This window comes from Nyctibius grandis, chromosome 1 (assembly GCF_013368605.1).
Source record: "Nyctibius grandis isolate bNycGra1 chromosome 1, bNycGra1.pri, whole genome shotgun sequence".
Classification (NCBI taxonomy): Eukaryota; Metazoa; Chordata; class Aves; order Nyctibiiformes; family Nyctibiidae; genus Nyctibius; species Nyctibius grandis.
In genome coordinates this window covers 6,941,664-7,076,921 of record NC_090658.1, presented here as the reverse complement: position 1 = coordinate 7,076,921, position 135,258 = coordinate 6,941,664, and the positions used below count along the sequence as shown (strand labels likewise).

Genomic DNA, 135,258 nt, shown 5'->3' with positions numbered 1-135,258 from the left:
ACTGAAACGAATAGTATGTCAATTGTACCTGCTCAAGTGTGAAAAACGCTCATTTTGGATGAGTGCCACCAGCTGACATCCTTCAAGGCCAGCGTGAGAATTACTGGAGAGGGAGGCAGGGAGAAAAAAATACAGTATGATATAATATAATACAACCTAAGTCACTTTACATGCTTTACCTCAGAAGTGAGGAGGACGTAGAGGTGGGAGCAATAGAAGAACGGGTGTGAGCGCCACCGGGTGTTGTGTCAGAGCGCCATGGCTCGCTTGGGTCCTGCACCCCAGTTGTCCCAGCAGTTAAAAGATATTGGTGCTTACCTGCTCATCCACTTTACCCCTTTATTGTCACCCCTCGTATTGCTCCGGGACTGTGAAGGCATCCTATCTGTAAGATTGATAACTTTTCAGAGGAGCGCGGCTGGTAAAGGCCCTCCTCAGCTGGCTCCTGCCTGCACCCACTCCCAGGATGCCGTTGTTTGATCTTTAAGCCTGGGGGTTGCTTTAAAATTATCTGGGATGAAAACCTGGCTCCACTGAAATCATTGGCAAAGCTCCCACTGACTTCAGAGGAGCCAGGATTTCACCCTAAGACGCTTTGTAGATTATTGGTGAATGGAAAGCATACGTCTGGCTTCTCGAGGGTTATTGTTGGTGGTGACCTCTGCTCTGGTGAGCATTGAGCAAAGCTGGGTTGAGACAGATGGCTAAAGCTTTCTCAGCCTCTTCCCCTGCTTCCTCACAGGGGCTTTGCTTTACGGCTCATCATCTTGGATGCTGCTTATCAAGGAACACCTTCCTGTCGCCTGCCGGTGGAATTTAATGCCTGTTTGCCCACATTCCCCTTCCCCCAAGGCCAGCAGATCAGGAGATAGGAGACAGAATGGCTGATGAGCTCCTAGCTCCAACCTCTTAGTTATAAGCTGCAAATGCACACAACAAGGGTCTTCTCTAAAGAAAAAAAAAATAACCTTTCCCTGCAGGCAACCTAAGTCTTTCTGTGATGCATGGTTCCTTTATCTCAATAAATTACAACCTGAATAGTAACCACCTTCTTTTCAAAAGAACTGATTCGCTTAGAGTTCTCCATTTTCCTGCTTCTCCTAGACTGGTGCTTTCCTTCCCGTCTACATATTTTGCCACCAGCTGGGCCTAACGGCTGGGTCAAGATTTCTGAATTCTGCAGCGCCTTGTGTGACAGACTGGAAATTCAGCGGCTGCTTTATTAAAACTTGAAGCAAAAGTGGAAATGTATAATGAGTAATCTGAATTATGGAATATGGAAATGGAGAAACCAGTCCAGCCCAGTTTCTCGCCTGTTATTTATTTTTTTTAATACCAATTTCTGTTTATTTTACGCTCCCCCACATTTTCACTTTTCAATATGCTGCACATTTTTGTACTGATGATGTGCAACTCCACTGTAGCATTTGCCAAGATTTGGCAGTACGGGACTGTGGGAATCGGCACGCCGGGCAACATTTTTCAAAAGTGCCCAAAGAGCCTAAATTCTGCTGACTTTCATAAGAGCTTGCCACAAGGCAATTTTTGCCTCTTTAGAGAAATTCAGCGAAACCAGCAAACGCCTTTCCTCTGAACGCGGTTTTATCGCTGCAGAAGTGCCCGGGTTGGTTTAGCTGAGACGAGTGCTACAAATCAAACCTGATTGAGTTACCTTGGTTCAGTGAGTTGCAGCACATCGAGTAGTTTTGCTGGCTGTGGTGCCAGCCATGTGGCAGAGCTGGCCCCCTGGCCCAGAGCAGGGAGGGAGGCAGCCCTGCTTTTTGGCAGCACTAAGCTGTTAAATTGGCTCATTCATTAAACTGGCTCAGCCAAATTTATCATTAAATTTAAATTATTACATATAATAATGAATAATGTGGCAGCTCACCCTGTGCGTACCTACGCAGGCCATCTGGCGGTGTGTGGCAGTGGGTACTGCAGAGAAGGAGCTTTATACGAGCATGTCTGGTGGGACCTAAGAGCAGAGTGAGGAGGTGGCCCTGGCCCAGCTGATGGGTGAAAAACTTGTACGTCACTGTAAGACCTTGTATGACTGCGGCTTGAGTTGGCTGATCACGTCTGACAAGCCTTGTCCTATGTTCAGCAGCATAGCAGATGAGCAGCCTTTCTAATAGTTAAAAAAAATAAACAAAGATAAACAGAGCAATTCACACCTTCCACACCTTTGGTTTTCAAACCTGCCCTTCCCCAGGGAAAAAATCACATTTACTGGCTTGCAATTGGCTTTTTTTCAAGACTGCTTTTGTGACTCTGGAGATCAGGAACTTAATTAAAAAAAAAAAAGAATCAGAAAGCCAGCTGAGTGGCTGAAGGACAGCTCTGCAGCAGGGAAGGGAAAGGAGGATTTCACAGCAAATGCTGTGATGGTGAGTGAGATGAAGGGCTGACTGTCTCCTAAAAAAAGAGTTTAGCTGCCTCCATTGCAGGGAAGCTTTCATTCCCACAGAGAAGGTAAAGAAAATATAGCTCCTTTCTTGATGGCTTCAGGTGATAAGTGTCACCTGGCTTCACTTAGGTGATCTAACACAGCTGCAGCACAGCCTGTGCAAGGCGAGTCAGACTCCTGCTAGAGTGTTGCTGCATTGGCACAGGTAAGGATCTCCCTAGTCTAGTTATGCCTCCTGGACAGGGGCTTCAGGGATTTTATTTTATTGTTCTTACTAAATCAACTATCAGTACTCGATAGCTGATGCTCTGGATTTCCTAATATCTTTGTGCAGTGCTTTGTCAAGTCAAAATTATGCCACATCAATGAAACATTTGTTTTTGAAACCAGCATATTCTAATGCCTATAATACTAGTGTTGAATTTACACTGAGGTTTCTCAGCTCAGTCGTGAGCCAGTGCTTTAGGAGCTAAATAGTATTAGTGATAAATATCCTCTTCTTTTCCATAACGGAATCTCCAGCAAATGTTTCCAGATAAATACACCACACCATGTACTGAAGCAAGAGGGAAAATGCCACAGTCCTGTCATTACAGAGAGACTTTGTTCAACAAAGGTGGCAGAAACATGGAGAGTGAAGGCAGGTTTTTTTCCCTGCCATTCACCTCTTTCTCTGAGGCCCATTGGTGCCCCAAATCTGAGCCTGATGACAAATGCTGTATTCCCTGCAAAGATGTCTGAATGATCTGCAACAGTCTTTTAAAACATATATGTTTGCTGAGATGCAGGAAAAAAGCTCTTATGTGAAGTAAATCTCTCTTCTGTAGGGATTGGGAGAACGTGCTCAGTGAAGGCGTATCTGTTACACAGCCATTTGGCATGCTGTAAGGGAACAGCAGGAATAGGCTCATAGTTATTACTGCAGGTGAAGAAATCATTTAAACTAGCACATGTGTCACTTAATGTTTTTTATGAAGTTGCTGAGGTCTCAAATTCGTTTGTGCTGGACTAAGGATGGGCAGTTGGATTAGATGTTCCTTCCCTCAGCGTTAAAGTGCAGGCTGGTTTTTGTGTGCTCCCTTAGTGCAGCTTTTAACACAGCGGTGCCCACGTTTGCGATACCCTGGCAACTACAACGATAATCATAATAGCAAATAGTGATGGAGTCCCTGGGGAATGTCCCAGGCAGTAGTGGACAGGGATCATTTGAAATGTGCTTTTAAAGGAGGATGATATTATGTCAAATAAAGTAATTGAGAAAGAAAACAAAGAATCTAGAGCCTCTCATCTAAAGCATTTGATTCTAAGAAAAACGTTCTCTCCTACCCAACTTCAAGCTGTCTGGCAAACAAATGCGTACATCACTGGTGCTCTCAAGCGCAGTTTGGGTAGCAACAGCTTCACCTGCTGTCCACAGTGGGATGGAAAAAGTCTCAGCGAATCTGGATGAGATGGTCAGAGAAGCTAGAGAAAGGTGCTCAGAGAGCCTCTGCAGCAGACCTGATGCCTGGTGCGTGCCAGTGAAGAGGTGGGAGAAAGCACCCGCCAGTGCCTGGGGAAAAGACACAAATGTCTCTCCTGGTCCTGCCAGAGGCAGAAGTTTTGGAGATATTGCTCTGGTCGGCTGGAGACACAAAGCTGGGCTGGCTGGAGGCTTCCCTTTACACAGCTACAGCGGGTTTACAGCAGTGCTCAGCACTTCTGAGAGAGGGAAGGAGGGAGGGAGAACAGTTTGAATGTGCAACACTGGTACATGCGACCAAGGAAATCACTAAAGACCAAAGGATGTGTTTATTCAAGGCAGCTGACCTGTCTGCAGGAGATTTTCACTCCTCCAGTACCCTGAAGACAACAGCAAGTGTGAAACAAGATGGCATGGAAAAAGCAACACCTGGAGCTCCACCTTGCTGCCCTCAACAGTTATTTGCTGCTAATCAACAGCTGAGATTTTTCTTCTCTGTTTATCCCCAACACCCCAGTGCAGTGAGAATAGTCTTCAGGAGGTGGTGCAGCCCTACACAAATCCTCATGGGAGGCTTTAGAGAGATTGGTACAAAAAAGGGCCAAGTGCCACTGAATAACACCACAGCCCCATCTGATCAAGCTCAGACTTGATCCTTCCATTGCACTGGCTGTAACTGTTGCTCATTTGAGGCAGTTATACCACTTAATACTTTATATATTTCCAGTGCATTTTCTTATACATAATGTCATTCTCTTAAAACGCGGGATGTGTGGGCTTGTTGTTGCTATTGAAGCTGGTGGTGGTGTTTTTTGTCTGGATAGTCCACCAGCCTGATCCACTGGCAGGGCATTCGGGCCAGCCTCTTGCAACTTTCGTTCCAGAGTCGCCTCTTCACAAGGTTGAAAACTCTGAGGCTGTTTCTAGCACTAGATCCACAAAACAGGTGGTTGATAAGATTATCAAGGAAATAGAAAATTTGTGTCTGGGCACACTACAAAAGGAAATTATTTTCAGTGATTTACAAATAAATGAACTTCAGTGCAGGCAGGATCAGACCCTTGTGTATGAAGAGTCTTTTTACTGTATATGGAGACACTAGAGAGGTCTTTTTTAAACAAGAATTAACTTGAAACAGAATGAGAAATGGGAGGGGGGAGAAGCAAATTAACCCTTTTTTGACTTCTGGCACTTAACCTCAAGTAGCTTTTTAGTAGAACCCTGGGGGAGTCTGTAAAATACTACAATTTACAAATGGGTTTAACTACAACATGTTGCTTTTCAACCACAGACAGACAGGAAAAGATCCAATTGACACCTGCTTCAGACAACAAATGGGACACAAAAGATGAAACTCATTTCAAAGGGTCTATTTGTTTGTCTCTTGTCATGGATTAAACTAGGGGGCCACTATTTCAGGATGGATTCTGCTCCCATTCCAGTCAACGGAAAAAAAGTCTGTTTGTGTGAATAATGCAGAACCGGCCGTTGGCAAGGAAAAGAGTTGGTTGTTGCTGAAGTTTTACTGACAATTCTGTAGTAAGGGAGGATATAGTACTTCTGACATGCTCGATTTGCAAGCCAGATGTTTGAAATATGAATATTCACACTTGCAGAACTTTAAACAGACTGATGAAAGTTTACTGCAAAACAATTGGGAATACAAGATTTTTTTAAAGAATGCAAAGTACCACAGTACTTTTTAAAAATAAGTTTTCATTTATTTGATTCAAGTCTAACTCAATTTAGAAAATTCTTCCTGTCTAAAGCAATTTCTGTAAGAACAGAGAAAAATTGCTGAAATTATGCTTTTTTAGAAATTCAAACCAAACAGAAAAAAAATTACTACCTCATTGCTAGTAGTTTCATTAAAGGACATAATGAGATGCTGAAGCAATGCTCCAAATCATCAATGTGCTTAAACAAACCCCCTGCACACCAACTGTTACAGGGCTCCCCTAAACACGTGCATGTCTAATAAACTCTTTGCACTTTCTGTTTTGGGCCCAGCGGTCGTGCTCCCTGGGTGCGGGTGAGGCTGTGAGCAGCTCGGCTGCAACCCAGCTCTGCCTGCCCAAAGGAAAAAAGGAAAAAAAAAAAAAGCCTGACATGAACATTTTGGCAGCTCTTTGTTTCAAAGAGAACAGAACTTTGTCTCCTGCTTGCTGTCCTTTGATTTTTCATGGATGCAGTGGTGGATGGGGTTTCCAAATCCCCATCCCTGCCAAACAGCAAGCCAGATTTTGTCCTCAGATACCTGCCTCTAATCCCCTGGAGTTGCACTGAGTTTGTCCACACATAAGCTTTAGCTTGTGTATTTAATCACTGGGGGGGGTTGTGGTAGTTGAGCCTGGACTATTATCTACGATTCTGCTTTTAGGATTAATCTCACAGTCACTATTTTTCCTTAAAGCCTTCAAACTTCAAGCTACAGAGTATACTAAATTAGTGGGATGTTTTTTAAACTTGCATTTCTAACGCTGACATATATAGAGGAAATAATGAAGCCAAAGAGGCTCCGAAGCAGAAGATGAACCCCAGTAGCTGCAGATTTTAACTCCCAGCTCCTTAGCTGTGAGCACTGGCAGCCAGCAGTGCTGGCGAGCCTGCCTTGAAGCGGCCTAAAACCTCCATTTGAGAGTCTTGCCCAGGGTGGTGTTTGCTCCTGCAGAGTACTCATCGTTTGGAGGCCAATACCATCAGATGAGGCTGCAGAAACTAGACTGCGTAGACAACCTCTGAGCAGCCAAAACCCACAATATATTGTGTGTAACAGAGCACCATTTCCAACGCACACATGCAAAGAAGGTGATGGTGCACAGGGGAGTGCTAACTCTGAATTTCCTGCCTTTTGTAACAACATTACAATTCCATTAACAAATAATTTTGTGTTAAACGCTAGTTTTTAGCATGCATTTACTGAAATGCTTTAAATCTGATTTCTGCCCTTTTAACTCCCAATGGTTCCTTGAGGCTAAAGGACACAGGGTTTCTGTATCAGTTTAACTCTTCTAATTTGAAACCGGGATACTTGAATACTGTGGTGCAACTGCCCCCTCTCTGCAGGTAGAGACGATGCAAACATAAAGTGTGTTCCAATCTGCAGGAATAAGCTATACCAGTATAAAGCACCTTACCAGTATAAAGCTGATAACCTTACCTTCATTAGGGCTTTCACTAATTTAACAGTTTCAATTAAAAAAAAACCATACTCCCTAACTGAAACAGATAGAAAAATCTATGTGTAAAACGGATATGGGATGTAAAAGGGCTGGAAGGTATGGCCGTTCCTGGCTAATAATACCATTTGAAGTATTAGATCTTAAATACATCAATTGGATGTATGTGGAACTAAAAGCTGCTGATTGTTGGTGCATTAGGTGACAAAAATGTTAGCAATGGTTAAGGGTGCTGAGCCTGAACCCCCCAGGAATCCCAAACAGACTTATATGATTGCCTGATAAACTAATTTAAACTGGACAGTGTTGAGTATCTTGGGGGAAAATGAATGTGTGAATGTTTAAATTGCTCTGATTTGTCTCCTTCTTGTTATTATCAAGGCTGCAGTACCTTTTCAAACAAGTTAAGTATCGCAGCTTTAATTCTGTCTCTAGAAAACACATAGCAATCCTCTTGGAAGCAATTAGGCTACAAACAGTTCTGGTTCATGTAGTGCAGTGGTTATATCTATAAAGGCATCTACTTATTGTAGACATCAGTACCAAGTAAAATAGTTGATATGATCGTTAAAGAAACAGAGGACTTGCAAGCATAACATGAAAAGAGAGATGATACCTCTCCAGTCCACTAGCATTCTTCGACTGTTTCAGCAAAATAACAGACAAAGCTTACTTGGCCTTGCAGAAAGACTCTCACTAGAGATTGTTAAATGAACTGAACAGTCATGGCCGAAAGGGCAAAATTCCACCACTGACTGAAAATGATTTAAACAGTAAAAATTTTAAAAAAAGTAGAATAATACACACATATATATGTGTGTGCGTATATACATGTACATAAAAACTGAGAAGTGATGTGCTAAATTTGGCAGATAACACAAAACTGATAAAGCTAAACAAAGCTGAATAGGAACAAACTCCATTCCAAATAGACAATGCAACAATGAAGAAAGTCAGAGTAGAAAAATTTAGCAGAAATGATGTTGCAAAAATACTCCCATGCATTACTTGATGCTAAGGAAACCCTACTAACCTGCGTGCCAGTGTGAACGATCGATGGTTGCTTGGGGAGAAGCGTGCAGAAGGAAAACCTGTGAAGGATGGAGAGAAAATAATGCTGAAAATACTCTCTTACTGTAATTTCAGTTAGTGTTTTAAGTGATAACTATATCAAAACTAGAAACCAGTAGATGAAAAATTCCACATAACAACCAGGGTCAAGGGAACGTTCCCATATGAGAAGGGACCTAGAAGGACCAAAAGGAAGGAAGGGAGCAGACATACCAGTGGACAGAATAATGTCTAGTTAAAATAGCAAGTGGTTTACACAAAGGAGAATGACCTCTCCTGTGCTACTGGACAAAGAGAATGCAGCATCATTAAATGACATGAATTCTGAAAGCAAAAAGGAGTATGCTTTTTAATAAACAATGCCTAGCACTGTAGAAATGAGTAGTGGGATTCAGACAGAAAAGTGCTGAAACCAGCAGAAATAATTTCTCCACAAATATAAGCATTTTTAGGAGACCAAAATCTCTTCCACAGATAGCATAACATTAGCAAAATCTGTGCTCTTCCACCTAGTTTTTAATGTGGACTGCTGCATTTTTTTCAGCAGACATAAGGATCCCTGTGCAGTTCCTGAGCCTACTGACAATATATTTGCTTTTCTTAGCTGCCTGTAGCTGCCTCACAGATTCATAAGCTACAGGCTGAAAATCTCCTTTCTAAAGGATTTCAACCCTTGGAGCTCAGGACACTGTCAACTCAAGACCAATTAAAAAAAAAACAACTAGTGATGGGAATGGAAAGATTCTCCATTGGACTTAATTATCTAGGGCAAGGAGAAAACATTCCTTTCATCCAGGGATTGCGTAATTGTCTATTATGGGCTACAGTCTTGGCTTTAAAATGAGTGACAAAACTCATATTGAATTAAATGGAAGAAGGATTTGACCCATTCAGACATTTTGGAGCATCTGATCTGCCGATCACTGACAAAAAGAACCTCAGAAAAATAGGTCAGTACTTAGAGAATATACTTGCAAAGTCTGATAAGCCTCTCGCTCAAAAAAAACCCAACCCCTAAACCAAACAAGAAACCTCAGCTGATTCTGCCTGTCTCCACAGTGTACATGTACATTTATGAGAGAAAGGAAGTTTGCCTGTTGCCCAAGTGGAAGTCCAGGCCATACAGAGAAAATAAATTTTGTGTGTAATTTGGGTGTTTCCTTAGGCTCAGGAATGGGTGTGTGTATATACATATTATTAAATAGAGTATAGGAAATGTAGAAATAATCAGCACTTTAAAAGACTGGTCAAGGTTATTGTTTACAAATAAAGAAACCAGGCTAAGAGACCAGTTATAGTCTGTGTTAGGCTGACAAACTGGATTTTAAATTAAGTTTTAGCTGGAATGAGTTTCTCAAGATATTTTTAGCCTCAACCATGTGAGAAGCACATGGCTCCATAAATACATTCCCCTCAAGAATAAGTTAATGGGGGTGGGGTGTGTAGAAGGAAACAACCTACACAATTCATTTAAAGTTAATAACTGAATTAAGAATTTTATAGCTTTGTTTTTAAAACATTTGTCATTAAAGTGTGATTCACTTTTGCAATAACATGGATGCATAGACCAACAGTGCATGGGACAGTAGACTGATGGGAGGATTCAAATGGGCCTCTATTAGCCTCTAACATCCCTGGGTCCCCCCTGGAGCCAAAAGAGAGGAATTGTTCATGAGCGCATTTTGATGCAGCTGTGGTAGGCTCTGGCTCTGAAATGCCCCACAAAGGAACCTGCCTTTTCCTCTGCTCATTCAGGGAGGGCTTTGGGAGAGTCAGCTTGCGGGAAACCCTCCAGGAATCATTTTGGAAAAATGTACACAAGAAAAACAAAGTAATTAACAGTCATGCAATAACGCTCATACATTTTCACCAAATATAAGGGGAGGAACCCACTGAATGCACTAAACACGTTTGGCCTGGTGGAAGATGGACCTGAGAAAGGTCTTGTGCAACAGAAATCTAGTCTGTTTTCCCAGCTACATCAGCAGATCTTACAAAAAGGCAATAATTCCTCTACAAACTTCTCCTCTGGATAGAGATAAAGATGGCAAAGGGCTTGTGCAATTAAACGGTATCGTTATGTCCTCAGTCTGCAAGCATTTCAGTTAGGAGATGCTCCTTAGCTTTAGGGGAAAAAAAAAAAAAAGGATAAATAGGGCTATGGGGCTTGTTTATTCTGATTCATTCCCTCACCCAAGAGGTCACAGGCCAGTTGCTTGGGTGCTGCAGCATCCTAGATCTGCAGGTTGATGAGCAAATTCAATACTGGTAGGAGAGCAGACACACGAAACTGCTGCTTGTGCAAGACAGGGGCATTTTGGTCATTTTGTTAAGTCGACATAGGCACCAAATTCCTATTGCGATGGTGAATTTGGCTCCTAGTCTGGAGGGGACCCTCTGAAGGGTCTCCAGGACCATCCGTGGCCAACAGCGCCATGGAGTGAGGGCAGCTGGACCTTCGTGCTACATGAAGGGCCTGGAGGACTTAGCTGGCCGTTCCATTTCAGGAGCTGTATTATTTATTTTTGTCATGCTAGATGGGAGGTGTAAAGATTTTTCCCTCATTTTACATGACTGCTTTGTTACATTGGATTTCTTCTAGTAGATGATCCACATAAAGGTTAAAATAAATGCAGTCACTATGAAATCCAGAAAAGGGACTTCATTAGCTGAAATGGCAATGACTTGTATTTTTTGGCAGGCTGGAGTCTGCATTTCACCTCCCCGCTGTATATGTCCGTGTGTGTATCTCTGACTACAGACTTGATTTTCTTAAACTCTACAGAGAAGTTTATGTTTGGTTACTTCTACTGTGGACTACTGGCTTTGCCTCTTTTCAACCTACAGATCAAAGACATTATGTAAAAACAGTGCAATTATGACTAAAATAAACACTTTCAACTCTGTTACTGTGATTTCATCCAGATTTTTTTCCTAGGTTTGTATTAACACTCATGTGACTGAATCAGCATTGGTAGCAATAAAATACACATGATAATCCCCTGCTGATCCATCATTTGTACCCAGAAGACTTAAGCGGTGCAGCTTGTGTTTTATTTCCTTTTTCTAGCCTCTGTCAAAAGTACATGCCCTTATGAAATGTACATGTGATACTCTAGAAATCAAAAGAACAGCTAATTAATTACATCCCACCTCCTCATATGGAAAATGGATCTAAACTAGCATCTAAAACACAATGTGTTTGCTTTAAATAGCCAAACGCGGAGGGACCAGAGAGATCTGTGGGGAATTTTTGGCACCATATGAAGATTCTTTCAGCCCTCGAATCCCCCACCCTTGAATTCTGTGGTGGGTTAGTAGGGAAAGGATATAAAGTTGTGGAATTTTTTTTAAAGGCTTTTCTCTTTGTTTTCTATTCTCCTTGGCTGCGCTCTTATATTTTAATACCATATAATAGTAAGGAACAAGGAGGGTCATTCAAAAATATTTTTTAATCTTTATTAAAACCAGAACTGCCTTTTGCTGCCGCTGGACCACATTTACCTACAAAGTCCTAAAATGGCTGAAAGAACTGCAACCATAGCTTCTACTTAGGGGTTTTGAGGGGTGCCCACACAAGTCTGAATGACTGCTGGCAGTGGAGAATACCAGTCACTCGCTAAGTTTTTACATGGTGCTGACCACTTCAGTATCAAGGCATTTCCTGGGGGTCCAAAATTAGATACCAGCATTGCTCTTTTGCTTCTGAACAAAAAAGACAATTTGCTTAGGCCTTACTTTTTTCCACTTAGCCCCCCTTTCATTAAAGCATATTTAACTTTAATTCATCATGATGGGACAGTAGGATGAATTTAAGGGTTTTGGTAAATGAGGAGGGGATTGCTCATGTATTAATAGCTATGAAGTGCCACAACAGCAAGAGATGGAGTGAACGTTTGGTCTTGGCTGTGATGTGAGTTACTTCCCTTGCTTCCCAGAGTACATGTACGTTTGGGCTTTTTTATGGCTATATACATACCTGCACTTTCAGACTTAATTTTACTGTCTGCACCAGGAAAAGGAACTCTAAAGGCCTGAAGAAGGTTTCTGGAAGGAATATAGGGAATATGAGGGTTTAAAACAGAAGGTTTAATGATACATAAGTATTACGGCTGGCCCAGCCTGTTCCAGTATGGGGGATGGAGCGCCTATATTTGCATTTCCTTCCTCCCACATGCTGTACAATCCCAGCATCTATTGCCATTTGCACAAATCAACAATAAAGCCCCAAATCACTGGAATGAGGGATTTCTTCCACCTGTGGGGATTTCTATTTCTCGCCCAGTTTGTAAAGGATAATGCACACCCCCCTCACCCCCCAACTTCCATGCCATGGACAAGATTTCAAATTTCTATATAAAAGAAGTCAAACTCACTGCTAATACTTATTGAGACTAATCAGATGACCCAAGAGCCTTGCTTACTCACACAGGCACAGCTTCTGAGAATTGAATTGCTGACATCATCTCATATACTATGTAGAATGTAACATGGAACTATTAGGAACACTAATATCAATTAGCAGTCATATTTAAAAATAAGTAAACAAGAATTAAATAAACATAAAAGATAGAAATAGGTCATTTTAAAAGGAGGAGAATGTAACTGTTTACACACAAAAAGAACAGCAATAGAAAAAGAATGGCAATTTGGCTTGTATAATGCATGAGGATGTCTGGGCTTCTCCGTTGTTATCTTTGATCTTGGAAAAAAAAATTCTCAGAAGATCAGAGAAAAAAAATCATTAAAAAGAGTAAAACGCCACGTTAAAATCACATGAAACATTCTCATTAGAGCGTACACATCCTACCTCACGCTCTTTGATGTAGTTACAATGGAATATTTTTTTTCTCATAAAGAATGGGAAAAAGACAACTTCAGTAAATACTGTGTACCTACCAAAATAAGTGGATCAACAGCATGTCATCCTGAATTATCTTGGGAAAAATATCCAGGAGAAATTACAGCAACATCACAGATATGCAGACCAAGTATCTTAGACCAGTCAAAGTATCTATTATTGCTTGTTTTTATCTTTCTCTAAAGAGAAGCTACGTTTGACCTCTAAGGAAGGTCAACAACTTAATTATTGTACTCAAGACAAAGCTACCCTGTGCACAGGAAATGAAAGCTAAAGAGAAGCACTTTGAAGAGAAAGACATTTTACTCTCTTAAATAAATGAGACCTGCAAAATTCAATATTGTTTTCATCCTGACCAAGTCCTCTGGCTGGATGCTAAGTGATGTTCATCGGGTAAAGACAGGAAATCCAGGAGCCTTCCTGCCTTTGCAACACAAGAGTTGCGGCAGGGGAAAGCAGCTTGGAAGACAGTAAAAGAAAAAAGTCTGTACAGGGAGGGCTCTCACAGCCATACTTCCTTAGAAAGCCAAATCCACTTGCTTAAGAAAACGAGCACCTTGAGTCATTTTGATTAAAAAAAACCCCTATCACTTCTTACGCTAGGACAGTGCTTAGAAGAGGATAGCTCAGATCTTCTAGAAACTTGCAATTTGAAGAGCAAGGAAGAGGCAAGAGCAGTTAGGCTCTGTGACACGCCACCTTCTGAGAGAACACCTAAACATTACAGTTCATCCAGAAAGTCCCAAACAGAATAAAAAGAAAAAAAAAAAAAAGAAAGGATGTGTCACCATCACAAAATATAAGCACTGTGCTCCGGTTCTGAGCTTTTTAACTAATACTGCTCTGCCAGCTCGTACCCCAGTTTTTACTGCCAATACATAGGAGCTATGTGAGGTTTGATTGATCTTTGAGGTCTTTTCAGTAAAAACGCTGTGCTGTTATTTGGCTTTGAGCTCACTGGTGCTAATCAGGCCAGCAGGAAGGACAGGCTGTAGCTCACAGAAAACAAGGAAGGGTACAGCAGGAATGTGGAGCATTAGGGTTACAGAGGGAATCCAGCTTCACCAAAAAGTGCAGAAAAGGAATGCTAGTCACCGGTGTTGGAAGGCACGAATCTTTAACTAGGGTGGTCTGGCAAAGGGTGTAAATCACCAGCCACAGGCCTTTTCCAGAGAGGAAAAAATAGTCACTTCCAGTGACTAATGCAAAGACTGCAGCCCTTCTCTGGGTGAGGGGGCGAGTAACCACTTTACCATCAGTCAGATGATCTTGGAGCGTTCCTAGTCAGATGAACATGAGCAAGTGTGTATGTGTGTCCTACCTCTTTCTAGAGCTTAACAATGCATTTTTCCAATATTTGTACTGAAGTTTGCGCCCACAGGCCACAAGTAAGCACCTCCATAGAAATGGCCTGATTGTCACCAGTGCAGAGTGTTGCAGCTTCTCCTGTGGTTAATGGGAACCGTCAGCAAAGTGCACCGTAACAGCCAGGCTTCTTCTGCTGAGCCCTCTGCTTATGGACTGAAGACCAAACCTCCCACCACTCAGCATCGTGGTGTGGCCTATTCCTACCCTGTGGCACAGCCAAGAAGCTCTGCTCACCATCACCGCTAGTCCTCTCTCTCCACACTCCATCCTACTCAGGCTTTGAAATACTCCCTGGTGTTATATGGAGGAGAGAGGGAAGTCCAAGAGGGTAAGGAAATCCCTTCTGGCTCCCTACCTGTGGTATATCCTCAACTGCAGGGCTGGCTGATACTCATTTTTGGCAGCTTACCTGCTCCGTGATGATTCAACGGGATGATGTTTTCCAAGAGCACCGCAGTGATTTACAGCTCATGTTGCATTTTCAGAAGTCACGTAGAACTTAAGAGCCTGTATTAAAAATACTGCAAGTGGTAAATCAATAAGGCAGGGGACCTGTGGAAAAATCAACAGCAGTCGTGCAATGAGAAGCTGTCTTAATCGCCACTCACAAGGAAAATTACTTTAGTTTGCACAGATAACCTTAATCCTGGCATTTCTTACCATTTGAATACCTGACAAATTCTTTCTTCCCTAAAAGGAAGAACAACCTGAACTGCTCAGTCTTGAAGGGTTTATGAGCTTCAAGAATGCAAGAGTGATCTTTCCAATCCAACATCACCATTTATCCAACAGATCTTTAGTGATGTTTTGAAAACTCTGATTTCTACAGGGCCCTGTTTCTTCACTTACAATTGGCAGAGCTGCCCTAAAACTAGACCCCTCACATCAGATAATCAGTGTGATAACTGGCAATGGTCACAAATGCAGGATATTCACTGCAGATGATAAGGCGTTTCAGAGGGAGAAGAACCAACTAAGTTTCAAGTTCAAAATCAGGTACTTTCTGCCTTTTTCCAACTAATGGGAAAATAGGGAAAAATTGTCCCAGGTGGGCAAACTTTAACTGAAGTCTGCACAGTAGCCGAGAACTGAATGGTCTAGCTAACGAAGACGACTGATTATATAGATCTTAACACAAACAGATTTTAGAATGGCTGGGATTGGGTTTAATCTGTCCACATCTATGTATTGACAAAGCCCACAGCCTGCATCTGGGCCAAGGCTTTCACAGTCACTGCTTCCAGGATGTAAACTGTCATCTGTTGTCTTTGTTCTCAAACGTACGACCTTGCATTTTGCTGTTTTAAAACAAATATTCAGAGGAGTCTAGTTTACCAAGTGTTGCAGTTTGCCTCACAGACTTGACCCGTCTTGTTTATTTACCACTATGGTGTATCTGCAACTTTTCCAGCAGCTAATTTATTTATTTTTTCTTTCAAATCCTTGATAACAATAATGAATAGCCTGGGGGCAAGAACAAATCATTGTAAAACCTTGATAAAAACACCCTTCTGATACCCTTCTGTTCTGATATATCAGTTTACTCATTTAATACGTGCTACATTTTGGGCATTGACATTTTAAAACTATTTTGTACCATCATTTTTGTTATCAAAACTATATTGACTGGTGTCATTTATGTCACCCGCTCTTTAACTAGATGTTGACTATTTTGTGCATCTGATTTTTTTGCAGTTGTCTCAGAACTGACATCAGGTTAGTGGCCTATATTCACTTGGGGAGGCTGGGAGAAGGGGGTCACCTCCTTCATCTAAAGGATCTTCTAAAATAATGAAAGATTTCATTATTTTAGAAATAATGAAAGATTTCATTATTTTAGAAATAATGAAAGATTTCATTATTTTAGAAATAATGAAATTATTATTAGTCTTCTTCTAAAATAATGAAATATTTGTCCACTTCTAGCTCTCTGGAATTTCCCTAGTACCTTACGAAGTAAGGGGGTCCACAAGAGATACTGATATAAAGTAGAGACTGCTATAAGCAAGAGAAAAAAATCGCAGCCTTGAAGCTTGAAAACAAAGTTTTAACACTTGGTTTCAACCAGATCAGTATGGAAATGGATAATACGTGTTTCTGTGGATTAGTAACCTGTCCTGATTTTGTTTCTGATGCATTCAGCTCCCTTAGAACTACATTCAATTTCTGCACTTTATATCCATCTAAAATCTCCGATGTCAAATTACTGAGTTGCGCTGACTCCAGCAGCAGCATGATGTGGCATTACCAAGCACTGCCTGGTTTCCACCTGTTACAGTAAATTTCCTGTGTCTGCGCTAAACTGCGCCCCAGCTTGCAAACAGCAGCACAACTGGCCTGAATTGCAGGATTTTATTAGACCGCCTAAAGTAGGCAGTTTTCCCTGGTTTCGAGTTTCATTAGGAAAGCTTTGCTCCAGCTTCAACCATCTTTAAGGGTAACAGGGCATCACCACACCTGTTAAAAATGGAGACAACTATTCATCCTTCAGGAGAACATCACTGCATAGAGGCATCACTAAGAGACTGTCTTTGACAGCAGACATGTTTTTCTGATTTTTTTTACAACCTAATTTTAAGGCTTTTCCCTACCACAGTAAATGAATTGTCCCCTCCTTCACACTTCTGTATTTTAAGGCTGTGCATACATGGAGCCATTTTAATGGGACAGTAGAGTTGCACTGAAGTCACAGAGTTCACTCTGAAGGTCTGACAGATAAACAGATGGCAAAGAAAAGAAGTTCCTAGACACCAAGGAGCAGTAGCCAGTAGACACAGCTCTGAAGAACAGCATGAAGTACGCCCTGAAGTACATGCAGCTATGTCCAGTTGACATTTCTCCTATATACCCTGGAGAGAAATTTATTCTACTGAAAATTTTACCTTTGACATTAAAACCATCTGAAATCAGATCCTTAACTCTAGAGGAAAAAGAGTACTTAAACATTGATATTGAATTAGGAGAAATCCAGCAGGACAGACCTCTTTGGTTAATGAACTGTCTTCAAAAGACTCCCCATAGATTTCCAGAAAACATACAGTAGATTCAGCTGCTTTCCCTCATTCGTGTGAAAAAAAGACATAGCTAGAGTCAGAGATCTCTCTTGTCTTTTTTGTTAGGCACATCATATCTGTTTGCTTAGGACATTATTTTCCTTTCATCAAGTATGGTTTTCACAGATACAATGTTTACACGGGCACAGGGTCAATCCCTATGCATTTTCTTCCACCCCTACTCACAACAGAAAGAAAAGAAAATTGCATAATAACAGAATAGCTTTCACCACTACTTTTATGGCTGATCCAATATCAGCATTTCTCTTTCAAGAATAACTCCCATTCTCAACACCACAGAGGTAGAACTGGTCTTTATCCTTCATTAAACATCCAGATACCCTGCTGGAGTGCATTAGGGCAGTGACCACTGAGCTCAGAGAGAACGAACTCATTCTGCACCAAGGTTTCTTTCAGTTCTTGTGGACACTGAAGGTTGGTTTCCCCAGATGAACTTAAATGCACCTGCAGAGACAGATTCCATGGCAATATAAAATTGACCAAAAGGTTTGGTCAACAAGAGTATGTGAGGAGTCCCAGTGGTTTAGAGAGGGATGGAGAGCTCCAGCTGTGGACTTTGCAACTTAAGGTTTGCTATAAATGAATTTATGCCCTGTAAAGTTCCTTCCACTCCTGTGGCATTTCAGAACATGTCCTATATTCACTTAAGCTTTTTCATTGATGTTCCTCAAATTTGTAACAGAAAGATTGTGCTGAACAATGACACATTAGCTCATCCACACACCTTTGGTTCTTGACATTTCTGCAAAGACTTCACCCAACACAAATTTGGGAGCACTAGCTGCGATACACAGCAAGCGTAATCCACCAGTGGCCAGGCAGAAATAGCCAGCCGCTCTTTCCAAAATGATAGCAGTGGAGTCCCAACTGCACTTTCCCTCAGTTGTGTTATTCAGATCATGAGTAGGAACCACCTGTAATAACTGCCTGATTCAGCTAATTTTACTGTAATCACATCCCACATCTTCTCTGACCCAACTGGGTGCAAGCTGTCAGCAAAAATATCCTGGCTCCCTCTTGCAGTATTAACTCTGCAAGCTTTACAGATGTTATTTAAAATAAATGGAAACCTGTTAAAAAGAACATGTCTTTTGTCTCCATTAATAACAAAGCGTGGAATTCAATGTTATCTTGATGCATTTGTTGCCAGAAGAGTTTCCTTCTAAAGTATAAAAAGCCACTGAAAATCAACATGTTTCATTGATACAGCACTGATACTAGAGAACGTTAAAAGCCTTTGCCGTGCTGCTTCTCCTGTGGAGAAAGGCGCTAACTCCATCCATACACACAGGGGCAAATGGATCAATTGCTGTCCGTAGCTTGTGTCTTGGGCTGCAGCAAACAAGCACTGCAATTTATACCAGACACTGGAGAATATGAATATTTTCTTTACTACTCAGCTCCAGGAAAGGATAATTACTATAAGCAAAACCAGATGAAAATCTGAGAATATTTTATGATCCACTTTCATTAAAAAAAATCTCTATTAGCCTTAGAACAATGGGGCCAAATTCACACTTGGGGTAACATCACTGACATCAGTAGAATACTACAATTAATTTGGCCCGTGGGATCTACTTGAAAATATAACATACTGTCACAAGGATGACAGCCAAATTCTGTGGAGAAAATCTTTCTATACCAACTAATTTGGCTTTAAAAAGACAGCACAGCTGTACAAGCAGTAATCCAGTGGGTTGGATCTTCAAGTGCAACTCTGCCTACATCTGCACAATAAAGCTGAGTTATAACTACCTGAGAATCTGGCCAAGTACCTTTTCCAGACCAAATGGGAGACCACAGTATATGTATTATTCAGCAGCAGAATGATGCTTATGTGACATTCAGAAAAACAAAGACAAAGATACTGGGAGGTAGAATTTAAGAGCAACCCGGTAGCGAAAGATCTAAATGAAATGCTGATATCCCTTGCTAATCCTTTCTTATCCTGTCTCCTCTCTCTCCCACCAAGCAGTCTCCTGAACCATATTAAGCTGCAGGGAGAATCAACAAGAAAAGCAGAAGGCTCTTTTGCTGTTTCTGTCGTCATTTATTTATTTTTAAACAGAAAATTCTTGTCCGTTTCAGTGATGACGTTTTAATGAATCCATCAATCACTGCAAACTCCAAACTAGAATCCTACATAAAAGAGACCTATTTGTAATACGTGACCTAAGCCCATACCTAACGAAATTAGTTCTCAGGGAGACAATGCAGGTCTTTCATTGCTGTCTCCATGGAATCGTAGATGATTAAGCTGGACAGGGCCTCGTGGGTCCTCAAATCCAATCCTCTACACCTAGCATCACTTTATCCCTGCCTTGTTCCCTTGAGTGCGTTATCTAATCCTTCGCTGACTGATTGTGACCCACCTTACAACTTCTCTTCCATGGGCAAGTTTTCATTGTGTGTTGCCTGACTAAGCTCTTGATCACCCTTACAGGTCTTCAGTTCCCCCGTATCAATGATTTTTAGGGTGTTTGGATCCATGCTCTCTCCTCTTCCCTTAATTATTTTAAGTCTTTCCAACATTGCCTTTTGCTTTTCTCGATTCCTTGCTCATTTGCTCTGTACCTCTCAGTGCTGCAAGTTCTATTTCAAGGGCAGGCCAGACAATGCTGCATCACACCTCTGCCACCATGTTGGGCTCCTCAGGGCACATTCATAGCCAAATCTCTGACTTTTTTGGCCGCTGCCATATGTAGTAAATTCCCCAACCTCACTACATCATGACTCAATTCTTTGCTTCCCTTTTTATGGCTATCAGACCCATTACGATTTGCTTTCGTTACCTTTGCACCATTTCTCTTAGGTTGACGTTTCACAGTTCTCACTTTGTGCCTCTGCTTTCTTACCACAGCATTGTTTTTCTTTGCCACTTGTCCTGTACCTACAGGATCTGAGCTTATTTCTTATACCCAGATTGAGAGGATTACTTAACCAGTTGGGTCGAGAGCATTCTCCCTACCAACTCCTCTTCGCCAGGACTCCCCCCTGGTGACATCACTGAGATGCAAATCCCTAAGATGATTTTTAAAACCAAATTTTACTTAGAGAAGATCCTGACTCCGCATTCAAAACTTCTGAGTTCTCCACACTTCACTGACTGTTATTTTGGCTGCTGGTGATTTAAACTTATGTACATGACTTAAATGCATTCAGTGTGCTGCACCCATGGACAAATCCATGGACAAACATTCCTGCTGGCTTCAGAAGTATCAAAGAAAGGAGTTGCTGCTCCCTCGTGGTCATCAGCATCATCCCTGTTGTGGAAGTTACCATTGCCTAAACTTTGCTTCTACCTACTGTCTGTCTACAGAGATGCTTTTATCTATGCTCTTGGTTAAATCAAAGCAAACCAAGCCAATGAAGACTTACTGCTGAAACAGCTTAAATCAAACCATGTCTGCAGCCTCATGTGATGACTCAACAAGACTCAGATCAGGATATTGTTACAAATAGCAGTTTTTAAAGCAACTGGGTGATCCCGAAATCAATGATTTCTCTCCATCCTTTTCCACATTTTTACCACTTGGTAAAAGTGTTTTCACTGACTACATCTCCTGTCAGTACTGTCTCGAATGACTATGAAGCGGTTTCAAAACTTAGGTGGCCCCTTGATTTTCAAAGAACAGAAAGAGACCAGAACACTTATATTGTATACAATACAGAAATCAAAGCTTAGATGTTATCACACAGCTGACCTCCTTCTGTGCTTACCGTAGATGGCATCACACACTAAATCTGCAATTATAAAGTGAATGGCAATTTCAAAACCTTTAAAAAAAATCTTCTTATATTGGAACCAGCACAAAATAAATACTTTGCTGTCAGTGTGCCTTTACTCTTTTGAGGTCCCTTGTCCCTTACTATATTCACTATCAAGATATTTCTTTTCCCATCTGTTAAAATCGAGCATGAATATCAGATGGGGCTCTTATGCCCGTTTCTCCCTACTTACACTTGAAACCTGGCTTTACTCACTGTTGCCAATTGCAGTCCTGGAAGGATAGTATCACAAGTGGCCAAATGGAGACCACCCTCAGAGAAGAATCTCCTTTAGCTGTTTGCCTCTCAGTGATCAAACATGCCCAAATGTCCTTCACAGAGCTAGTTCTGAGGAAATATATGACTTTTTATTACCTTATCATCTTCCATTGGGACTGGAAGAGTTCTGTGGAAAACCTACTGGAGCATCTGTACCTTAAAGAATTGTCCTCTCTCCACTGAGAGTTGTTCTTGACCTGTTTCCACAGTATAACTTGTCCTGAACAGAAGACAATCCTTGTTTTCCATCAGCTTTCCTTATTTTCTTTGCCCACATGTTCACATCTAACATTCCTAGTTATGGAAGAAGGCAGCATCTGTCTGCTTTTTGGCTTCACATTGTTCTTCCCTTGTTCTAAACAATCAAGGGACCTGTCTGCCATCATGGACACCCATGTCATACTGGTGTGCTTGGATCTCCTTTTCTCTCCTGCTTGTCTGAAAATCGGTCTGTCTTTTCTTTCCCCCTTCATTCTCCCCTGTGGAGTCTCAATCCTGGCTGTCTTCACTGTCTTGTCATTTTGTCTTTGGGGGGTAGTTTCCCTTCCTTTCTTCTTTGCCTCTGAATTGTTTTCCTTCACCAGTTGAACAAATTTGTTGCTCAGGTTCATTTCTTCTGCACTAGCTAATTTCATCCTCTCTCTTGCACTTGGGTAGGGCTCTCCCATGGATATCCCTTCCCACCCCATCTCCAGGCCTTCTTCTTCAGAAGGTGGTGTGCTCTAGTGTTGCTTCTGCTCTCTCCTCAGGATATTCCTCAATTACATCTTTGAATTCCTGTCTGAATTTCAAGTTACCTCCACTTGCCTCTTTAGTGCTTGCATCATTTCCTCCATGACTGTGGTCAAATTACATTTCATACTTATGTACCTTCCATCATGTGCCACACTGCACTGATGTGCAACTGGGAGCTTCTGCAACCATCCGCCACCTTTGTGAACTCTTGCCTCTTCTGTCCATTTCAAATTATTCTTCAAAAGAGCCTAACAGAATTAGGTACCAAAATTCAACTGATACTTGCTAATTGCTAGGTGCATTGGTTTATAATACATGTTAGAGGAAGAGGAGACTATCACAAGCTATTAAGCAATGAAAATCCCTGCAACACGATCTGTTGTGGTTGGACATTTTATTGAAATCCTGGATAGTCATTTGCAAAAAAGCTGACATGCAGGGTTTGGATTTAATCGTCACATTTCCACTCAAACTGTGGCATTGTTTGAACACAACAGCTTTGGGATCCTGGCAAAAGAGTAAAACTGTCCGAGCTGTTCCACTCTGGTTTGAATTATCTCTCTTTTTATTTATTTATTTTTAGCTTTGAAGTCTGTGTACTTTAAAAATCAATGAACATCATATTAACAAGCAGACACTAATTATATTTTAACAAACTGGAAAGGCTTGGCTACAAATCTTTGAAAAGATAAATTCACATTTTAAAAACCTTCCTAATCCAACTGGCATCATTGCAGTAAGACACTGACAAAGCCTGAACAGAATGGAAACGTTAAAAGAATCTGTTTTCCAGAATTTTTTTCTATGATTTATAATTAGTCTTCATCATTGTACTGTCTCATATACTAGGTCTGGTAAACAGAGGACTCGTGACTTTTACAGGATTAATGGAGAAGTTCTGAGATGTAGAAATTAAAAGATCACGCAGATAATAACAACACTTAGCTCTTCTGTAGCTCTTCTCATCAGTTCAACTTAGTGTTTTACAAATAAATCAGGATCACTATCACAGTTTTACAGAGGGATAAAAATGAGGCAAGGAATGCTAATGTGTCTCATCTACAATCACTTAGCAGAGCAGAGACATATCAGAACTGGGTCTTCTGCATCCAGTTTAGAGCTCTGGTCCGTAGGTTACAGAGGTTTGCTGAGCAATTTTTAAAATACGGGTATTGGAGGGTGCAGTAGGAGTCAGAGAGTTTGTATCAGGATGTTCTGCACATTGGAAAATGCCAAAAGTGTAAATAGATGGTCCAGGAACTATAAAAAAATATCACGCCTCTTCTGACCACACTGGCTGAGAGTAGCTGCATCTTTGGTGTTAGGGTTTTTTGAAAAGCAGCTCCCACATGAAAGTAGGATCCCCAGCAATGCACGAAACAGTTTCTGTACAGTACAGAGAGCCAAGTCATCACAAGGTTTGTGTAGTAACCACAAGGGCAGAGTAGGACACACACAGGATACTTGTGTCAGAGCAAGCTCCAGGAAACACATGCGGGAAGCTATGCTTTTGAAATGTCCCCACTGATTTCATCACTTCCGTACTATTCCAGAACAGCTGCTGGAGAGGTCAACAGATGAGGAACCCACATCAGACAAGAGGCTATCTGCAGCACAGCAACAGCCAGCCCGTGCCAAGCAGCACTTACTCACTGCAGTGCCATGGACCATGTTGGGTCATATTGGACCCTGATGGGCTTAGTTGTCCACTTTGTGCTGCGCTCTGAACTGGTAAGATAGACCTGCTGCTTGCTGTGCTGGGAGTGAAAATGGAGCTACTGAAAATAAGAGTAACAAACATGATGGTACTTCATGGCATGAGAGATCAGTTTTATGCTCCAGGAACTGGAGGATACATATACCTTGGCCCATTCACAGCATAGTACAATCAACTCATGTTCATAGCAAATTCTCTGAGACTATTTCAACAGGGATGATAGAAAAGTAAGCTTCACTCATCATGACTGGCACCATTGCTCCATGTCACACACATAAAATTTCCTCTGTTACTGCAAGTACTTGACTTACTTGTGAGAATTGATTTTCTAGACTTCCTACAGCATCCTGCTTTCATGGCTACATCTTCTGGTAGAGCCGATTTGCCAGAAACTCACTCATCTGCTGGAGTGACCTGCAGGCCACGACCTTCTGTATCTGCAAAGAAAAGACAGACTATCATGCCTGTCCTGGAGCCACATCAGTTACACCTGGCAGAGCAGCACAGGCAGTTGTCACCATACCACAGCCACCCCCAGTGGTGGTATCTCAGCAGTGATGTCCAATGAGAACACCACAATGATCAGTGATGCTGTGCATGATTGCCACTAGAATGACCTCTGAACAATTTTCAGCATCAGCACTGTTCTCTACAGATGGTGGCTCAAGCATTACCACAAACCTGGTTACCCCTGCAGCACAAGCTTTTCAACTCAGGTACATTGATAACAATTAATAGTTGTTGGCCTTGGCACAGCACCTAGCAGAAATGGCTCTCCAAAAAGGATCTATGGAACATAACAGAGTACCCAGTATCAGGTACATCTGCTATGGCACCATATATACCCAGCCTTCTCTTCGTATCAAACTGGAGTTACACATGGGGTGCAGTATCTCTCTTTGCCTGCTTCACAGTAACTATTTTGATATTAAAGGCAAAGTTTTCCACCTAGCTGGTTAAAAAGATTTAACAACTCCTGTACCACTTGCAGAAAAAACTTCTTTGCACACAACTGGATCTAGTCTAAGTGTCTGGGTCCACCACATCTCTCCAGGCCCTGTGACTCTACATTACCCTTTTCATTTCATTAGTGTGTGATATAAGTGAATTTATCACTGCTCCCTTACATCACTTGTCAGTGACATGCTACATACATGGAAAGAAACACACTCACCTCCTAGGTGACTGTTGAGCAACCAGTCTGATTCTGACCCCAGACTCCTGTTGTGATGATTCTAAGTTATTATTTTGTGTGGTCACTTAGGTGGTGGTTTTGGGACATTCCTGACAGGTCTGAAGCTCTGTCTCACTGATGAATAGAGTGAGATTCTCATTATCTTGTGGCAGTCTGCAGTGAGCACAAACAACACTGGATGTGTGAGTAAATGAGGGAAACACCTAGATACTTTTTTTGAAGGCATCTGGAGGCTTGAATGTTTAGCTGCCATTATTGGAATGACATCTGCCATTTCTCAGATGGTGGTATGGTTTCTTTAAAATTTCATTCTGATTTATGTTTTAATTTGAAGAACAATTAAACTTTATGCACAAATAAAAAGCAGATCATATATTAGAGAATCTCTATTGGATTTCTAAGCAGGCTAGAAAGTACATAAACACCTTTACTGTAGATTGCTTTTCTTACATTGTTATTTTGTTCCCTGTTTCAGCAGGACAGGGAAATATGTGATGCAACTTCAACCAAACACATTTTGGAAAAAAAGAAAAAAAAAAAAAAAAGAAAATTGAAATCCTACCTTAAACAAATCCACTCCCATATCTTGGTCCTCTGTGAAGAGCAGCGGCTGTGAAATTGTCCAGAGACATCAGCGTTGAAACCCCTCTGACATGCAGGCAGCTCACCTCACACTGACAGGTTGCTCTCATGGTTGCACTAGTTTTAAACCAACAGTATTGACTTCAAAGCAAGATTTAATCTGATCTGCGCTTGCATGAGTGATAGATCAAGCCCATTCTTGGTTCAACAGCTTGGGCAGTTCAGATTCGGTTCACCTTAGAAACTTAGCACCATCAGTAGGAAACTCATTTGAAAAGGAAAGATTAAAGTCTGCAGGAGCTGATGAGGATACCAGGAGAAGCAGGCAGAGTGAGGCAATGCCTAAAAAGCCAACTGTTACACTTCAGGTTCTCTGCAGCTGCCAGTGTGCTTTTCCCTAGACCCAGAGGATCAAAACTAGCAGAACAGAGAGAACAATATAAAGAGGCAGGAGAACTGGATGGGAGAACCACCTTGACAAGTTAGTTAAGCTCAGGAAATTAAGGCTTTCTAAAAGATGAGATGGGATAAAGGTACAGGAAAGGGCAAGCAATTCAGATACTCTGTCATACAGACAACTCTTGGGTCTTCCCATAGCATGAAGGTCAATCAAGATTTTATGTAAGATAACAAGAGGCTGAAATTGCAGCTTGCCAACAAGCTGCAACATGTTAGTGTATTCATACTTACATTTCCACTGGATTAACATATGACAACTTGAGCAACTTTTATTTATTGAAGGCAGTTATTCTTCAAAACCTTCTAAAACAATTACAGGGAACTGTATCTCCTGAGAACAAGCATGCCTGAAGATGGAGATTATTCTAGGAAATATGTGGTCCTTATGCTAGATGTGCTAATTCCCTAATAAGTACTCCATCAGTTTTTTCTTAAGCTAGCTAAAATAGAGTCTCCAAGTGCTGCTCAACTCTAAATCTATTAAAATTGATGTAAATCTGGAAGAACTCCACTGAAATTACACTGGTGGAAAAGCCAGTGCCAGACCGTAACTAAGCCTCATGGGGAAAATCTAAAAGTCTGAAGTTCCTGGGAGTTTTATTATTGCACCAGTGGAGTAGGGATTTCTCCCTAACTGTTCCCCAAGCCCACGGATAATCAGCTTGTACTTTCTCTAATGTGTAAGGGATGGAAGAAATCAGAAGTGAGCATATAATAAATCAACTGTCAGTCTCTGAAAAATAGCTGTCCTGTCTCCTTAATATGAGAGAGAGTAATGTTCTGAGGGCAGGAAGAATTCGGCGTTAGACGGAAAACATTCCCCTATAGGGGGACAAAAAGCGATCGTTCTGTAGTTTAATCAATCTCAGGCCTCTCTTTGAGGGAAATAGCGTGTTGCCTGCAACAGCACGTGTAATAATGTTTGCTGAAATATAAACTACGGCTGTATACCCCAAGATGGAAGGTCAGAAGTCAACTGAGGATCTGGCCGCAGATGTTCGGCAATGGAGATCAAAACGCAATATATCAAATTCAGTACTTTTCCTTGAGGAACAGGTTGCAGAGATTTCTCAACCCATCTCCTTCACAGTAAGTGCACTCACCCTGCGTGTAACAAAGCTGTACATCACAAATCACCAAGTTCATGTTCCCTAAGTTCTCCTTGTCCTGTGCTTGGGTATTTTCATATTTATACAGTGAGTTTGCTCTTATCCACAAACACAGCTCCCTTGAACCTCTGCAATGTTTTTCAAGTCCATCTAACAAAGTGAAGAATCATATGACAGCATTTAGTCCTCCCCCAGCCCTTGATATATGTTTCCTAAAGCCGACATTTGATATTATGGAATGTGTTGTAATCAGTTCTTAAAGTTATAGCACCACTGGATTTTTATTAACTTGCACAACAACAACAACAAAAATCCAACAAAAAATGGGCCCTCATAACCAATCAGCCTTGTTATATCCTGAAAGCTGCTTTAACAAGCAGGGAGTAATATAGTGTAATTGGTACTCCGCAATTTAATTGTTCTGTTCTTAAATCTAATATTGCAGCTGTGGGTTAAGTTTACACCACAGCTTTCAAGAGAACATGAAAGTGTGGTACATCTGTGCAACAGAAAGCTAAACATCTCTCATCTGATGTGTTTACAATGACATTTGATAGCGTGGAATGGTTTGGAGTTCATTCTTAAAGCTGCAGAACTGCTTTTCAACGCTGCAAAAAAAGGGAAAAAGCCTCCGATCTCCTTCAAGCAACTCAGCCCACAGAAGCCTGACGATAATGCTGCTGCAGGCATTGCAGGGAAACTACCGGCTGTAACAATTCCTTCAAGTATCTTTGAGCATTTGTCACTCAGGCAGTGGAAAAGGGGACAAGGACATTTTGCCCCTCAGATGACAATCAATTATTTGAAAAACAAACCATTCAAAGAAGTCTGCAACTAGACAAGTAAAACAACCCCTGATATGCATAAAATAGACAAGAATATTTTGAGAAATGTTATTAGGTGGATGACTTTAGCACATTTAGAAATGCAGAGTTTTCAGTTTAACAGGTGGCAGAACTACTTATGGTATCTTGAACTTCACGTTCTGTATAACTAACAGCATTATGTACTTGTTAGTGAATTTATTAAGCGCATAAGTAGTTCAAGAAACTTAGGAATGGGCCCATAAATGTCATCTGCAGTTTGTGAACTGCAAGTATCTGACTGTTTTGATCAAGGCTTTTACGGGAAAGTTAAATGGTTATTAAAATTATTTACTACTGCTACACAAAAAGGGAGCAAGCCTGCTGAAGAACTTATGTTGTGATAAGATGTGATAGGTTGTAGGTCAAATGCGTTAGCAGAAAAGCATTTCTGTTTATGTCTAAGCCCAAATTTTTATACACTATAAAGCTTATAGTGTATTTAAGTGGCCAAGAAAGGGTCTGTGGAGGGGAGGAGGCATTTTCCCTTTCCCGTAATCTGCTGTCAGAAATACATGATCTGATCAGGCTACTTTTCTTCTCTCAGCATCAGCTGCCTTCTACTATTTTCTGTCCTTGGAGAAATGCATGATAGTGCAACTTAAAGAGGTTACTTTCTGCTCATTCCTCTGTAGCAGTCCACACCGATGTCTTGATTTATGCTCTTTAGCAGATAAAAACAATCTCACTGGTGAAGCTCAGCTATATTACCATACTACACTGGAATACATTCATTTTTTAAACTTTATTATCTCAGTCACAATTAAGACTATCTGAAGCCTCTTCATAAAAAGGGGCCATAACGAAAGCTGTATGTTTGCGACTCAATCAATGGATGCATTCATTCTGCATCAAAAATACCGTAAGAAGGACAGATCTCCTGGGAAGGCAAATCTGTATCAATATTTCAGTCTCTTGAATACAGAACTTTGATATAATAAAATGCAACACCCGAGCTTCCTCTCCTTTCAATTAACTGAGAAATAGAAATTGTCCTTAGAAGGGAAGAAATGCATTCTTATTTTTTAGTTTTTGGGTTTTCCCCCCTTTCATAGCATCACAATGTTCTCTTCATGGGTGGAAAACTTAGTCTTCAAGTTCAAGTCTAGTTTCTTCATACAGTTCAGGATGAGATGACTTGGAATACCGGGAATATTTCAGATGTAGAAAATCACCCAATTCATCCAGAGCATTCAAAACCTGTAAGACCATTATACTGTGTCAATTCTCTTGGAAAGTAAATGAAGTTCTAGTAACCCCTACTTTACAGCAGAACAAGAAGATCATAAAAGCATCAATTAAAGAAAGTTTAAAGGGCAGATGGGCAAATTTTGCTTTCATTCTCCTATGGTGAACATCAATGCAGTCGTAGATGTACAATAGCATCTACGAGAACAGAATTTACTCCTTCAGTAGGTTATGGTTTATTAGCAAGTACATTAATTGAGCACAGATGAAAAAAATGACCTTTTTCTAAAAGCACAGGGAGATAATAATCCAGATAAAAAGTTATCTTTGCTTGTGCAAAAGGGATGTGTAAGGCAATACTTCAATATTTCCCTGTAGATCCCAAAGACTGGAGTTGCCACTGCATTTTCTTAGATGGGACTTAGTCCACAGTGCTGATCAGAGTCATCATAGTCTGAATAGTTTAAGATATTTCTAGTGCATTCCATTATCTTCTTGTATTAATATCACAGGCATAACTAATAATGCATTAACATTGTAATGCAATTTGCTGAGCCATGTTCCCAGCTCTCAGTAGTTTCAAAAAGTAGCCAAGGAACTCTACACCATAGAGAAGCAGCTCAGTGTTTTGCAGCATCTGATCCACATTCAAGAGCAGCCAACCTTTTGGCATCAAAGGCGAAAGCAGCAATTTTGATTTTGAGCCTGTTTCTGTTAAGCCACTAAAATGAGCTCAAGAACAGAAAGGAATAATTTAGTAATGGTTTATGCAGAGAGATAGCTTCAAGCTCATTAAGGAAGTTATTCTTGGGAGCTTGCCCTTTCATGGATCTTTCCTCTTTTTAGTTCCAGGCTGAGATTCAAAACAAATTTTGCCAAAGGGAAAAGTTTTCATTGTGCTTGTTACCTGTTGTTACCCTGGGTTTTAGACATATTCACAAAGTGTTTGTCCTAAAAACTTTCCATCTGCAAGTAATTAAACTCAGGGCATTCCATTCCCCCATACTGCAAGGACACTTAAAGAATGCCACAAGAACTACAGCCATGATCCCACTTTCAAAGGCAAAAATACAGCATGTTCAAGAATGATGCCTGGGGAGTGCTTCAGACCTTCACTGGTACCAGGAAGCAGCAGTGTGCAGGTAGCAGGAAGTGAACATGCAATGGTGGCCCAAAAATATGGTGGCTTGACATTTGAGGGTGGAGGCAGAGGAAGAAAATCAAAGCAGCTACTTCAAGAGATTAATCTTCAGATCAACTTCATTGCCTATTACTAGTTACGTAAGCCAAAATCTACACAGTCAAACAGCAAAAGCTGACAACGACCAACACAAGTACGTAGCTATGCCCTGTTCTGTGTGCTTTTATCTTTGTGTTATCATACCTTGTGAATAACTACTGCACCTTTAAGAGCAGCAGGAATTTACACTGCACACATGCAAGGCAGATTTTTCAGTGTTGTTTGAGAGGGGTCTACACTGGCATGGGAGCTGGTCAGCCCGACAGGGCTCTGGCCTCAAGCTCCACATGAATCTCAGGATGCAAATGAAGAGCCAGGGGCTCTCTGCAGGCACAGGTGCTTGTCTGCATGAAGGAGTGGCATCTTTAACTCAAATGCCTTCCATGTTCACAGATTTTTTGCTTTGACCATCACACTTGTGCAAAGAGAGGAAAAAGAAAGCCTGAAATTTACTGTTAAGCCTCCGTGTTTCATGCCTCTACGTCGGCTTATTCTGAGAATGAAAGAACGTATATCAAGACAGGCCAAAAAGACCTTCAGCAAGAAAGGGAGATGGAAAATTTCAGAGAGTTTATTTTAAACACATTTCTGACTGCGTTGGAATGGAGGCTTATGATGGAAGTCTCAACATACTCTTAACAGTATTTCTGATATCAGAGAAAGATACAGAACTGAGGCCAGACAGCACCATTTAAACTTCATTAGGTTCAAGCAGTTCCAAATACTGTTTGCAATTTCCACCTGTACCCCCAAGGCTGTCCCATATACTTCTGCAATTCAAGAAACATGCAGAAATATGGAATGAAAATAAGGGTATGAAAAACTTGATTTTCAATTATTTTCATATTGCCTCAGGTTTCCTACTCTGATAGTTTTGACCGAGCATTTAACTTTTGTCTTGCTGTGCTCTTCATGTAGGTCTTTATTAGTGATGACAGATTTGGTCACTATTAGAAATAGAATAAGATAACAAGTTAACTGTCCCATAATTTATTTTAAAAAATAAAATATATAAGGCTAAGATGCCTTTAAAGATCAAGTGACAAGGCCAGAAAAACAAATGCAAAAATGAATTATTGAGATTCAAAGTAACAAACACACAGCTTCTCCCAACCTCCTTTGCATCTGAAGTTAATTTCAGCAGGACATCTGCTGTGCTTACCTTGTCTAACATCTCCCGTGTATGTGCAGCTGACACACAAAACCGAGCCCTGGATTCTGTGATAGGAGTAGCTGGAAACCCAACCACAACCACCCCGATGTTTTTTTCTAACATGCGTCTTGCAAAAGCCCTAAGGAGAGAAGAAGAAGAAAAAAAACAAAAGTAAATTATCTCCAATAAACTGACCACAGAGAGAAAACATTCAAGTATAATAAAACAACGGATAAAATCCCGTCTTCAATTGAAGTGGATGGTAATATTCCCTTTGAATTCAATAACAGCCAGAATTTTACCAGTAGGACTGAAATTCTTCGCTGCTTAACAGCTCATGAAGCCAAGTGGGTGTCAAATACTAGAAGTGTGATGGCAGAGAGCACACTGTAGAACAGACGTGATTCATTCATGTCAATGAAAGGCTTTGAGTGCAAATCAAAATGTGTGGGCATTCAGAGTCCCTAAGCACAGAAGTTGGGCTTCTGGAAGGTATGAGAGCTTGATTCCTGCACATCAACAGGAATAAAACAATCTGCGTGATAGTTTATTTGCTCTCCCAATTACTCTGCCAGTTTAGGAACCTTTTGTGTGGTATGTACTAGACCTAGAGCACATAGCCACCCTAAGCTACTTGCAGATACTCCCTACAGCTCAACCCTTACATTATGCAGACTACTTCTGGTCTGCACATCCAAGTCAGTGCACAAGTGCTGCTTGATAGGTACTGAATGGTAAAACATGCAAAGACCATTCAAAGATCAAATGGGGAAAAAGAACATCCATCCAAAACGATTCATACATCAAAGGCGATATTTCTTTTTTAATGATTAAAAATAAAAAAAAAAATCCAAATTCAAAATGCTATCAAAAGTATTATTCCAGAGTAAGTTAAAAAATGATGATAGAAATTTTAAAAATTCTGAATACTGGAACAGCTCAAAATTAAGTCTAGGGTCAAATTTAAAATAGAACATAACTAAATGATGAATTCACCTAACAGTGTATGTTTCTCTTGTGAAGCATCTATCACACATAACTACATTTTTCACAGTGTGTACCAAGCAACCTATGAACTTGAATAGTGCTTGTTTTGCCAACAGGTTTTTTTTTCAGTACTTACCCTATCTTACCAGGCATATAAAGGAGTAAGGGGACAACAGGAGAATCATCATTGCCATAAATGATGAAGCCCATTTCATGCAGTCTTCGTCTGAAGTATCTTGTGTTTTTCCCCAGCTGGCGCACTCTTTGGAGCCCTGAAAAGAGTCAGTCAGAGGAACACTCAGTGCAAAGATCATAACTAGAGTCTAGTAGCAGGCAAGAAACATGGTTGTGGGTAACAGTTCAAAAAAGTTTGGCTGAAATGTATATGTTGCTATTTGATTCAGAAAAAAAAATGGAATGAGCTAAATGCAACTCCATTGATTTATTATGGCATTGTAGGACAGACGATTGATATGCCTGTATTTGTGAGGTGCCTTCCCACCGGCAGAAACAGTATGTCTTCCAGGGATAGATAGGTGAACAATTCCCTTTACTGTATTGTGCTGAATAAAGCCTACACACACCTGTAGAGAAGTAGTTATATGTCTCTGTGGGTACAGGACATGTAAATAGAGTATGTTCTTTCTCAACATAACTCACTCTAAAGGGAAACAACCAATGTCTACAGATGTAGATACAGATGTCAGTATATGCCTATCTTTTCTCATTAACAATATTCCACAGAGGTACTCTTATATCTTAGCTAGTTCTGTGCATACATGTTTGTTTTTTAATTCTGTGACTGTATTAAAACTTAAAGTAAAAAATACTGCATTTTGGGTCAGCTCAAACTGATGCTTTGGTTGCAATCTTTTAGACAGAGGAAAAGCATGCTATAAACTTTTATTATTACACACGGTGTGATCTTTTGCAGTTTGTTACCAATATTCAGCATAAGTCCAGTTACTCTAATATGCATCTACATGTGTAATCCCTTGCTGAGTTCTGCTCACTTTCTCTGTCCTCTTATCGTGCTATTATTAACTCAATATCATCATCTGACAACAGACATTAGTCATTGAAGACTTTCAGGCACAAGTTTTGTTCTCTGCATTGTCCCTGGCCTCATTCAGTCACGAGTCCACTGATGTGTCCCCCAGCAAAACTGACTGGGGAGTTGAAAACAATTATTTTTAATGAAGGAAAAAGACAAAAAACAGCAGAAAAAAAATGTGCTTGAAAAGTCATCTCAACCTTTTCTTTTGCAGTGTCACTAAGGAGGTGGTGTCTGACAAGTGCAGTTGCTTCCCCACACATTGCATACAAAAGGGAAGAGACACACTCAACATTACTGTAGGTAGAAGATATAGTGTGTCCTTTCCTCACTCCACCTGCATTATGTTTCATCAGTGAGCTGATATCTGTGCTGCTCTTCCAATGCTGTAAGGTGCTGACAGGGATGGTGCCACCTACCCCGTACCCACACGCTGCTCTTTCCTGCCACCTCCTCAGTACCAATCCTAGGTTCACACAGTCACGTGAGGAATTAAGCCAGGTCCATCACCTGCCTGACCTTGCCAGGCAGAAAACTGCCAAACCAATGTCAAACAGATCGATTCTCTAAACCTACTTACTGTGCAACTTCTTGTGCCTGTCCAGCAGAGGTGGGGGGAACATGTGGTAAGACTGGGATTTAGTGGGACACATCTCAGCTACACTCTTAACTTTCATTTTCCTGCCGTTCATCAGCCTATACTTTCAATATCACGTACATTATGTCACCAGACATGAACACAGAAACCTCCAGTACAACTCTTTTCCTCTTTTTCCCTTTGCTTTTAAGGTGCCTTTGCACAGCTGCATTACGTTTTCACTCTCCATTTATTTTTTCGTTTTACTTTACTTTTCATTCGCTTCTTTCTTCATTTACTACTTTCTGCTGTCACCCTTCTCTGATTGGATGACTGTTTCCTAATTTCCCATCTTCCTCCTCATAACCAGAGTGGCCAGTTAGGCATTTGTACCTCCTACATATCACCTTTGGCAGATTTGTCCTCAGTCCACATTCTGCCCCACCACCTGCTGTGGCTTTTCTTCCTATTCCCTCTTGGCTAAGGTGGGGATCACCACACCTACATAAACCTCTTTTCCATTAATCATTTCTGAGCATGCATAGGTTTGAACAAGATCTACTGCTTCATCTGTTCTGTATCTTCCCAAGTCAAGGTTCTGTCCATGTTCTGGCTGGCAAATTTATAGGGAAACTGGGACTTGCTTCACAGTGATCACTGTTTTGCTGAACAAATTAAAAGATCTCATAAAACCAGTGCATTTGTAACTTTATGCACAAAACTGCCCACGCAGACAACCTGTTAGTTACAGTTTCAGTCATTCTTTTTAAAGCATTCAGTGGAAGAGATCTGCTGGGTTAGAAAAGGCCACAAATAGTTTAACCATCTCTCTAATGCTGCTAAAACAAAAACAGCTGTGCCAGAGCAAGGAAAACAAATGAAACACAAAAGCATCCTACTACAAAGCTTTCCAGTCACTAATAAAAACAATAGTCTGTGGTATTTCCAAAAATATTTTTGGTGTAGTAGATGTCAAAGAACCAGGAGGAAATATTGAGGAGGAGGAGAAATGGGGGTAGGGGAGATGGCAAAAAAAGGGAGTCAGAGAAGAACCGCAGAATAATGTGTCTGAAGTCTAAAGAGAGGCTTTTTCCCTTGTTAGAATTTGTAAAGATGTTATTAGCACCTCCTGAATGCCAGAATTACAAGGAGGAGGGTGGGGGAGTAACCTGAACTGGGGGCTCAAAACCACTGCTGCTTCTTTCTATCTTAGCAGCCCCTGAGCTAGTTTCCAGACTCTCAGTCTACAGCATTTGAAACTACTAGATTTTCAATTAGGGAAAGTTTTCATAAATGCAGATGTTCTTGGCGAGTGCAGTTTAAGACTTGCTGCCTTCTCCTTTCTATTCAGCTATTTACCACAAAGCTGGAAACAAAGTGCAAGCCGTGCAGGATTCCAGGCGGTTCGGTAGTTATCAAACCATATGCACATGGCCCAAAGTTGATCAGTTTGTCTCTAGTTATTTTAGGTACCTGAAATTTAGACTCCAAAGCAAGAAGAGGAATCCAGCAAAGGAAACATTAGAGCTGAAAGAGGAGTTTCAGGCAACCCCCCAAAAGTCGAACACCTCTTCCTTTTCCAATCTTCCCTTGCTAAATGTATATCCTCAACCAGTTTGTGATGGGACAGATCCCCTTTCGAGACTCCCTATGGAACGCATTTCAAGCCAGCCAGGGCTGATGCAAAAGAGCCACTTGAATGTTTTAGCAACATCCCAGAATAGCAATTTCATTTGCAGGGATGCATTAAAGAGCCAAATAAAAGATCAGAGCACTCACATATATCTGGAGGGAAAAAAAGCACATTAGGAGACGATTGCTACACACACTGTATTTGTGGGTGGGTGGCTGGGAGGAACCTATTTCTTTACCAAGTGTCAACACTTTCCTTTCTCATGTTAAGTTTTGCGGTCAAAGACCACATACGCGCATCATATACACAGCCATCTTATACGCTGTCCCGATAAGAGCAATAAAAACCTTAAAGTTTGTAACTGTATTTTCAATGTTCTTTTTCATGCCTTTATGGGAGCCTCCAACGTCAGATAAGGAGGCAGATCTGAGCAAAATGTTTATTTTGGTCTCATTGGCCCAATTTTTCCCCCACAGTGCAGATTAAATCAGTGTAAGAATAATGAATTCAGTTTAGAATCAGATCTTAGTCCAAATTCACTGTGGTATGTTTAACCAAAGACACTGCATTTACAAACTATTTTCTTTGATTCTTGAGGCTGTGATCTTGTGTCCTTTATTACTTATTGAGTGAAAATCTGCAGAGTCAGACCCTTGAGCTAAAATGATATAGCTGCACCTATTTAAGTGTACGAATTTACCTGAACGGCACTAATTAGAGGATCAGGTCCTTAGACAGTAAATATATTTGTTAAAAAATTCTTAATTTGCAAAATTCTTGAGGATTTACAGTCTATGCAAATAGCTCATAGCACAGCATGCAGGATATCCAGATAGTTATATTCCATAAAACATGTGAACCACAACACAGCATATGTTCGGAGAAAACAGCCTGGACGGGGAAAACTGACCCTTAGCTAATTAAAACTAAGCCCACTAATGCTCCAGAGTTTTCAGCTAAGGTTGAGCATGACCTTATTAAGAGCTCTACATCTTTTTATTAGCTGTGTGGTGCTTAGTTGCTGGCTGGGGTTAAACCATGACACTGAATTAAGAAGGGACAGAAAGAGAGAAAACAGAACGATAAAGGATTCTTAAATTTCACAAGTTATCTTCATGCTGCTTGGAACATACAGTGATACACAGTCAGCTTACTGGATTTTATTGAAATACAGGATTAATTACCTGGATGGTACAACAAAAACAGATCTACTGCATCTGCAATCCACCTACTGTTGGCAAATTTAGAGTTTACATTTTTATTGCACCACTTTAAAAATATTTGGTTTACTGCAGAGTTCTAAGGTGTTGGCAATTCTGGGGAAAATGCTGATCATGTTTTTATTTGACACACATTATTTTGTATTGCCAGTTTTAGCTCATTGATTTCTGCAGGCTTTTAGGAGGCTTTATAGCTCAAAATTAATATGGTTTAGTTTAAGGAAAAATACAAAGAGAAGGTGAGAGAGAGAAATTATAAAAGATAGTGGCTTGTTCATAATTTCTTTGAAGCAACAAGCTTTTTGAGAGCGCCACTTGGCATAACAGACTTGGTAGATGCTTTGTCATGTGCCAGGCTATGGCTTCAGACCTGCTTTCAGTGAGGAGCTGCTCTGGAGTTTGACAGCAGGAAGGCATCCTTACTACTCATCTGAGGGCCTGATCTCAGGCGGGTGTTACCTGGCACAGGCTCCACGCGCTTCAATAGAGCTTTGCTTTTTATGCCAACTGAGGACCTAGCAGCGAGAGAGATAGTAAAACTATCAGTTCTCTGAAACAAAAGTTTGTTTTCCTCTTCCAGAGATGTCTGCTTTTCACTCCTGCAAGCTTTTAATAAGCGGAGAAGCTGGCTGCGTTCAATTCCTGCACAAACAATCTACCTTTGAACTCTTCCTGTAGGCTTCTACCCTTGGAAATTCTGACTCAGTATATTGAAAACAGGAATAAGCAACCTGTAAGCCTTTCATATCAAGATCTCAAGTGTGTTTTAATTGAAGGAGAGCTATTTTTCCTGAACCCATTCCAGGAAAGATAACCCCACGCCATACTTTTTTTTTTTTTTGGCCTGCGGTAGACTCTTCAAGACACAAATCCACCTGCTTTAATCTTCTCCAGCTGTTGTTTCATAGGGTCTTTCTAGATAATTAGTTACACGCTCAAACTTTTACATACCGGTGTCTCTTCAATCTGTGCTCCTTGGATGGAGAACTCCACTCCCTGCCCTTCTCTACTAACAACTAGATAGTAAAAAGCAAACTTTCATAGGCTGAAAAAAAATTTGGAAAACAATAGCTCTTCCCCACTAAACTGTTGCAGATGGACAGATTTTCTTTTTTTGCTCTGGTTCCATTATAAGAGTAACACACATGTACCTCCATGTGCATTAAATCACAAATAGAATGCTATAAAACTGGGGTGCCTAAAGGAAATATGTTCTCAGATAAAAAAATCTTTATAAAAAAATAACTTTCCTATGAATTGGGGAGAAGTGAAGACATTTTCTTCTACAATCTAATGCCAACTAGAAACCTAGTAATTTCAACTTAATTCAGCTGCTAAATAAGCCCTTAAGGACTATTCAGTCAGTCCAATTTTAACTGTAAACTGCTGCAAAACACTTTCCAGAGCAGATGAAGGGAAGAAAAAGTGGCAATTTCAGCAGAAGCAGAAAGGAGAAAAATTGCACAAATTCTGTCATTTTTACCTTATTTCTCGAATGAGTCAGCTATGCCTACCCAGCACCTTATTGATATTCAGATATATAATGTAAGCATTCAGTGTCCCACACAAAAGTGGGGACCGAGCAGCCAGCCTTGGCTAACCCTTATTTACTCCCAGCACAGGTGATTAATCACAAAGCACGTCAGTCCCCCTGCTGAAAGCCAGCCAGTGCACAACGTGCTCCATCTGTCTCACATTAGGTGCTTCTGAAATGCCAGTGATCTAAACGCCGTTATAAAAGGCACTTCTCTCCCTTGTGCTCCTCAGGCTGATAACAGCGCTGGATTCCTTGGGCTGTGGCAAGCAGCATCTGGAACGGAGGAGGGATCCTCACGCTCTATCCTTGCAGCAGAGACACCCTTAAAAGGCGACTGTGTCATGGAGCTGCGTGTTGCTGTCTCTGGGGAAAGCACAGCTTGCTTTGCTGGGGGACAGGCTGTGAGTCACATCCAAGTCTGATCACATCCCTCCCGTGCCTGCAGTTAATGCTTATTTGTGAATACCGGGGACACCTATCCGTGGGTAGAATCTGCTAGAGGACTACAGCACTGGTTTAACTTTGAATATGGAAAAAGTGACTTCAAATGAGGGACAATTTGGCCAATCCTCAGAGCTCTTGCAAATCACTGCAAACACTATTACTCCAAAGCCCCTGCTTGTTCAGATCAACTGACCCTCCACGGATACATTTGGCTTCCTTTAGGAGACAGACCACATGGCAGGTGGTTCCACTGGAACAGCGTGTCTCACGCATTTTGAGAAAAGAGGACAGAATTTAGCTGTGTTTCATCATCCACTGCTGGGAGAACATCTGTGACGTTCAGCTCAGACAAATAATAACTGTGACAGCATATTATCATCATTAGCATCTTCACCGTCATAGTGACTGGGAGACCTAGTCATGGAGCCAATGCTGTGCAAACAGGGAATAAATTCACTTAAGCACTTTAAATGTAAGCACATACTTATTGGGAATATTAACTTACTTAACATTAAGTGAGGGTTCAAGCATTCTGGTTGATGAGGACCCGAGAGAAGCAATCATCTCAGAATGAAGCAGCAAAATGAGAATTTGAGAGGCAACAGTAAAAAGCCATACTTTAGTATGACTGATTCTGCAAGCCGTTTCGAGCAGGTTCAAGAGGTCTGTCACTAAGTAGCATGCAGTATTAAATCCTACAGCTATAGTTTCGTGATCAGTTCAGTCTGGCACAGATTTATTCTGTTGCAAAAGGGATCGTTCCTCTTGACTTCAGCTGCTCAAGTCCTGGCACTGGGATTCATGTAGCCACATGGTAGGTTGGCTCAGGGAACCAGTTTGGCTGCAGGCTAACCATTTGTGGGGGGGGTCAGTTATTTTTCAGCTAGATCAGTTCTCTGATTCAGTTCATTGCATGGCTGCACAAACACTAACGCTGGCATGAGGAAAAGGGGCACGATTAAGGGAATAGGCAGAGGGGGAAAGGCAAAAAGGAGGGCAAGACTGCCTTTCCTTGCACCAGTGCTGGTTTATGCCAGGTTGTAGTGATGTGAAACTAAGGTTTTTGAATTTACAGAGGACCCCAACAGGCAAGGCTAATGTTTTCAAAAGTTTGGTAAGTACAGATAGCAGTGGAAAATATTGGAAACTGAGCATTTTAAGAAGCTGGTCCTCCAGTTAATACAAAAATCTAAGGCAGACGGAAATGTTTTAAAAAGGAACCTCTTAAAAACAGATCTTTTTAATGCTAAGCCAAAACAGAAAACGGCATTCTGCAGCTTCTCACAATCTGAATGAGCTCAAAAGCAAAAACTCGGTCTGGTAAAAACAAAAACGAAAACTACTAGTTGCAAAAAGATAAACCAATCAGCACAAATGGCAAAGTAAATTAACATTTTAAAGAAACATTTTCTATCTAAACAACTTCAGGAATTATCTTTTAACATAACAAGTCAGTAGATTCCTGAGGATAGGGTTTTAAATTTTTCAGCATCCCATAAAAACATATGAAAAATGCTCATTGCTGTTGGTGAATTATTGTTTGCCATGAATTAAACAGAAAAATGATGCCTTTGCAAATGCTGCAATTTGCTTTTTACACCACCACTATAATTTATTATTAGTCATCATGAAAATTGCTTTAGATTTTTCCAGCAGTCTTAACTCTGTCTGCCTAGTGGTTCTATTTTACCTATCAAATTTAAGTGTAAAAATATGCTTTTGGTATTCTCAGGCAGAAAGGGGAAAAAAAAAAAGGTCCGAGGTCACAGCTGGAGGGGCTGTGTTGCATGCAAGTAAGTGTACTTGAAAATTTGCGCAGGGTCCAAACACTCTGAGTCAACTACAGTCTCATCATGGGGATAAAACCACTAAGGCAGCTGCTGAGTTTCCTGAGGTATCTCCAGTGGTGTAATGAGAAGCCACGAGGAGAACATATAAAGAATATCTATATTATGAATTATAAAGAGTAAATGCCATGGGAACTTCTGCTTCCTATATCTCTTAATAAATGAGGAGAGACACAATTGAGATGAAAAGGCCACAAAGGCTTAAGAGGGATAAAACGATATTTTTTTATAGACTATATGAACTGAACCGTGGAACTTGCTGCCTTATGACATTACTAAAGGAAATACAGCTGCCAGAAGTTCATATGCTTTTGAACAACTCTATTACAGGAACTACGATAGTATCTATGACATTATGTTACCAAGAATAAACGTGTCTTGTTCTACAAGCCATTGATTTTCGGAGAGTCCTGTAAAACATGGCATTGAAAAATGCCAGAATTTATACTCTACTAAAAATGTGATTTTACATGAAAATGGAAATGTTTGCAATTTTTGCTGTCATTCTCTGAGTCTTCTGATACAAGTTGCTCAAGAAACAAAGGACTTGGTCATAGTGACCCCAACCTACCCCTCTCTCCTGGTCAGGAACAACTGTGCATATCAGTTTTGAGGGAACTACTATCTTCTTCTAGTTCAGCATGTTTTTTGCTTCATTTTCTCAAATCACAGCAGAAAACATTGCAAAAGAAGGAAACTGTAGTAGCTGGCTGTGGGCTCCACAGTATCATACCACTCACATTATCATGACATTAATGTCTCACAACCATCACAAATATTGATATGGGACATACCCATAGGTTTATAGATGGTTTCTGTGGGAGATACCATGTCTTCTCTGTATCTTTTTACTTATATCTGTGCAAGGCTTTTAAAATGAGAACTTCCCCATCCAAATTGGAGTCTCCTGCTGCAAAGGAAGGTTAGCACACATCTTGATAGTACACTTCCACAGCAGTTTGCTGACTAGAGAAGAACAAGGAATGTCTGAGGTACCAGCACTGGTTTGGAGGGTTGTGTGTTTGCTGTAGTTTCTTGCAGACACATTTGTCCCTCTTCCTCTCCTTCCCCATGCCAGGCCCTTTTTGTTCACAGCCTCTCCAGCCCATCTTCTCAGCATCTCATTTTGGTCCTAGTCTCTATCCTTATCACCCACTTGTTATCTATTCCCTGTTGCATCTCCTTTGCTTGTCAGTCTCTTCTCTAATCTTCCTGGCTCACCTCCCTAAGTGCCTGACAGTGCAGGATGGAGGCAGGTGCTCAGGGTCCCAGTCCTCTGCCCAAGCTCCAGGTGGGGGATGCTCTGGAGGTTCAGGCCCCACACTGAGCTGGAAGATGTTCCTTCACTCAGTGGATCTTGAGATTTGTCACTGTTCGTTTCAAGTAGAGATTTTTTGAGAGACTTGTAACATCACAAGACTCAGATGGTATTTCATAGACATGGCAAAAATTATAAGCTTGGCTATCACAACCCAAATCTTCATCCCCAAGCCTGGAGAAACTGAAGCTCTTCGGGGGGAAAAAAAGATTTAAATTGTGGGTTTTTTTTCCTTTTTTTTCTCCCTTCCTAGATTATCAAAACCCCATATGTATATCTAGCTTTCTTCTGAGGAAGGACTAAACCTTTTTTGTTGATATGAAAAAATTGAAGCCTGAAACAGACACCTGTTATGGATAATTTCCAGCTAAACTGTTCAGGCTTCATAGAATCATTTTTAAAGTGCTAACCCATTCCTTCCTTGTAATTAAGCTGTACCCCCTGTGTCCATACACATTTATTCATATCCTGCAGTCTTGCATCCAGTATACCAATCCTGTCCTGGAAATGCACACCCTGATTCCTTTCCAAACAACCATATTCTTACTAATTGAAAATAAAGGAAGAAAATATGAGAGATTAATCATTCTGATACACACAAGGATAAACACAAGCGATATTCACTGCATTTCTGGCTTCTGGCATTACCCACTACCTAATTTCACCTATGCTACTCTTTTCTGGATCAGCTGCTTAACAAATTAGTGGAAAATAACTAGCAAGAAATTGAAGGGAATGTAAAAGCATGATATCTGGGAAATATAAAAGATGACTGTGTGAAGTGCTAAAAATATAGAACAAAGAGATTTCAGAGCAGCAATTTAAATGACCAGATGAGTCTTCTGTCCCTTAGTTTTCTATTAATCTACTGAGGAGTCAGTCATGACGCTCAGATGTAAGAACAAGATGAGTTAACACATTTGTCATCCCATTATTTCATATGTTTTTCAAGAAGCACCCTTAGCAAACCATAATTTCATTCTTTTCCAAAATATTCCAGTATTTTTTGCAAGGTTCCCTCCCCTACAGAAATGCCCTCCAGAGGACAAGCCATCAGTGGAGATCTCCTTATAAAGGATTCACCAAATCATCCAGCGGGAAGAGAATGCTGTTTGAAATAAATTGCAAAATTAACTCCTTTTATCGGTTCAACAGGCTTCCAGAGAACAAAGGGTCCATACCACCCTGTTCACTTGAAACTTCTCTGCCAGGTATCTCTGCTACACGGCTTATGCTCTCACAAAGACAGCTCACATGCAGGATTCACCATTTTCTATGACAGCCGACCAAAAGAACTCAGCCAAGGCTGCTGTTGTCCTTGGAAACAAAAATATCTAAGAAGAGACAGTGTCTTCTCCCTTCTGTTCCCCCCTCATTTCTAAGCCACCACCTTCCTCTCTCTGATGCCAAAGCAGCATTGTAGTGAGGTCCAGCATAGCATTTTTTCCTGTGTTTTGGGTTGTGGGTTTTGTTTTTTTTTTTTTTTGTAGTCCACAAGACAGCCTAATGAAGGGAGGCCCACATGAAAGAAAAACCAATAGACTAAAATAATGAGTCTGGCTCAGAAGGACAAGAAACAGTTTTTACACATCATAGCCAGTTTGCTAGCCTTTGTGCAATACTCTAAGCTGTGATATATGATTTATTAATTTGTTTTTCTATTCATTTGCATTTTATATTACAAGACAAATTTTAAAAACCTGACAGAACACTAATTTATTTCATAAAGGATTTGCAGAAGACTTAATATGCGCTTATTTTTTGCAGAACTACAAACATTGTGTCATTAAACAACACTGCTTCTGGAAGAGAAAATGCTGCAAAACACTTAGCCCTAAGACAGTCAGACACGCACATCTGAAAAGACTCCGTCTTGTACCAAGGTCTCCTGTTAGCCTGCACTGAACTGCATGCAGAATCACGCAATCAGCTGAAGATCATTTTTAAGAGGCTTTGAAGGTTTAGAAACGCTCTGCGTGTTTAATATTTTAGACGTGGGATCTACGAGAGCCTGGAGTGTGTAACTCTTGGGAAGGCTCGGTGTAAGGCCGCCCTCTCACGGCAAGCGCTCCCTATAGCTAGTGCAGGCAGCGGCACAGCAGCACAGGCTGCACGCATCGTCCCCAAGGCAGAAGAGACATGTCAGAGCTGGTCTCTGAGGCTGAACAAGATGTAGGCATCAGCGTATGCAACCTTGACCTTTCAAATTTCAAGTTGGAAACTGTTACGCTCTGACTTCTCTGCCAAAATGACAAAAGCATCATTTCCCCGTTGTCCACACGTCTCACTGGAGTTTCACTGCGCTTTGTTATTGCACTCAGCAGAATTTGGCACTGGGACTGGATTCTCTGTCCCTCCTTTTGTACACTGGGGTCTTGTAAATCTGGCCTCACTGAAGGGCTGCGATAAACGTCTTAATAGCCTCGTGTCTATCACGGTTTGAAACCACCCTCTAGGGCACTGCAACAGAATAGCGCAGAGACGTATCTTACCTACTCTCATATACCCTTTTTCCTGTCTGTTCCTACCTTACCCCAGTCATATCTATCAGGGAGGGCTAATACAGAATTACTCTGTTAGGCCTACACCAGGTATGAGAAAATATCACAGCACAGTGCTGCTGGGCCCACATAAAAGAGATCGCAATTCAGAGCAGAACCTGTATCTTCAACTGCGTTACACAATGACACGATTCTTGAGCATTCCTGACAAAAACTATGCAAACTCAAAACCCACCACTCTGAGTTAGGATTTAAGACCTAGAACACTGAATACATCTCAGTATCACTTTGAACCAGTAGCAGATAGGTATGTCACAGCTATTTTGTTGCTTGCTGCGTAGAAAGCGTGTTACACAGAGGACTGGACGGTAGCTGCATCTGCAACTTCAGGAAAGGAATATAAATATACCTAATTTTTCATAAACACACCAAACAGTCAGTTCTTTTGGGACAAAATGTACCTCAAAACTAGCTTTAAGGCACCATAATCAATGCTTGAGTGAGGTAGGAATTATAATAATAATCTTCTCATACTATCATTTAACATACAATACCTGTTTTGAAATTCTGCGCCATGCTTGAGTTACTTGCCATTTTGAAGATTCACAATTACAAAGAAGCTAAACTGACAGCATCTAGCCCATTAATGAAGGTTTATCCTTATGAACCCCTCCTACAAAGTCAGACAATCTACTCAGAGGGCAATTTGTGTACTTTTATTTGTTGCTTACCAGAGTGGGCTGGCAAGTAGAGGCAGAATTCCAGAATAGTTCCATCCCTGCTGCATGTGGATGAGTGTGGAAAAAGAAATAGAGCTGATAGTACTTATAAGTATGATGATTTGGATATTAATTTTACAGTAAGAATTATTTCCTTTGCATTGTATTGCCATACTGCTTTGATGCTGGATGACATTTTGTGTGTGCCTGCATGCAGCAGATGCTCTGGTAGTAATTGAAATAAGTGCAGTTAAAGAAGGTGGCTTACCTTGTGTTGTCCCGTCTAGTCCCATGAGACATTTCATTGCCCTGATGATTTGCTCTGCTACGGGTGGACACATAGACGTGGCGTACACAGCACTGTGAGAATGAGTTCGTAAAAAGTCCACAAGGTCCTTACACAAGCAAAACAAAGCATGAATGAGCTTTGAGCTGGCCAAACAGTAGATCTCCCTCTTAACTACTGCAGGAGTGAGAACATGCAAAAGGAAGAGGACGTTTCACCAGTTATTGGTTTGCTTTCTTGGCTGCTACTGTTAATGCATGGCCTGAAGAAACATCAGGCAGGTGCAAATACTTTACCATATAAATAGGGCAATTACAGCTGAAACAAAGGTCTGGAATAGAACAACATTTACTTCTGTGCTAAGACTTACTATAAAGAGGCCAAAATAATTTAAAGACCAATGAACAGCTGCACTTAAAATACTGCTCCGTTCCTCTCTAGGAATGAAGCAAAGCCTACATGACATCAGTACAGTTTCTCTGCCTCAAGACATAACCCAGCAAAAACAACGTTACTGGGATCTATCTTTGGCTATTAGCATATAAATTTCTTTTAATTGAAACTTCCCATCAGTGTGTCAGGGACAGTCATCTTGGAGTCGATATAGTTGCTTTAACATTTCCTTGTATAGCTAAAAGCACAATCTCTGCTCCTAGAAGAAGCATTGCTGTACTGTAGGTATGTCTAAAGCACCAGTAACTCTCCTAAATCCAGGGGCACTGTAGGAATTCAGAGCTTGATTAAGACCATCATTGTTATGACAGCTTATACCTCCTAGTGCAAAATATCAGAGTAACAGCTACCACACTAAAAGCTGAATGCATGTTAGTGAGAAAGGGATGAGGCCTGCTTGAAAACTGCCTTTGATAAAAAAATATCACCAGAAAAAAAACCAAAGAGAGTAACACAAATTATTGCCAAAAAAGCCGTATGAGTCTATATGGTAACTGCAATGCTAAGGGTAAAGATTTGCCTAACCTTATACAGGTTATGCATTGCTATATTGCAATTGTAATCCTAAGGGTTTGATCAAACAGGTGAAAAGGCTTCTGTGCTCTAGCTGATGCAGAATGAACAGTGCCACAGTGAGTTTTTGGCTGCAGAAATGAATGTAAGTGTGCTAAGTGTGTTGAGTCAGCAGCTGCCACCAAGGCCCGGAAGCCTGAGGCAAAGCTCAGGTGTGAAAAAAGCGACGCACTTTTATTTAAAAAAACTTCCAAGGATTAGATGATGAATTACTGTAGACTGCTTTTCACAGGTCTAAGCTTCCTATAATTTCTAGCTACATTAGCCACGTTGTCTTTGGTAAGAGTTAAACCTTCAGATACAAATTCAGAAAGCAAAGGAAAAAAAGCAAATTGATTCTTGATATGTTATGATAGCTTGTTTTAAGATCTCCAGGGCTAAAACCAAAAAAGACAGTAAGAAATATACACTTCATACTTTCTTATAGCCCTTTTATTCTACTCATGTGCTACCCTTATTAATGTGATCCTGACAACAACCATATGGGCTGTCTAAACAGGCTTCCTACTCATTCAGCAAACTACTTAAGAAATACATTCAGCAGGGTATGAAACGGGTAAATAATCAGCAACCACTTGATATCTCTGTCAAGCAACAAAACCGATGACAGTTCACAACGGTGCTGATTGTGCTTTCTCTTCTTCTCCACCCCCCATTAAAATAAGCTCAGCTCTACTTTTTGTTGACATCTGTTGTTGACAAGAGGTTCTTTTGTTAATGTGTGCAGAGCAACTGAGGACATGGATTTTACTATTGCAAAAGGCCCTCAGTAGCCCTCTTTCTCCATCCTTCTAAAAAATGCAACTATGACAATTCACAACTGTTTAGGAATTCTATTATCAGAGGATGAAACTGTGGCTTTAATCTCTCAATATTGCTCCACACATTGTTTACAAATGTGAAACAAGGCAACAAGCAGTCTGCGTGCAAATTAATGTAGTCAAGTATATTCAGCCAACCACAATGTGTCTAAACATTTCCAAGACAAACAACAGTCATCAGGGTGGCACAGAAATACCCAACCCAAGCAAATTACATAATATGAACATGAGACAAAAATAAGAAGGTCTGACTGTTTGATGTGCATTTGGGATCCAGACACAAATGGTACTAACTTTAAAATAGTGCTCCTGTAAAGCAGCCTATGCGAAAAGATAATGAAGTATATCCTACATAAGAAGGTACTTCCCCCTCTTGATGTTAAAACGTTTGTGTTTTCCTTTTACCTTTTTGCCAGCTATGTATCCTCCAGCTGCGCCAAAGCTCTTTGTGAACGTTCCCATTAATACGTCAACATCATCAGGATTCATACCGAAGTACTCCACAACTCCTCGGCCTGTTGCTCCCACTGCACCGATGCTGTGAGCTTCGTCCAAGTAGAGGTAGGCTTTGTATTTCTTCTTCAAGGAGACTATCTCTGGCAGGCGCACGATGGACCCTTCCATGCTGCGGATAGAGAGAATCATGGATGAACAACAAATCCTGTACTCTCTCTCTCTTTAAGATACTACCAAGAAAACATAGGCATTAATTGCCTTACTCCACAAAAGATCTTCTGGAACCTCAATTTGTATTTACACTTCAAAGAAAAATTGCAGCCCTCTCCCATCTGCAGGTGAGTATAAAACAGTCAAACAGTTTTAGAATTCAAACAATCAAAAGCAGTAAAAAGTCTTTCAACATTTGCCAGTTTTCAACATGTCAGAAAAGAGAAGGAAAGGTATAAAGCAAGGGGGAGATACTCACCCAAAGCAGCACATTACAATTCACTACAAAACAAATATCGTAATGAATTATAAGAAACCGCTATAATTCAGTCTGGTCCTTGCTTATTTCATCATCAGCTACTGTGGCAATATTTGGGGGTAACAGCTCCAGAGCAAATTACTCAGGTGTGGAGGACTTAGGTCTAACGTACACAGGAGGTGGGCCACATGAAATGCACAGATGCTGCCATAACTCTAAGCAGCCCCAGTCTTCAGAGTGGACAGAACTAGGGATTATAAAAGGGAGCTCAAATCCACTCTTGACAATTGTTATTCCCAATATGTGCTTTTTAAAAAATGTAGCCTGCTACCTAGGTACTCAAAAGGAAAAAAGTTCCCATTCTTTTTTCTTTTTACTTTCTTACAGCCACGCAGGAAAAAGAAATATTCTGAACTTATACTATTGGTGTATTGAGATTTGTAGAAATAAGAAAATATGATAAATCTTTTACACTGTTGGCAATCACATCAGTAAGTTAGAAGGCACAGAAGAGTTATACAGCAAAATGAAATCCCAGGGAGATAAATAAGAAATGTACTCTAATCCCATAAAGATGAAGTATCAATAGTATTGCTGTGGAGACTATTATGTCTTGAAAACCTTTGTGAGATGACTACAGCTATGCTTGGATATGCTCTGATGCACTCAGTATTCATTTCATAATGAGTTAAACATAAGTTCTCTTCCACTAGCTTTAGTGAGCAGGTCTTTAAATGCTAAAGACTTCCTATCAAACACAAAGTGAGTGCGCTGTGTGCCAGGAAAACCAGCGCTCCGTGGCTACGGCCCGCGGCTAAGTTGTATCAGATTGCAAATGCTATAAGAGTTTCAGGTAAGCAGAAACATCTGGTTTGTTCCCAAATAGCATGTACAAAAGAGCAGTGCAATCAACACAACTTCTTTGCAAGTTTTAGATCCTGGACCAGTGGCTTTCACAGATTGTTGTATTGCCACTCTAGCTGCACTAGGCAGCTGGAAGTCTGGTACCACAAAAGGGACAGGATGTGCTTTTAGCACTTGGGAAATTTCTGACAATTTTAGTCCTTCTTCATCCTTTGGTCTCCTGAGTAAGCTTGGAAACAGCTTGGTCTCCAGTTTTGAAGGAGACCTGCCCATAGGCAAGCCTCCACTGGTTTGAAAGAACAGCACAGGGGAGCAGCCATGAACAAGGGCTGCCTGTGCAGTTTGTACTGGGAGTTTCAGAGAGCCTGGCTGAGTGTGCCTAGAGCCATATTTTTGGCTGTCAAGTGACTGCTGACAAGTCTTACCCTTCTGTCTTGCCCAGCCATAGAAGAGGCAGCTGTGGGGCTGCATATCAGCTCCACAGTCTCTTGCAGGAAAGAAGGGTGGCTTTAACTGCAAACTCCTGAAGACTGGACTTTCTCACTTTTCCCAAGTGGCACTTGGCAGCTGGGGGAGAAGCAACTTGAACCACCACAGCTTTTTTCCTAATGAATACAAGGGCAGAGCCCACAGTTCTCACATAGCCCAGAGTCAAAGCATTAGTTAAAAAAGCCAAATAAAGCTAAAAATTATACCAATCCACTGGGTGTGCTTGGGCACACAGCATCGTACGTGCTGGGGATGGCAACTTTGGGATGGATCTGGTTGGCCTGCAAGTTGGCTATACAGTCAGAAAGTGAGAGTGGTGCCAAGAAGCACCTCTGCAGATGGAAGTGAATAGGCATCCCACCCTCCACCTTCCAGCAGTACTTGGGCAGAGAAGGACGATAATAGTTTTTCCACCTTTACAAGGACATCATTAGGCTTAGTGGCTCATGGAGATTCAGATGGGAAGGACAGCATTTATCTTCAAAAAGCCAAGAGTAAAAATGGTAAATTAAAAATATAGAGTTTGATTTGCTGCATATTTCTGGAATGGAAGCAAAGTTGATGAATCCCAGAATATATAGAGGTGGTACATGGCTGTTGCAAGATTTAACCATTAAGAGGATTTAATGAAAACTTTTCTTACTAGTATGAGTAGGAGATTTCTCTTTGAACTTTAAGCTGTTTAGCAAAACAAGGCACTTGTATTCAGTTTCAGCATTATTTACTGCTCTTGAAAAATGCTGGCTGACATAGATGTTATAATAGCTGACAGAGATACTAACATGGCCTTTAACTGTCCATAAGAGTAGATAAAGCACTGCTGATTTCATGTACATTTTTTGTGCTGCCATTCAAACAGGCCCCAGCCCTCTTGATGGCAGAGATGAGAGCTGTTTTGCTGCCTACTCTGTTCTTGGTCTCTCTTTTGACCCTGGGAGATGGTTGTGATATGAACACTGCTCTGTTTAGAATTGCTCCAAGATAAAGCTCACTTCACATAACCCTTTGGGTAGCCCAGATGAAAAGTTTACTGAATCCTTCAGTAAATATTGATGTCAACTGAGTTTAAACCAGAGAGCCAGAAGTGAACTGTAATTGTTCTGTCTCAGTCTGGTTGTGTCACTTTTACAAAGCTATTGATCTGTTTCCAGATCTGCTCAAGCAGAGGGCACATCGAAAAAGCTGGATGCAGACGAATGTAACCTGGTTCTGCCCAGGCCAGACATTCTCATTACACGGTATTATATCCTGTCTTGTAGCAAAAATTATTAGCTTGGTTGCAGGGATGTAAAGCTTCTAGATTGCAGCTGACCCTCGTCTCCCTTGTTTGGCAGGCAGGCACAAAATCTTGCTTCAGTACACACTCAGTTTGAATCTACTTCCAGATGTGAGGAGATAATCCAAAATTTTGGGATCACTGAATTTTGAAGCTTGATTCAATCCCTGCCAAATGACTGAGATTCTTCCTGATGCAGCAGATGAACTGGGGAGCCAAGTGCTTTGAGAGACAGGAGGTGTGCACTTGTGCTGGTCACTTCGCTTGGAATACAGGCTCGCTCTTGATGGTATACCGACAGTTTTTTGTCCAGTTTATTTTGAAACTTCTTGGGAAAAAAGTTTTCTACATCCTTCTATGGTACCACAGTTTCAATTTTTTTTCTGTCAGGAAAATTAATTTACCAATATTCAACCTATTATCATCTTCATAATTGCATCATTCAACGTCTCTAAACATGCCCTATAGTACCACTATCCTTTCAACATTTGAAAATTTTATCTGTTCCCCTTTCAGGCTCGTTTGTAATTGGGAAAAGCTCTCCTTTGCCTGACTTGTTACTCCCAAGATGTATGCATGCCATTTTAATATTTACTTTAGGTATTGTTTTCTTACACAAACCTTGCACATTCATACAACAGTCTCTGTTTTGTAGTTTAGAGCAATAATTTTAAGGAAAACTTACAACCCTGCCCTCAAGTACAACCCCATACACTGAAATGATAGATATGTTAACCTTTAATGCTGGTCCCTGGCCAAAGACATTAAATGTTACCCCATTCTTTTCTGGAAGTCCAGTCACTTAATCCCAGCAAACGAAAAATAACCCTGATAAATTTCTTACAGTACTGCCATTGAATCCCAAGGAACTTCTAATGCACATGAAAAGGCATGGGACAATATCTAATTGATCAGAGTGGTATTTTCTGAGCTGGAAGCAAAAATACCCGAATTAAATTAAAAGCAGGGAAAAAACAAATGAAAAACAATCTGTTTTGATCAGTCTCTGGTTCCCCATAACTCCTGCCCTGGGCCTTGGCCTATCTGACTCCTAGGTAAATATGTGTGCAAGAGAGCAGAAGCCTAACACAAACCATGTAAGAACACAGTAACTGATTAATCCTGAACTGGAAAGGGTAGAAGCCAAGGAAAACATTAGCTGGAATTTAAATAATAGAAATATGATTTAGCAAGTCACTTTAGCTTGTGCCCTTGGACACTGCCAAAACTTGTTCACGCTTTTTGCACTGAAGATTGATGGCTAGATGGTCTCTCTCAGTTTGGAATGCAAATGGAATTTATTTGCTCCTAGTCTAGTCCAAGTTAAGAACCAGCTTTCACTAGTAGTTACGTTTACTTCTGATGATTCTTTTTTTTCTTTTTATGATAATAGAGACATTAAAAAGCAAACAAACATATACTTATTGCTATTTGACATTGTAGCTTGAGTGCTTCCCAAGCTGAGGGGCCAGTTCTGCCTTAAGTTGTAACCAAGCAAAATCTGCAGCTTATGGTTTCAAACACAAGTCTGATTTCCAGAAATGCTCATGTTGGCTAACAATGACCCTTTTCAAATTTTGCCAGCTGGTAAGTCTGGGCTTATGCACAGTGTAAACACTTTAAGATACTCCTAATGGAAACAGAAGGCAATTTTTTTTTTCCATACCATCACCTTCACCATACTAAGACTATGGTGTCCCATATAACAATATTTTTTTAAAGAAGAAAAGCTCAGTGTTACTTTTGCATCACTGGAAAAAGCATTTCTGTAAAAATTTGTTAAGTTGAACTTGCAAGTCAAGATATTTTAACTTGGAGAATGGCTCTAAGTTATTTAGATTCTGTATTAGTTGTCCCTGAAGCATAACTTAAGTCCTTTAAGGAAAAAAAAAAAGCATTATTAACTATTGCAAGAAGAATACATTAACAACATTCTACCTCCTCTTAAATCCTCTAGATGAATATTAATTTGGCATCTGGCAAATCTTCACGAAAACTTAACGTTAGCCAATATGGGGTTGGAAAATTTTAGTCTCTTTCAAAAATCATGGACCAAGAAAGGAAAGAACACGCACGCAAAAAAAGTAAGAGTATTTCTAATATGTCTTTCTCCAGCTTTTCTTTTGCATATGAACATTTTCTTTTGCATTAGCTGCTTACTGGATTAGACTACATGGCCTGTGAGTCTGTTCCCAGCAGTGCTGTAAGGACAGACCAGCTGCCCGCATCTCGGGTTGGCAGTGATGGCAGGGATACAACACGATGGGGCGTGGTGGTGTTCTTCAAGTCAGAGCAGACTTGCTTTGCAACTAAACCACAATCTTCAATTTCTGCTCTCCTTAGACTATGAAAACAACTAACCAACCAACCTAGCTACTGCTAGGGCTAGTTTCCAATGAGAGACTATTAGAGAGCTGAGCTTTGTTTTTGTTTTACTTTATGCCTTTCACAAGCACGGACAACCAGGACCTCAGTGGTCTTAATATTATTCAGCCCTTATGGGGCTGAAGGAACTTTATGGTTCCTTTTTACTGAGGTTCTCTGAGGTTTAACATGTTTTTGTTTTGCATTCCAACAGAAGATTCTTCAAACTTTTGAGAACGAAATCTCCTTTGAAAATGAACTGCAAAACCAGAGGAAAATAAAACTCTATATCAAATATATTACCTGCAAATATAGTATATAGTTGTTACAGTGGCAAATATCTGACAGTGGGTTTGTCCCACTGCTCGGATCAATCTATGCTTCTGTGTCACCAGTCTACCTTCTTGCTCCATAGTGGTCAATACTCAGGGTAAAGGATTTAAAAGTGAACAAAGCTCAGCAGCTGGAGCATTTTCTGCAGGCCATGTGACTGATGGGAATATTTGTAAGCAAAATGTTGGTGGTCCACTTAATTTCTGCATGATCAAAGTCCTTAAATCAGAGCTTTCTTTTAGTAGTGCCAAGCTATGTTTATTTGCAGTTTTGCTCTGTTTATTCTGGTTGAAAGGAGACGTTCAGCCTGCTTTGGATCAGCTGATCTGCTGGCAACCTGTTTTAGCTCTGAGTGACAGGTGTTTAGATAAGGACTCATTTGTTCTCTTTGCAGATGGAAAATGTTAGGTAAAAAGAAAGTACTGACAACTATGAAGTTGTGATGACATGAGATTGTAAAAGATTCCTTATGAAAAAAGCTAATCAGCTCAACTGTGCTAGCATTTCTCAATAAAATGGCATAAACGACTGCCCATCCAGACTAGCTGTATTTCAGCAACACATGATACGATCTCCACATATGAAGTTTAATGTTGCTTTCATAAACCACGCTGCATCCTGTGAATGAGCAGTTCTGGTTCCCTTCTCTCTGGTGCAGGTGTCGCTACTCCCAAAACTATGCTTCTCCTACTCCCCACCTCTCTCGTCATCACCACAGTAGCCTTGCCTAGATCCCTGCTTCTTCAGCCCTTCCCTCTTCTTCATGATCTCTACTTCTCCCTGCTCCAGCTCCTTGCCCACCAGTGGCTCCCCCCTCCATGCTGCCCCACCAGCCCCATGGCTGCCTCCCCAGCAACCTTCTCCTGACTTGAACGGTTGCCAGGATGAAGCTCAGGATGGTGAGCCTGGCTGGTGCCTCTGCTCTGCTGCTCAAGTCTAGTGATGGTTTGTCTTTCTGGTTGGGTGTAAGATGCACCACGTTAGTGTACCGGAGATATGTGACTAGGATGCTCTATAATTACATGGTATTATTGATGCTGATACTATCTGATGGATTCTCAAAGGCACTTCTCATTCAGATTCCTCCAGGGACTAGGGCTACATGACATACCACTATATAAATCTTTGAAAGCCAGCCTTTTAATTGTTTTTCACATTAAAATGTGGGTCCATTAGATCCAGCATGAATGACTAGAAAGGTGCTGATATCACTTGGCCTATGTTTAGCTTGAGTTTTTAGATTCCAACAGCTGGGTAAGAACTGTGCATGCAGAACTTAATTAGTTCTGCATAGTTGTCTTTTGACCTGCCCGTGCATAACAAACAACTCTAGAAAACTCTGCTTGCTCACTTAGCAAAGCTCCTCACCTACTGCAGCTCTATGAATTTTATCATATCTGTGACAACGCACGCCAGCTGATGATCTGTCTTGCTCTCACGGTACATCTCCCACCCCACTGTGATTTGCTAAACTGATATTCAGAACAATGCACAGGATCTAACTAGAGCAAGTTACACCAGGGCTCAGATTGAAGCAATGGAAATCAACATATTTATAAGATCACAGAATGTTATTGTAACCTCCACTCTCATTAAGATTTCTCTCAGATACCTAGAGTCAATATTCGCTTCACTCAGTATATCATTCTGTCCTCAGAAATGATAGAGCACTCATGTTTCTAAAACACAAACATACCTGTAAATGCCCTCGACGAGGATGATAATTTTTCTCCATGCTCTGCGGCTTCGAGGCTGCCCATATATTATTGCATCCCTCAGCAACTTCTCAAGGCTCTGCATATCTTTATTTAAAAATAAGAAAAAGGAGGATGGAAAACCATTAATAAAGATTTTCCTAAAGAACTTTTGATTTTCTACCTGCACTATTTTTTCCTATACAGAAAAAGACAACATTAGAAAAATGTGTCCTGAAGATAAACTTCCTTTATTAGTAGGCAAGGCCCAACGACTGATTTAATTTGCCTGAATGCAATCGAGTGATAAGGAGAGTTACAAAAAGCTTCCAGTTATGCACCTTATCCGGGAAACTTCTAGAAATTCTTGGCATACATTTTTATTTAAAGGCAAAAGGGAACCACTTTGCTTCAGTACTGAGGCTAATTGCCAGCAGTTCTCTGTATGGTCTGCTGATACTCATGATGTCTCAAGGCTGCCAAATAATGAGTTTTTCGTTACTTTCCAACATCGCCATGGGCTCATGAATGACATGCAACTATAACCTTCTAAAATAGTACAAGGCTAATCTGTAAAATACAATTGCCCCAAGTGAAGAAAATATACCTTAGTTACTTTAATATTGACCTACAGTTTGGTTTCTGCCTGACTGGAACTGGGCCATTTGCACAGTAACTGTCCATCGTGAATAACCTGTGACCTGAGAGATGGCCAGGTTATGGCCTGAACCCGTCCATCCTGATACCTCACCTCTTTCTAGTACCATTTACTGATGTCGGTGAAAGATAAATTTCTCAGAAACACCTGTGCCACTCTACACTTCATGTAAACCCTTGACCTAGCAAGACCTTGCTATAATTTACAAGGCACAAAGCGTGCACGACAAGTTGCCCCTTATTTCAATGGTGCAATCATCTGCACAGCTCAGTGAGCTCTGAGATGGAAATGCTATTATGAATAATACAATGCAGACAGCACAGTTTCCACTAGATGGCAACCAAGGAAATAAAAGTTCCTTGGTGCTTTAAAAGGGGACTTTATAAACCAGATGAGCATTTGCAGCACATGCATGTTTCATGGAAGACAGCTGCTTTTGTTTTGAGTTGATAATGTTCAGAAATCCTTTTGAGTTCTGAGCATTACAGGACTCCCCAGGATGACAGAAAACTCACTTAGTCACTCAAAGTAAAATTTGGGCGCCCCCTTTTCTCCACTGAATTATTTCTCTACCAATGTCATTGTTATTAAATCCTTGTGGGACATTTGAAACCATCCTCTGAATCACACAGGGTCTTTCAATTCAGTATTCTGTCTACATGTCAGTCCAGATTGGTTCTAGACTTCAGGAAAGTCAGTTTGCCCAGCCCTCTGAGCTAAAAGTATGGCTTGAAGATTCAGTGGTTTTAACATACATCCACATCAAAAAAAAAAAAAAAAAAGGAAAGATGAGAGGATAGAGAGAAGTGAAACATATATAACTCTGTTTAATAGAGCTGTTTAAAAAATACATGGATGTGAATAGCTCCTCTGTTCAAACTAGTGTGGAACATGAGACAGCAGATAGGGAAGAACCTCTCTGAGGGATGAGCTTGCCTGACTTTACATAGGACATAGTGCTGCTGGATTACAGGTTAACGACATGTCTGTCTGTAGGATCAGGGCTATCTCACTTTGGTTTTGATGTGTCATTCTGAAAAACATGTGTGTGTTGTCCCTTTCTTAGGCCTGTAACAGTCAACACATAATTTGTTTAGGTGCTAATTAATTTTACTGACCTTTTTACTCTGTGCTTGTAGTGTCTCATTGGGAAATGGGAAACTGGGAGGAAGAGAAAATCTGTTATCTTTAATCTTCCACCCAAAAGGCTGCTTCTTTTTATTCAAAGTGAAGATGCAGTGCTCTCTCTGTGCTTGCGCTTAGACTTTCCAGAAAGTGGGATATACTGAATGCCAGGAAAAACAACAGTGCAACCCCAGGTGACTTTTGGATATCAAATTATTTGCCTGTTAAATATAGTTAGACTGTGAAACACTGGGACATTGAGATGATGAGTTGCACGAGTCCATCTTGAATAACCAGTTATGGGGAAAATAACTGTTCTTCCTTGTTTGACCATCACCAGCCCAGGCTTTTCAGTGGTAATGGCTAACAACCGTTCACCAGCCCAGGAGGTGGTGTTAAGAATTTCACTTGATTAATTAGTCAAAGCACAACCAAATCTATCTTTGTCTCACTTTCCACCTTCTCCCTATGGCGTATTGTCTAGATACGGAGGATAAAGTTTCCTAAGTGGGGACATCGGAGCTCTTATGTTTTTTAGAATTTAGTATAGACTTGCATAATCCTTGTTTGTGATCCTTCAGAGTTACTTCAACAGAAATACCAACAACACAAACTGCCTGTGGGTCAAAGCAAGCCTGGACCTGGGCAGGGAGCTGTGTGTCATGATGCCTCCAGTGCAGGTGGGACTTCAGGCTCCCAGAGGGGCCCCTGCCCTATTCCAGGCACACTTAGTGCCTCCTTGCAGGGAGACGCGGCGTCTCCACCCCTCATCCTTACATTGCAACGCTGAGGATGTCATCACCATTCCTCTGCGTGGGCTGGAAATCTCCTGCATGATGTCAGCTGAATCCTTTTTAATTAAAATAAACAGGCTACTACTACCCTTATCACATTCTTCTTTCCTTCGCCTTGTGTTTGCCACTCTCGTTTTCAGTTTCTCCCATTTTGCACTCTCATGCAAGTTCACGCAGACTCTGTGGCTACCTGTCCCTTCTCAGCCTCCCATGCAACCACCTCTTGTGTGCTGCAGCGCATCTGCTGCAGCATCTGCCTCCTCTTCTCTTGCTCTCCCCCACAGGTACCTTTCCTGGTCACTGTCCTTTCATGGGTGACTCAAGTGGCTAGCTCCAATGCTGTCCCTCCTTGCAGATCCCTAAAGCAACAGCTGGAAAACACAAGGGTTTTGTTGATCTAAACAGTAACTGTAGGACCGTAGGTGGTGGTTTTCATTCTAGTGAAAACTAGTCTTTGAAAAGTCCCTGACTGCTGGCACAGCTCTGAACAGGAAAAGCATCTTTAGAGTAATTTCCCTGAAATCACAGCTTTGAATTTCTTCATTTGGAATGGGGTGGTGGGGGTGGTGATTACTGCAGCCACAGTAACAGTCTGAGACTCCTCTTCATGGCCCTCAATAAATATATATCTCTCTGTGAAAGTAAAGAGCACTCGCTCAGGAAATCTTCCTGTTCACACTTGGCAAGTCAGACATGGCTTCCTCAAATCAGAGAGGGCGAATGCAGACACAGCATGCTAGGAGCAGGATAGACCAGTCTCCTCTCTGTGGCAGCGTCTGTATGTGTCACAGGGAAATACATGCCAAACTGGATTAGGCTGCGGTCCACCTATCTGGTGCAATGATCTTGTCTCTGATAGTGGCCAGAGGCTTCAAGGAGGACAAAACCTTAGTGGGTAATGTGCCTTTCATCCTGCTCTGTAATAGCTGTAACGCTGCCCTCCCCCCCTTCTTCAATTCACCTTTGGAAAAAAATAAAGAAATTAAGGAACTGTCTTGTACTAAGACACTGCAAACTCTTTGGTTTTGCAAGCGAAGAGACTTTTTGCTAATTTTTACCCATTCATTTATCTCGTTTCCCCTCTGTTTTATTTGCTTGCTTGCTTAAGGGCATGCACTTACAGTTTTCCCCTTCTTTTTTCTCTTCTTTTCATCTTTTTTTTTGCTAGAGAATATATTTGCACTGAAAGATGAGGGTCTTCTGCTGCGTAAAGGTTCTTTCAGTGTTAACTACAACTCCTGCAGGTAGTTGTGTTTTGTCTTTAAGGTGTCCTCACGGTACACATATCTGAACTCCAAAGCACTAATTTGACTGAGTAGACTGAGAAATGCCAGAGTTGGATTAACATAAATTTACAACTGTTGTCCAAGCAGGAGACTATATTTCATATGGAAAACTGAACAGCTCACACCTGCATGACACACTTCTATCATCAACCACCTGATTCATAAGAACCCCAAGAAAACCCCTTACTACTTTCACAACACTGAAAATGTGTGTAAGGAGGAGCTAGGAATGTACTACTGTAATCCTCATTTCAGCTGTGGGTTCAAGCACCAGATTAGAGGCCAGATTTATATCTCACCAAGGTGTTTGGTTGTGCCTTGCAATTGCCTGCCCTCCTCGTAGTATCACTTGTTCTGATTGCACGTTGAAGTGCCCTTGCAATGAAGAGAACCGGAAATTTTTCTTCCACATGGCCTGACTTCTGTGTAGTCACGACATTCCCACAGACTTCATGCAATTGCAAATCTAAACCTAGAAATGTGACTGCAATTGAGTTGCTTGATGCTATGTGGGAAAAATGTAGTAGAACTAGAAAGAATGTACAAATCCTAAGCCTTGTACAGCACCTTCTTATACAAGCTGATATGAACAGAATTCACTTGGGTGTAGTCAGTAACACACTCATCCGTCCACTGAATGAAAAAAGATAGGCTCTCACCTATTACCAGTATAAGACCCCAAAATGCTGCACCTGATACCAATATAAGACCCAGAATCGCTGTGACAGAAAACCCTTGATAAAATCACAAGCTGATTAATGGTTAGCTATTTGGGTTTGGTTTTCAAGTTTTATTGGAAGGTTCAAGGGATTTTGGCTAATATTTAACCAAGATAAAGGTCAGAGATTCTGAAAAAGTGCTTTAAAAAGTATGATATTAATAAAAGATTGTCTTAGAAATAAAAAAAGAGCAAGTGATAAGTCAGTCTCTCCCTGGGCAAGGAAATGAAAACATCCAAGAGCGTAGCCCCCATATAGCTGAGGGACCCCCATGTGGGTCACCTGGGGAGGGTGGCAGAGGCTCCCCAAAGCCCAGGCCTGGTAAGGGTAACATCAGACACCTTCTGGCACAAAACTAACCAAGGCCAGGCCACTACTGCCACAGAGGCAGGGAGATGTTTTAGCCTCCCACCTTTCTCCCACTGCATACTAGTTGTTGAACCATGCTGCTGGCTGCATTTCGAGTGTAGAAATGCAGCTCTTTTCTAGCTTCCTAAACAAATCACTGCCTGGGAAATGGTAACTCGAATGGTGCCCACACCACAGCAGGGGACACAAAAGGCAGATGCTTTATGGGCAGGTCAGAACGATTTTAGCCCACTAAAAACACTCCTGCATAAATTTAGGACTGCTCAGGTCCTAAAATAGAAAAAAAAATATTAAAAACCCCCTACACCCATTCCTCAGAGCAGGGGCTCCAAGTAGCTGAGCTTTGCTGCTAGCATCCACAAAAACTCACAAGTCCCTGGAACAGAAAAAGTCCCTTAAAGGCCAAACACCTTGTGACATGCTGGTGTGACCTCGGCTGGGTGAAGACTAGCAGTAGTGCTAATGAGAGCCCACAGGAAGGGAAGGCCCTGTTCAGTAGTTTTTAGTTATAGGGCTGAAATGGAGTATTCTCCTAAATTTCTCTCACATAGGTGATCTGTGGATGTGTGCCTGTGCATTTCTCTCAGCCCAGGCCTGTAAATTCCTGTCTGTTTACAAGGAAGGGATTGTTCTCTGGGAGGCAGGATGCTGGGCACATTCCTATGTCCAAATAAAAATGGACTTACAAGTCCACAGCACATTTTTGTTCTAGTATTCACCTTAGGGCTTGAAAACCTTCTCATACACCTGTGCAATGTTTTTGTCAAAAAGGAGAAACATCCCGATGCCTTTTATTTTACTTAGGAGAAGCATAAAGGACTAACAATTTCATCTGTTCTAGAAAAACTATTCAGATTTTTTTGTGAAAAGTGTAATGCCTAGGAGAGCTACCCACTTATTGAAATAGAATTTAATTAGCTTTTGTAAGAATAAGAATTATATTATACATAATTAAGGTAATAGGTAGAGATTACTTCTTGGTTTACTAATGAAATAAGCATAATTATTTACTTTTGTGTAATGACAAATAGTTCCAGTATTACAGATTATATGTTTTGAAGTAAAATAACGCAGTTTTACAGAATTAGCTACAGCACAGCCTTTGAAAGATTGATGTGCTGCAGTAGCAAGTTTAAAATGGCAGTTTTTACTCTTTTCTGTGAAATATTTTTATCATAGAACAAAGTTTCCTATAATTTTTCTTTAAAAAATAGTTTTTCCATAACAAGGGGAAAAAAGGGAGAGGAGAAAGATTTACAATGCCAAGCTTGTTAGAAAGGGAGGTTACTAGCACACACCTGTGCATGTTTTTTGTATAATATTCAGGAAGTAGCCGCTTCATAAAATATACCATTGCTTCACTCGTTTGTTACATAATTATTCCTCCTCATTTTGATAACCATTTATAATAACTGCAACAAACATTCACACCTCACCCTTCTCCCAGTGTCTCTTCTACACATGTGCAATCAAAGAAGTCGGAGCCAAAGTAAATATGTACTAGGCAGTTTTACCAAGGGTATTACACAGCATTTCAAAAGAAGCTGAAGTAAGCAACAAGAAGCACGGAAAAAAAGTCTGCTTTCTCAAGCTGTATGCTAATAGCAAAAAAGTAACTTCAAAATCTGCTGCCTGATTTGAATTTATTTTTTATTCTCCTGCACAGAAAGCATGTCTCAGGTACTAGTGGTGGTACTACTTGGCGACTCTTTTATTGCCTTTAGTGTAGGGCACTATTGTATGTGTAACTTGGCACAGCTCCAAAGGAGATGAGCCAACTCATGCCAGCACACAACTTGGCTCTGTACGTACAGGAATGAAATGCACATTAAGCCCCAATCCTCTTTGAGATAGGACACTCATTTATTCTTTGTTTCTGCAGCTTGCTGGAGAATTGTTCCAACTGCTCATCAAAGAGCCCTAGCCAAACCTTTGACACAGTAACATCCTCCAGTTGATGCCCAGGGCCAAGCTCTTTAAAGGGTCATCGATTTTCTTATATGAAATGACATACATCAATCCCCTGTCCTTGGAAGGAAGTGGAGGGTATTGCCTTTTTTGAGTAGAATATAGAGGAGGATTTTAAAAAGTAAACAAAACACGTTACTACCTGATGCTGAAACTAATGCTTATTGAAGATCTTCAAGTGGTAACTCAAGGTGCAAGGTTTTCTATTCATCCATAGGGCCAATACAGCACAAGGAACCTTTCTTTTGCATCAAGCAGTATGACATGGATAATGGCTTAATTCCCCTGTTCATAAGCATGACAATGTCAGCACTAACATACTCTGACAATTTGGGCATGCGTGTGCATGCCTGTATACATGCTATGTATCCACATATTAGCAAGAAGGATAATCTGGGAGCATAAACAACACAGCTCTGATCTAACAAAACAAACAAGCACCTGCCTAACTGAAAAGAACCCTCCCAACACAAGCTGGAAGTTTTGGTTATGTGTGTCCTCAATTAATTTGCTGTACTGACTTATATTACACTGCTCCCTGACAGATCCACAGAGAACAAGTCTGGCTGCTTCATTTTGGGTGAAACTGCATCGTACAAAAGCAGTCCTGCTGGATTATGCTTTCCACTGCTGTCCTCCTCCAATACACATCCTATTTTCTCCAAAGCAAAAGGCACATACATATATTTATGCACATGTGATTTTAAAAGCTGTTGGTGATCTGTAACTCATGGGTGTGATTAAGGAAATATTCAAAAGAAAAAACTTTCTAACCATGGAACTAACATACTGAGAGACTCACAGTGGGGGGAGAGAGAGAGCATGAATGTGTGAAGCTTCTTCACATGAAGTGCTCTCTAAATGCAACTTAGGTTAAGACTCAAGGCTTACAAAATTGTGATGACCAAAGCTGACACTCAAATTTCAAACAGTATTTGCATATGTTTCCACAGTTTCATTTTGAAAATAAGTTAAAGTGATATCTCAGAAATGGCACACAAGACTGACTTTGGCAAATTGGGTCTCTAGTCTAGAAAGCAACGAGTTTTTCCAAAGCAACCTGGATGGGCTTCCACTGATGTTTGTCGGGACCCTTAAAGGGACTGTCTACTTTTTCCGGTACTGGATTAGTGCTTTTTTTGGACAGGTCACTATTATTTTTAGGTTCACACATTATTCAAAAGAACATCAGCTTTAATTTGTCACAAGCACAAGCAGAAGCTGGTTAGGTATCAGGTTCTTGGGAGTGGAATGAAATATTGGGGGATAGTTAGAGACCGAATTCCTTAAAGCAAGAATGACAGCTCCAAGTGATGTCTTCACTGCTTCCTTAGCAGTTGAGAGTAATACACTCCTCAAACTGGAATGTTCTTTGAAATGCTGTGGGAAGTGACACAGGCCAGTGGGGCTGCACGCAGCATAGATGGGTGGAGAGACTGAGAACATTTGGATTTGGGTAGTGAGAGGTTGTCCCACAAGATGTGACGCAAACCTAAGTTTGAATGGGATAAGGTAATGAACAAAGTAAGGAAGAGTTGAGAAAAGACTGGTATAGCAACCATACATAGTGCATCCAGGTTTGTGGAAGTCAACCAAGTTGGGATATGCTACAGGCTAACCTATGAATAGTTACTTCTGTAAAAACATTCAGATTCAGATGATCTTTAATTCTTGAATAATCTTCAGAAATTGCTTCTTACCTAAATTATGAATGGATATTAATTATAACAACACCTTATATTATAATTATAGTGTGCTTTTCATTCCAATGGATCCTTAGGCCTTTTACAGCATATGCATAATTCATTTTTGCTCACCTCAGGTCTGAACACAACACTTAATAAAGAGAATGGACTGTATTAGCTATTAACAAAGGTGACCAGACCTCTTTTCTCATTCCTCATCACTTCTCCAACTTCTTAACCTCTGTTGCAATCACTGTCTGGTGGCAGCAATGGGGATGGAAAGGGGAATTGCAATGGGAAATAAGGGAAAAGAACAAGCTCTTGTCATCAAAGCCAGTCACGATGTCTCTGACAGTAACCACAGCAGCATTAACAAAATAAAAGTTTGAGTATTTTATACAAAATAAAAGTTTGAGTATTTTTTTTTTTAATACTCATGCTTCTAAAAGCATGAGTATTTTAGAAGATAATTATATGACTGCAAAGTTAATGTATGATTTCTATACTGAAATTATACTTCAAAGAATATTTGGGATGATGCTCTTGATATAACCATCTGCATCTTTGGTAAAGACCCCTGGGTATTCAGGATAACTGTTTCAAAGGAATACCACATTAATGTAACTCTGATTGCACTGAATCTGCTAGAAACAGAGGCAGGAGATATGGCCTGTGTTTTTGTAAGTATGTTTGTACTATTTTGGCTACAGTAACAATAAAACCTTTATGACAGCACACAGACATTCAGCACGTCAAAAAGACAGCAATGAGATTAAGACTGGATTTTGAAATTATGGTCTAACCTGAAGACCCAAATCATGCACAATAGTAATTATTGTATTACACTATTAATTTTCCCCCATCAGAAATCACTCACAATATTGAACAGCTAATCCTTCTGCCTGGACAAAAGTATTATCTGGGAACTGACAGCAAAGCAAGCATTGAAAGGAAGCATCCTTGCCTTTGAGGTGTGAACAAATCTGTCTCTAAATATTTCCAACTTCAATACTCACTATTATGCTTGAAGATTCTAATAGTAGCACGTGAAAGCCTTGCACCAAGAATGAGAGAAGTGTGGTTCAACTCATCACTTAAAATGAGGCAGCCCTGTGGAGAAGGAGTACAATAAGCATCTGTATGAATTTGGAGGCTGTTGACATGCGTGCATGTGCGTCAGTATACACGTATGTCTATGATATAGCATTGCACCAATTAAGCTGTAAGTATTAAACATGAACTGGATTTTCTGCCACTTTTCTGAAGGTGCCAGGATGCACTACAAAGGCAGGCAGAAACTGTGGGATCTGATTCTCAGGCATTCCCAGGTGGTGCAAGGGGGCCAAATATTTCCTGTAACTGGAAAGCAGTGCATAATCCTAGTGGAGACTGACTGCTTTATAGTAAAATCAAGTGATGTTGCTTCCTCTATCACCTGTCTACTGTCTATTTTGTGTTGCAAGGAAAATGCAGTCATCACCCCATATAAAAAGACTGCATGACAGTAAAGTAAGGAGGAGTAATACTGAGGCTGGACTGACATCAGCACTTTGTGCTGCAGAAATGAGATCAGGACAGATTGATGCTTCATAAATCCCACTTCCATTAAGATGTGAGTGGAGCTTAGGCACCAGGCAGAGTCTTTCTCTAGTAAATGCATATAAAGCTCACCTGCAGTATATTTTTCATTAATTAACTCAGTTGAAAACTCATTTTCTTTTTAGAAGCTAAAATAGAATTGCAGGAGAAATAACTTTGTATATTATATTAACAGGAGCCAGGATTCACAGTTGAAATTCAAGCTGGAACCCTAATTTAGCTTTGCTTTCTATTACACATCTTGTGCTGTGGTTTCATTATCCAAGGGGCAATACAACATTAAGTAAATACTTATTTTGGAGACACAGATTATGTCTAGGTTGAGAGATGCTCACACAAATCTGCCTAAAGACTGGTATGCAGAACTAACAGTAAGAGTATACGCATCTTGACAAGAAAATGTAGCTACTAGGCTTAATTATAGAGGAAAATTTAGGAATAAATCTCCCCAACATAGGGCAATTACAGAATACCTGTGATATATATTATAATACTATATAATATTAATATATACTAAATTGTTATAGTTATATTCTATATAATACATATAGTAATATCTTTATTTGTGCTACTTATATCTAAATATCCCAACTCTGACAGAGGCCCAAGTCTCCACATGAGGCCAGCTAAGTGACGGAAAATTATTTTATAGCTAAGCAAGGGACAAGTATCTTACGCTGTTACATCTACCTGCAATTGCATAAGTTTACCTTAATTCTCTGTATCTGTTTCCCTTTGAAATTGCTAGACAACTTCTCCAGCACCGTTGCAGATTGAAGTTCATGTTCTGGGCAGCTGAAGCAATTCTCCCTGCCCAGCCCTTGTATACATGTATTTTAGAAATCTCTTGCAAAAGCTGGATTCATCTTCAATAGTGAGTGAAGAAGTGACTTCACCTCTACGCTGGTGCTTCAGAAGAAATCTTGATCATACACGACACAGTGAGTTCATTCCATCTCCACCAACAGGGAAATACTGTTTCACACTTGCATGAACTAAAGAGGAGCTACCCACTTTCCCAGCTAACAGCACAGTGTATCTGCTTGTTACGTCAGCAGTTGTGATTGATAGGATGATGGATTTTCATGCCTTTGTGTTAGGTACCCCAAACTGGAGATGAAATCCCTTCAACACCAAATAAGAACCCAACTTTTGTCATATGGTCACAACTTTAGTCTTGCATTTGCTGCCAGCTTTCTTTGCAGGGCTGGCTGGAGATCTGTTCATTAGGAAAGCTAAACACTGTGCTTTCTCTTTTCTGAAAGTGTTGTAAAAAATACCCTAATCATCATCTTTCACCACAGGCAGCTGGGCAATATCTCTGCAAGTAGCCCAAATACTTCATCCCACAACACCTGAGACATGGGATGCAACATTTGCTTACTTTTTAGAGAGAAGCAACTTTGATAAGAGAAGCTAGACAACCATATCACTCATCCTTAAATAGATGTTAGGTAGGTGTGATAGCAACACTAGAGCTAGAAAAAATGAAGGAGCATATTTAAGGTCACAAGGTCATCAAGCCTTATGACTCATGCATTCCTGATATCAAGCTTTGTTCCTCAATCAAGCCTTTCCACATAATGTGTGCTTAGAATACTGCAATAGCTGTTAAAACAACTAATAAATTATTGTTCTATGCGTTCCTTAAGGAAGTACTTACCTTCCCAACAAGGGCTGGAATATTCATCGAGTTAGTTGCAAAGCCCATGCCAAACACCATAGCATCTTCCACACCAAGGAACTTGGCCACAAGTTTCTCTAGTTCTACATGTTTGTCTAGGGTGCCTGCAGAAATAAGCACAGGGAATCTTAAATCTCATTAAACTGTGAAAGTTATTGATTCCAATGACATAAAACACAAAAGAACAGGCTAGAAGTGTTTCATTAAGCTATATGACATTAAGTTCTAATGAAGGTTTTCCATTTGTATCTTGTGCATGTGGGATAATGCAAGAAAAAACAAGGATGCAAAACCAGCTGTAACTAATGCTAACAAATACTGTTGCTGTTAAGGTAGCAAAGCAGTTGCATTGGGAAAAAGTTTCCTTTTTCCATAACAACAACTTTTGACATAGTTTATTCTGAAGAGTATTTTTTTCCCTTTTTCTCCCCTTGCAAAGAGGACAAAACCACTTCCTTTTTACAGGAAATGTGGGCCAAACATCTTGGACATTCTTGAGTTCTCTCTGGATGTGAAAGCAAAAACTGATGACAACAAAATTCTTCCTTTTTTTCCTTGGGTGCCTATGTATGTGTATAAAATCATGAATTATGATTTTATATGGATAGACAAACAAAATTGTTCTCCATCTTTTCCTGATCTGGAAGGTAAAAGCTATGCCACTCTCCATAATCGATGATAACTCTCCTCTTTCCTCCCTCTCAACAGTCAAACATAAGTGATAAGGCAATAGTACAGAGGTTTCTTTATCATACATTACTCATCTAAAATTACTGCCTAGAGTCTCTAAACAAATATGGCGCTCCAACTACCCAAAAAAAGCTCACAATGGAGGATGACAAAAGGCAAAAGACAACAAATGAAAAATGAAAGAGTGGTGTTAAGAGACTGAGATAACAAATGACTTTGAACAGTAATGAATCATCTCAACTTGCCAGCTCTCTAGTCTTTGATTGCCTGGCTGTGCATTGCAGGTACCAAGGCAGAAGGAACTCTTACAGGATGATCTGTGGGAAAGAAAAGAGAGTGGCCTGTGGATTCTGACAGAGCATTTCCCCTACGAATAAGGCTGTAAGCAGGGAGCAGAAGAAAACAATTAGGAAAGTGAATCTATTGCCTCACTTGCGCTGCACAAATTGATGTCACAATAATATAGGCAAAGTGAATTACAACTGATGGGAACAAGAAATCTGTGATGGACACAGGACAGATGAATGGAGGAAAGCAGAAACTTGGCTAGACTGTCTCAACAAGAATGATGAGTCAGGAAGATGATCTTACCTTCACTGTGGAGGAAAGCTCATTAAAAAAAAAAATCAAATAAAAATGGCAGCAATACAGTTTCAGCAACAGCACTAACTCAGCTGGTTACAGTGAGGTAGTATTTTTATTATTATTTCTCATTAGATATCCAAAGTAAGAATGGCATGACTTGGAAATGGAAGATGAAAAATATTATACAGGCTTGTAACTCTCCAATAGCCAGGGAGATAAGGAGTAAGGATCATGGGGCTTCTGGAAAAACCTGGATTACACGGACAGTAAAGAACAGTGGTGCCACAATTTTGCACAGAGCCTGCCTGGGTTGTGCTAGACCTGAGCCACCTCTGGCAGAGCTTCAAGAGTGTCTCTGCACTCCTTGTATCACATTGGGTGTACATTGAGATGGGTTGTCTCTGGCTCTGTGCTCTGGTAAGTTAGGCAATATGACACAGAAAATTTGGCTCTGCAGAACCTCCAGTAGATGTGAGCTGACTCTCCATGAAGCTCTTTGAGGATGGCTACTTTTTGCATTTATAGATCCTGAGATACACAAGGATACTTGCTGGCTCTGAACACAGCCACCGCTTAGTAGCCAAGTTCCATGAAATACAAAACCACATAGTGTTTCAGAGTTGAGCTGCTCACTGGAGATGTGCATGAGAATCTATGTGTTAACTTGTAAGACCACTAGGTCTCAGGGTGTATTTCTATGGTTAGTTCTATATTTTTTGCATTTTGGGCCCAGTTAGTCTTCAACTTGGTTACAGCCCTCATTGACAACTGAGGGTTCCAGCATGGTCAGCTGCCCCAGTGTTCCCAGCAGATGTTATTTTCTTGCTTGAGGGCTACCAGCACACAAAGAGAAGATGAAGTCTGAAATGGAATCTTGGAAGTCTACCACAGTATGGTCAGAGCTTGAATTAGAAGGAGGTTTGTGAAAGCATGAGAAATAAGCAGTGTGTGCTTTGCAAGGCAGGCATTTTAAGGCATGACAAAAATCGCCCCTGACTCTTCCAGGGGTAAACCTGACACTACTGGGGTGGAGTTAAATTGATTTTGGGGTTGCATCATATGTTTCCTGTTTTTACAACCAAGAAAAGCCTGACTCACTACAGATGATTCTGTTCAAGCATCTATTAGATGAACCAGAAAGGAACAACACATTTTTGACCTATTTTTATTGATTTTGTGATGGCAATGAGACATTCTGAAAGTGATCAATTCCTACTTATTATTTACTAATCCTAACAGTGAATGCAGATGATATTGTATATCCCTATTGTCTACAAATCCTGGAATACAAATTGGAATCAATGGGGGTTCAGTTTGCAAAACCAAAACTTGAATGACAAGGATTTGCAAAATGAGCCCTAGCTTTGAATTACTTCAATTATAATGGCAATATTGTGGGTAGTAGGTGAGGCGTTGCAGAAGCAATGCAATACACATCAATACCAACAGTGGGAGGTTTGTGACAGCGAGTAGAGCCAATAAAGCATATCAGCTTGCATCTTCCCAGTTTTAACGTAAAAGGGGTATTTATTTAATAAATTATGCAATTATTTAATCATATCAGAAGATTTCTCCAGTATGGGTCCGTCCTTGGACACCATATAAACCGCACCAATCATATCACCTCTCTCCACTGTTGGAAACAAGGGGTCAGATATGCTCTGCTGGAATGAGGCTTGTCTACTAGCATTCCCAGCTGGTCACAGCAACCACCCCAACAAGCATAAACAGCACTACCAGACAGATGCAAACTTGATCCGAAGGAACTTCCACCAGCACAAGCTGCTACATCTCAAGCAACATAAGAAAGGCGGCAATTACACTGGTCTTCATTAAATACAACCTTAGCAGTGTCAAGTCAGGTTACCACGGCCCTTAAAATGTCTTATATCGTGCTGGATTCAGACCAGCATCATGATCTGGTGAATGAAAAGTGATATACTAGATATATTTTTATTAATACACTGTATACACAGATACCTTCTACACTCATCCTATACACAGACATTAGAATTTTTCCCCATACTCTACCCGCTCTGATTTTTATGCTGACTACAACTTGGTTTGACCTCAGAAATGAGGATACAACTAAATGTATGCCATCTTGCCAAGAAAAATTTAAGACAAAAAGGAAAAGTGAAAGCTACCTGCATCTTTAAGAGACAGACTGGAATACTTCATTTTGAAAGTTATTGCTCCGTGCTGAACAGTTGTACGCAATAGAATACAGCAGGTGTTACTGTGTTCCAAGATTATATAGGTGTTACAGAAAGTAAAATCGAAGATCTTATCAAAAGTGGGCTTTCACAATGTTAGCCACCTCCACAGATTCCCACACTTTTCAAGGCAAATCCCCTCCTTTTCAAAATCTGATGACCCAGTTCCCTCCATTAACTTGCCACTGTGTCTTCATTTAGCCCGCACCTGGGGCTAAACAATAACAGTTGCTCTCTCACCCAACGCCCCTTCCTCAACCGAGGAAGGAAATTGGGAAAAGGAGGGAGATTTGTGGGTTAAAGTTGAACAGATTTAATAAAATCAAGAAACCAATATCAATGATAATACAAAACACACAAAATTATACTTAGCTGCAGAGTTGCAGCAGGTTGTTCCAGGAATACCAATCATTGGGAATGAGAAAGAGGGAGGCCAGAAGAGAGGAGAGCAAAAAGCTCCCTAGCAAGCTTTCCCTTTTGTGGTGAACTTGATGTTAATGATATAGAATACACCTGTGGGCCAGCCTGGGCCAGCTACCCTGCATTCAACTGCTAATGGCCCTGATCACCATGGCTGGCCACAAACTGAAATAAAATCTAACAGAAACTTGATTCTATATCCCCTGAAACCAGGGGATATTTTATCCCCTCAAACCAGGACACACTGCACTCTGGGGACAGGGAACATGAAGTACACTGTGCTTTGGCAGGCTTTCACAGGCTTACCCATGCTTTTGGATTCAAAGGCACTGTCAGTCTACTACACAGATAAAGCTTGAAAATGCAATTCCCATGATCAACACAGTTCATTGTTTAGCTTTGACACTTTCAGCTTGGACAAAGTGATTTATGCCCCTGGTTAGTCTGCCCAATACAGTCTTTCAGGTTCTTATGTGCTAATGACCTGTACTGGTTAAACTGCCAACACTGGCAACAGTATCCTTTGATAGAATTTCTCATTTGGAATTCTGAGACCCAAAAAAGACAGGAAAATACCTGCTTGCTTCACGTTAAACAAAAGCTGCAGGATTAAACTGATATCAGCAACAAGTCATTGAAAGAAAAAGAACATATTCCCAGAAAAGCCACTTCCACCTACGAACAGCAACTGGGAATCCTATGGATCACTGATGTGACTCACCAAGGTGAGTAAGAACCATTACTCCATGAAAATGACAGTTTGTCAGAGGTATCCTTAGGAGGGCGGGGAACAACACATCTAAACTTCGCTGCTACATTTGAAACTTAAGGTCACAAACTTACTCTGGTAAGACATCTGTCAGAGAAGAAAAAACAATATTGCTGAAACATGACACACTTTTACAAAAGCAAGATTGGATGAGTTATTACTAGAAGGATGAAGACAACGACTTAGAAAGTATATCATTTATTTACACCATTCTGTAAGAGTGGATGATGGAGATGATATCACTGTCCTACAGAGAGCCCACTACAAGAGCAAAGCCTAAACTTGTAGAACAATACATCTTGGCAAGAGAGAGAGGCACACAGTATTGTTATGTAGCTGCCTCATTTAACACTGCACGTGCGTAAAAGAGCCCCAAAAGAAGTGGGTTTTGAGGAAGCATTTGAAAAAAAGGAAATGCTTAAGCATTCCTAATGTTGCTACCAGCTGATAGGGCTTTCATACCACAAAGATGCTGCGGGTGTCATAGATATAATAATGTACCTGTGTAATTTACTGATTCTCAGAAAAGAGTAGATTCATTTTAACAAAACTTTCAGTTTAATTTAGATCTTTCAGTTTTGTTTGCTTTTTTTCTTTATAAAAACACAAGGCTAAAATTTACAGTTGAAGTCCAGCCTCTTCATAACAAAGCCTGGATTGGCAGTGTCTTAAGTATCTAAATAATTGCATGTACATAGATGACATTATATATTGGAGATATTTTAAGGTTTTAAACAGGTCACAAAGCCCTTAGTTACTCCTGATGCCTTCAGTTCCACCTGCCAGAAGACAGACTGTCCAGAGCTTAATGATGCTTTGCAAAGCATACTTCTGCAATGGTGAAATACCAGGAACAAACTTGACCCTTTGATCGTAAGTTGGGTCAGTTATTTATGAGAGAGTAGGCACAAAAAGGAAAAGGATGTTAGCAGGAGATGACAAAGAAGGAAAATTCCTCTTGTGAACTGTTTGTTTCCTAATTTATACCATAGCCTATCAGAAAGTAGCCAAGATTACCATATATATATATATATATATATATACACACACACACACACTAATTCTCATTTATGTGGCTGTAATTCTCCTTAAGCTCCTACTCGGAAATGTTGGCACAGGTTTTCAGGTCTGCTTTTTAGAAATCAGATCACAAATATTAAAAATCCTCAAACAAACAAAAAGCCCTACAACTGAGTGCAAGCTAGGCGTTAAAATGTAATCTAACCGTGCCGTCCAGAATGAATCACCTTGCAAGTGTTCTGTGCAGGCTCCATCTTGTCTTTTGGTCTAAGACATAATCACAGGAGAAGGATTTCAAAAGGCAGGAATCCTGCTTGGCTGCTTAAATAGCACTAATGACACACTTGCTCCTGTTACTCATGTATATCATCTCCATAAAGAATAATGGTGAGTTAGATAAATAGAGCATTGGAACTACCAGCTGCTCATGTGACAGCCCCGTCACCACCCCGGCACTAAGTCTAGGAGCGTTCAGGGCATGATAATCTGCCTTTTTTTTAAAAAAAAAAGTGTAACATTACTGATTTAATTATCATCTGCAATTAGCAAGCAGGAAACAGTGTTAAATAATCATTTGCATATTTCTCCCTTAATAATTTTAAGTTACGTTGCTTAGAAAAGGCTGACTACAAACATGACAGGATGGGCTCAGACAAAAGGCTTGTGAGCCTGCCTCCAACAGTAGCCAACTCCCACTCTAGCCATTAAAATATGCTGATTTGCATGGGAAAAAAGGACTTCACATTCAAGCTGTCATTCTTTTCACTATACAGAGGGAATACATGCTATTTGAAGTTTATTTAGATTCCTATTTGTTAGCATTTTTATTAAGCTAAACAATAACACTTTTGAGAGGAAGATTAAAATAAATAAAACATAGATAAAACGTAGCATAGAGATTTTTTGGGGGTAGTTTACATGAAATACCCTAACGTTCTGAGTACTCTAGTTACTTCAATAGCTGGTTTCCAGTTAGTTAAATCCTTCAATGTTTAAGAATTATTGTCTCAGACCCAACATTTATGCCCAGAAAACAGAACTTCCTCCTTTTTATGTCCTGATTGGTTTCTTGACTTATAATGACCTAGCCAAAAAAATTGAAAAAACAAGACTTTTTCTGCACCTGCAGGAGAGATTGCTGCTAACAAAAGCTGTTTGAATTTAAATTATACCCATGGTCAGTTTTGTCAGGTACAGCAGGCACATATTTCTCTGTATCCTCCCTCAATACCTCACATAGTTTATGCAGCACCTTTTCCTCTGGCTTCGGTAAGTTTAACCTTGCTATTCTCAGATGCGTTCAGAATGCTCTTATGATTCTAGGTGAATGGTCCTATCTTTCATCCCAGACTGTCCCTCTGACCAAGAGGGTCTTCATTCTACATCTCCAGCTGCTCCAAAATTTTCTGAAGGATCTTACTTATGCTCAAATTTTTGCTGCTAAGATCCTTCAGGGACTACATCCATCCCATGTACCACACAGAACTGAGAAGTCTTTCAACTCTAAGCAGACCATAGTACCAGTGTTTTTTGCTTTCTGCCTACTGTCTGCAAACAATCCCTTTCACACATTCACCCAAGCTACTGCTCTTAGAAGACATTTCCCAAGCATACGTGCAACTCTTTCTTGATCACTTAAGTGTGTTCCCTGAACGTCTTTTTAATCTTAGTGTCCTCAGAAACACTGAAAACAGCCAGGTTACTGCTTCATTAGCACCTTACATGCTACCTCTATCATAAATACTGCCCAGTTTTATAAAAATATGAGAATGTGCACGTTCCTGACTCAAGCCAAATTTGTATGATGATTTGCTAGTCCACAGGTCCAATATTAATAATTGTACAGCAATGGCCATAGGGATATAAGTAATTACATAAATTAATACTAAACAACTAATTAGATAAAATAATGCTAAACAACTAGTATTAGATGCTCCACACAGAAGGTCCCTTTTGCCCATAATCCTTCATCTGACAGTGGTCTTATATCGATGTCTGGGGAAGAATGGAAGCAGGACAAACATATATATAGTGGTATCCCTGCTTCTAACTAATTTCAGCATAAGGACATCCTGAATCAGATAACAGTTTTGGTATCTCTTAATAACTATCAACGATCTCTTCTCTGAATGTGGCCAGTGACCCCTAGAATGCAAGGGAGTGTAAAGTTTTAGCATCTGTAGCCTTCTTTGCAATGAGTTCCTTGGGTCTGCCAGCCACCAGTATGAAAAGCTGCCTCCTGTATTTAGAAGTAAACCTCCTACCAACTTCATACAATGCCCTGTAGATCTTGTAGTGGAAGAGACAATGAACAGCCTACCCTGACCACTCTTCACACCACACACAATTTTGAAGATTTCTATAATTTCCCCCTTTAGGCTCTTTTCAAGCTAGATGGCAGGCATTTCTGACAGCTGAAGACAGCTAGCTCAGTAGTTCTTCACCCAGAAGCTGTTCGAGCCTTTGATGATCCTGTTGCCCTTCTGTGATACTTTCCAGTTCCGCTAAATGTTTTTGACCAGAACTGCGCAGAGTACTCAAGATGACAGCAAACCACAGCTTTATGCAGTGTCATACTGAGGGTCTATGGTTGTCTTTCTATTCACTTCCTAATAATTTATAGTATTTGATTTGCTTTCTGACCACTGAAAAATAAGCCAATGCTTTCACAGAACTACCACTTATAACCCCAAGATCTCGCTCCTAAGGGATAACAGTTAGCTTGGTCTTAAAAAAAGGAAAATACTTTTCTTTCAGATTGAAAGTCCCACAAAATCCTCAGGAATGTGTCTTAAATGACACTGTTATGCTAAAAAAGTGATTTATCATTATTATTATAATATAAAAAGAACATGGAATTAAAAATAGAGTGAAAAGCCTTAAATCTTTTTATAGAAGACAAATCTAGGAAGACCAGCCACTGTTTTTATCAGTTTCCCATGCTTTTGTGCTTAAACAGGAATGCTAGTTCAAGTGGCACATGCATTATTATTTTAGAGAAAGCATAAGCGGGGCTTCACAGTTCTCACTGAAGTTAGTTTCTGAACTATGTTTGCACTCAGTCTTAAGTTACTTTTCTCGGAATGTAGAATAACTGTTTTAGATTTAGCAAGGTTTAGCTTCACTAAGTTTCCTTAATGAAACAGTTTTGTAAAGATACAATCAACCATGTTAAAACGTCCATATTAACTTATTCTGAGAGCAAACTACCTGCAACAACGTTCTGACATGACACTATTTTATACTCACTCCACAGTCTGCACAGCTATAAGAGGAGGAGTTTAGGCAGAAGACCTCAAAGGACAGTTTTACCGTCATGTGTTCTTTCAAACATCACTCACATTAATTTTATTTGTTTATTCTTTATTTTCCCCTCTCTCTGAAATCTTCTCGAAGTAGTAGAATGATCCTTCTCAAAAAGAGAGACCTATCACTGCTTTGAGAGAGATCTTGGTAAAACCCTGAACACACCAGACACTTAAATGCACATAAGCAGAAGAGTACTTTCAAAGTCAATTAGCTTGAAATTATAAATATGTTCAAATGCTCTCTTGGGTTAGGACCCCACAGGCAACGTATAGCCGTGGCTCCTCCAGCTCACTGCATTTTTACTTCAAACCACTTTAGCTCAGCCACACAATAACAACAAAATTTTGAAATGTTATCTGCCCAGGAAAAAAACCCATTCTGTTCCATTTTTCTAAGATGAAGAGGGCAAATGATAATTAAAAAAGGTAAGACCTTTCATACAGACCCTTCCCTACCTCTCTCTTGAAAGTATATGTGTATATATATTTAACTCACATAGAATTTTTCAAATCTGCTCAACTGTGAGCCAGAAAAGAGCTGAAGCAGCACAAGAGGGGAAAGGAAAAAGAAAAGAGGGTATCCACACTAGTAATAAGCTATTTTCCTTAGGTTGTTTATACAGTTCTTGGCCGTAGACAGACTCCAAGAGAGCCAGAGCCAATGAAATAACAGTTGCTCAGAATTGCTCTGAGGAGCAACCTCTCTCTCCACTGACAACACAAGCGCAGGGTCTCTGTTAGCTGCCTAGGACAAAATGCTATGACTGCTCATCTACACCATCTAAGCCAGGTCTTAGCACTCTGCTTTCCTATTTTAATAACCTTTGATGTCCAAGCTGCTCTCTGAAATTCACTCCCTAAAAGACTGTACATTGCACAGTAAAATATGCATGATGAAGTGGTATTAAGCAATTTCATTTGAAATTCGATAAAAATCTAAGCAATCTCATTTATTTCAGTTGAAAAGCCAACTGCAACACACCCCTTGTAGAAAAAAGAAGGCACATTTTAGTAATTTAGGTGCTGATACTGACAAGACTTGTACAATGTTCTTTATTTGTAGCCCAGTCTTGCACTGTGAATAGTCTGAATGAAGTTCATCGGACTATTTGTTGTGAAAGCAATTAGAACGAATCTATAACTTTGCTCAATCTGTCAAGATAACTTTGAGTACTGCACAGTTCAGATGAAGAGAAATTCCCAGAAATCTGTACATGTTGGCTCTCAAAACAGACTAGATTAAGTTACCTAATAAGATTTTTAATATTCAAAGACAGAATCAATCTTTTCATAAGGTTTTTTTTTTGAGAATAAGTTAAAGTTATGCAAGTCATCCATATAAAAAATTCCGCAAAAGATAAAGAATGAGGAACACCAGGCATATTCTTTGACGTACTGAAAACAACTTGAAAGGTTCTCAGACAAAATAGAATCCAAGAGAAAAAGACACAGATAAATGTTCCTTCAATACCTGAGATGACTAGTAATGGTGACCACTTTCAAGCATGCAATTCAGGTTAAACAATACATTGCAGTCACCAGATGGGTCACCTACAAAAGGAAAGTAGGGTCAATCTGTAAACCCTCTCTGAGTGGTGTCACTGACATAATTATTATTGGCAAATCAAACCATGATGACAAGATAAGAAGCAGATGATGAGGTTTGCATTATTTTTTGTCTGGAAATGAGACTTTAAATAAAAAAAGTCTCATAAAAAGACTTTAAATAAAAAACCAAATGCAATACAGTATTTTTTCCATAATATTTCTGGAGAAAGAGTTTGCTTTGAGAGATACAAAATGAAAATTTTTTAGGTTGCTGGATTGGCGAGGAGAGCGGGGAGTCTATAAAAGACTTCTCCATGCTGGGAAGCCTGCCTTTTTTTTCCTTTTGATAGTTCCCAAGGACGATAAAGCCTGAAGAGAAAACTCCCCTTGCTCAAAATTGTTTTCTCTGAAATGCAGGCTGATTGCACCATTAGGAATGCAAGTCTTTGTGTACAAATATACAGTTGAAGGTAACACTACGTACAGTTACAAACCAAAAAGGCAGACAAATTATAAAGGACATATAAACCAAAAAGTCAGATGAAGCCTTCCTGAATTTATTCCTTAGAGGCACACTAGAAATTTCTGTGTTGTGCCCATTAATGTCTCATAAAAAAATTACAATATATTCTTAGAACATGGGATTAAAAAGATTTATGTAAAAGCTCATTTTACTAATCAGAACACTCAGTATGTGGTTACTGATATAAATCTGCGATGCAATTAAGTTCGCCCTAGAACAATTCTTGAAGTCTCAATGTTTATTTTACTAATTTTAAAAAATATGCCTGTTACTTCCATAAATAAAAATCCCAGGCCACTATATGACACATTTTTTTTTTTGCTTTTCCAAAAATCAATAACATTTTTCCTTTTAAAAAATGCTTATGTGATAATGAATAAAACACAGCATCACTTCTAATAGTGAAACAACTATTTGTGTGACTAAAATTTGCTAAGTATCCAATTTCTTCAAGATATCTGTAAGAAAAAGCATATAGTTAGAAACTTTGGTGGCCATCTAGCTGTTTACTCACCCATTTCCTGTCTGGTACTGCAGACTCCTGTCCCATATTTTTGTAACTCTATGGTCACAGTTTTCAAAGCATTAACATCCGTTTCTGCAAAGCCGAGGTAGTTATAAGAACCCATATTGATTACATTCTTGATAGTCCTTCCTGTAAACCTACAATTAAAACAAATTTTAAAGAATAGTGTAACTTCCTTTCCAACCCCAAACAAAAAGAAAAGGAAAAAAACCCCAAATTTTCCCACCAAATTTTGTTCCACTGTCAAATTCCTATTTGGGAATTTACAATCCTCATACTTAAACGTCCCAAAAGTTTTTACAGCCTTTCTCTTTTCCTGACTTAAATACTGCTTCTTGCTCAGAATGTCTCCCAGATTCCAAGCTGTAGATGTCAATAGACTGGCATTAGGTGAAAGGGTGCTTTTATGGATTTAAATAAACAAACAAACCTAGGACTTTATTTAAGGAACAACTTATAGGTACTATTTTTTCAAGCAAATTGTCAACAGCTTCCACAAAGTCATCAGTGTTCACACACATGCAGAAATTAAACATGAGGAAAATGTTCTGGGAAACACTATAATACATTCTCAATAATGTGTCTACACGGTGAATTTCCATATCTATTTAATTTAGTAACAGCTGCGATACACTGAAATCTTCAAGGTGTAAACTGCTTAAAACTCACTGCCAAAGACTCACTATGTAAGTAAGAAGCCACATTTATGCAATGTAAGAAATTATGATTTAAATCCTAACCAAGGGATACAACAAATTCCATTGTAATGTTCTGACTAAAGGTCTGTTGTTATCAATGAAGCATAAACAGTCTTCCTTGTGCTGACACAGCCAAACAAAACCCATTTGTGATAGAGTTCAGTACCTTCCGTGCCACATTTCCAAACAATATTCAGAAGAAAGGGAACCAGATTGTCAGCAGGGTGCTGATTTCAGAAAACAATATACTGATGCATATTAGTCGAGGACCTAGGTATGAGGGGCTAGATGGAACTTTCTGTGCTTTGCAGATGTATCAGGAGTATTCTTACGAAGCTGACAGCTGCAGATTGTAAGCTGACTCACCTAAATGTCCAGTTGTAATCATCTGTAACACGTTCCATGAGGTCAAACTGTGGCCCTGGGACACTGCAAATTGGACGATTCCAGTTATCCCGTATTCTCATATAGAGGTTTCTGGTGTAAAAGTTCTCAAAATCTTGATAAAGTGGCACAAAATCCTGGTTTGAAAACATGCACAGGGTTATGTTGCTAGCAAAATGTCTGCTTCTGTACCCAAGTCATTCCCATCAAAAAGGAAAAACTGATTCATTAACAAACAGAGCGCCGTAGCAGCCACATGTTCCTATGTCACAAACAACTCCAGACAGCAAATACCTTACTTTAATTCCCTTGAAATAGAGAGCTGGCTTTTTAGGGGGTGGGTGTTTTTTTGTTGTGTATATTTTTGTTTTTTTTTTTTAAATGGTCAACAAGTTAGCCTAATTCTCCAGTCCAATATTTGGACAGTTGGAAATGGAAAAACTCATGACTCTTTCACTCGGAGAAACCAAATGCTTCAAATTGAGCATTTTGCTATGTGTGGAGCAGATTACCTAGGTAGATTAACTAGGACAACCAACTCATTATATTTTATGAAATGCCGGATACATTAGATTAAAGCTAGTCCATTGATCTGGGTATTATTGGCCTGGAATGGACATGCAAACAGCCAGTTAAGACAACTAGTTTGGTTGACAATTAATTTCTATCTGTGGATTTTACTTAGAAATTAAATTAAAAGAAAGGTATGGAATCTAAACAAAGTTTTACATGAAACAGCAATAGAGCCATATTAGACACTCAATACAATAAACCGATAAAATAACATGACATGTAGTTACATATGTGGGAGACTGGAGAATTAAATGAACATGTAATCCATAGTGGATGGCAAAAAGATTTAACTGGCATGTCTGGAATCAAAATAGCTCAATAAACGGGCAAATCATGAAGTGAACTGAAAAGGATATTCCATGAGAATGCTGATAAAAAGACTGCACCATGATATTTCATTAAGTAGCACATGCATCTTTGAAAAGCCAAAACAGGAAACAATTTCAGGAATTTTATTTGTAAGAGGAATAGTAACACTATTTGCATTTTTCCTCTATTATGCCAGGTATTACTGTAAATGATGGCTCGAACTGCACAGAGAAGGAGGAGCAACAAAAAAATCTAAACAAATTTAGAAGGCAATTGAGCTTGCTGAGGTGCAAGTTTCACTTCGAACTACGTGGGATGAAAAGATTTCTAAGTCAGCACTCACAAGAATTCAGGCTACATTCACTTTGTGCTGGGATGATGATTCCTGAGTGCTCTGTGACCAGCAAACATAAGTCAGCAATTACAAAGCTGTTAGCACTGCCTATTGCTATGAAGGACAAAGTAAGAAAAATTTGGGTTTAAGAGATTTGGAGAGATGATATATTTAACAATCAGGCTTTTCTGAGTTTTCTTTTTCTGTAATACAGAAACACAGAATCTCTAATACACTGAGATTCTATTTTGCTGAGAGTATTCTGGCACTCTTAGAACAAGGTGAACATCTCTCTGGGTGAAAATCAGGATTTTGCATATATACAGGTACACATTCATGCACGTGTTTAACTATACTGCAGTGCGTGTCATTCCTCTCATCCCTGTGTAATGTTCTTCTCTAAGATGAAAATTGTCTGCCTTGTTACTTTGGAAGGTTATTGTACGTGACTTGCAAGCAGGGGAAAACTCAGCTATGGATACATAATGTCTTTTTCATACATACTTTTTGTTGTTCTCTCTCTGCAGCAATGTTACGTTTTTCTAGTCCCCAGGCTCTCATAAAATCTCGCAGGTAGCCAAATATTGTTCCCACTCCAAAACCCAGGAAAGTAAGAACAGCAACATACATTGGTGCCTGTTCAAAGTGCTCAATAAATGTTTTTTTGTAGAGAGTTCCATTTGATACGCCATTCTTCTGAAAATATAGAACAGAAACTTGTAATTAATATATTTCATCTCATCAAAGCTTAGGCCTTAGACCTCGAGGCAAATCTTTTTCTCTAATACACCACAAATTAGGAGAGACATTTAGACCTCACACTGTATCAGCTGATGCAACCTTGTCTCTTTTGAAACATGTGAAACTTGTGAAAGATTGGCAACATATTGTTGTGTAATTGGACAATTATTTCAAAGGTGATTAAATGGAAACCACAATACTCCATTCTTGCAAGACACAACTATAAAAAGGGAAGGGCAGCATTAAAAACTCACCTACACTGTGCCTGACTCTGCTTCTGGAAGTCTTGTGTAACCCATTGCAGCAACTAATCTACATATAACAAATCCTGTCTAAAATAGGGCACCTTTACCACAATGTTCTTCAGATCTGCGGAAGTACCCAAGCAGCTATGATCCCAGCCTTCTATTTCTGTTCTGATTTAGCAAATGCTTTTAATCATATTTTCAGTGACCCTTTCCATACTTCTAAGGGTACTTAAAGAAAAAAAAGGGAAGGGAAAAAGAAAAAGAAGAGGAGACGCACATGGACACCCTGCTTGCTGGAATTAGTGATGCTATTGTGAGTAACTCCTAGAAATTTACAACCATGTGTGGACAAAATATTTTGTCTTGAAAATACTCTAAAATTTCCATTTTCAAATTAAAGAAGGTAAGCTTTTCAGTTGCAATCTTCTCAAATCAACTTACATTCAGTACACTTAAATTATTCTTTGAAAGAGAGGTAATTCCCTTATTTCTGCAAAATATGAAGATATTTACAGTTACTATCTAGTAACAGCCAACCTGCCAATTCAAAAATAACAAAATGTAATCCAGAATAGTGCCCTCTGTAAAAAAAGCAAAACAAAAAAAAAGACACAATACATAATTTTTTGAGCATATTATAAAGCAAGACTACCACCATATGAAGAAATACCATTAATATATTGCTGCACGTGGGATGGATGAACTAAAAAAGAAGATTATCTATTTATGTAATACAGCAATCTGAAGTAGAATAATCATATTATGAACAACTGCAAATTCACTATAGCTGTCAGACCTGGAGTATTATTGATCTTCGTACTGCATTAAAATGTCTTTACCCTCAAAAGATTTTGATTTCAGTAGTAACTTGCTGTCCAATCCTGGATTCAAAAAGTTTTCTTGGGAGAAAGAGAGGGAAGGGTGGAAAGGTGTTGGGCACAAGATAGAATATAAAGATTTTGAAGGAAACACAAAAAGGAAAAAATTGCTGGTAAGGCTGAACAGAAACACATTTAGACTTTGGAAAGACTTATTGCCCTGTGAGGGAGAAGGAATGCAGAGCTGGGTCTCACCATGTGAGGGTAGACCTTTGAAGCAATGCTACACAGGCACTCTTACCTCAAACTAATTGCTCTTTTAGGGCAACTTATTTACTATGAAAAACATTTTATGAGGATGAATTAAACATATGGTCAAGTCATATTTCACATAAGCCACAACAGCTGTGTGCACACAGCTACAAGATAAAGTAAGTTTTTCATCAAGGATTAAGCTCAGTCGTATTACCTTACGTTTGCCATGGGCTAAGAGCATACTTATGGTCATCTATGGCAATTCAATTGACATTGTAGCTTGTCAAGCTGTGATGATGTGATAAGACACCTGAGCCCAGAGGAAAGAATTAGCATGATGATTCTGTTCATCAATGTTAATAAGAAACACTTTGTTGTTATATATCTTACTGGTAAAGGAACAGGGAAGCTCATATCAGACTCCTGCATTGCAAAACTCTTCTTCCACAACAAAACTCTTCTATTGTAGAACTCTCATTTCAGCTGCAGCTGTTTTATGCAGTCAGTATGACATGTGCATTTAAACATGTAGCCAGTGTCACCTACTATCCTTAATATAAACAGCTAGTAGTAAACGGCATCAATAGTAGTAAAGTACTAAGAATGAGGAGTCAGACTGTGACCCATATTCTCCAGTTCATGAATGATGAAAATCAAGAGTCTTCAAATAGCCCAAGGTTAGTTCAAGGCTGGGAGAACAAATTCAAAAAAATACACTAACCTCTTGTCTAAAAACTAATGTGAGAAAAACAAAGAGCATTTCATCCATACCTAGAGTCCCACAAAAAAGTAGAGAAAGAGTCTCAGGATTGGAATAACCAAAACAAGTGGATTTGCTGCTTCTGGAAGGCAGTAATGTGGATGCTTTTGTGCGGCTCTTCAAATCCAAGCATTGGGGTACGGGTGACTGACAACATCATGAGGAAGTTCAACAATTTCAGCCAACCTAAATGGTCGGTGGATGAATGGTTAATTGCCATTTTTCATTACATTACTGTTGACTTTTTACATCTTATCATGAAGTCTTATTTGAGAAGGAAGAGGTAGAATTGGAGACTGTGCATTTAAAGCACCTAGACATGAAGACAGATGTAATTAAGCTGTTCCTAGCACCAAAATCAAATACAGCATATCTTCTACGAGTGCCTGAAATGATTCAGAGATCACTAGTTACACACTGGGTGCTCTGCTGAACTGTACACTCACAAGTATATTATCTGTAATAACACCTGTGGTAGACAGTACATTTTCTAGCTCTATACCTCAACTGTAGCAATCCTAAGTAGCAGATGATTAGGCAAAGATTTGAAAAACAAAAATAGAGAACAACACTTTCCTCAGTATATTCTCCCAAATTCCAGCAATTGGTGGCTTTGAGATTTCATGAGCCTGAGATTGTGTTATCACATTTCATAGTCATCAGGGGATAACTATGGATTTGTTGATAATTTTTTAACCCACAAATACATTCACAAATGATTTGTGAATTTTGATAATTGATTTAATCTGTAAAAAAAGTATTTCCTTTTTTTATTACAAAATTGCCTGGTAATTTCATTTGACAATTTACTTTGACCATTGTTGTCCGTTCAGCTTTACTACTCAACCAATTACACAACTCGTAATTTTCTGTACTTAATGACTTCTGCCTCTCCACTTGTCTCTTCCCAAGCTGAAGAATCTTAATCTATTTAATTCTAGTCTAGTCTAGTGTCCTTGTCCTTACACAGATTTTTAAAAAAAATCCTATATTTTAATGCTCAACTTTCTCTTCACTCTGCAAAGTTCAATAATACCTTTTTGAGATGCAGAGGAAGGGAATTAAAATTGCATACAACACCTGAGGGCACAGTATGGATTTATACATCTGCAAATGATGCTTTGTCTTGTTTTCTGTTGCTTTTTTAAAAGATTGTTAACATTCTGTTTGCCTTGCCACAGTTCACATTTTCAGAAATATCTCTTATGGTTACAATATATCCTTCCTCAGTTGCAATAAATACCTAATTTAGAGTACACTATTTGTGTGTTCTTCGGATCATTTCCCCCTCCCAAATCATTGATTGTTTTTTATTTAGTAACCTCCAACTTTGTCTACTGTTTTATCAGCATTACACACTACCAATGAGAACTTTCTGCAATGCTTGTTGTCCAGAGCTAATTTTTCACTACCCTGAAGAATTTGGTATTGTCAACACATATTGACACCTATTTTTCCTCACCCCTTTCCAGACCGTTAGTGAAAATGTGAGAGAGCACAGGTCCAATAAGAGATCCCTGGGGGACTCCATTCCCTGATCACCTTTTCAAAAATCATCTCTTATTTGTAACGCCCCATTTCTCTGGCAAAAAGGTCAACTGAGGCAGCAGCCCAGAGTTACTCATCAATTTTATGTTTGGCTTATTTTAAAAATCTTGAGTAAATATCCTTTGTGATATGCTAGTCCACATTTTATTGGTTTGTTTTAAAAATTCTGCTCGCATTCCAAATCAAAATAGTTTGACACAGAGTAAGTACACTTTCCAGGCACAAATGCAAGGAATCTACTAATGCAGTGTAAGGACACTCAACGCAGAAAGGCTGTAGATAAAATTCAAAATGAAAGAATGTTTTGCCATGGAGTCTGACAAATCTAGGATTTCATTGACTTCTCAGAAACCCAAAGCACAACCAGGATGTGCAACTTCTGTGTGTTGAGTCTCTGCTTTGCTTATTAGGTCATGCTGTCTCGTACTCTCCTGATACCAAAGGCCACACTGGCAGCTCAGCCTTATAACTCTGTAGCACATAGTTATAGAGAACCCATGTCAACAGATTTGGCAGTGGCCTTAAACCACAGCTGCAAATTGGTTTCCAGTAAGACACTCACAGCAAGAGAATTCCTGGGCAAGATTTTGATGCCAAGGAAGTCAACAGTAGTGATGCCAATGCAGTAAAGTCAGCTTTAAGTGCAATACCTCTTAGATACCCATATTCCATAGTTACCTAAAGTATTTTGAAACTCTCCCCTAATGAAGAATCCCCCCCTAAATGCCTTCAGTTTTTAAAATGGAGAAATTAACACTAACAACAAATTTAACAGTGCTGTTAGAATGAGCATCAGTATAAAATACTGAATATAATGGACACACAATCAAAATATCTTGCTCTAATAATCATGTAAACTGATCTTGAAGTCTATTAAGCACACTCCTGGCAACACCTTTATAAGGAATAGTTACAATACATGATATTTGCATTAGCAAAGAAAAAAGATAGCTATCCAATAGCACGAATAATACTTAAATATTTGTTCATACTACCCTTAAAGTAAGGAGAGAATTTTTCACTGCATTTAGGTCCTGCAGCCTCTGGAATAGCGCTAGTTGGCATGACCCATATTTGTATCAAGAGGAGAGCTAAGAACTGAACAGCATAGACACAGTGTCACAGTACTAAACCTGTGTGCTGACCCTGATTAATTTACTAGCAAAGAAGTAACCACTTACGCTGGCGTAAGTTAGCAGTAAACCTGTGTGAGTGGAGTTGCATCAAGGAAGCTGAGACCCAAGAACTCATTTTTCATGCAGGTCTGTTCTGTAGAGAGAACATAAACTCTAAAGAAATCCAGAAATCCCAAGCTGCTTTTTGAAATCTCCCCTTAATTAAATATTTTTTGACCTATTATGGCCACTTCCATTATAGCAGCAGCAGGTGCGGAAAGCTATATCCTTGAAATAAAACTACTGGGAGAACAATAAAGTCTTTGTCTTTAAATGTAAGTTCCCCAGGAGGAATAAAATCTGATCCAGAAGTGGATGAAGCTTTATTTTACTCTTCCTCAGTTTAAGAAAAACGTTTCATCTGTTTCTGGATCAGATTTTATCATGTTGTTGCATACAACCTACTAAAAAAGCAATGCAAGTTGACTGATCTACACAAAGCTTCCAAGACAGATACGTATATGAAGAGATAGGTGTTGAAAACCGTGAACCAAGTTCACCAAAATCCATGTTTGCTCAGTATCTGCCAGATTTCAAGGTGACACTGAAATCCTGAGCAAATTAGGACAGTGCGTTGCTACAGCTAAAAACTGACAGGAGAAGAGACTCATAATCACTGATGCAACATCTGAATGCTTGCAGATGTTTTGGTTCTAAACAGGTGTTTCCTCCCTAACATTAGAAGAAAAGCATCTGGGACAAGACCCTAAATGTAGGTGATTTTAGATGTCCTAGGCTGTGTGAGACAGCCACATGGGGATGACAGGACTTACAGAGGCCCGTACCCTTCTGGAGCAGAAGCTGAAGATGGGGTACTACGGGGTTCCATTTTAGCTATGAAAAGGGTACGGTCTGGCTGAATCTTACTCAGAGTTCGCCACTGGATAGTCACAGTTTGAACTGGCTGGTGTGCAATTCTGTCCCCTATGGATCATTGTCACCAGAAGGCTGGGTCTCAAAACTGTCAGGTTCTGTGCAAACCCACCAGGCTGACTGCCATAATTATGACGTTTTCCCAAAACCACCATACCTAGGCATCCATTAGACACTGGGGGATATTCTTAATGTTTGTATGCAGTCCCCAGGAAAAGAAAAAAGGAAACAGAAATTATGAAAATCAGAAGTTTCTTATAATGGATATACTATTGACACAAGTTGAGATTACTTCACAAATCTCTTCAGTTACTGGCAATTATATCCTTTAATTTAAGTATGTGGTTTCTTTTCTGTTACAACACATTTCAGATCTTACAGGCTCAAGTTTCAAAAATGTAAACCAAAAATGGCTACCTGGGGAATTCATAGCTTACTGAGCTATACAGACAAGACTGAAATTAAAAATAGTTGCGAAACTTACATGTCTAAAAGGTGCTAAAATTAAGGTTGCAGCCTCTTGCAATGTCACAAAGCCACAAGAAAATATAATCTTCACACAACATGAACTATAAATAGCAAGCAAGCCAAAAAACTTTAGTTCTTATTACTGCATGTCTACAGAATCCTTGTTGAGACTGAGTATTGATTTCTGCTGAAGTTCCAAGAAAAAATACATACCTGGTAGTAAGGCAGTTGATAAGGACCAAGAGTAAAATTTCCACGACTGTCCAGAAGGTTTAGGAAATACAAGACACCTTCAGAATAACTTAGGAATCCATGCGCTGTTGAACTTGCCAAAGATTTAGAGTTTAACAACTCAGGAACTCTGAAAAGTTTGCTCCCTGTAAACAGTATTAACTGCTGCTTGTTCTGTTCTGCTACTTGAGGTTTGTATGAAGATTGGGTCCTTTCACCATACTTTTCACCAGCACCAGGAAATGGTTTTTGATTTGCTAATCAACTGTCATCTAATTACTGACTAAAAACTTGCAGCCTCTCTGTACAAATTCATGACAGCATACTACAGGCAAATGCCAACAAAGGTATGAAAAGACAGGATATTCACCTTCCAGACTTGCAACATTTTTTCAGTCAAGCACAAGTGAAACTCATATTCACCTTGTAATAAATTCTTTCAGCACCGAATAATCAAGCCCTGCAATACTGACTATGACACTAATGCTATGAAAATACAGATGTGAATGACAAGCACATTAGAAATATAGTGTTAAATAGAAAACATTGTTATATAATTAGGAAAACAATACCCTTACTATGTCATTTTCAGACTAACACTTTGATGCTAAAATGTTACTTTTGAGTGCAACATAGGAGTTTGGAAGGATGCAGAAGACTTACTCATAAATAACGTTCAGGAAGAAAAGAAGTTAGTAAAAGTCTAGAGACAGCAGTGGCAAGAGGTCCAAACCAGAACAAAGATGAACTTGGAAGGTGCACATTTCATTGTCTTAGTTTTTTAAGTTTTTATGCAGATATTTATATACATTCAAGAAGTCTCTTAGCCTGGTATGTCAGGATATGAATTTCTAGCCCTGCACACACTATAAGCAACGTACATTCTGGCATCAATGAATGTTTATTTGCAACTATTGAGTAAAATGCCTACTGTGTGCAATTTTCACAAAACCGACAGATCAGCACGTTTTCATCTGGTATGAATTTAATCCAGTACGTAGAACGGCACACTGCAGAATGGTCATGCTACAGTGTTTGTCAAGAGAAAAGCCACCTATATCTCTCTACAGCATAGAAGCTTAGAGTCATGCACACAGACTCAGGACAAATGCCAGTAGTAAACCATGAAAATGCAAGGTGATGATGGGGACAAAAAAATCTAAGAAAACACTACTTTGAACTGTAGGTTTCAGAAATTGCAATATAAACCAGAACAGATACTAACCAATACCAACTAACTAAGGCACTTACATCAAACAGTACATGGGAGATTAAAAAAAATTGCATAGCAAACTCTTCTCCCAATGGCTTTATATCTGTACATTGCAAGCAATAGCACGAAAAAATAGAAAGAAAAAGGAGTATGTATGCTTGATACAGCTATTACTCTGCCATTGCTACCAGAAAATTCAAAGTGGACTCAACCCAACATAACAAGGAAGGCATGAGGGCAAAGATTGAGCTTAATAATTTCAAATTATTAGAGATGAAACAATCAAGTTCACTACCCATAGAGACACTTACAAACACCAGAAGGTGTTTCTTAACCTTACAGCAATTGCAGAGTAGAAAGCCAGGCACACTGAATCAGACAAATGAACTGGATGGAACACCTAGGTTACAGCAATCCTGACATATTGCGACAAGTTGCAGCAAGTGTTTGTTATTATTTCCATAGCTTATAGTAAGCCACAAGATTCACGCTGCCTGGCCACATCAGAATATCTCCTGATCATTCATATCCTATGGCTTTGGCTTTCAGAATAAACAAACAAGATGATGATGAAGTGGTATCACTTCAAAGGCTGTCAGTTTCTGCACATCACTGGCGATGATCTACTAATACAGGAAATTGCTTCCAGAAGTGATTTAGCATTTACAAATTCGTTCTATGGATCTCATATACATTTTTGATAAGAAACTAATATTTGTTGGGATCAAGACTGTAACTGAATGGAAAGATACTTCAGTTGTTCTAATCAGAACGTTAGTGATTTCACCCAGGGTGGATTCTGAGCTAAAATCTACATGAAGCAATCCACCAACTCCATTTCCCAGATAGTGACTTTGCAAAGAACACCAGAAAATGTTTTAACTAGCATCAAATTGCTCTCCCTGCAAAATACCCTTGTGAAGAAAATGCTATAGGTGAACAGACAGATCTTATGCACTAACTTGCATAACTGAATCATCGTTGGATCCCAGAGCTTTTCCCATTATATAGTAGCTTCAAATAGGGCCAGGATTTTGCACAGGTGACAAATGGAAACAGTTTAATAATGAGACACACATCCCCTGTTAGAATGGATGAGTCCCTGGACTTTCCTGGATCACACCAAATACATCACAAGCTTCAATCTTGATGTGTTAAAACTTCATAAACAGTCTCAGGCCATCATTAGGTCCCGAGATGACAGCACCAGTTTTGATGACTTCTGGAAGGCATAATACATCAGGTCCCTTGTTCAAGGACCACAAATGTAATTTACAGCATTCACACTTCCTACCTGAAACTTGCATATCATTAGAATAATTTGCACATTATTCTAATTATTCTGAGAGTTATGCACAGGTTCAGTTGAAACAGTGTGCTCTCCAAGACATTCCTATTATTGCAAGGAGTAACGTACCATATTTCAGAAAGGTGAAGACAGAGAAAATAATCACCGATTTTGTTAATGGATCAGAGTCTTAGCTGGATTTATATTATCTCTTCCAAGGTAATAAGCTGCTTTTAAATGATATTCAAATACAGATCTCTTGGCATACCATGGATGGAAAGGAAAGAGAGAGATATGAAATACTGTAATAAAAAAATTACCAATTTAATAATGGGGAAAGCAGAATTTCTCGAGAACAGCTGGGAAAGAGGCAATCAGGATTTGTGTTGCTAGTTTTACAGGTAGGGGAATTAAAAACTCAGCAGGAAGATGACCATCTGGGTAGACAAGATCCTTCTCTGAGCTAGTATAGTACGTAAGCATCAAAAAAGAGCCCTAGAGAAAAAAAAAACATTCAGAATAAACTCACTTACTGTATAGCACATAAGTTTTTAGGATAGAAGAATTCGATGAAGATGAGGGAGACAGCCATCCTATAAACGTGCCTGTAGTCTCACAGCACATCACAGTGAGAAATGAATAGCTTGACACCTTCAAACACAAGAGAAGCTGTCTTAAGCAAGAAGACAGGAATTTATTTAAACAATAGTTAGGCAACTTGGCAGCAGTACCCATGGCATAATGAAAGTCAGATGGACTATACCAAAGCCAGCATCAGAACTGGCATACATAATCAAATCAGGGCACTGTTTAATTTAACAACATGACAAGGGCTGCAACCCACCTATCCTCAAATTATCTTGCCAGAACCCCAGAAAGTTTACAAAGTAACAAGAATTCACCAACTTGTGCCATAATGCAGAAAAGCTATATATTTTAACAGATGACAACCAATTACTTTAAGTTTTTTATTTTTTCCCCCACCTAAAACTCTGCAGAAACAGCAACATCCTTCTCTAGATATTTTTTGTTTGGAAAATATAAATAAAAGGTATTTTTCAATTTGTTATGATTAATTAATGCCCACCTCTATACCTATGATGAACTCACAGGTGGACTCCTCCAGGATCCCAGAGGTGGTACAACAGTTCTGCAAGAGACTGTTTCTTCCCACTGATTTCAATTTCTGTCTTACACAATTGGAAAAGTTGATCTGGGCCTTGATGACTTCTTAATATCTATTTAATTGTAATTATATTAATTAACCATTATTAAACTGGCTAATTCAATCTTAGAGCTCAAAACAAAATAATTGTATTTCACTTCAATTGCTTGAAGATTAACAAAAAAGAATCTAGAAAGAAATTGTTACATGATTTTTTTTTAATTTAGTACATTATACATTAAAATACTCTTTATAAATTGTTCCAGTAATTATGTAAGTCATAACACTGAAGATGAGAATGGTTGGCTTTCATCTGAACCTTCTGTAACTCTCAGGTTTGCAGAAATCACCCTTAAATAAATGCTCTCCTCAGGTTTTATAGCAGTCTAGATATAGACAAAAAGAAAAGTTCTCACTCCACCATGTACTAATTTTCATCAGTAGGTCCACATCTACCTAGAGGCAAACACCTAGAGGCTGTGTTTCTTGGCTAAAAGACAAGGACTGGGAAAAAGCAGCACACCAGAAATTCAAGAGAGAAATCTGGTGCAATAATACTGAGGGAAAGGGGTGACTGAAGCATGTTTTGTTCAGCAACACCTTTTCAAATGCATGGCAAGAAGCAAGAAGTCAGTTGAATTAGCCTTTGGATTTGAACAATTTTAACCTGTTTTCTAAGAAAGCAATGTCTGCAAGTACCCCTGCAGTAGCTTTTGAGCTCATAGACCAATTTCAATCAAATCTGATGGAAGAACAGAGGTCTTCAAGATATGAACTTTCCTGAAAGCTTCAGGAAAATCTGACCTTGATAGTGCAAAGAGATCCAAATCCATGTGCTGAAGGAAAGACTGTGATAACTTGGCTCTTTAGCCATTCTTGGAGTGAATGACACAAGCACAAATGTAATGACCCACGAGCCAGCATCTACATAGCTCTGAATAAAGTTCAGCACACTGTCTCTTGCGCATCTGGAAAGTGAGGAAGTGGTAGGCAAGCTGGGATGTTCTGGGGTGGTAGAAGATGCTGGACACAAAACAAGATGAAATCAGGCTTCATTAGACACATTGCTCATGGAAAAAACAGTTGTGAACATTTCACAAGCCTTTGTCTTACCTCCAATATTATATCTTCCCATATTGCTGTTGGGCAAATTAAAAAACAATACTCAGAACATTGCTGCACCTTAGAAGTAGTTTAAGGAGACCTTAGGGTATCTTAACCCAAAGTTTTCATTTATAGTGATCATAAAATGGTAGAAATCAAGGGACTTAGGAAAAGCAGGAAATGGAACAGCAGGATAACAGATTTCAGGAGAGCATAACTATACTCAGAAATAGCAGGCAACTCTATAGGAAGCAATATTAAAGCTAAAAGGAGAAAAAAACAGCCATCTTTAAGAAAATAATGTTAAGGGCAAAAGGACAAACCACTCTAGTGATACTAAGCAGTATGCAGGTCTTAGCTGAAGTACTCCACCCAGCTTTGGGCAAAGCTTTTTGAGAAATAAGAGGTGAACCAAACACAGAGAGCTGGGAAGAGAAGCATAAAGTCTGGTCAAGTAAGTTGAGGAAAAAATGAAAGTAATTGAATTGTCTAGTCTAAAGAGAAGAGAAAACCCTAAAAGACTGGCAGCCTAAGAGTCTTCAAACATGTAAAAGGTAACTGCAAGAGGAAGAGAATAATTATGCTCTGGAAAGCATCAACATGCTTAAATCACAGCCAAGGCCATCTAAATCAGACATTAAAAAGAACTTCCTACTGATAAAAGCAGTTAAACATGAAACTAGAGCAATGGAGTTGTTTAAGATGAGTATAAGCAAACCTCTGTCAGGAACATTTTATGTATAGTCAAAGCTAATATTGTCTAGCAAAAGATATCAGAAAGCAGTGCCGTCAGTCTCTTAACAAAATCCCAAAACAGAGTGGCACAGCTTATGTGCTAAGAGGCTCCAGAATAGCCTTCAAGATGTTCTCGCCTAAAACCAGCCCTGGATAAAACTGAGTCTGCCTTGTGGTATAGAAATGGACACGAAGATATCTCAAAATACTTTTAAGCCTTATTACCTACTTTTCCCATTTACCTTATGTTCAGAAACATCAGGATGACATGAAACGTGGAACAGAAAGGACCAAGCACTCCGAAAATAGCTGATATGCATTTTGCAGAGTGAAATGCAAGCAGATAGAGAGAACCTCTAAACCATGGATGCTGGAAGAAAGAAGTAGATATATAAAATGTCTGTTTAAAACTAAAGTAAAATTAACATGACTGCCTTTTGGCAGCTGTCCGTATTTGGAGAACTTAAATCTGTTCAGCACACTTTACAAGTCAGTGAACCAAGTTCTGGCTAACAAAGACCGTATAGCCTTTTTTTTCTTTGTGGCCACACAAAATCCCATTATCTCTATCTCACTAACATCTTTACGTAGCATACCAATACTAGTATACCAATCCTCTGAGAGATATGCTTCTCTGACTTTTCCATTAGGATAACACTTCTGTTCACACATCTGTGCCTGTGCTCCTAAATTTGGGAGATACTGAGATAGACCAACAGTAGCTGGCAAAGCAAAGACTAGGCAGGACTATCTAGAAGGAATGTGCTGAAGCTCTGATCAACCATACACTCTCCTGAGCTACCCGACACATTTCAGGAATGACAGAAGATTCCTGAAATTGCCTATACACCAGAATGACAGAAGATTCCTGAAATTGCCTATACACCAATCTTATTTCTCAAATATTACCATTGTCAACAAAACGCCAAAGGAAGGCTCTCTCTCTCTCTACCCCAGAAAGGAATGTAGTTTTAAAGCCCATTAAAATGCAAAGATTTTAAAGTACTAGTAAAAAATTCTCATTTTTGTGAAAAAATAGTTGTTGTTTAAAGTTATACATGATAAGCAAGTCACACTAAAACTTCACATAGAAGATAAATAAACCTTTTTCAGAAGACCTCATATTTCACCTCTACCCTTCCACATCTGCAAAAAGAAAAGAAAAAATCACAAACCCGAACATAAGATTAATGTGGTGCCCTTCTATAATGGCTGCTACAAGTATATTTCTGCAATGAGGCAAATAATGAGCAATGACAAAAGGTGCAGGTGTCTCTCTCAACTGCAGTAGAGAGAGGTCTCAAATTTGTTTGAGAACTTTGGTTCATCCAGTAACTACTCTGATAAGGTGAACTACACACCTACATCCGACCATCTAGCAGAGAAAAATATCATTTACTTCTGAGGAATGTCCACATGTGCAAAGTAATATGATCTCACTAGCATGTCCCATGATACAAGTCAGTTGATGAAGAATTAATAAAGCTCAGTTACTGGTGGGGGGATAAACTACCTGAGGTCTCATGCACATAAACTCCTCACAAAATCTGCCTAAGGAGACACTCCTGTAGGTAAATATTTAGATGTTTCAGACATGATGTTTCACAGTGAATTCTGAAACGACACTAGTATACTCTGATAACTCCTTGTTTTACATTATTTCCCATTCCACAGGGAAGGAGGCTATGCGCTCCCCTCATTCTCATATAGGAAATTAATCATCCTAAACTGAATTAGGAAATTTTATGTGCCCATCCTGACAGGTCCCTTAGGGACTAATCGAATAATTTTAGCCTGTGTAAAAAATCAGCTGATACAAAGTCAATAATGACAAGAGAGACATACAGAATAACCATCATAATTCAAGAATATCCCCCTTTGGGGACCAAATTAATACCAGATAGTATGGTTGTCTCTTCCCCTGCCCTCTTTTTCCTTCATTTTCATGGATCAAAGCTAATCTTTTAGAGCACAGCAGCTGCTGGAAGATAAAAAGTATAGTAAAACACTATTTTTTTTTCTGCATTCTGCTCCAGAGGAAGAAAGTGTAAGCTCTTAGAACAAAACTCAGGTAGATCTGCCCAACAGCAGGGACTCAAGGAGGCAGAATCCAGGGTCTGTCAGTGAGGGAATATGGCTAAGGCACCATGAGCTCCAAAGAAAGTACAACTCAGTACTCAGGAAACGCAGCTGTGAGCACCAGCACAAGGCCCTAGAGAAACTTAAAAAAGATGAATCTTTCTTCCAGAAAAACAGAACTGTCAGCTACAAAGGCTAAACTATGTAATTAGCTTGAGTCACCTGTTTAAATAATTGCTTGAATTATGGGAGGACCTGATGTTTCCAATGATGTCGCTTACTCTTCTTAACCAGCAGTGCTTCCACTCCAGGCTGGCAGGAGATCACACATAATGCCCTCCGCTGCCGAGCTACACTCCCTATTTTGCAGTAAGTCAGTCCATGTGGCAGGTGATTTCTGCAATGCTTGAAGGCAAGGTCTTGCACCTCAGTGACATGCAGGGACTCCTGGCTCACAGCTTGTAGAGGAGCTGGCAGGCTTGCCAACTGCTCCCTGACACCGAGTTTTATGAAAGTAAGGTACCTTGGCAGTACCTTCCTTATGCAAGAGGTAGTGGCTCTGGAATTGGACGTAGCTCAATCAGAGCAGTGGTCTGGCTTGAGTCTTGCCCACATCCACACAGAAAGAGATGGCAGTTCATATCCTCATCCAGTTCTAGAGTCTAATCCCTGAAGTGTACTATGAGCTCTAGCTTTAAGTCAAGTTAAAAGAGAAATAAATGAGAAGTTTCTCCTTTTGGACGAAAGGAGGCTTCAAGCAGTTCAGACTAAGCTAAGTGCTCAGTAGAGCCATGCCCATTGGAGCTGTTGTGTGGAAATGATATAGAAATGTACAGTGAAAGGCACTGGCTTCCCTAAGGGACCTTGAAAGGTACCAACAAAAAGTTATGCCCATTTCCAAAGAGTTGGAGAAAAGCATGCAGAGAGATTGTATCACTTCACGTCAAATACGCTAAAATGTAAATTCTGTGTTCAGGTAGTTTACTTACAGGTTTGCCTTACCAAATGCATTGCTGCTTCATTCTCACAGAATCACTATAAGCCAAAGCATGGGGGTAAAATCCAGTATCCTCTGTTATTTGTTAATGAACAAAACAGATCAGAGGGGTTTTTTTTGAAATAAAAAACCCTGAACAATGGAAGAATATCCAAACTGGGATTCTACCATAGACACATCGCCCAAAAAGGTAGGTTTGGCTAGATCCATCCACTGTATGCCAAAATTGCTTGAGGACAGCCAAGTAGTAAGATTGGGTCCTAGACCTAGAATTTCCTAATTCAGTTTAGGATGATTAATTTCCTAGAGACCTAGAGAACTGAAAATGCAACTGTCAGACAGTGCAGCGGTAAGTATAGATATACAGGAAGGTATAGAAAATAAAAATATAATTATGCTTAAGGTTCAGGTTATCATTTATGTCTTGACTGGAATGGAATGTCACATCTTTAAAGTATCCTCACTCAGGTGCATCACACCATGTAGATTATTTGCATTAAAACAGAACATAACCTCTGGGCGAGTAAATTCGTGCCAAGAATGGAAAATATTTGACATGGGCATTCCTGCGCTGCCAGGAGAAAGGATCACAGACCACAGAATTTTGAAAGATTTTTATTTTCTGTGGCAGGCATTCCAAAAATCTGACCGCTTAGTTTGCAAAGCAAAGTTGAATTATTTTGAAATTCCATATATGTCCCTCTGTCTCTGTAGTGAACGAGAGCTAAGTGTCACTAACTTTTTCCTGTGTTACAAACCTCAGTAGAATAATGTGGAAGGCTTGCATTCCTACACAGAAAACTGCAATTCTATCCTCATTTCCTAAGATCCATCTCAGTCCCACACAGCCCTCAAATCTGCTTCTGGTATCTTAAGAGACATACTGCAGAGGAGACCACATTTCCCCAGAAATCCTACAGCCCAATTTTGGATTTGGAAAGAAAATTGTAAAATTTGAGTATATTCTTGAAGAATGTATGACAAAATGGACTAAAGCACTCTTACTAGCCCAGACGAACAGAACAAGGGTGCTGCAAACAGTTACAAAAAGGGTTATGCTAGAATTCTCCTAATGGGAGTATGGTAAAAAGCTGGCAAGTAGCAGCCACAGCAAGCGCTGCTGCTTTTGTTTTAACTAAACGTTCAGTCAACATTAAAGTATTTCATTTCAGAGTACTACGTGTTAGCCAATACACATGCCGGCTGTGAAACAACTCATGTTTCTGCAGTTATCCGCTTGCCAGTCCTATTTCTTTGTTATTTGCAAAAAAAAAAAAAAGGAAGAGAAAAAAAAAAATCAACTCCCTTTGAGATTGCAGCTGCTTACAGATCTACATGTCTTCCCCTCCTTGCGCCATTCCTTCCCCTCGGTTCCTTGCCTTCATCCTGGCTGAGATCACCTGCCGCAGACTCAACCCATCCACCTTTCACCTCCTCTTGGCTTTCTCTCTCTAGCCTCTGGCTATGCCGGCACCACCAGCAGGCTTGGCACTCCCCTGACCTAGTTCTCACAGTGCATTTTGCTCCCTCGGGCAGCTCCACTTCACTCCACCTGAGCACTACCACGCCGCTGAATGCAGCTCCATCCTTGGGACAATCGAGCAAAGCCAGACTCTCCAGTTCAACCACTCCTTTATCTCACTCCTCCATTTCCACCTTGACTGGCCAATTGTCACTTGTGAGAGAGCTCTTTGTCCCTTCTGGTGACTAATACAGATTTTACTGACCTTGACTTGAAAGTGAGAAGGAGTTACAAAAGTTCAGCTACGATTCCTTGTCCCTGATATTGCCACTTGAATAATTAGAAATTGTACCAGGCAGGTATGTCCTATGCTTTTCTCATAACAGATGTGAAAGTGGGACCTAAACCAAACTGTTTATTTGTAATTGCAGCCTGCTTGGCTTATGACAGACATAGCTTTGTATCTAGCTGATGAGTAATCTGAATATGCGAAACTGATATTAGATAAATAAGATTTGATGCAGCTCGAGAATTAATTCTCCTATTCCAAAAGTGACCCACATCCATACATAAGGACCTATTTCTGGCAGCTTTAGGGACATCCTTCTGTTCCAATATCTTATATGTGTGTGCAGTTTGGATTTTTTTTTCCAATTTAATTCTCTTTTCAAAACACAGAATATTTAAAAATCCTGGCAATGTTCTTACCTACTTAATTGTTAAAACAGTGTTGTTTATGAGCTCTGCTAAATCTTACATGTTGAACAATATAGGCTGAAAAAAAAACCCAAAATCACAAATTCCTGTTCGGTTTTGCAATGATCTGCCAGAACATGTGAATAGATAAAGCACAGTTGTGTCTGCTTGTTTTAACCATGGCTAAAAGAGGCTAATAAAGAAACAAGACTCCAGCAGTTGTTTTAAGTTAAGAAAAAAGTTCTTTGTCCAATAGCATAGCAAGTAATTCTGGTTCATTTGCCTCTACCACAAGTTTCAAGAAATTGTGCCAGAAGACTTATTATCAGACTTGGTAACTCTGTTTGTCATCATGATCTCGTAGGTAAAGCTGTTTCCTATTCCAGGAAGGCATAGTTGGCAAATATGATTGCCTACACATGATTGATACCCATCTCTCATACCTCTGCTGAAATATTGCATTGCAAACCCTGTGTGAGTCCTGTGGAAAATGGCTGGTTTTTTGGCCACAGAGCTAAGTGGGCACATAGCACAGCCAAGAATGCGACACGCTGTGCAATAGTGACTAAATGTAGCCTTGAAATGTTAGCCATAAGCCAGGACGATGTATGAGGCTGGAAAAAAGGAAGATAGGAATAAGTAGCAAACAGTCAAGTCTGCCAACAAATTATTGTCAGTCAACCATAGTGGTTACTTACTGAGAAGTATCAGGGTGTGGAGATATTTTGATTAGCTTCCCCAGCAAAACATTGCTCAAAATAACAAGAAAACTAAAGAGCCTTCAAACTGTCCTCTGCCAGTCTTTTAGACTAGATTTTTAAGGCAGAGGCCTTTCTTGGATATCTGGTTAAAAGCTCTTTAACAGGCTTTCCACACTATTCAAGTTATTCTATGGGTAGCCCTGAAAACCAAAATATTCTAATTATGATCACCTAAATCGCAAGGAAGTAGTCGTCAAAGCTCTCTAAAATGCTTAACCATCAACCTTCAGCCCAAGCTTACAGAAATTGCCTGTCACAGAGTGAGAGGTTTGCATCCATCCCGAAATACAGCTCCCACTAGAATGCTGTTGCTGTGTAGGTGAGATACTTGATCAACAGGAAGTGACTGAAATCACGCAGCCTTTGTGAAATGGGTAAACACCAGCCAGATGACAATGATCAGTTTGAATCTGCTCACCTTTGGACCAGTCTCCTCTAAAGATGAAGAAACAATACATGACTGAATTAGAATTGAATTAATGCAAAACAATAAGTATAATGTTTAACTTGAACTCAAGTTTCATCTATAGATAGACTGGTAAAGGAGAAATGACCTATGAGAAATGAGACTAAGATACACTTTTCTATCCTGATTTACTAGCAGCAACTAGGACAGGAGATAGGTCAACTGCTTTACACAATACTGATAATAAATCAGATGTTTGAAAAAGTGGGAAGACTTTGATGAAAACCCTTGTGAATGAAGGTATACTTAATAGATACTGCTCCTATGTGTACCAAGTATTTTACAAGGAGAGGACAGAAAATAGAGTCTTTATCTCAGAAAGTTTACAGACTAAATAAATTCCAGAGAAATGCAATGATAAGATATGCACCATGCAGAAACGAGTTAGAGCAGAAGTAAACAGAGCACTGTGAACTCTGGGAACAGTAAATTCTGGGTTTCTACGTGTGTCTCATGTTGACTGACTTTGGTGTCAAATAAAGCAACACACTGACAGAAATTTCCTTCTTATTTGGGATGTAGATCAAACCTTTCTACTGCAGATTCTCCAGGGTACTGGAGGAACGAGTTCACACTGCAGCTTCTCTTTCAACAAGGAATGTGCAGGGCCTTTCTCCTGTGCCCAGCTGCCTCCTTTAAGGAAAGAGTGGAGGATACACCTTTGTCAAATCTGACTGAAAAAGGCTCTCTAGTTCACAAGTTATTAAGGAGTTGACAGACAGATAGTACCACTAAATAAGTCTTGTTTCTATAGGAAATGAGGCCAAAACCAACAGAGATTATATAATGCTACCATGCTGAAAGAACAAACTACACAGGTGATTTTTTTTTCTCCTCATACAACAACCCCCTTCCCCAAGCACATACATTTTTGACACCTATAAAGTGTTCAGCAGGGAATAAAAATAAGCATGCCTACCTGATGTTTTAAGAATCTGCATAACTTGTTATTGAATGAAATTGTTTCCTGTAGATTTTAACATCTTTATAACAAAATCACAGGATTATAATGCTTTGTTTCTCATCAGTTACATACTGAAACAGTCAAAAAAGCCAAAGTCTCTGATAATAATATTGACAAAGTCACATAAAAACACGCTTCACTTCACTTACATAAATGCGTGTAATTCTCAGCCCACATGTGAGACAAGTTTTCAAAAGGTCTCCAGTTATACTGAATCACAGATATAAAAAACTACTTCTAGTACCTTATCTTTGCAAATTTTAAAATATTTTCCACTTATTGATAGGTAAAGCTGATTTTTAGCTTCTGACTTGCTTGATTTAATTATGCTGTGCTGAAAGCATAAAGAAATTCATGCCAACATTTTCAAAAGCATCAATTAATAGATACTTTGTGTTGGGGGTGAGATGGAAGCTGACAGAGCTCCAATTTTGATCTGTCATGCTTAGTAACGCCATCTTGTTCATTACTAGCAGAGGGTCTGTTGACTTTCACTCTTGCGTAACCTCCAGAGATGGCTCCCAAATGCAAAAGCCAGAGAGATTCCTTTATCAAATCAAAGAGGTGATGATAGGACTTCCTTTATATAGTAAGAATAGAGAAGGTATTTCTCTAGAGAGAAGAGCCAAGACGCTAATGAAGTGCAGAGAAAAGCTTGTAGGAAATGGACAGGTGAACCTGTGTGCTTGGTAAGACATTGTACATGGAGGGAGATGGAAGGATCTTGTAGACTACTTTATGCTGAAAGCTGCTGCTGTAACAAGTCCTCAGCTAGGTTTCTACACTGAGCACCAATGCCCAGGGGTCAGGACTTTGGGGACAGCCTGCTCAGCTATCCATCCTTACAAAAGACACATAAAAAAAGGACAGCCTCTTTGCAGCCCCTTCTTGATCCTATATATCTCCAGTTAAAGAGAGTCATCTTTTACAGAATTTTATTTCTTTAGCTTTCACTGGTGAGCAAGAGATGTGAGGAGGCCAGTTAATTCATTTTCAGGGATGCAATAAATTACACCTCTCCTGGGACAAAAGGTTTAACCCAAGGTGAAACTGAATTTTATTAAAGTTGCTCCTCAGTTCCCAAAGCACGTCTCCTGTCTCAGGACACAAACTTACTCATAATTATTTTGCCAAATCTTACTAATGCACATAGTATATATCCATCATTTCACACTACTGCACGTCAACATACCAGTTCCATTAATATATATCTGAAAATAAAGACAGACTTCAGAACTGATAAGCTTTCTATCCCTTGAAAACATGCATAGATTTCAAGAACAAGCAATTAGACTCAGCATATATCAAGAACATACTTGTCATAGAATGAAAAACAAAAACGTCAACTTTTTTCTTTAAAAGGTGTAGATTTTAGCAAAAGCTCATTTTTATTTTGGAATCTGTACTTGTTCTTGCTTGGTTACGGGTAAGAATTAGATTTTAGAAACAAAGGTTCTGAGTTCAACTTGAAGAGACACTATTAAGAAATGTATTGAAAGCCAAAAATTACTAATAGACAAGTTCCACCCCTGTGGGATTCTTCCTAGATTGATACAGTAATTTTGTCTTTCTTAACCTGGAATGAATCCGGACTTTATAATCAACTTTATAACACCCCTTATATATTCACCCACAGATGCACCAATCCAGGACTTAAAGGCTTATAAAACATGTCACTATTGGTTCTTTTATAACTTAAAAGTAGTGAAAATAAACCGAGGATGATGGCCCATAGGTGAAGGATGGTTGTGATTAGAAGAGAGGAAAAGGGGTGGAGATTGCATCAAAACAGTTTGAACAGGGTTTGTTTCCTTTGTGATCAAAACAAAACAATAAAAAGCTGAGAAGATTTACCCCTTTGGAATTAACACACCTTGGTACCTGCTAGCACCTCCCAAACAATTTACCACCCACATATGCAAACAAAAAAGCTGTTTATATAACAATGATGCAAGGAAAAAAATGCACAGAGACCAATGCCTTATAAAGTAGATACGACATCGAGAGACATGCAGACACACATTTTTGCGCCAGAGACAAAATAAAATGTTCCCTTTGAGCACGCCTGATTGTCAAGAGATTGCTGGAAGTTCAAAAGCTCAAACTCATGAACTTACATGAACATGATCTTAAAAAGCTGGGAAAATATATTAATTTTTCAAATGCTTTCTTAGACCATGAAATGCCTTCAACAAAAGGTCATTTGCTTTGAGTTGTTTCATTGCTTGGTGTTGGTATCTGTGTAGCAAGTGAAACCTTGAGGCTGATAAGCAGGTGGCCCGAGTAGGAGATATATTTGATCAGATCACAAGGCTGGGATTCTTTCAGGGAACAGCTGACAATGAGCACAAAGTGACAAGCATGAGTGGTCTTAGATTTGTTTCACAAGTTATATTCCCTGGCCTCCCAGGTTCCCATCTAAATCACTACAGTCACTGACATGTGGCTGCTAGGACTGGGTGGAAACAGCTGTATCCTGCCCTCTCTGGGCAGTGGCTTGGGTGATCTTTACAGATCTCCCCCCAACAGTGCGCACAAACGCCTGATCTCAGCTACCTTCACCTTCAGGAAGTGCAACTGGGGACCACAGAGGGTGAAATGTTCCTTTCAGAAGACAAACACAAATTTTTGTGGAAACACAAGGAATGGATGGGAAATCAAAATACAAGGACAGATTAAGGCACTCTCTTGCAGAACAACCCCAAGAAGCTCAAGAACATACAAATGTGATTCCATGTGTAGGCTGACAGCTTTGTGACTGTGAGATTAGCCAGGTTGAAGTCTCAGACAGCTGTATGTGAGTCAGAGAGGGATGTATGGCAGCTCTTCAGACTACATGAATCATCAGCAGCAACAGGGAAGCAGAAACTCAAATGGAAGTTCCTGGAGGAAGCAGTGTGCAGCATGATGTCACCTGAAATGGCTACGAGCCTCAGCTCCTCACCATAGATTTGTCTTTCCATATTCCTGTTGCTAAGTGAATAAATCATCACTTCTTGGTAGGCTGAGGGGGAAAACCAGATTATTTGAAAGATGGGGAAATGACAGGGTACATGCTGAAGCCTGTGCTTGGTCAAGTGAACGAAGGAAAGGACATAGCTGAATAATTTCCAAAAAGACTGAGATGATCAGAAGAACAGATAAGGCTTTGCTGTGTTACATATACACTGGATATTCTCCCAGCAAGTCAAAATACTTCAGGAGGGAGAAAGTCACCTGGCCAGAAGACATTAAGCGTTACTCTGTGCTGAAGACATGGGTGCACATAGATGGTATAGGCCCTGGAAATTCAGCTCCTCACCTCTGTTTTATACTAAAGGTGTCTCGCTGAATGCTCTAGCTATCTGGCTGAATTAATATACCCTAAAGAGCAAAATGCTCCAGCTTCTCTTCAGTCTGGCACGCAATAGTGCTAGTTCCTGATGCCCACTCTTCTCCTTACATGACATTTTTCTTCCCAGTTCGACATCCATCGCACAATGACAACTCTCAGACAACAGTCTCACACAACTTCTGGCTTGGTTGCTTTCTAAAAGTGTTTTCTGTAGAAAAATTAGCTGCCAGGAATGGCAGGAATTCTCTGTCTGAGCTGCTGGTCATTGTAGGGAAATTTAATTTCCTGTTTTGCTGGTTAATGCCACAGTCCTAGCCACAACAAAAGTTACATTTCTTTAAAAAGAAATTAAAAATAATAATCCATGAGAGAGTTCATACGTCTGTTGGCAGCAGAAACAGACCTACATATAATGATAAATTAAGTGTTCTCTATGATTGTCTAGTACCCTATAAACCAGGATTTGAATCACCACTGCACACTTGCAAACAGCATGCTGTAAGACGCAGCATGATGTTAACCATTATTCTGGTGAAAAGTCAGGTTTTACAGAGACTGTGAGAAAATAATGGAAGATTGGCGAGGAGCATTATAAACACACTCAAGTGACCTGCACCTGAGGTATAGAAAAACACTTATATCATACTAATTGCTGTTGAGCCTTGTGTGTTGGACAAGTAGAACATCTGTGTTTCAATAACACAGGCCTGTGACAGACTTAGAGGCAGCCTATTGAACATGCTTAAGATTCCTGCCCTTCTGTGGGAAAGATCAAAGCACAGTGGCAAACTACGCCTGTGCGAGTCCCTGAAGTACAGGTGAAAACAGCAGGTTTGGTGATCCTTTAACATGGACCGAGCTCCGCGGTGCCTGCGTCCCCATTTATGTGCCTCTGCCCAGGCGCTGCTTCAGGGATCCCCCGGTTGGTGAGGTAACGAAAATAAACTCAGTCTTCGCATTTCATCCATGTTTTTGCGGTTGTTCCTGCGTCCTGCCTGTGCTGGCTCACACACATCCAGGATCAGCCATGCCCTGGCCTGGCAAAAAAAGTCGCAGACTGGGGAGGCCAGGATGGTGACTCCCTGTATTCCAGGATGGCCCAGTACTGAGCACTGGACCCCTGTGGCCACTTTCCTGGCTACACAGGCTCTGCCAGAAGCATGGCCTGAAACAGATGTCAGGGTGGTGGTTACTCCCCAGACAACTGAAACAGTTAAGCACAAGTTGCCATGGAAAGTGGCATCGGATTCTTCTCACAAGTTAGCGGGGAGATTGGCATGGTTATTAGTTACCAGTCTTAGGGCTTTTGACCGTGAAGTTGTTGCATTATGGAGTAAAATGAAAGAATTGGAAAAGGAAGTCAGGACTTTACAACATGCAAAGGCAATCATGCAAGAAGTAATTACTACTCAAGCAGAGTGGTGCCGAGGGCTGCAACATACTGTAGAACGGTTGATAGCTTGTATTGCTAATAAATGGAAGGGGAGCAGTGAGAGAGCAGCTGTGTGGTGCTTAGTGGCCGGCCGGAATTAAACCACGACAGTCCTTTTTGGCACTTAAGGTGGGGCATGAAGGGTTCAAGAAAACAACAGATTTGATTGGGATGTGTTATATCAAATTTATAGTCGTTATTGCTGTTTAGGTGTTAATCGTCAGGCTTCTGAGCTTGCCATGGGGCTTGCTTGCCTTACTGTACGTTAGAGTCTAGTGCTCGTGAGTGGCTGCTTTTTGCTTTCCCTGCTTGCTGTACTGCTTAACATCTTACTCTGCTGTGCCTAGGAACATTTTGATAACAGCAATGGCTCATGTGTTGATTACGGGATTCAATCCAGACAGGGCAGCAGTAACAAGAAGTATCAAAATGCAGCTTTTGAGAGGAGTGCCTGTCTCACTAAAACCCTTGATTATACCAGCAGCAGTCACAAATGCTACACGTAATGTAGGTGGCCCTAGCACACACCTTGAGGGAAATCGGGGCTATAACTTTGGGACCATCTGTGCGGGTGGTGAATAAAGGAAAGCTGGCAAAACCAAAAGGAGTTACATCACGGGTGATGAGGAAACAAATGTGGAATGATCTCATACAAGCCCCTGTCCCACAATCAGAGATAAACAGGATTACAACATCTGAAATGTTTCGCCAATGGCAAAAGTTAGCACCCACACAAAAAAGCTGACCGCTCCTGGCCCTGGCCCCATCATCAGCTCCACGCCCACCCTCCAACCCCACCTGCACCCTCAAGACAAGGCACTACCTGGTGAATGCCAAATCAGCATAAATGAAGGTCTGGCACTTCCCCCCAAATTGCTGCCACTGTAGCCTCTTACCATGAGCGGGACCAATGCCCCTATGTTCCTTCAACTATAAAGTGGAGGGATTTTACATGTGTTAGCTCTGGTGAATACCAGAGATGAGATTACTGTGTTATGTAGTAATATTAATAATACAGAAGCCACTTCAAATATCTGTGGACTGGGGGGGAAATCTGACCCCTGCCCTCCAAGCTAAGGTTACCTTAACAATAGGAGATGTCACTCCATTCACCACGACAGTGTTAATTTCCCCAATTAAAGAATATATCTTGGGTATTGATGTGTTGGCAGGACGAACAGTTGAAACACTAAATGAACACTTCTGGTTCAGGACTTCACAAGCAGGTTTTGCTATTTGATCTATAACCGTCTTGCATGGATTCCCGAAGTCAGATCCTATTGTGCTGCCTGTGCCAGCCATGGTGGTAACTGTAAAACAATACTGTATTCCGAGGGGGAGGAGGAAATTACTCAAACCAGTCAGGCACTTCAACAAGTGGGAATCATTAAGGAAACCATGGCCTCTTTTAATAAACCTATTTGGCCTAGTCGAAAACCAGACGGCACTTGGAGAATGACTGTAGATTATAGAGAATTGAATAAAGTCACCCCCCCACACTTGCAGTTACCATATCAGACATGGTTACTGCTATAGAAAAAAAAAATCAGCAAAAATTTACAACCCTGAAAGGTGGTGACAGATCTTGCTAATACTTCTTTTGATAGCCATTACATATTTATAAAGCATGCGCACATAATTGTACTATTTGTACGCAGCTACATTTAAGGGCATTATATAGGGCATGGGGAAAGATAAAAAGGGGTCAGTGGGCCTTGAATACGTGGCAGGTCGATTACATGAGCCCTCTGCCCCTGTCGAGGGGGTGGTGATATGTATTCACTGCTGTGGATATAGTGTCAGGACTGTTTTTTGCTAAACCCACCAAATATGCTAATCAACATAACACAACTGAAGCATTAGAACAACTCGTTCACCAATATGGACCTCTTCACCAAATACAAACTGACCAAGGAACACACTTCATTGGACATAATGTCCAAGGTTGGGCTCAAGGGCTAGGGATAGGTTGGATATTCCATGTTGCCCACCATCCCCAAGCTAATAGCTTGATTGAAAGAATGAATGGGATGTTGAAGGAACAATTAAACAAGATAACCAGTACTAAAACTTTACAATGCTGGAGTTCACATCTTACTAAAGCAGTTTTTTTTGTTAAATAGCTGGAATATTAATAATCAAACACCCTATGATTGTATTACAACACTTCCAGTACAAAACATGGTGAGGACTGAAATTCTTCCAGACGGTATCTCTCCCAAAATGTTAACTACAGGAGAAATGGAATTGTTTACACTGACAGATTGCTTGGTGGGACCATGACCTATTAGTCTAGATGTGAAGATTCATATAATAACCCCTGAGTATGCCATATGGTTCTGTACCCTAACTTCTCCTCTTATTTTACATCCTCTATTGATATCAGATTCTCAAGTTCTTGTATTTCAGGTATCTTTGTCAAATACCTGTGCCTTATCTAGCGGAGATAGCATTGGAACAGTGTTATTGGTGTCGTGAACCCAACACTGAATTGAAGTTCAATCTGAAAAACTACAAACCATAGCTTTTCAACCTCTGTGGGCAATTTACCCCACATCAGGTTATCAAACCCGGAGTGATATTAGCTGAAGGAGCTGGAGCAACGATATATGTATTACTGGAAGAAGATGACACTCCTGTTTTCCTCCCTTATCGCATGTTGGCTCATCGTAGTCTTGTACTACAGGCACATGACCTGGATATATTTCTGTGAGATCAACACGTAAATACTAGGATGTGGTTGGCCTCTATTGTAACTAACTCATCCGACTTTTGTACTGAGGGGAGATTAACAGCTGCAGACCTTTTGACGTGTTTCATTGGCATGCCAACCCCAGTAGCTGTATTACAGAATTATGCTATGCTAAGTGCTTTTGGTATTAATATTCCTCATTGTTATTTTTTCTGAGTAGGTAACGGCTGTATGCCAAGGAACATTAAAAAAATTGATTGGCGGTGGACTATTTCCTTCTTCAGCACCATGAACACTGCTCCAATTTTGAAAGCATGTGTTGCTTCAACATAACTGATGAATCAGCCACCACAGAGGACGACATTCAACATCTCCAGGACTTAATGCACAAATGAAACAATCTACTGGTGGTGCCTGGCTAGCTGAATGGTTTAATTCCCTGACAAGCTACGTCCCTCACCAACATAGCAGGTAGAAAATGTGTATTACCTTACTTGTTTCTGAAAGCTAGACTGCCCCTTACAGCTTGCAAAGGAATTAATTCTTGTGCTGAAGGGATATAAGTAGACAGGCAATGGGACTAGCCACTTCATGGCTTGCTTTTACTAATTACCTCTATTGAGCAAGAATAAGCTCCTTGCCAGGTAATTACCCACAGAAGCCCCACTGGGGTTCTGCATCAATTCCGTCCACTTTTAGATCACTGCAGCTGACTCTCACCAGAGAAATGCTGCCTCCTTACACTAAAGGGTCACAGACTCACTTAGACTGTACGGGCCCTCAGCTGGTCTCTGGTTCATCCCTGTGTTCAAAGGCACGTCAACACCAAATTCCCAACAGGGTGCTTGGCATTTTGCCCAGCTGGGCCCTGAAAGTCTCCGTGATGGAGGCTCCAGAGCAACATGTCCCAGTGCTGTTATCTGCAGCTTGATTTTTTTTTCCCCCCATATATGAAACTTCTCCAGCCTCTAGGCAAAGTACGAACCATTAACCACTACCCTTTGAGCCCAACGATCCAGCCAGTTATTAACCCATATAGTAGTCTAGCCATTGAGACCGTAATGTCCCAATTAGCATATGAGAATGGTATTGCTAAAGTCAAGGTAGATGACATCCACCACTCTCCCCTCATCCACAAATCTAGTCACTTCATCATAGAAGACAGTCAGTCAAACATCATTTATCTTTGGTACATCCATGCTTGCTATTCACAATCACCTTTCTCTTTATGCTCCCAGAAACAACCTTTGCTAGAAATGATCTGTCTTTCGAAGACAGGTGGAACATTTGCCTTTCTTAAGTTATCAGGGATCTTCTTTTATACCCATGACCTTTCAAAGATGATAGTGTATGACATCACTATAACATCAGCCACCACACTCGGGATGCTCCCCTTCTGGTCCCACGCACTTGCATGGGTTGAGATTTCTCAAGAGATCTGTGACTCAATCTTCTTCCACTACTTGTAGTTTGATGACACAGAGGCTTGGAAGACTTTGTGGGTGAAAACTGAGGCAAAGAAATCAAGGAGTGCCTCAGCCTCACCTGCACCTGCAGTCACTAAGTCACCCACCCCATTCAGCAATGGTCCACATTTTCTGTGTTTATTAGTTTACTACTAACATAGCCGTAAAAGCTCTTCTTGCTTCCCTTGATGTCCTTTCCAAATGTCAACTTCAGGTGAGCTTTGGCTTTCCTAACACCATCCCTACATTCCCCTGCAATGTTTCGAACTTCCTCTTTCATAGCCCATTCCTGCTTCTACCTCTTGTATACTGCTTTTTTGCACTGGAGCTCAATCATGGGTTATCTGGTTAGCTAAGTCAGTCTCCTGATACATTTACTTATTTTCACGAGTACAAGGATGAGCAGTTCTTGTGCTAAGCGGAGGCTGTCCTTAAAGACCTGACATACTAGGTCTTTCAAGCCAAAGCAAATCAATACATGCTATTTTTGTCAGGGCTTAAATTTCCAAAATTTAATTACCTGAATTTAGAGATTTCTAGGTGTTAACAGGGTAGTGACTCCAGTCCTACTGGAAACTTCCTTATTGTGCTATGTGGGAAATCTCTAGTCTTGCAAGTAAAGTCTCATGCAACACACTTAAAGCATCGTTACAAGAGTCATTGACTGTTATATGTGCCCACACACTGGTCACATCTCAGTTTGCAGAAAGACATCTTCAACATTTCCTGCTTCCAATGCATTGAGCTCATCACATAGCAGGGTAGATGACAGAAACAAGGGTGTGGATCTGAGACCTGTGATTATTAGCCCAGAGTGCTGGTGCAAAGCAAGGAATTTCTGGGGCTGGAAACCAAGGAGAAGAGAAAGCAGGAACTGAGGATGAGGAGGTCGTCTGTGGTGCAGGTGAAGCAACAGATGTAGTAATTGGTTGAGAACTCTGACTGGAAATCAATTGTCAATATCTTCCTGTTATCACTATAGCTATGAAACCCAGAGGGCTTATGGGGATTGCACTTTCCACTGATACAGGCACAATGGAACAGGTCCAAAAGGCTTAGGTGCTGCAGATAAAAGGGACCAGCGAAGTCCCCTTTCAGTTTGTTTTTACCCAAAGCAACACCAAAAAATGAAGATATTTCAGAAAAAAAATATTCTGCTGGTAGATCATTATGGTTGCACAGATGAGGCTGCAAACATTTGGAAAGGCTGTAGTGTGATCAGCCTTAACCTTCCCTCCTTTCTCTTCTCTTATTAATAAGCTTTATCGCATGACTCTAATTGTGGGAATTAGCTCTTTTTTTTTTCCCCCACAAGACTTATTAACATTTATATTGAGTTTGCATCCAAAATGCCTCAGTTACTCTAACTACTGCAAAAGCACATGAAGCAAGTGCTATCTATATATGTGAGAGGACAGAGCACAAAGAAATTACAGGGGTCCTTTACAACATACAAGAAAATGATTCCTACGAGAGTCATAGGAATGCATGGCATATGTCTTTCATGACTCTCTTTTTAAACAGTCAATATTTTCTTTAAGATCATCACTGAGGAGTAAGTGACATTGTAGAAATGAGAGGAAGGAAAAGCAGGGGAGCCAAAAGCATGGAAAGGATTGAGACTGCCTGCTGGACTATTGAATCAATAGCAGAGTAGAACAGTTAGGAGGTAGTCCAGATGTCACAGGACAGAAGGTAAATATAATCAGCTCCCAAATATTAGAGCCCCCAAATGCCAGAGGCTATCACATTTTTGGGCTATCAAATAAGTGGGGCAGACATTGCTGGGTTTGATCTCATCCTGGGCTCTTTTTTTGCTTTCAGAAAGGAGCTTGAAAGCCCTCGAAAAGGCTATAGTTTTGCTCACTGCAAGTTTCTTCCAAGCTACTGCCATTCTCAGTGCAAAACAGAAAAAAACGAATTAGCAAATAGCTTTATACTGTCTTTCAGACTCCCTGAGGCATCCAAGGAAACCATCCAAATAAATAAAATTGTTGCATGTGTACTGTAGGAAAAGAATGTTTCCATTGGAAAAACATATTTATTGTTTTAAATATCCACTGTCCCCTACAACTAACACCCAATCAACAGCATTATAACAGCGAAAGAAACCAACACTAGGAAAATACCTTCTCCTGGATGCTACAGATACATAAATAAACAGGTTAGCTATCGAGTTGTGCTTTGGATAAAGGCAAGTCCAGGCTACAGGTTCGGGAAGAACACAAAGCATCTGCCTGTATTACAAGCACTAATGAAGTAGAAGACATGGCCCATGACCCACCTCCCAAAGCTTAGCTCTTACTGTGGCCCAGCTTTCAATGATACAAGGATGCAGCATGGTTGTAGGGATGTGGTTAGGCCTGGTGGCCATTATTACATGAGAGCCTGTGCTATCAGCTAGAATTGAGTGACTTAAAATAATCACAGAAGCTATCCAAACAAGCAGCCCCACCCCAAAGTGATATCTCTTCCTCAAAAGCAACAGCTTCTCTTCTGGTAGGATGCTTCACTGGTTCTTTATCACTCAGCTACCTCCTTTCCTGTCCTTGGTGTGCCACAGATTGCTAGAAGCAAAGTGAGCCTCCCTACTCCCCCACATTTGATTACCCCTAATTACCTTCCCCAATCCATTAAACAAAATACTTTCTTTGGAAACCTGGGGGTTTTGCTGTATCAGAATTGCTTCTCTGTTTCTGTCACGCACACACAGACACACAAAATGTTCTTACATCATTAAGATGCAAAACACATTGCTCTTGAGCCAGTGTTTTCAAAAACAGTGTTTCCAAAGTCAGCGTTTCCTGAAGCCAGTGCTTCCTGTGGGCTCCCTAGAAAAAAAGGTTTATGGAGCTGATATCTGCAAAGCCTGATGTTCCAGTCAATCAATTGTGTGCAACTATTGCTACATATTCCTGGCTTAGAAGCCTTCACTGTGCCATGCTCTTGCTGCAGCCTCTGCACCACCAGTTGCTTCTCTCAAACCAGAACACATCTCCCTCCTCCCCTCCTTGCAAAGTAACACAGTTGTAACTAACCCCAAGAGTCTCAGAACTGCCACAAGTCTCAAGTGCTAGAATCAGCATCATCAGTCACGTCCCCTGAATACCCTAGCACTGTATTTCCCCACCTGTGTAAGGTGTTTAATGGTGAATTAATTTACTGAATAGGCAGTAAAGTACGTATACGTGTGTGTGTCAGAGTGTTAGGGGAAAAGGGGGCAAGGTAGAGAAAGAGCAAAAGAGGAGGAAGGGAGGACGATGACTGGAATCATGACAAACCTGGGTCTGGTTCCTGCACAGGCTTCCTTGTGCACCCAGCTGCCATATTCCCTGCTCCTCAGATCCCAGCTGTAAAGTGGGAAGCACACCTCAGCGAGGTGTTGCAAATATAAACACACTGGAAGACTGTGTGAAGTTACACAGCTACAGCAGTAAGCCATGTAAACAGATCAAGTAGGAAGGAACAGTATCTGTTCCTGTAACATAGGATAAAGCATAAGTACCGAACAGGGTGAGGCAGCTGGGGCGGGGAAACAGACCAGACAGGAATGGGGAGATTCCTACCAGGAATGAGATTCCTGGTTCATACAGGACTCCTGTCTGTTATTGTTTCCTTCTTTCCCAATCTGTGTTTGAAGCAGAAAGAGAGGGGACGTGGTATGTAATTCAGAACACAGTGCTAGACCCAGACTTACCTTTGATAAGCCTCCTGAACTTTCTAAGGCTTCACTTTCTCACCGCTTCCTCAGTCATGGATGGTATTTACCAGCGGTTCAGTGCTTCTTTCACACATCACACAGCAGGGTAAAACCCCTTCTCCTCCAACCATACCGTGCTTCTAAGACTTCTACTAATCTATCAGGTACACATACTAACATTTCCTTAATTTCTTTGCCACCCCTTTTCCTTTTTGCTCAGCCTCAGTAATATTCTACTTTACTTCCCTAGCCATGTCTTTCCTATTAAGGAGGAAATCCTAATTAATCCCCTCCTGGCAGTCTACTGGTTTCAAAACCACTCATTTGCAGCAGGTTAACAATAACTGAATGGCAAGGCTTAGTCCTTGAAATTTGCCACTCAAACCGAAAACAAAAATTGCAGACATCATTGTGGCAAGTAGCTAATATATAAAATGATGAGGAGATATATGTGAGATATAAAAGGATGCTAGATTAGGTTTCTGGAAGCAAATCCCAAGAAAGGCCTTTTCATTCATTGCACAAGCTTTTTTGCTTTCCTGATCCTACACAAGCCAATGATTGGGAAACATCCATACCAAGGGAGACACCTAAAGCCAGACAATCATTAAGCATGACACCGGGCGTGCCTCCATTAGAGTGCTAGGTGTGAGAAAGATATAAGATAGAGAAAGATATAAGATAGCATTTTATCTGTAAAACAGCGGAGCCCTCGCTGCTCCAAAAGCAACCTTCTCCATTCCCCTCTCACCATCACACCACACTGTAAAAACAGCCTTTTTCTAGTCACTACAAGACTTTCTACTAATGATCACATCAAGATCCAGAATTAGGACACTTCAAGACAGACAATATGTTCCCAGTCAGAACAGGTATTGCAGAGAGAAAACAAGTTTTGGGCTCTTTTGGCAAAAGCATACCTTTGGTTTGCGGTTCGTTCTTTAGGATGCTACGTGCCAACTGTTCTACAAAACATTCACATAAATGAGAAGCGCTGTTTTCAAAGAGAGCAGCTTGAGAAAATAGTAGTAAACTGGCTTGGATTTTAAGCAGTGCAAGGCTGCAGAGCAGGCATCAGTAAAGCGCTGGCATCAGTTAAACCAACCTTGCAGTAATGTAAACATCAAGAAAAGACAGCTTCCCCTGCCTACATTTTTTTGGTTATACATGTACAGCAATAAATCACGCTTTAAAAACCACTCCACACACACTTTAAGTTGATAAAACAGCTTTCCACTGGTGATTAATACATTGCAAAGTTGACTCACCATCAGTTAAGCTTTAGAAGGAAACTACTACATTTCAGCACGCATGAGTTTGTTGTGTTTGATTCAAACTAGAGGCTAGTTAGTCCACGGGACCAACAGTATGTTGCATGAGCATTCACAAGTCTCACTGCAGTTTAGGATGATAGAAAAAAAAGCATCTTCAGGTCCCGAGGTTATAAAACTTAACACAAGCCTAATCCATACAACCTGTCCAATGGAGACTAAGACTGCCATAAAGCTAGCTTAATAAGTAATGTTGCAACTACCTATTTGTTTTCAATATTGACGCAATTAGGGTAAACAATTAAACCTTACCTTAGTTCCTTTAGTAATTCCGTTTTTCTTATAGATTCCACTTTTTAAGAGGTTATTCTGTTTCTGATGATGATGATGTAGGTGTCCATTGCAGACAGCGCTGGGATTAGCCATCTGTTTAAATTAGTCAGATTCTCAGTTCTTAAGGGTGTCTCAGGTCTTTCTACTGTAGAAAAGACAGTGGGATGAGCAGATAAAGTTCTTGGTTAAGGCCTGAAAGGTATCCAACTGGTCTGTCAGGATTTTCCAGGATGAGAGGAGGAACTATCTTTTGCAATATATTAGAAACCTAAAACTGTTTCTTTCATACACCTTCAGCCCCAGCAAGCTAGAACGTGAAATATATAGCAGGAGGTGTGCTCTTAAAATCTCTGAAAAATACTACTCGTTGCTGGCTATTGCATGAACACAGCTTCTGTGAGTCAACAAGGCTGCTGCAGCTATCAAGAAGTGGGTGGATTCAGAGGCGGAGACACTTAAAGATATATTACCTCTTAAATGTCTCCCAGTGAGGAACACGGCATTTTTTTCTCCTGATTACACTCAACGTAGAGCTACATTACTCAGTTTAGAGTAGAATAATAAAATGTTTTGAAAATTTAAACAGAGCAATCTTTAAAATTACATGGTTCATCTTGCTAAGAGTATATTGGCTGAAAATAGTAGTATTTCGCTGAGTAGCCCAGAACAACTTTTTTTTCCATCTCTTCTTACATAGGTAGCATGACAGACACAACATTAACCCTGCAAGGAAATTTAAAGCATTTCAGTATTAAAATGAAATTTTATATAGAGCTAGAAATAATATATTTGACCCTACCCTACAGATTCATGCACAGGTGTTTACTAGAGTGAACTGTCCCTTTAAAATAAGTTTGGCCAGTAATGGGATAAATGGCATGCTATCATAATTAATGAGAAATGGACTTTTATAAAGTTGATGAATTTAATTTTAAAACAAGTCAGGCTTTAATCATATGTGAAACTACCAAGCAGGACTAACATACATCCCTGCTTTTAAGACAAGAGTTTATTGATTGTGGAAATACTCACATATATTGTCTTTGCTGAACCATATCCTCACGTTGCAGATTTTAGTGGCAAAACACAATAGTGTAAGCATCTCTGGCAGCATTTAATAGAATCCCTTCCTCCCAAAATAATTAAAATTAGTGTGAAGACAGATTAAAGGAAAGCTGTATTGTAATATCTATTTTGGAAAATAGTAAGGATGAAAGGCTGGGAGAATAAAAATATTTGGAGTGTTTTAATTAGAAAAAATTACTACGTAATTGTAATTTTATGCCAAAATGTAACTCATCTTGGCAATGAAATGTGACACACAGAAAAAGCAGCCTACAACTTGAGTATGTGGAATGCAGGAGATTAAATATTAAATGAACCACTGTAAAAATATACAGGGAAACACATTGCACTGGTTTTGAAAACTTGTCTTAGACATGTATTGAATTGCTAAAATGTATTTTCTCCTTTGAAGTGATTTGCAAAGTGGGATGCCCTCAATGTGTTGGAAAACTTTTGGTCCCTACCTAAGAGATACCCGAACTGAACTGTGTTTAAAAGAAATATCCGTGCATTTTCCTTCTGCATTTCATCTCATTTCATACCACCCAGTGGTCTGCAGACACTTCCATTAAGATCTGTAGAAAACCTCCTTGATACACTATAGAGTAGCACAACTGAAGAAGCAGTCCATCTCTAACTAGCTTTGATTTTTATATTCTTGGAAAGAAGTCTTTTACTTACATATTCAAATTAAAAAGACAGCAGTAGTTTTGGTCAAGAAAATATCCCCTTAACTGACTAAAATGACACAGAAACAGTAAAACACCAAAATGTTTTGCTTCACAATCACACAAGATTCATCATCAGAACTCAGATGTCCTAGGTTTTCTCTTTTTGGTGTTTTTCCGAGGTAAGAATGCCTCATTTCTGTATGAATCAGTCTTTTTTAGGCTTCATTGAGGCATCTTTAAGGATAACTCAATTACAGATTAATTGTGGATATGTAGTGATAAGATAAATTGTTGGTCATGATACGTGGCCATGAGTACATATTTGCAAGGAAAAGACTGTGATGAGGAGAAGCCAGAAGTAGGTGGAAAGAATGGTCAGTAATACTTTCCTGCGTATCTACCACCTATGGTACCGTGATAAATGGAAGAAGATAATGTAGAGCATGCTCTCTGCACCTGACAATCCCCTCCCACCAAGAAGCATTCTTCACTTGGGAATTATTTCCTTGACTGTCACAGCAAATCAAGCTTCTGTAAAACATGCCATCAGGCATCTTGACCCTGTTGTGATAAAGATAAGATAAGAAAACTTACCAGAGTAGCATTTTTCCCCTTAACAGCTTCCAGTGTCTCAGCTAGTACTTCTGCTAGGTATGCTTCCCAACAGACTCAGCACCTTCCAGGGCACAAAGTGATATAATGAACATCCCATGTGTGTCTTATGCTTTTTTTCAATTGGGTTTATGGGGAAGTGGAATCTCTGATTTGATAACAGTTCAGATGATGCAAAGTCTGTCTCTAGTCCCAGGCTGTAAGTCTACACTTGTTATCTATTTGAAGGCCCATGACATACCAGAGCCCTTATATGAATAAAATAGTGAATTAAATATGCTATATTAATTTTAGTTTTCAATGTCTCTAACATTTAAGATCACATAAAGCAGCACTTAAAAAAAGAGACTCCATTTAAATATGAATTTAAATGAACAATTTTAAAAACGTCAGAGAACATCCGTCCTTTCAGATTTCTTTTAACCATGCTCTAAAAGCCAGAGCTCACCAAACAAATACCTCTAGGGGTTGAGTAAAATTCCTGCCCTGATTCCATTCAGAGCAAATGATTTATAGAAGGGATGAGTCTGGCCAAATACACACAGATGATCTGTAAACAGGATGTGGTATTTCTCTTGCAGAAAAAAACACCGTTGAATTGTGCCCTTCAGAACTCTGTCTTACTCAAAGCCATCTGTTACTCAGGCTTCTTTATCCGTATCTATCATGCTAGTGATTAGCTGCATCTAAATCCGTTACTCAAGAATATGAGAGTCTATGCTGCCTGGACACTGGAGGACAGACGCAGTAATTGTGTGCTTTGCAACACCAAAACCACCATGAGCAATACCCTGTATCTTTTTACCATTCTGGGAAGTGGGAGGAAAAAATTTACTATGCTGACTGTACAAGAACTGAGTGTATTTAACTGCAGGGGACCCTCATCCTACTAAGATTATATGCGTGCTTCATTTTAGTGGCTTGGGTACGGGTTAGAATTAACAAAGTTTCTCTTCGTACATTGGAAAGAAGACAGTGAATTTCTAAGGTTACTAGCAGACCAAACACCACGTTCTACACAGATGCTAGTAAAGTTTGTAAGACACGGCTACAATTACTATAAATCTGTAGGAAAACCACCAATTAATTCCCATAATCTAGGTTTTATTCCTTGCTTTGTCATTATCATGTTAATGCCGTTGGGTCTTTGCTGACTCACCTCTTGAAATCATGATAAAAGTGTTTAAATCCTTTGTAAATGCTCTGAGACAAATTGCTGAGGAGTGTGGCGCAAAAATGAAGTAAAATATATACAGTTAATCAGCTGAGGTTTAACAACAGAGCAGAGAGAAAAGGGAGGGGTAGGGCTCTGTCTAAGCAGTCTCAGTATATGAAGAAAATCACTTCTGCTGTGCACTACCATTGTTACCCAGGATAGGTTAAAAGTTTGACCTCTGCTGATGCAACTCAAGAAATGGGGACAAAACCATTAACCTTCTGTTAGACTTGGCCCAGTCAGACCATTTAGTGTCTTTGGAGTGGCCTCAGGGTCCCCATTTATAATAGCACAACTGGATTACCTACCAATAAAAAAAAAAAGTACATATTGCAAGAAACCGTGAGAGCTGATCCCCAGAAAATTTTAATGTCATAACCCAGATGGATTTCCACAGGATTCCTGCTCATTCCAGAGAACAGTTAGTTACGGCATAGCTGCAAAATGGTCTTACAATCTAGTTGCAAGATCTTGATAATTTCAGTTCATGACAGATGCAAATTTACGTGCCATGTGAAACAATAAGGATCTACACAAAGACACCTACTAGCTTTATGCTTGTTTTCACTGGGCAGACACCAATGCCAAACAGGAGCTGAAAAGACTGGGAGCCTAACTCCATTCCTTTGTTAAAAATCATGGTTCTAATAATATTTAAATTAGCTGCAGAGCATGCCCCAGTAGTGGAGCACACAGTTAAAAAGCCTTCTTGCTCTCCCGATCACTTCTTTTACAACAGAAGTCCACCTTACAAATTCTGTGTACCATTGATGACTTATTCTCTGATTAGGATCCCAGTGTGTTTGGTACCTGTGAACACATGGATATCAGAGAAAATTCCTGTCTTGGATGTGTAAATAACTTATGATATAGCAATACCAGTGAGGCTGAAATAAATGAACAAACAGGGAGACACCATAACAACAAAGCAACATGAGCAGCAGCAAGTACCAGGTATCAGCTGGCCAGTCATCTCCCTGGGTGACTTTCCAGATTCATCCAGACTTCATTAGCACTGGCTGTAGGCTAAACTTCCTAAACACTCACATTGAAGAACCCCTAATCCACGTTTTCTGCTTTAAGCCCTATCTAGCCAATACATATGTGGGAAGGAGTAGGGATATTACCCTACAGCTGGGCATAAAACTGCGGACCAATGCTGATGGATCCCCTCAAGTGTCCTTGCACAACTGCTGCTTGAAGGATATACAAAATGCTTTGAAATTGGTCAGAGATAACACTAGAGCATCTCAGAACCAAGACCGATGGCACAGGCAGATGCACACAATCAGCATTGCAACAGAGATGACATGGTGCAATAGACACGGTTCCTCCAACTCTGGCAGGTCCACGCATCATCTGCAGAGCCCTGAGGCTGGTACAGCTGCCTTTTTTTTTACCTCTGCAGTCCGAGAGCTGGAGGAGAGAGAAGGGCGCAAACAGACTCCCAGGGGTGAGGGAGAGGGTGCTATACACTCTGAGTTACATCAGGTATTAGTGGCAGGGAAGATCAACCACAGGGAAAATTTGCACATTTTACAGCTATGGAATTCTAGAAGAGAGGCTGTGAGATCTCCGGAACAGGAAGGTCCTGCCAACAAGGTAGTCTTGCACCACTTAAAAAAAAAAAAATTTCCTTGAGTTCACTGCAAAATGCTCACAGTCTGGCAGGAAAAGCACAGCCAGAGGTGGGCACAGGTGCGAGAAGCCACGTCCAGCTGTGAAAGCTGAGCTAGCTTTCACAGGAAACCAAGAGCCAGGGGAGCACGCAAGGACTTGGAGGGTGCAGTTTGACAGGCTCACAGCTGCTGCACTGGAGCTTGTTTTGGACCCAATAGTTGAACAGACAGATTAGATTTATACAGTCATTTGATTGCTCGTTATAAAATACTTTCAGGGTGAAGCAAGAATACCAGTTTAGCAATTTTATTCTGTCAACATGTACAAATGACTACTGTGTGCTAGGAAGCAACTGTTTTTTCCTACTTAGATAAACTTCTTTAACTTCTGCTCTAGAAGTGTGTAGTTTTCCTCAACATTGTTCCTGTTCTAAGGGACATGGAGGTTGCCATTCTGCTGGCAGAGGTCCCTCTTCCACACCTCAGACTGCAACTAAATCTGAAAAGGGATGGAAGCCTCTTTAAGGGCTAGTGGATGAAGAAGTGTTGCTTCATAGCTCAAAATGTGACTCCATGCTTCTGAACAGCCTTGGTTTTTCCTAAGAGGCATTTTTAGAAAATTCACTCTGGCTTGTGAACTACCAGGGTGCAAGAACTTGTTAGGGATCACAGATATAGGTACCTACGGAAAGAGAGCCTTTTATGCAAACCTGCAGTCTTTACACATGGATTCACACATTTGAGGAGTCTACAAAAGATGGAAAATTTTGTTTGGTACGCTATGAAGCTACAGCAACCCCATGCAGCTCTACAGGCTGGGGGAAGAGTGGTTAGAAAGCGGACCAGTGGAAAGAGACTTGGGGGTGCTGATCGACAGCCGGCTAAACATGAACCAGCAGTGTGCCCAGGTGGCCAAGAAGGCCAATGGCATCTTGGCCTCTATTAGGAATAGTGTAGCCAGCCGGTCTAGGGAAGTGATCGTCCCTCTCTACTCGGCACTGGTGAGGCTGCATCTTGAGTACTGTGTTCAGTTCTGGGCCCCGCACTTCAAGAAAGATGTTGAGGTGTTGGAGCGAGTCCAGAGGAGGGCGACGAAGCTGCTGAAGGGTCTGGAGGGTCTGACCTATGAGGAACGGCTGAGGGAGCTGGGGTTGTTTAGCCTGGAGAAAAGGAGGCTCCGAGGTGACCTTATTGCAGTCTACAACTACCTGAAGGGAGGTTGTACCGAAGTGGGAGTTGGCCTCTTCTCCCGGGAAACTAGCGATAGGACAAGAGGGCACAGCCTCAAGCTTCACCAGGGGAGGTTCAGGTTGGACATCAGGAAGAATTTCTTTACAGAAAGAGTTATTAGACATTGGAATGGGCTGCCCAGGGAGGTGGTGGAGTCACCATCTCTGGATGTGTTTAAGAAAAGACTGGACATGGCACTCTGGACATGGCACTTAGTGCCATGGTCTAGTTGACAGGGTGGTGTAAGGGCAACGGTTGGACTCGATGATCCCCGAGGTCTCTTCCAACCTGGTTGATTCTGTGATTCTGTACAGCACTCCATGCAACTATCTTGCATTGAAAAAACTTTAACTGATTATTTTTTCACCAAATGGACCACGAAAATTTGTTGTTATTTAGTATAGCAAGAGCCCAGATGTGTTTGTTGACTTTTAATCACAGAGGTGGGACATTACTAACCTACTTTCAGTCTCATACCTCAAGGAGTGGCACAACAGCATGATTCTGTGGGAAGTGACATTCACACAGGTGTACGAAGAGAGCACTTCCACAAAGAAAATACAAAATTCCACATTTTTTCAAGCAGTTGGCATTTTCTGCCCCCTCCCCCATCTGATCCCCTGTCTCTAAAAGGAAAAAAGGTCTATAAGCCCCCAAAATCCAGATCTGAGCAGTCCAGAACAGGCATCACCTTTGAAACCTGACACACCTCATTAATCCTCTCCAGCTCTTTCTTTGATGGATGGCCCAAGGGAAGCTCTTGGGAAACAGCATCAACCAGGTAGAGACTTGATCTTTTACATTTTCCATCTGAATTCATCTGTATTGCTTTATCATCGCAACCTATTTTTTCTCTCTTCCCTTCCTTACAACAGATTTTTGTGGATAGGCTCTCAGTAATGCACGAAGAGCTTTTGGCCTTCATCCGTCCTGCTTGCCCACAAAATTGACAGTGGGCTCACAAAAAAAAAAAAATCAAACAAACATAGAGTAGCCACTGAAAATTTTGAGAATTCATATTGGATGTCACTGATAAAAAACATGTTTGCATGGGTATAAGGAAGGGAAGAGATTTCCACTTATGATCACAAGCTAGCAGCAAAGCAGTGATATATACGAGTATTTATCGGGAATCAAAGGTTTACTTTGATGTGAATAAAGTCACTGAACTGGTCAGAGTGTGAAATCTACAGTACACAGGCATAAATCAATACACTCATTGAAAAGACCTGGAGAACTACACGCCCTGTACGTGTTAGACCACCCAGGCTGGCAGTTCCATACGCTTTCAAAAACTCCTTCAGGCTTGTAACTCCTATGAAGACACGAAGAGATCAGAAAACTTTTTGAAAACAAATTACCCTTCTTATCTCAGAAACTGTTGGCTTAAAGGACTGAAGTGCCAGGGAAAGTAAAGAATTTTTGACAAAACTGCTGCTGAGAGAGGGAGGAAGTGCTAGTAATTTAAACGAAGATATGTTTCCATTAATTGTTCACTTTGAGGAGAAAGGAGAGACATTTTCCTCACACCTACATGAAAGTACTTGCTTTCAAAGGGAAGCTCAAACATTGCTGACTCGTGCAGATGCTCTGTTTATGCTGCATGCACACCTCTGGCACAGAATGTGTTCTGAATTTGGCTTCCCACCAGCTCCATGTCTTTTGTTTGAAATTTGTTGTAGGTTCTTCAGAACAAGGTTCCCATTTTACATATCGAACATAATGGAGCTCCAATCACACCTCCAAGTGCTTATATAATGCTGGAAACAAATTATCTTGAAAAGCAGCATAAGCTACAGCAGAGAATTCTGCTGTTTGATATCAGTGCAGCCCAGACTAGTTGTGTGCACTAGTGAAGTTAATGCAAAGCACAACTCACTGCACAAATTGCCAGACCATACTGATAATCCAAATACTATCAATTGTAGTGGACACATCTAAAAACCCCAAACTAAACATGGTATGCATAACATTTCTCATTTTAATGTTGCATTCTATTAAACCCTCCCTGGATGCACTTAGTGTTAATGTTCCAGTGCTACAAGGAGATGTATTGAAACCTTAACGTACATTTCTCTGAGCAAAAACTGTGGCTAAAAGGAGATGCATGAACTAAGTGCAGCTATTTTACTAATTTGAGTTATGCAGGATGCTGTTGTATGTCTGAATGCCAGATCATCTGATTGTTGGATAGCAAGATCTTAGCTTAGATGTCTCGTTTCTGTCATTTTTGCTTTTACCATTTTAATATGTAGCTGTTAAAGACTAATACAACAGGCTTCTTGCTACCCACAGATGTCACTCCCTGCTTGATAAGGACTGAAGTCTCATTCTACTCTAGCGCTATAATAGTACATTATTTAAGTCAATATATGTCAGTCGAGTAACAGCAGTGTGAATAAATTAACAGTTGTGGCAGGCATCTTCAATTTCTAATGATTTTTTAATCCTAACTTTTGTCAACAGTGTGTCAGCAACTAGCATAAGTTTTGGTGGACTTCTGAAACACACTTTAGATTACTAAATCCATAGATCATTTATTATAGACTAGTAAAAGACGACAGACTGGCATGTTATAATTAGACCTAAGCTTCATGTATCAGCATGTGCGCATCACTTTGGATGTTATTCTTGAACTATATAAGGAAACTACAAATTTCAAATCTTCAGTTTATATTCCAGAGCCATAAATGATGAAATCTACTATTCAGGTGAGGGTTTAGATAAAATTAATAAACTATTCTCTGTTTTTTTTCCTGTTTATAGTCAGAAGTACACATCTTAAATATCTTAAGTCTGCATTAGCTCTGTTATGTAAATAAAGGAGGCTGTAAGTTTTGAGTAGGAAAAAACCAACAGGTAGCCAAGTTTCTACTAGTTAATCAGATGTACTGTGTTATGAAGGAAAAGCATCATGGTTCAGGATAACTCGGTTACCATGATTAGTGGTTTGGGCTGTCTTCTTGGCATGTGATGCTTACAGATATTTTTGGAGGTCAATTAATATTGTAGGGCTGTACTTGTCTGGACCATTTAGATCAAAACTTAAGGAAAAATCCTCTGCTGTTTCACTGTCATTACCATTATTTTCATAGTCCCTTTTGTTTTTTTTAGTGTCCATAGGCTGAAAATTAAAATGTCCTTTGTATGGTCTGAAAAGTCTGCATGTACCCACTAATTTATAGTATTTCTCTTGAGAAATGAGGCTTCTAAATCTTTCTTCCTTTCCCATTTGCTTATTTTACCATAAAACTCAAATCCTCAAACCACCTGTACTCTGTATTAACAGTCTGCCATTATCATACCCTGATCTACTAGAAATTCAGTTACAGTTGCGCTTTCCTACTTACTAATTTTTGGTTGTTACTTAGATTACAAAATTATTTTATAATTGTTTCCGCGATTTACTGCATGCAGCCAATATCAGGTATTGAAATATCATAAAACAAATTTAAAATAATAATGATTTGAGACCTTCTCCTTTCCAAAACTTTTGGATGCATTTGAGTGATATTTTCAAGTACTAATGCAAAATCTTTTGTTATTGAAAGCTAGGAACCTCTCCTGACAGAAAGTTAAGTTCTAACAGCCCCAAATCACCATAGTTAGAAACACAGGCTTTGCTGCAATATTCTCAAAGTGTTACTGTAGGCTTTGCAGGGGAGAGGGAATTTTTCTGACTTTTTAATTTCAAAGAATTCTGCTAACTGTTGAGTGCAGAGAGAAGCTGGTACAAATATTTTTCTAGGATCTTTTCAGATGGACATACAGAACTCACGTCAGGTAATAAAAGGAAACTTTCATATTTTGGGGACTACTCACACCCTTAGCACAAGAACTACAAGTTTACCTTTTTCCACTCACTGTACAAAATAGTCTCCTGGTAGACAGACTCAACACTGTTAGAGCAGTCAAGAGTAAAACAGGTAAACAGTTTATCATTTGTAAAGGGGGCGACTGGAGTTTATCTACATCTCACTTTCCAATATGGATAAAACAGCTAACTTTATTCACTTTTTATTTACCAAGCAAGTAATTTTTACTCATTTTTAGTTTTTTTAATTTTTTTTTAAGTACACCATTGTGAATACTCCTATTCCTTCCAAACTATAAGTATGCCCCCAAGAAAAACAATGTGTTTACCAAGGCACAGAAGAAACTTCATAAAGACTCATACCAATAAATACCTTATACCAAAAACTTGTATTTGGTGTTCTATAACAACCTGTACTGCAAGCCTGAGCAGAAAAAGCCCAAAAAGTTTCCTTTTTTGTGGAACAACAAAATCCGATTTTCTTGTTCTTTCATGATGTAGAATGAGACGATAGGAAAACGGTTGCAAGCCAATAGCATATAAATATACTGTTCCTCTGGTTTCTTAAGCAATATTACCAGAACTTGTTCTCTGATGTATCCAGATGTCAATCAGCTGTGAATACTTGTAAATTTAGAAATTTGTTGGGATTTTTGATATATGGTACACGTATCTGGATAGGAATCTGTACCCAACCCCAGGACATTTGTGGCATCTGCCACTTTAATCTCCTTGCAAGGATTAAAACTTTATAAATTGCACAGCTGATATGGTTCTGTGCCTACCTTACGATAAAAAAAAAAATACCTGTCATTGTCAGACAAAACCAACAGTAATACAGAAAATCAGACCCAGACAAAAAGAGTAACAGTACAGTAACTATGAGCCTGCTGCAAAAATACAGCAGTAAGCACAAGTAAGCCTACTATACCCTTTTGCTCTAACTTCTTCCACTTACAACTATCATGCCTTTATGACATTCTTACCTCGTATTTGATTGTAAAGTCGCATCTGCAATTCTTACTTCTTAAACGAAAAACTTCTTCATGTAGCTAGACCCAGTGAAGTCAATAGAACTACTCACCCAAGCCAAAGGCTGAAAGAACTTTACAAGCCCCAGGTAGAGGCAAAACCTCTTTCTTGGGACATTTTTCTACTGACGTCTTTCACCAACAATGTGATCCATAGCCATGTAACCTCTATAGCTGTGCAAGGCAGATTTCAGTTTCCTTTTCCGAGACCTCCTGCCAGTCAAGCTAATTTGTTTGCTGGGTTCCATAATTTGGAAAGAGACAGTGTGGTATTGTCATTGTTTCCAGTCGTTGACGTGATGAATGGAGCAGGAACAGCTCTGTGCCATCTGTTCCTTCTCTGTGTCATCACCACATCAATTCAGACAAGTCATTCTCAGCTACAAACATCTGGAACATTAAGACAACTGATACTTAACCGGGAAGACAAATCTCTTTAGTATTACTAATAAAACTGAACCAAAAGACATACCTTTAACCTATACTTAATGATGAAATTTCAGTCTCTGAACAGGAAATTAAGAAGTGATTTCACATAAAGCTTAAAGGTTATTGCTCATTGTTCTTGTAATGTAATTAATTGGTGCTTCTGGAAGCATGAGATTTATACAGGCCCAGATGAGAAGGAGTAATGCTACCCAGTTTAAAAAAAAAAAAAAAAAAGCAGCATTGCAAAATACCCAAAATACATTTTTAATCTAACAAGTGGCTCCATTTTGCAATTCTTACTCATTCAATGAAGCACTTCATGTGATTAGACCCAGTGAGGTCAATAGCCCTACTCATCCCAGTAATAGTTATGCTTCAACACCTTTTTATTAGCATTACTAAACTTAGTGACATGATACAGTAGATTATTTGCCTTCCCCATTGCAGTGAACAAATAATTTAAAGACATGACACAGAATTAGACTGTGTTAAATATGACTCCATACACGGGCTATCTATAGTCTCATTTCCTGTTGTCATTGCCTATAGTTTTGTTATTCATCATTTCAGTTCTGTCCTCCCTATCTCTTAGGGAAATACAGATTGAGAGAGAAAAGGGAAAAAAAAAAAAATCTGTGTTTATTACCAGTTATTATGGTAAAGAACTGGTGGCTAGGCTGCCTTATAAAAACTAAAAATTTTTCATTCAGTTGTCTCATGATACTTTACTATGGTTGACATTAGTTATTTTTACCCTACACTGTCAAACAGATGCAAGAAACCACATTATTGTTCACTTTACCTACTTGCTGTAAATTTTCAAAAGGTTTTCCAGATCCATTTTTTTCTGTTTTCACTTGTGTAGAATTTCTTTTGACTTTTGAGAGTTTTGCTCTATCTATGGCTTTGCAGACTTAGTGGAAATTCTGTTTTAAGCAGACTTAGCTGCAATTCTTTCTCAGTTTCATGCCTCATGAAGTCAATGGAGCTCTGAAGCGGTACCAAGGGTCAGATGGGAGAACGAAAGAGTGAGAACTTAAAAATTCATCCTAGAATTTGGTCCCAAACACAGGAACGGCAACATTACAAAATTACCCTAAGAATTTTTAAAATCCACAAAGTTCTGAGACAGATTTTTTTTAAGTTGGTTTAAGCCTTATACTTAATTGCACTATATAATTTTGTCAACAAAATAAAATGTTGTTCCTTACTTGGGGTTATTTGTGTTTAAGATTTAGTGTACAAGTCTGAAACACCCTGTATTTGTTACAGACGCTTTAGGAACACACTCTGGTATTCCAAAACCACTGCCATGTTTCAGGAGCTAGGACTCCAAGAGTTCAGCTCAAAACTGGTACATATACCGGAGAATAAAATCATCTGAAGCCTTCCCAAAGCAGCAGGTTCTATCTCAATACATTAGTTTCAGCTACAAGATTTTCATTAAACACTCATATTCTTACAGGAAAGCTAGTTTATGATTGGAATCTTTTAACTGTCATGCCAAGACACCAGAAAACTAAAGTTTCTTTCCTATGGTGTTCATTCATTTTTATATTCCATGTAATCTCTAATTTTAATATTATGCAAAGTAAGTTTGACAGACCTCAGTAAAGAACTGGAATCAACGGTTGCTTTTTTCCAGTCTCTATAGTTCTCTTCTGAAACAAACCCCTGTGTTAAACAAAGCAGCATGTTTTATTTCACTGGAGAAGGCTACACAAGTCAGGCCTCAGAGTACTTTTAGGCAGGCCTCATTCCACTGTCCAGCTACGTGCATTCATCCCTTAGCCTGGGGGGTGACTATTCCAGCTATATTTAGCAGCCCACTGCTTGCAGTGGATTTCAAAGCAACCTTTTGTATACAGGAGACTGTAACCCAGGACAGAGGTCTTGTGTTGCTTTTTCAATGCTGCTAAAATGGCGAGCTATTAAGTGATCAGCTACAAAGTACTCCGAGACTAGTGCATGTCCTTCAGTTCCAGCACTTTCACTGTAGCTAACAGACATCTAAAAGAGTCTTTTACCTTGAGTAGTTCTTTTCCTCACCTGCTATTCGCTATGCTGGCAAACAGCAGCTGATGTCATAGATTTACTGCAGCATTAATGCAGTTTCTTTGCATAAGGTTTCCTTCTCTTCCTATTCTTTGCTGGTGGAAAGCATGCTAAAAATGTAACAGAGATGACTCAAGACTTCTGACTGGGATAGGCAAAACCTGAATACTCAGCAGGAAAGGAGAGAACTGTGGGTGGGGGGAATCTTAATAGACTCTGTTTTCATTGAAAACAGGTGTATAGAGGAAAGGGGTGGAGCAGGGATTGAGAACTGTCAGGAGAAATTCTGGAGATTGAGGTTTACTATCGTACTTCTGTGAAAGAAATGCAAAGAAAAAAGCCTTACTCCTTTCCTTCTCACAGCAACCACCATGCTTCAAACTGCAACCTTTCCCTCGTCAGCTCTAGCAGCCAATTTAGCTCCTAAGATTTCTATTCCTGGTAAGGGAGACAGCTGAGACATGACTGCCAGCTGCCCCAGGTGACTGCCTCTTTTACATTATACTTAAGGCAGTCATTAAGCAGATCTGGCAGAAGCACTTGTTTTTGGAGGCCAGTTTCTATAGCCCTATGAGCCAACTGAGTAGAGTAAGTGCTACTCCTTGTCATGTAAGAATTTCAGAATTCTGTTACTGTTTTCAACCCTTCTAAAACAGCATGAAGATTACATCTTTATCACTAGATTTCTGAGGCCAGGAGACTCCATAAATCCTGAATCATTAGATGATTAGATTCAAGATTAGTACAATTTTACTCAGACAGTTTGGTGCTCTCCTAGTCCATAGCCTGGTGCTCTGTTAGTGACCTGGCTTTGACTAAAGGATCTCTCAAGAAAATTCTCTGATCTAACCAGAATTCCTCAACAATGCAAAATGTAATATTTTAGCAATATGTTCAGGATTATCTAGGTCCAGATTTTGATGTTTAAGACGAAGACACAAACACACACACACACACAAAATCAGTAGTTCCATGTAAAAACAAAATCTAGAGGGGGGGAAAAAAAAATCCTGTGATAACTCTGCAGTTAATCATGGCTCTCTCCCTAAGATGACACATGTGCCTCTACAGAGCTCTGTTGACTCTAGGCACTCTGTCCAGATTCAGGTTTACACCCAGACTCAGACCAGAGTTTATCTAGGCCTAGTTTAAGATTGCTTGTATTCGTACTAGCTTAATTCACAGTGTCTTACTGAAACTTGACAAGAAAGTTAGATATCCACGCCGACATCAAGAACAAAAAGTTTCATATCAAACTCACCTTGTGTATAATGCTTAGGGCAATACTTTGATTAATGTGAGGAAGCAGTATAATTAAAGATAAATTCCAGATTTCATACAGTGTATAACAGCAAGGAAATTATCCACATATTTCCTCTTTTCCATATATGGTTAATTAGAATTGTCAGTGGACTTTACAAGAACTCGAACCACTGTTAACTATCATGACCTTTTGATAACACAGAACACCTCTGAATTAAGTCTTATCTAACTAGTCACTTCCAGCGTACCAACGCTTTTCTTGCAAACATTGCTGCCTTCCTACAGTTACATACATACTTCAAATATTTCTGATCAAATCAATACAGCTGCTCACAGTGCAAAGGTAAGGCTAAGAATAATTGTTTATAAGATACAACAAAACTCCTGACCACTCTTATAATGTTTCTCAAATCATGATTATTAAATGTGGTTACAGTTTGGATTCTAGTGAGTCTTCTTTCCAGGGTTGTCATGGCCTTCCTAAGACCTCACAGTGTACCTCTATCCCTCAGCATCACCTTCAATAAAATCCAAGTTGTTTTTCTATCTTCTAATGGTACAAGATAGCTAATTATTAATGAGTTGTCTCTGTTTAGCCCTCACCCAGGGCTAAAAAATAACCTGTTCCCCAGCCAAGAAAGAGAATTGGGAAAAGGAGGGAGACTCATGGGTTGAAATTTAAACAGATTTAATAAGAAAACCAATATCGATACTAATACAAAAGACGCAAAATTATACTTAGCTCATAGAGTGGTGGCAAGTTCCTCCAGGGATAGTAACCATTGAGAATAGAAGAGAAGAGAAGGAGAAAGAGGGAGAGGAGAGCAGAGCAAAGAGCCCCCCATCCCCAGCAAGCTTTCCCATTTATAGTGAACCTGATGTTAATGTTATAGAACACACCTGGGGGCCAGCCTGGGTCAGCTGCCCTGGCTTACTGCTGATGGCCTTGAACACAGTACCACAGCTGGCCACAAACTGAAACAAAACGTAACAGAAAAGTGATTCTATAAATTTCATCCCTGCAAAACCAGGACATGAGTTAACACCACTAAAAAGCAAAGACTTTTGGGTTAACACTAGCTGATGTGGCAACAGAAGTCAGGATACTGCCTTGTTTAGTCTTTTTTCAAACCTCAGGGCATATGTGATGATGTTTGATCCTGATGGAGCGTGCATTTTATCAGATACTGAGATTTCCTAAATGACTCACCAGGACTGTGAAGGTTTCCTATAGTCAGTTCAAAGCTGGTACCCTTAATATATATTTACTGAATTCATATTTGAGCTAGATACTGTGAGACAATTCTCTTCCCACACTTAGCATTGCCAGCTGTCACAGTTTTATCAATAGTCTAATGGCATTTAATGCTTTTTTTTTTCCCATAGCCCTAGCTCCTGGAGAAATGGACTTTGTGAGATTAGCTTTTTTTCTTTTTTTCTTTTTAAATGACAGTAGAGAAACACTTGAGTTAGTGCTTTTTGTATTTTCATGTGTTCCTCTGCAGGCACTAAAGTCAATAACATGGTGTCTTAATGAAAGCTGAGATTTTCAGATGATAAATGGCTGTGGGAACTAGGCTTCAAGATAAACAATCAATATAGTGAGATCCATGTTGAACCTGAAGCCTTGGCAATTCTGGTTATGCAGCATTTTGTAATATTTATTATCCTCTGAGACTGAGTTTCACTGTTTCTTCCAACAAAACCAAGTTAATAAATTGCATTTTTAATTTTCAACTGACCTTCTACACTTGAATTTTATTTTCATAGCTTAGTTACAGATAAGAAACAGTTCACATTACCATTACTGCTGTCCAGGGAACTAAAATCATATTTCATAGAATTTTTCTATGTTTCAATATTTCTTTTGGGTCAAAACCAAAATTGTTTAGAAAGTTTTTCCTAAACAAACACTTAAACCCATCTTAGTTACCATTTTTCTTGTTTACCTTTTGAATTTGTCTCTAGAGGGAGAAGATCCCATAACTGACAGACCATTTTTCTAGTGGGAGACAGAAGTTCAAATTCATTCTCTGCCAGATTCATAACAGAGATTCTCAGCCCTTTTCTGCAGCAGGGACTTAAACCACTACATTCACTGTCTTTCTTTCACTCTCCCACACTATAGCCAAATAAAACTTCACGTTCCTCTAAGGAAAATTTTGCAGTGAAACAGATGCAGAAGGATACAGAAGTAAGTATTGGTTTGCGAAAATAAGTTCAGAACTTCCTGAACCTTCTATTCCTCAGAGTTTTGTTATGTTTTCCATTTTTAGCAGTTTATAGCATGTTTTATTGAAATAAATATAGCATATTGTAAGATCAGTTATAAATCCACAGAATGTAGCCTTCAAAAGACTATTTAGGTATTTTTTCAGAGGGCACTTCAAAGTGGTCCGTTAATATTGGGCTCAAATAAGCCACTGAAATAATACATTGCAAGGTGTAGGCTCTTTGCTGTAGCTGTTCTGGTACTCGCTCTTAGCAGTTTAAGCTTCATAATCAGTAGGATTAATGTCAAACAGGTCTCAAGAAGGCACAAGCATTAACCAAAATCTGGAAGAGCACTTGGTACAGCTATTCCACTCATTCTAGTCCTTTGGCAATTGCTGAGTTATACTCCCAAAACTAGAACAAACATGAAGTGGAGCTTTTCTGGGCACACTATATGGCGTCAAGATATAAGTATAAGCATATATTTTGTGTTCATTAGCTTTTTACTGTTCCCAAGAATCTTCTTATCTAGTAAGATGTCACAGACGTTAGGGCTCATTTTCATCTTTATCAAAAAACTGGAGGAACAAAGGATTTCAAAACTGCTCCGATGAATGAGCTTGTACTGACCTCTGATGGCTGTGAATGTTTATGAAACACAGTCCTGGATTATTTGTGCTTCCTTCGGAGCTCCAGTGTTCTAATTAAAATAATGTTGACATGACAAGAAAAAAAGCTCTTTTGAGATGGAAATCAAACGATTTGTAAGGGAGTCCTGGGATTATTTTTGCTTTGCATCATCATTTTCTTTTGAAAGCATGGTGAAAACGTATACAAGCCAAGTGTTTGCAAAAAAAAGTTCTTTCTAATGGAAAGTCTGTTTTTCTATCTTTCAGCTGTTTGAAAATTTAAAAAGAAGGTTTCATTAAAAAACCTGTCCACCTTATTCCTTCTTTATAAATGAGTTTAACTTTCTGATCATAGGGCAGAAAACACATGAAGCATGAAATAACCACTGTCAAGATTTTCGTGGCTGTTGAGTTCACAATACACTACATAAGACTCAATTCCTAGCACTGCTAAGTTGGGAGAAGCACGTGAACTTAAATCACTGTCAGTATAGTAGAAACTGTCTTGTGATCTTCAGAATGGACCCACATGGGCCACCAAAAAGGTTGTCAGGGGCAGGGGAGAAGCTACCTTCATTCTAGCAAGATTTTCTCCCAAGGGTTTGTCCCTGAGGCAAACTGAGAATTTCTAGAGCTTTATCCAGGAGTCTTATTAGCAGCAACTTTCAGCCTCTTAACTGAAAATATCACTCTTTATTAAAAGAAAACCCCAAAAAACCAACACATGGGTCTTGCAAAGATAGCCTAAACAAGCCCCAAAAGCCTGATAAAAGAGCTTTGGGAATGAAAGAAACAAGCACCTAGGTTCCCTATCTGCAGAAAGAAGCTGCAAACCAAACATCTACTTGAGTATCTACCAAAGATTGTAGAAAAGAAACCACCTACATTTTAAGTCAGTCCAAAAGAATCACATCTCACAAAAGTGCAATGGCAGAAGTGGAATACAGTGTATATCACCAAAATTTCTTTTGCCTTTTTCAACAATGTATGACTAAGTTTTCAATAAAATCAGCTGGTCACCAGCATACGGTTCCTTTCTAAAAAACTGCTCTGTGAAAGTGCCATCTACTCCCTCTATATGTCCAGAGTCACATTTGCTGACTTGGGTGACACGAGAGATAAATTAAAAAGTGGGGCTTGATTCTCTGTGCCTAGCTTGAATGGCTGAGGAGTAAGAGGCTTTATTTCCTCTTGGTTCACCAGGTTGCACAGAGCAAGGCAGAGCTCAGGAAACAGCAGGCCCCCCACTACAGCACAGGGTGGGGCATAAGGATGGTGATGAGAGAATCACTTTATATATGATAATTCCTTATCTATTCTACCTGTGTTACCTTGAATACGCAGAGAGGTTCATGGAAGTCTAATAGAGGAGGTGATCTGGCCTCTTGTCCTGAAGTACTTCTGGTGGCATCAAGAACTTGTTAGAATGCTCAGAACCAACAGTGAACCACTCAAAGCAGCAGACTTGAATATTGACATGTGACCAGTGTTGCTTCTATGCTCCATCTCAACTCCATATTCAATACCCCAATACATACTGGCTGCTGCAGAAAATGTTTGATCCCTAAAAAAAAAAAAAAAAGGCAATCTACATCAAAGCCTTCAATATTTATAAAACATTGTTCCTAAACATTCAACATCACATTGTTTGCAGAGATCCAGTAATAAGGCATTGGAGCCAAGTAATGGTTCATAGCCAATTCCACTAAACTAATCCTCT

At 39.9% G+C, this 135,258-nt stretch overlaps 1 protein-coding gene across 1 annotated transcript; it reads right to left on the bottom strand.

Annotated features, from left to right (window-relative positions):
• Positions 1 to 29,215: 29,215 nt before the first annotated feature.
• SPTLC3 (serine palmitoyltransferase long chain base subunit 3) lies at positions 29,216 to 115,783 on the bottom strand. The gene is made up of 12 exons (XM_068410636.1): positions 115,670 to 115,783; positions 81,920 to 82,111; positions 80,182 to 80,336; positions 79,106 to 79,254; positions 67,492 to 67,616; positions 65,246 to 65,339; positions 55,628 to 55,733; positions 48,086 to 48,305; positions 45,816 to 45,942; positions 32,834 to 32,969; positions 31,720 to 31,849; positions 29,216 to 29,329 (listed from the first exon to the last, which is right to left on the bottom strand). Exons 1-12 carry the CDS (start codon positions 115,781 to 115,783, stop codon positions 29,216 to 29,218), a joined length of 1,662 nt encoding a protein of 553 aa, XP_068266737.1.
• Between the last annotated feature and the right edge of the window lie 19,475 nt (positions 115,784 to 135,258).

Excerpts from the sequence above, each read along its gene's own strand:
- SPTLC3 (XM_068410636.1), bottom strand. The coding sequence starts at position 115,783 with ATGGCTAATCCCAGCGCTGTCTGCAATGGACACCTACATCATCATCAT. Across the intron at positions 79,255-80,181 it reads GATTACAACTGGACATTTAG|GTTTACAGGAAGGACTATCA; the intron begins GTGAGTCAGCTT and ends TTTTAATTGTAG. Across the intron at positions 45,943-48,085 it reads GATACATAGCTGGCAAAAAG|GACCTTGTGGACTTTTTACG; the intron begins GTAAAAGGAAAA and ends TGCTTGTGTAAG.